At 35.7% G+C, this 114172-nt stretch overlaps 7 protein-coding genes across 19 annotated transcripts; 5 read left to right on the top strand and 2 right to left on the bottom strand.

Annotated features, from left to right (window-relative positions):
- Positions 1–20365: 20365 nt before the first annotated feature.
- LOC109014411 (cytosolic sulfotransferase 5-like) lies at positions 20366–21554 on the bottom strand. Its single transcript, XM_018996877.1, has one exon. The coding sequence runs from the start codon at positions 21513–21515 to the stop codon at positions 20523–20525; it is 993 nt and encodes a 330-aa protein (XP_018852422.1). The 5' UTR covers positions 21516–21554; the 3' UTR covers positions 20366–20522.
- Positions 21555–30826: 9272 nt separating this feature from the next.
- LOC109014399 (D-aminoacyl-tRNA deacylase) lies at positions 30827–37512 on the top strand. Of its 2 annotated transcripts, XM_018996863.2 has the most exons (10): positions 30827–31006; positions 31246–31433; positions 31570–31753; positions 31828–31970; positions 32132–32195; positions 34349–34401; positions 34875–34930; positions 35365–35439; positions 36051–36239; positions 37014–37512. In XM_018996863.2, the coding sequence occupies exons 2-10, from the start codon at positions 31332–31334 to the stop codon at positions 37099–37101; spliced, it is 954 nt and encodes a 317-aa protein (XP_018852408.1). In that variant the 5' UTR covers positions 30827–31006; positions 31246–31331; the 3' UTR covers positions 37102–37512. The 2 variants fall into 2 exon arrangements, with proteins under 2 accessions (XP_018852408.1, XP_018852406.1); XM_018996861.2 differs by lacking the exon at positions 30827–31006 and having other exon boundaries at positions 31160–31433.
- A 19899-nt stretch (positions 37513–57411) lies between these two features.
- On the top strand, positions 57412–62591 carry LOC109022047. 10 transcript variants are annotated; one of them, XM_019004833.2, is made up of 7 exons: positions 57412–58005; positions 58438–58491; positions 59404–59508; positions 59605–59714; positions 60219–61024; positions 61533–62161; positions 62250–62591. In XM_019004833.2, the coding sequence occupies exons 3-7, from the start codon at positions 59459–59461 to the stop codon at positions 62356–62358; spliced, it is 1704 nt and encodes a 567-aa protein (XP_018860378.1). In that variant the 5' UTR covers positions 57412–58005; positions 58438–58491; positions 59404–59458; the 3' UTR covers positions 62359–62591. The 10 variants fall into 10 exon arrangements, with proteins under 10 accessions (XP_018860378.1, XP_035540671.1, XP_035540670.1 ...); XM_035684778.1 differs by lacking the exon at positions 58438–58491 and having other exon boundaries at positions 57412–58085; XM_035684777.1 differs by having other exon boundaries at positions 57412–58085; positions 58438–59508.
- Positions 62592–76080: 13489 nt separating this feature from the next.
- On the top strand, positions 76081–77641 carry LOC118344198 (probable root meristem growth factor 8). Its single transcript, XM_035684305.1, has 4 exons — positions 76081–76195; positions 76293–76354; positions 76467–76542; positions 77487–77641. The coding sequence occupies exons 1-4, from the start codon at positions 76081–76083 to the stop codon at positions 77639–77641; spliced, it is 408 nt and encodes a 135-aa protein (XP_035540198.1).
- An 11049-nt stretch (positions 77642–88690) lies between these two features.
- Positions 88691–93622, top strand: LOC109022048. Of its 2 annotated transcripts, none has more exons than XM_019004844.2 (6): positions 88691–89238; positions 89348–89457; positions 90606–90703; positions 91725–91930; positions 92865–92917; positions 93172–93622. In XM_019004844.2, exons 1-6 carry the CDS (start codon positions 88857–88859, stop codon positions 93202–93204), a joined length of 882 nt encoding a protein of 293 aa, XP_018860389.1. In that variant the 5' UTR covers positions 88691–88856; the 3' UTR covers positions 93205–93622. The 2 variants fall into 2 exon arrangements, with proteins under 2 accessions (XP_018860389.1, XP_018860390.1); XM_019004845.2 differs by having other exon boundaries at positions 88697–89238; positions 89354–89457.
- A 563-nt stretch (positions 93623–94185) lies between these two features.
- LOC109022049 (protease 2) lies at positions 94186–101287 on the top strand. Of its 2 annotated transcripts, XM_019004846.2 has the most exons (12): positions 94187–94622; positions 95156–95319; positions 96062–96284; positions 96371–96515; positions 96615–96821; positions 96933–97067; positions 98016–98144; positions 99123–99514; positions 99708–99924; positions 100300–100493; positions 100600–100940; positions 101057–101287. In XM_019004846.2, the coding sequence occupies exons 1-11, from the start codon at positions 94240–94242 to the stop codon at positions 100787–100789; spliced, it is 2379 nt and encodes a 792-aa protein (XP_018860391.1). In that variant the 5' UTR covers positions 94187–94239; the 3' UTR covers positions 100790–100940; positions 101057–101287. The 2 variants fall into 2 exon arrangements, with proteins under 2 accessions (XP_035540750.1, XP_018860391.1); XM_035684857.1 differs by lacking the exon at positions 101057–101287 and having other exon boundaries at positions 94186–94622; positions 100300–100414; positions 100600–100790.
- A 180-nt stretch (positions 101288–101467) lies between these two features.
- LOC109022051 (transcription factor BIM2-like) lies at positions 101468–108675 on the bottom strand. The gene is made up of 8 exons (XM_019004848.2): positions 108525–108675; positions 108208–108377; positions 107747–107831; positions 105459–105528; positions 105238–105333; positions 103782–104188; positions 102215–102344; positions 101468–101851 (listed from the first exon to the last, which is right to left on the bottom strand). Exons 2-8 carry the CDS (start codon positions 108311–108313, stop codon positions 101747–101749), a joined length of 999 nt encoding a protein of 332 aa, XP_018860393.1. The 5' UTR covers positions 108314–108377; positions 108525–108675; the 3' UTR covers positions 101468–101746.
- Between the last annotated feature and the right edge of the window lie 5497 nt (positions 108676–114172).

Raw genomic sequence — 114172 nt, 5'->3', positions numbered from 1 at the left:
TATTATTTAATATTCATTAATTTATTTGACCCAAAACATGTCATTAAATACCATTCGCCATTTTTCCCAAAAAATGGCCCAAGCATAAACTGACAATTTTCTCAAAAAATGGTGCTCATATCCATTAAACCACAAACCGCTATTTTTCAAAAAAATGGCCTAACATATTCATTTATCAATAACTGTAGGCAGGAATCGCAGGCAGCATTACCACCATTCCTACCGCTAACACTGTAGGCAGAAATGACAGGCGAGACTTACCACCATCCCTACCACGTGCACCATAGGCATGAATCACAGGCGGGACTCTACCACCGTCCCTGCTTACCATCATCCCTACAGTTCATTTTCATTTCTCTTATTCCTTTCAATCCATTCATTTCAAACATACCCAAAAATCATCTCTCACATGAAAACCCAGTTTTCATTCACAACACATGAGCATGCATGAAATGATGCAATAAATGTCATGATGCCAAACACAACATAAATGCACGCAGGTATAATTCAATTAAATAAACCACACATCCTCACATCCAACCGACCCCATACTCATCGGACCAAAAGTCCGACACAACCAACCAAACTGTAGAAAATTTGTTAGTGCAAAAATATATTTAAATCTCACAAAGTTATTTGAAAAATTACTTACAGTGATGAAATATAATTTTTGAAAGATCAATGAGGTACAAGAGATGGCGGCACAACAATGTAACATTGTATTTTGGACTATCTCAAAAGACCAAATTTTGAATAGGAACAAACTAAGACTTGCGATGGCTAGGGAAGAGCTTAGAAATGGTGGTGGTGGTTGGACTTTGGTGGCCAAAACTTCTAAATCAAAAAATGAGCTAGAGAGGCTTCAATGGTGGCGGATCGGAGCTGAAGTTGGGTGGTTTAGGTGGTTGGAGGGCCGATGGTGGTGTGGTGAAAAGATGGTGGCCAAAGGCGACGTGACGGTGGCGCTGGAACGAAAAAGGACAGCGGCTTAGATTCTCTCGTGGCAGTTAATGGCGGCACGAGAGGGTTTGAGATTGGAATTGGAGGTACGCCGGCCGGTGGGTGGTATTGGCCATGCCAACGTGCAGCGGCGCACTAGAGGGGACGAAGAAACCGACAGGGGAGAGGGGAGGAGGGACTCTCGAGCAGGAGAAAGAAGCCCAAGGGCAAAACAGAAATTTGTAAATAGAATCAGAGATAAAATGGGAAGAAAATTTGTTAGACAAAAATATTGTGCAACCAAATTTGTTAGACGAAAATATTGTGCATCTACTATATCTGCCTATTACTTAAAAGTATCTATAAGTATACTGTTCATCAACAGTAATGAACAGTAAATCATTTTTTTTTTCACATATCCTATTCCTATTCATCAATAATATGATGAACAGTAATGAACCGTAAAGAGTTTTTTTTTTTTTGTCTGTATGAATGCCAATGTGCGACGTAATACCGCAATCGTGCGTAGAGAATGAGAGAGAGGAAGAAAGAAAAAGTGAAAAAAAATGTTGATTTTTGAGTTTTAAATGAACAATAAAGAAGTTATTTTTTTTTCTTCGTATGTTTTTTTCGCATATCTTATTACTGTTTATTATATCATACACTAAAAATAAATTTTAATTTATAAAATACTAATTTTTCATCATTAAATAAATGATGAAATTTTACTGTACATTTTTAAGAGAAAAAACTATCTAATTAATTTGAATTTCTAATATAATTTAAATTTCATAATAAATGATGAACATAAATAAATAATAATTTTATTCTTATACATTAGACTATTTTAATATTTGAAATTACACTTTATTTTTTTTTTCAATTTGACAGATGTGGCAAACGTGCTTTTTTTTATCAATTAGAAAATCTTACGTCATACAAGATTTTATACAAGTACCACTAATTTTAAAGTAATCAAGTTTGATCAAATGGTAAAAATTTAAATACTGATTTAAATTAATTTAAAATAGATAATTAACATATAAATATCATATCATAAATAAATTATCAAATTTAATTTATAAAATACTAATATTTCATCATTAAATAAATGATCAAATTTTGTTAAATATTAAAAAAAAACTATATAAATAATTAGAGTTTTAACATAATTTAAATATGATAATATTCTTAATTAACTAAAGAGAACTGCTACAACTAACGAAAAAGTAGTCCGAAAATATGTCCTGGATGTATATTTTATTTTATTTTTTATTTTCTTTATTTTCATGTATTTTTTTAATCATCATAAATATTTTTAAAAAAATAAAAAATTTATAATATCATTAAAAAATATTTTCTCAATTACTAGATAAAAATAAAAAATAAAAAAGAAAATTAGGCAAACGTCCCTTGGACGTTGCCTACTGCTAGTATATATATATATATATATATATATATATATATATATCTACTTATATATAAAGCGCGAAGAGGTTTGTAACAGTATTTTCGTCTAACATTTTTTTTTTCCAATTTTACCTTTACTTTTATTCCAAAATCTCGGTTTTGCCACTGACATTCTTCCCATTTTACCCCTGGTTCTCCCGCGCGTGAGCCCTTCCTCCCCTCTCCCCCGTCCGTTTCTTCATCTGCTACGGTGCGCCGTCGCACGCTGTCGTACTCGACACCGCCGCTCTCATTCTCTTCCCCTCCAACCGGCGTCCATTCCCTTCCAATCTCAGCCCCTCTCGTGCCGTCGTTGACCGCCATGAGCGAATCCAAGCCGCGGCCCATCCGATTCTTCGTCACCTCCAGTGCGTTGCCGCACGCCGGCGTGGCTAACACCGCCCCATCCATTCTCTTCCCCTCCGTCCGGCGTTCCTCCCCTTTCAATATCAGCTCCTAACGTGCCGCCGTTAACCGCCACGACGAATCCAAGCCGCGGCTCTCGTTTTTTTTTTTTTAAATTAATTTTAATTTTTTTAATTTAATTGTTTTTATAGGGGCGGCTGTGTCTTTATTGTGTTTTATTGTGTTTTATTTCCTTTAATTTTAAATTATGCAAATATTGAATTTAATTGTTACATTTCAGTATAAACTATTTTTTTCCTTTTATTAATGATTTTTGTTTAATGATTTATTAAAAAATAAACTTAAATATATTTTTTTTCATTTCTAGATAAATTTAATAGTTTATTAATTAACTTGAAATTAATTACACTATTTGAGGTAAATCTATAATTTCTAATGTACTATAGTTTATTTAATTTTTTTAAAAAGAAAATGATAGAGTTACTACTCTCCTACTACTCATTTACTACTCTTTTTATATTTGATTTTTTTTTTTTAAATTTTTTATTTTATTTAATGATTAAGGAATTGATTATTAATAAAATTATATTTTTTTTTATTTTTTCGATTAAAGATGTTAAAAAAATACTTCAAAGAAAATGATAAAAAAAAAAAAACTTGAAATTAACTATAAATAGTAATTGGATAGTAATAGGGTTATAGTAATAGGGAAGTAACCCTATCATTATCTTTTTTTAAATGTAAAGGTGAGAATTTATAAAATATATGATTAAATTATTTAATACTTACCACTGTCATTTTGAATTTTAAAACTGACACATTATATATTTATTTTGGAAATAACAAATATACAACATGCGCATCCAACTATAATTATTAAGAGTAATAATAGTAGGTTAGTTAGTATAATTACAAATTTTCATAAGGAAATAAATTATAACTTCTTAATAATTTAAAAATATAATATGTCATTATTACTATTTTATTTAGCCAAGTGTGAAAATGTTAAATAAATTAATGTTTTTCATTATTATTATTTCTTATAGTGTTTCTGTTTTAATAATATTAAAAAGAGTTATGAAAACTTTTGAAGTAAATTAAGATGATCTAGTTTGAATTCTTAAATTAAGAGCTAAACTGCCTTTGAACTAACGTAATAATTTAACATTATTTGTAGTGTTAAATAATATGGTCTAGAATATGTTAATATATATTAGAACATTTTTAATTTTTTCCTTCTTTGAAAATTTATATAATGTTGGAGGGAGTTAGATGAGATGAAATTTTATAAAAAATAATTGAAAGAGAGAAAGAGTTAAATAAAAAATATTATAAAATTAAAATATTATAAGACACTTAGATTATAATTTTATAATATTATTTTTGTTTTAAAATTTAAAAAGATAAATTATATTTTATTTGAAATTTGAAATTTTGAGAAAGTTGTAATGATTATTTTAAAAGTTTTGTATTTCAGTTATGTTTAAAAAAGAGATGGGATATGATATGAAAATTTTGGAATAAAATCTATTTTCAAATAGACTTTTATTTGAAAATAAGTAAGGGATGAATAGTATTCTTATCAATTTCTCTCTCACTTTTTTCCCGTTTTTCTCATCAAATTCGGTTCTCTTATATTTTTGCTCTTTTGCCGATTAGATGAGTTTGGATATTGAGATTTTTTTTTTTTTTTTATAGGTTAGATCCTAATTGATATGAGATTAGTTGAATTGAAAATGAAAAGTTAAATAAAATATTGTTAAAATATTATTTTTTAATATTATAGAAACATTAACCTTTTAAACAAGAGATTTTGATAAGCTTAACCAAACAATATTTTATTTTTAGTAAAAAAAATAATCTTAATTTGCTTATGGATATTACATTTCATTTAAGTGCATTCAATTCTTGAGTTTGCTGCCTAACAAGATCCAAAATTCTCACTATTGGATATAATCATTGGTATTAGGGTTTATAATATGAGATAAAAAGGGAAATTAGTCAAAAATCCTTACTCATATGCTGCTTGTGATAATATGATGATTTGCTTTACACGATAATTCTATCTGAAATTGATCATATTTTATTATCTATTATACATCTCACAATATTTAATAGTAGACAACTGGGCACACGTGTAGCGCACGTTGCCCTAACTAGTATATATATATATATATAGGAGATAGTGGTAACGAAGAATTCGGAAATTTCCTCGTAAATTCACTCGTCAACTTTTGTATTTAAAAATCTAAAAATCTAAAACAATGTTATTCAAATGTAAAAGGGGAAAAAAAGTTTAATTTTTTGCAAGTATCGAATTATCTACCAGGTTTTTCTAAAACAAACATAAATCTGTTGTCTTTATTGTGATAATTCTCTGGTGAGACATAGACCCTAGCTAGATTATGATCATCTTCCGGCTCCATCGATCAACTCCCAAACGTAAAAAAATAAAAATAAAAAAAAGCCGTAGAAAGTAATGAACAAAACATTACAGAAATTAAAAAGAAATGAGCATACACTAGAATATTGAATTGAATTGGATTGGATTCTGCGGCCTCATCATGAGGTTGATACGGATACATATCTCTAGATCGTCCAAACCCAATATTAAATGATCACCACAAGGAAAGAGCAGCCAAAATTAATTGTATGCGGCCATCACTTAGTGCCCTCACATGCATGGTTTTAGGCCGCAACCAAACTTTGGTGTATGCATTCGCGCGCGCACGCATGTTTTACGGTTGCATGCCCGGCTAATGTTCCTTTCACGTGGCGTTGGCCCCCCCCACAGCCTCCCCCTGTCCCCCACCGCTTTCTGGAGTACTAAAACATGCAGTTCTAGCTTTTTGCAGTCTCTACTGCAAGCTTCGCCACGTACGTATTTACATCTCTCTCTCTCTCTGATCTGTGTTTTTAATTAGCTTCCAGCAGTTATGTTAGCACATCTCTTCCACTACCCTAATCCCCATGCTCTGTGTAATGATCAATTTACGAGCCTCCGATCTTCCACCGACAACAGAAATTGGTGTGAAGATCTATATACATATACATGATGGTACTGCATGCATGGTGCTAGTACATCTATATACATATACACACACATATATATATATATATATATATATTCTTGCATGTAAGCAAAGTCTCACGACGTACATGACCAGGGCGGGGCCGGCCTAGCTAACAATTAAGAGGAACTACTATTTATTATTTGGCATGTTTAGGTAGCACATGCAGTATAATATGCATGAGTAACATCAATATTCATAATGGTAACGTGTCAAAACATGTACTCTCTCATTATGTACGTCACTAAATATTCCGAAATTCACGCGTTCTACCTACACTACTACTACTTCTAGTTCTTTACATTTGGCTTGTACGTACTGATCATCATCATCTCTCTAGAAAAAATAAATGTCTACTATTTTTTTCATTTTCTCTATTTTAACAGAGTGAACATATTCGCGTTAAAAACTTTATAAAACATTAAAAATGATATAAATAAAAAATACTCAAAAATAAATAATTAGGATGAAAGTTTTTTATTATCTTTTTAAACTTTTATTTGGGTTGTCAATTTTTATGTGGATAGTGACATTAATCACACTAATATATAGGAATATTATTAGAAATACTAAAAGATAACTATATATTTATTGTGAGTTAGTGCAAGAAAATATACTTTTCTGGAAAGAAATATATATAAAATATTAAAAAAAAATAGATAAATCGTGGTGGAGCAAGAATTCATCGTATCCATAGATTCTGTACTGTTGTGTTTTGACGTGCCACATAATCATTGGTATCAAATCAACTAGTAATTAAGTTAATAAATCGTAGAGTAAACTAATTAGCTGTAGATCCCCATCATTAGCCACACACAATCACATGCTTTATTGAAACACTGTTAACTTTCAACTACCTTTCTAACCGTCTCAAAAGCCTCCTAATCATACTTAAATTAATTATAACCGACATCAATCAGTCAACCGTCAAACTAAAGACGAACGAACTATCACACCGTCCAACGTCCACTTGTTCCTATTAATTTTATTTTTATATTTTAATTTCGTTTAGACGTTTATTTTTAATTTTTTAATTTTTTTTGGGAAAAGAGGAGCACGTGACGTGGGGGCGGGCAGGCCCGGACAGCCGGACTCCCGTGATTGAGCAGGGGTGGGGGTGGGGGGGTTCAGTGATGTGATGATGGGGAGGTGGCATGGAAATCACGCACTCACCACGTGTGCTCTTTCCCTCTCTCTTTGTTTGGGGAGTCGTGTAATATTAATTAATTAATTTAACTGACCTTGTCATTTTTCTCCCTCTTTTAGAGTAGAAAGAGGGTTGGCTTTCATTTGACTTCAGCAATTTTTGTATTTTTTTTAAGTGTCAGTTTTCTTTGGAGGGTTTCGTCTCGAAGATATTACGGAAAAAAAAGTTTGGACTTTGGAGGCCCCGTAAGAACGGGGTCTGGTCTGGCTTAGAGTAGGGGTAAGAAATTAAGAATGGCATGGAGACAAATTATAGAGGTGGCATTGGACTGTAGTGACGGTGGGTGTTAAATCGTGTGTTCATGTCAGACATATATATTCTATTATATGAATCAATTTCAACACAATATGATCCGTTTTGACATATTAATAAATATTATGAAATACATTAATATAATCCGATCTGTTTCAACTAGTTTATATAAATGAGTTAAATAAATTTAAAATTAATCTGTTTGACCTGATGAGATTAAGCATAATTTTATATAAATATTAAAATCACAATATTTATAAAAAATATATAACTAACTGTAATTTTAAAATTACAATCTAAATAATAAAAATATCAAAATTAAAATACTAATAATTTTATTTTTAAATATAAAAGTATAATTGTAATTTTAACTTTCATAATGCATTAAAACGGATTGACTCGTTATCAATTCGTTAGACAATCGTGTCTTAACGAGTCTACTGAGTCAATCTATTTTGACTTGAATCTATTAAGATTAAATCTAAATCCACTATTATCGTATCGTATTCGTATTAAGTTAATAGATTGTCACTCTAAAAATGCGTTACAAACTTGACATTGATATGCTTGCTAAGGAGGAAATAAAAAGGCTATGTCCTGCAAGCGCATTTACGAAGGATGGAAGCATTTGTAAAAGTAGGCCTGCTTTCTTAAAAAAAAAATTATACTTTTTTGTGCATTGAACCATATGCGCATGATTTCTTCTTATACTAAAAATAAAAAATAAAAAAAATTAGAGAGTTTTCTTTAATTTATTATTTATAAGAATAATTTTATATACAACTATAAAGTATATAAATGCTAAATAATTACTTTAAAAAATAGTAAAGTTTATTATTAAAAAATTAATTTTTTTCATGTAAATCTCATATTTTATTTATTTTTTTAAAAGTAATTATGCGATGATTACACAATTTATGATTACAAATATTTTTTCTCTACATATAAATCGTTAGCTTTTTTAAAGATTTTGTTGTAAAAAAAACAATGCTAAGAGACAGAAGAATAGGTTGAGTTATTTTTCTTAATAACTATTTACCTTTTCAAGTGAGACTAGATGATTATTACTATTTTTTTATATATCGGAAATGAGGATTCGATTCTCAATTTTTTTTAGTGAAGAATGTTAGCAATTGATCAAAAAATCTTGACAAGACAAGCTGATTTTTTAAATTAAAAGCATTCCACTTAAAATGACTGATATAATTGAATCTGATAGTCTACATCCATTATTTAGAGGGAGAAAGTTGGATCCATAACATTAATTTTTATATTTATTTTATTCTATCAATTAAAATTCAATCTCATTAGAAACGTAAATAAACTCCTGCTAGATGTGGCAATTCCACCCGATATTTACTCCATTAAGTTCCTCTACACTTCAAACCCACCCGGCCCCCAATCTGTTTCATCCCCACTCTGTTCTTCTCTGTCTATATAACACGTTTCAATGGCAGGACATCTCCATGTATTAATTGAGACAGATTTTGTTCGTGTGTGGTCTTAAATGTATGCAATTAGGGAGCCATGCATATTATATATATATATATATATATATATAATATACTATCATCTTATTTTCATCCTATTAAATAAAATATTACATATTTATCACTATTAAATGAGAGTTTATTGCATACTTTTTTTATCATCCAATAGTAATGAATGTGTCACATACTGCTTAATATGATTAAAATAAGATGAGAGTGTGGTATATAACATTACTCTTTTGCTTACACATATAAAGTGATTAAGATCAGGTTTGGATTCAGAGATGAGTTGAGATGGTTTGTGAATAGTAGAATAAAAATTAAATTATTTATTATATTTTATGTGGAAATTTAGAAAAGTTATTTTGAGATTTAAAAAAGTTAAATTGTTTATTATATTTTATGTGAAAATTTGAAAAAGTTGTAATGATGAGATGAGATGAGTTGAAGTAGGTTTTGAATCCAAACATCTCCTGCCAATCCCAACAATCTTCTCCTCACACATCGAGCTCCTAAGTTAGAGTAACGACAATTAGTTTATCTCACGGATTGTTGGGTCGAGATTATTGATAAATCTAGACTCTAATATCAGTATTAGATGATTTTGAATTTCTCTCAACATAAAATGTAGTTCAAGGGACGAAAATTTTCTATATATTTATAAACCCACCAGCCCGTTCCACAATTAATATGGGAGAATACCCAACAGTTAGTTGAGAGTTTGGTCTAATGTTAACATTTTTTTTTTTGAATTTCCCACAATTAATTGTTATTATTTAGTAGCCTAGCTAGGTGACCAGATCTCGACAACATCATGCATGGCATGGCATGACACGCGTCCTTTTGTACATGTTTTATATGGCAAGTTTTCCAGCACGTGAGGCAATTGTTATTGATTACGGGTTGCTTGGTACGTACGTACCAGAGTGTCACGAATTTATGCATTCCAGTTGCCTCGCTTTATATCTTATAATTAATAACATCAAATGAAAACCTCGCTGTCATCTTCGGTGAATTTAATGTACGTTTAGTACTTTTAAAAAGTTTGATAATTTAAAATAAATTTATAAGTTGATATAGTTTTATATGATATATTAAATTTATTTTATAATAAAAATAATTTTATAATCTAACGTAAAAAATCATATTTCATATTTTTTTCTCTTTTTATCCTAATTCATCAATGAGACAGTCCTTCACTCAAGATTACAAATAGAATTTTTCATTTATTTATATTCCCAAATCCTAAAGTATATCAATCAAATGGTTGACGCGACGCGTGGGGAATCAGAGGACCTTCCAACATATACATATGTGGAATCACTAAAGAGATTTTCAACATGAAAATGGTCACTAGCCGGCCCATTAACTTATGATCATGAGAAAAAACTTTTCTGTGTTGGGCCTCCTCGTATTCATCCATGGGCCAACATAATATGGTAGTGGCCATCAAAGGATTTCAGTAGACGAGTAGGGGACTGTTGAAGAAATAAGGGAAAATCTAGAAGTTCGATCTGTTGAAGAATTTGATTTGATATTATCTTGACTAGATTTTCATAATTATCAAATCACTTTGATTTCATCTTATCTTGATTTAGTTTTCATAGTATTTAACATATTTAACTTAAATATTATTAATTTAATAATTATAAAAATCAAATCAAGATAATATCAAATCAATAATTATTTTCGAAAAGATCGACGAACTTACACAACAAAAATTAGAGGTGTAAACTCAAATTGGAAAACCGAAAAACCGGACCGGACCAGTTTTATCGGTTTTGAACTGGTCTGGTCCGGACCCGATTTTTAAAACGTTAAAACCGGCCGGTTCCGGTTCCAGGATTTTTTGGACCGGACCGGACCGGTTGATTAAAAAAAATAAAAAAATAAAATTTTTATATATAAGTTTTATACAAAATATTTTTTATATATTAAATATTCATATATATAAATTTTATATATAATGTATAATTATAAATTTTTATGTGAAATTTTATATATAACATATATATTCATATATGAAATAATTTCTTATTATAATTTATAAATTATTACATAAAATGTTAAGACTAAATGACTAAAAGTTTATAACTAATACTAATATATACTTATAACTATACCAATAGTTAAATATTAATACTATTATATAGTCTAATATATTAATAAAAGTATAAAATAGTTTTTTTTAAATCAATTTTTTTTTTATAAACAAATTTTTAATGACAAATTGTGAAATTTACATTTTAAACGCACCGGTTTAGGAGGGTAACCGGTGCGTAATCGGTTTTGAAAAATACAAAACCTGTACATACCGGTTCAGTCCTAGATTTTATCTAAAACCGGACCGGACCGGACTGGTTACACCCCTAACAAAAATAACAAGAAGGTTTACATAAATAGCAATGAAAATTAGACGTAACTTGAAAGACTTGAACTTTCAGCCCAGCACCATGAAAGTCTTTAACATTTTGATCATCTCAGTTGTATAGTATTTCGTCCAATCTGCAACCTCACCTTGTCGGAAATTATATGACTTCTTCTCATGCCCAGTCGATAGTTTTCCACTTCTGTTCGCCTCCAGGTTGCTCATATTGGCAAAACTACACAACTTTTAATGAATAATATGGTTGAAAAAAAAGAATTAATGAATAATTTAATGATTGAAAAAAATAAATTTTAGTAAATATAGAAATGAAAAGTATAATAATTAGAGAGAATGGACCAGTAGATCAATACTGATCAATGCTGGCATTTTCAGAGTTGACGAAGACATAAGAAGAAAAATCACTTTTATCCCTTATCACATAATATCTTATCGTTCATAGGTCATATATATAAATGTGTGATATTGTTTATTGTAAGTTATCTGGGTGAGTCTCTTAATTAAATCGTATTAGATATTTCTTAAAATTGGATAATGATTAACAAATATTATAATCCTCAAATGTCATAATCATTTCATAATCTTATGATGTGATATTTTATGATTATATGTAAATTATTTATTATATTTTATTTATAAATCTATTATTTAATATAAAATTGTCAATGAATAGATTTTTTTATATATAATTATATATATTGAATTTAATTTCAGAGTTGGTGATCACTGCAGTACATGGGAATTGGAATAATATAATATAGTAATAAAAATCTCGATCGAGATAATGAAAAATAAGATTTTGATTCTACCGTAATTTACGGAATGTATTAAGGAATTTTTTTTTATTAAACATTATTCATATCCACTATAGAATGATGCATGCATTCCTTCTTAATGAATAAGTTCCTAACTTCCTCGGTCAGATTGTTAAAAGTGATTTGAAATTAATTATTGATAGAATTCATTAGTTTCTTAACTTCTCATAAAAAAAATTAAATTTATCTATATATATATTAACTTATTTACATTCAAATATATCTCAATAAAATTTATAAAACAATATTGTTCACATATAAAAAATCATTTAATATCACCTAACATCGAAACATAGTACTACCATGCAAATTACATCCACTAATAAAATAAGTTTAATTATGTAATATAAGATGTGAATATTATATTACATAATTAAAAGTGGTTAAAAGATAGAAAATATTATTGCATGGAAGTCTGATAGTGAGATTCACGTTCTATTAGTACTCCATTTCCATTTCTCTTTCCCTCCCAATAATATATCCTTTTATTATTATTATTATTATTATTATTATTAATGGGTTCTCTCTTGCACGGGACTACAAACAACATCCAATCCCTCCCTTTCCCTCCCAATAAATTTTAACATTTTTAATGTCTGTCATTGAAGATCTTTGACAATATCCAATATTGCAGAGTTTGGCCAAACTCATGCTCGGCGATGTCTTTTGGCCAGACTAAAATGAAATAAAGAAAAAGAAATGCACGCGGACCCACACGAAGAAAAGGAAGAAAACGTACCGCTTGGTTCTTCCCTGAATACATTTTAATTAATGTTTGGTTATTCCTATTCCGTTTATCTCATAAGAAATATAGATAAAGAAGAATTAAATTTCACAAATGTTTTCTTTTAAGAAGCTATTCACATCACAAATCTACCGGTCTCAATTCTTATCTTGAATAATTGTACCCATCAATTTGTTCATCCATTATAAAACAAAACGATCATAATTTAAAACATTATCATTCAACAATTAAGTGTAATTTAACACTACCTTTGGAGTCTATCGGTGGTGGTTGACCACCCCCATGGGATCAGAGTTTTGACTAAATTACCAAACTTTCATATATAACACCATATGGATATACATATGAGAGATGTTAAAATCAATTCCACCAAATTTGGATCATAATATAGGTAAAAATACCCCCCATCTGAGCCGCCTAAAACAACAAACGCAGAACAAAACTCCTTTCATTTGCTGCGGTTGTCAAAACTAGTCAGATCTGGATCCCCAAGAAATTGAAGATGCAGTCGATCAACACAAATCGAACACCACAAACCTGAAGATGAAAAATTGGGCGTCATATGATGTGCACAAATCAAACCCAAAAAGAAACAAACATACCGAAGGCAGTAGGAATTTGGGCATCTAGTTCAAACATGAAACTTCTTTGATTAAAATAGCACGTCCAAACAACTGCAATCCTCAGACCTGGATTATAAAGCGACACCATATCAATCAATCAATCAATCAATCTATAAAGAAGTCTCGACGCATAAATATAATATACAACCTTCTTTATTCTGTAAACACTGTACTCCATAGTTATCATGTTATGCACCCAACACCATAAAATAAGATATACACATGCCATCAACTTATCAGCAACGCATAATGGACTGTAGACACACCTTCAATGATTATATAGGAGATCATTTGATTACTACATTCCTTCTCCCCAAATAGGATTATGTGCCAAAAAACAAAACAAAAAAGACCCTGACCTTAAGTAAATCCTAGAAACTATTTTTTTATAGGTAAGAAATCCTTAGAATCTACAGCCTTATGTGTACCCAATGAGCCCCATCACAAAGGGACAGTGGGGAAAATTCACGTAACTAATCCTCAAATTCTCTAAATAGCTCTACTAATCATTAAACACCCAGCAATAAACACATCCCGACAGGCAAGCGTATCGATAGAAAACTACGAAAATCAAGCAACGCAGATACAATAAAGCCGTTGTGTTGACGTTTACTCCAAATAGAAATTCGTCCAAAGGGTAATACCAAAAGAACATATCACAAGCCGCATACTTGGCCAAAATCTTACTCAAATAAAATTGTTTCCCAAGTCAAGCATAAAAACAAAAAGAGTTAATTGAATAGCCGATTAATTGTAAATCAAAATAAATTGTAACAAAAAATTTGCATAAATTTAGACACGAAGCACGAAGAAAAAAAATAATCTAATAAAAAATCTTTTATAATTTTGAAGGCTTAAACAGTAAGCAGTGCTAGAAAATAAGATCGGATCGCGAATATCTATAAGAGGGGTAAGAAGGAAGAGCACTTGAATCGAATCTTTGGATTTGGGATTAGGAGTCAGTGATTAGAGGGAACCCTCAATTGGGCATACCTGCAAATGAATATGAAAAATTGTCAATTATGAGTCATTAGAACTAATTTCCAAATCATAAAAAAAGAACATCGTCATTAGGCATACCTCTAACAAGAACGAAGCCTTGTCTCGTTTTTTATCATTCTGCAGTATGATATCTCTAAAAATCTGAAATCTGCCTCAACAATAAAATTTTCAAGTGAACAAACATTTACCAAAAATGTTATTAACTATGAGGAAAGATTAACAGGGCAAAAGAATACGAAAAAATATTAGAAACGGAAATCACTATTCACACAGAAGCAAAATTTAATTCCAACAAATAGAGAAATCGTTTCCCATCAGAATTTTTCTCTTCATAAGCAAGCCCATATCAAAACACTTATCCACAAAAAATCAATCGCAGGGGACTGGAAAGGTTACTACAAGTGTGGGCTGATTGAAGAAGGAACGACGATGCGACAACAGTCTGAATTGGGCTGTGATGGGGTTAGCCGAGATGGAAATCGACGGTGGCCAGCACCTTGGGATATGACGGTCAAGGGCGCCTAACCGCCCAAGCGGGGGCCTGCTAGTGGGGGCGCAGGGGATATACAATTTGCAAGAGAGAGAGAACATGTCTCATTACTGCAATTAGTGTTGCATATATATTCTGTCACATAAATCAGCTGTATGGGAGATCATGATTTGGGGGCGGGGGGTTTCCCCTACCTAAGGCCCAGTTAAGCCTAGCCCAGGATGAAATGATACAAATCCGGCCCGCTAGGAAGATCCCTTGTACACAACTTGTGGAAGGGATGGTGCAACAGAAGATAAGACTTGTCGAGACTTGTTGGTCTGAGGTTCCTCGGATAACGTCCAATCATTGAGGGCCCGCCCACATAGCAGGCGCAATGTGTGGAGGATCATCGATCTGTTGACAGAGAAAGTATGAAAGGATTAGGGGAAAGCAGACCAAGGGGAGAAGGCAGTAGAACCACATTGCATTTAATGGCTCTGCCCCCCGGGCGGCACGCCGCATTAATGGAACTGTCACAGGATCACACCACATTTAAAGAATCTAACAAAATGAACAACACGAGGACTCAAAAGTCCATAGCGACAGGCTTGATCTGCTCACCGAACTTCTAGTATAAATAGCCGATCCCAGGTACGAGGATACGCTCTCTGGCTTTCTAAGCTTTTTTACTACACTCCAAGAACGTTTACTGAGTTTGGCATCGGAGATTCCCCCAACCCCTAGGCTGTCCTCTCAAAGTCACATTTATTCTTATTTCAAATGGTGTGTGAAACACGACATCAAAAATGATAATGAGTGTTATTGTTAACAACAAAACATCAGTAGATCTGTTGACGTTTATCTAATGCCTGTTTCGCTTTCTTTTATTTTGTTATTATATTATGTGTTTTCATGTAATGATCACCCAACAAAGAAATATAATTAGTCTGTCCATACTCATCAGAAAGGCAACGTCAACCCAAATTTGCTGCAATATTTTCTAATCTGGTGACACCATCCATTAGCTAGCTCTGCCTGCTCCAATTACAGTACTCCATTAACACTTGAAAATAGAGCTAGGCACTTCAAATTACCAATTTCTCCACTCTCACCACTATAATGAATCTGTGGAAAAAATTTATTATTATTATTTTATATGCAGCTAGTAAAAGGAGATGTGTTTATCAATAATTTAAGTAAATGCTAATTATGTTTAAAGAGATGATATTTGCTATATGAGGGTTAAGCTCGCTTACTTTTTCTGAAAAATGTGGATAAATCTGGGATTTCCATATATTGTTAAACATAAAAGTAATGCTAAACAGAGTCTAGTGTATGCAAGCTTCACACTACTTTTGAAATAAGAAAAATCTTAGATAAGTCATAAAGTGTGCAAACGTCACGCATTCCTATTAAAAAAAGTGGAGAAAATATATATAAGGGGAAAAAAGAGAGTGCAATTAATGTTTAAATTTACGATTAAGGTTATATAAGGAGAGAAATGATATTTATAATATTACGGGTTGTAAGTCTCGTGCACTTATTTAAAAAAAAAAAAGTAGTAAATTTGGGACCCATATAAAAAGATTATTTTGAGTATTTTGAGTAGTGTTAGATATAGTACTTCTAGTGTGTGCAGGCCTCTTTTTATATAGATTACATATTTACCTAATTTTCTCAAAAGGAGTGAGATGCTGACACAACTTAGGACTACAAATATAATTTCTCAATTAGTATTTTAATGGTGGATCCCACGTTTTTTTTTTTTTTTAAATAAGTATGCGAGACTTACACCCCCTATAATTGTATCTAGCCATATTCGTGTAAAAATATGTTAAACTAGTTAATATTCTAACATGTACATGTAAAAACTATAGAATACATATCCATTTCATTTATACAATATTCTTTGTTCCTGCAAACCATATTTTGTTATATTCAGAATGGAAGGGACGTTGGACTGGGGAGGGAAGCTTTATTTACTCTTCTAGCTAATCTTGGCCGTCTTGTACACTTTGGACAGAACTCTATCCAATATTCATACAGATCGATAATGGGCTAGAAACAGATTTGATGGTATTAATTATGAAAAAAGATATTTGCAACTATGAATTGGGCAACTGTCACGTAATCGTTTTGAAAAAAGTGAATAAAACATGAGACCCACATAAGAAAAATTAATGTTTTAATAGTGGACTCCACTCTTTTTTAAAGCGATTATGCGACGTTTATGCACTTCACGGTTGTATGTAAGATTACCCATTAATTATAAAATGAAGGCAAAGTTCGACTAGGATCTCAACCATATCCCTCAATTAGGCCTGCAACTCGACCAATTCGATTTGTGTTTGGGCCTGACCCGACTTTTAGGCTAGCACTAACAGTCCGACCCAACCCCCGAGTCAGGCCAACCCATTATAACAACTACTAATTAAAAAGCCTTGGTCTAACTGCATGCATGCCCAACTTTATCAAAAATAGAGTTTATATCAATATATTTGGCTTGACAAGATCTCTCTCTCTCTCTCTCTCTCTCTCTCTTTTAAAATTACTTCAATGCCTTGTAATAATCCCTGACTGCTAATTGAGAAAAAAAAAATCCCTGACTACCATCTCATCACCGCAACTTCAAACTACTCTGCATGCAACTGAGAGCTTTAATAATCTTCATTATTGTTCAACAAAAGTCATTCAATCCTACCGCCACATCTCCATAAGATTTCGGGTGAGTTTGGATGTTGAAGTGAGTTGAGTTGAGTTGAGTTGAGATGATAAAATATTATTAGAATATTATTTTTTAATATTATTATTATTTTGAGATTTGAAAAAGTTGAATTATTTATTATATTTTGTATTGGGATTTAAAAAAATTGTAATGATGAGTTGAGATGAGTTGAGAGTAGTTTATGTTCCAAACGCACCCGAATCTCATTCTTGCCCGAGGTCCGAGAGGCTGACTTTTCCCACTACAGCACTCCACTTCTCTATGTCTCTTCCTCGCAGCCATTTTCTGCCTTGCAAGATAGAAACAATTCAACAAAGATCGAGGGAGGGGAGAAAGAGACCTTTTTTGTTTTGAGTGAGAGAGAGAGAGAGAGAGAGAGAGAGAGAGAGAGAGAGAGAAAGAAACCAGCACTGCATCTACTAGTTTGAGCTTGCACCAAAAATGGGTTCCACTGCGTTTCTATTCTATATTAATGTCATCTTTTTTTTAACGAGCCTAACATGGGTCTGTGCAAATCCAGAGCTTAAAGCACTCATGGACATTAAGGCGAATTTAGACCCACGGAGCCAGTACTACCTATCTTCATGGACCATCAATGGTAACCCATGTGATGGTTCCTTCGAAGGTGTTGCTTGCAATGAGAGAGGTCAAGTGGCGAATATTTCGTTGCAGGTAAAGGGGCTCTCAGGCAAGATCTCTCCAACCATTGCTGGGCTCAGGCACTTAATGGGGTTCTACTTGCATTATAACTCTCTCTATATAGAGATACCAAGAGAAACAGGAAATTTGATTGGGCTAAGTGATTTGTATCTAAATGTAAATAGTCTCTTTGAGAAGATAACTCCTGAGGTCGGAAACATAGCCGGTTAACAAGGTTAGTACCGGTGGATTTCTGTAAAAAACGAAGACTTCATCATGAACGAACGTAGAGAAGTGATGATGAATAGAGGCGATGACAATGATGAACAGAGAGGACGATGATGACGATGATCACAAAGAGAAATGGGGAGGGATGGCAGCAAGGGGGTGAGATTTAGAGAGGGCTAGAGGGTTGGAGGCTAGGGATTGAAATCCCTTGAGCTGTTAAAACATGTAGTCAGATGGTTTTTACTTTTAGCGGGTTCGACTCGCAAGCTATTCGAAATCGCATTTCTCGGTCGGGTCTGGTTGGGTGATTTGGACGGATTGGACTTTTTTGCCTACCCTCAATCACAATCTCATCAATACTGATCTATCAAAGATATAGACGAAACATGATCAAGAGCAGGCGATCAAGATATAGACTTTGTGTTCATGTAATCAATAATACCTACCTACACATAATCTGTTGCATATAATATTATTGGCTATTATATTATTGTGCATATAATATATATAGTTCCGGTTAGATCAGCAGGATAGGCTAGGGGATCTTCTTGTTGAATATCCGGCTGTGTTTTATGCATTCTGATGATCATTTTGGGATACAAAATTAACATGATATATTTGAATCATTTCAAAATACTTTCATATTTTAAATTAGAATTAGTAGTTTCGACTGTAGTACTAGTCTACCTTTTTAGGTGACAATTTTGCCCAACCTTTTTCTTTTTGAGCGTCCTTGTGATCAAATTTGTTTTGTTTGAGAAGTTAATTAATGCTACATTAACATACTGACCCACAGATAAACTCCAAAACATCATAGGTAGCTATCCCTCACCTAACAAATGCACTAACCTCATACATACATATATATATATATATATAGATATATACTAAGTGAAAGCAACATGCTATGCACGTTTGCTTAATTTATGTTTAATTTTTTTGTTAAGAATTATTTTTTTTATTAATAAGGACATAATATTTTAGGTTAATTAAATAACGATGTAATGTTTATGTAATTTATAAATAATTACATGCTGCGATATATTATAAAAAAAGAGCATTAATAGAAGTTTTAACATGATCCTATAAATAAACATCACAAGTAAAATAGATCATTGCATACCAAAATATCTATCTCTACAACATTTCTGGAATATGCAAGAAAAATTTGAAAAAAGGTGGTGTAGCCGATAAGACTAAATGTGCATTATTTTAAAATTAAACTTGGGAGGGAAAACATTTTTGTACTTTCTCTAAACAAAATTGAAATATTATTTCCAAGTAACAAATAATTAGAATATAAATTATTTATGGAAACATCAAAGGATTTATATTTTGAACTAATATTTTTATTAGATTTGTATTAATCTTATGGCAGACAACTTTGTTAAAACATTACGCTCAAATATTTCCTAGAAGAAAATAAACCCGGCAATTCATTTAATAAACCAATAAACCCATAAACCGACTTCATATGTTTATCAATGTTTCCATTAACCTTTTTGACGTTTAAACTTTTTTCTCCTAAATCATTTATGCATGTCGGTTTATTTTTAAGTTTTAAGTTGGTAATGAATGTTTTTTGTGCCGTTTGTATTAATGTCTACCTTCATTTTTAAATTGGAAAGAGATTGGCATCTCGTGGGATCTATCTTTTCACCATAAAAGTAGCCACAAATAGAATGTAAAGGGAAATACAATTATATCATTGTATTCTATAATTATTACAAACGGTGAAAAAGTTAATGAAAATCAGTATATTCCGTTAAAACAAGAAATTTCTATTAAAATAAGAAAATTCCGTTTCATAGGCTCTTTATATATATGGAGAGATATTTGTTTCCAAATAATTATATTTGCTCGTAAACATTCTCACCTAACAATGCAATCCACTAAAAATCATGAGCTTTTGAGGAACTTATAATTGGTGACATACATGATTTTATCGTCGTCACATACATCAAGAAGTGGCAAAGTAGCTAAAGAATACAGCAAGTTGATGACCATGTACGTTTATTGGAGGCCGATCGACCAAAATAAACATAGATTACATTGAGTAACAAAAACAGACGTACGTTTATGTAAAACCATGCAAGTACTTGAAGAGTACTACCTAGAATTTTAACTGGGTCTCACGAAACTTTTCTTCGGTAATACGGTCTAGTTTCTCTGCCATCTCGGGAGTCAAGTAATTCGTATAATCTCCAACTTCGCCTCGTCGAAAAAACGCCTCATTTGCCTCTCCAGATGACAATTTTCCACTTTTATTCACCTCCAAAGTGCTCAGATTATCAAAACTACACAGCCTTAAAATATCATTGACCACACCCTTCGCCTCTTCTCCCGGAGTAAAAGGGCACCCCAAAAACTCAGCCACCTTCCTCAACTCATAAGTGGGTTGCTCTTTCATTTTTTCGTACTTCAAGAAAAGAACTTTTTGAGGATTTTCTATGCTTTCCTTCCAAAAGCTTAAGACATGATCCCAATAGGGTCCATACAAACTCACTCCCCTACAAAATTTATCAAAAGCCTCTTCAAGCGAATTGGTTCCCTTTAATCTCAACTTATTCGTGAAATGCCAAAGTGACACAAAGGTGTCTTTTGGGTTCCTGCATAAATACACTATTTTGCAATTCGAGACTTTTGCGGATGTCGGTAGCGAGTTATAAGATAAATGAGTTGAAAAAAGCCTTGGAGAGACGAAGGATGTGAGGTCTGGAACCTGGTTTTCAATGTACAGATCAATCTCCAAGAAGGGCACAAGAACATGAGGGTTGCTTGTGAGTAGAGGATGTTTTTGGAGGTCCGGATAGCTCACCCGGTTCAAAAGCGAGAACAAAATCGCCTTCAACCAAGTGGTGCCGGCTTTGGGAGTGGTCGCGAGGATAATATCAGTGTCCCGAGCCTGGAAATGTTTCTGGAATGCGAGAACTCCAGGCATGTACCTAGGTGTGATCCAACAACCATGGTACAGGTGGAGGTGATTTGAAACCCAGCCTTCTTCTTTAGGCAGAGAGGATATGATGTCCCTGCATTCTTGGGTCAAATCATTTGCCTGCAAATACTTGGGAATAGGAGAGGGAGGAGGAGATTGATGTGAATGCATGGTGGTGGAAACTGACAAGGTGGTAGGATTATTGGAGTCTGAAACTTGTTTTTCTGGCCGATACAGCGTGTATATAATATAATATATAAAGCACGGGCTTGCCCTGGGGCTGGCCCTGCGCAAGTACGGAAAATTTTGAATTAAAATAAAAAGTATTTTTATTTAAATATATTATAATAGTTTTTTTATTTTATTTATAACAATATATTATAATAGTTGAATGATAATATTGTATCGTTTTCATTTCATGCAATGAAAGCGCCATTTGTCAGCACGTACCTTTCGTGCCAGGAAACCTTCGTCGGACATGAATCTTTAACAAGTCAATATCATCTACAGTTTCAAATCTCAAATGATGGTAACAGTTTCAAATAAATAAATTTTATATAAGATTTTCTAGATTTTATTTTAAAAAAATATTCTTTATTAGAGTATTAGTACTGACTTAGTAAAAACTTTAATTAAACGTAAAATATGATAAATTTATCAAAATAAAATTGTATTAGATTAATCAAAGAGATAAGTGTAAAATTTTGAGTTATAGTAAATAGATGGGTTTCTTCAAATTTAAAAGGTTATTATTCACTTATTAACTCTATTTTTTATTCACTTTTAATCTCAAAAGTCATTTTTATTCATATTTAATCTTCAACTGTTTTGTAATAATAATTTAAGAATCAAATTAAATTATTAATTAATATATGATTAGTGTAATTGTAAAATATGAAAAAAAATAAAAATATTTTTATTAAAAAATAATATTATATTATTATTTTGATGAATTCTGTGGTTAATTCAATGTGGAGTTATGACTATAGAGGTTTTGGATTTATAGAAATCATGTACTTTTCATCAAATTTTAGAGATAAGTTTGATGAAGCCAATGTCAATGCTCTTAATGTAATTTATTTTTTTAATTAAAAAAATTTGTATGAAGTTTAACTATTTGAGATTTATTACCTAGCATTACTCTTAGGGTATGTTTGGATAGTGAGTTAAGATGGAATGAGTTGAGATAAAAGTTGAAAGTTGAATAAAATATTATTTTTTAATAACATTATTTTTTTGAGATTTGAAAAAATTGAATTGTCTATTATATTTTGTATATATATTTGAAAAAATTGTAATGATTAGATAAAATAAGATCAAATGAGTTGAAATGCTACTATTTCTATCCAAATCTAGCCTTAATTCGAAGAAGTGCAACCTTTTGAAGTTTAATATATAAAACGATGATTAAATAAGGCAAAACTCACTATTGTTAGATGTTTCCTTGCCCCTAGCTACCTCTCAGAATTGGTGTTTACAACAACTTGATGTTAATAATGTGTTTTTTATGAAGATTTATATGAATAAGTGTATATGATACTGCCTCCAGGCTTTGCACAACCCAATGATACATGAGTTTGTAAACTCAATAAGTCCCTATAGGGCTTAAAAGAAGCCTCTAGGTAGTGGTTTTCTAAATTTTCCACTACCTTACTTGCTTATGGCTTTATACATTCAAAGTTAGATTATCTCGAGTTCTTCTTTCATGGCTCTCTTGGTATATGTGGGTGATATTGTAATTACTAGCAATGATCATTCTTCAGTTTTTGCACTCAAGTCTTTTCTTGAAGTTGCTAGATCATCCACTGGTATATCTCTTTGTCAGCGCAAGTATGCTTTAGAACTTCTCTCATATTCAGGTTTATTGGCTACTAAACCTGTTCAATCCCCCATGGACCAAAATTGCAAGCTGTCCAAGGTTGATACTGCTTTATTGGCTTATCTCAATTCATATAGAAGACTTATTGGTCGTCTCATTTACTTGACAATAACCAGACTAGATATCTCTTATGCCGTAAATACAATAAGTCAGTTCCAAGACAAGCCATGTCAGTCCCATCTTGATGCAGCCAACCATGTACTTAGATATGTGAAGTTAAATCCTGGCCAAGGACTTCTCTTTTCCAGATTCTCCTCTCTTCAACTGAAAGCTTTTTGTGACTCAGATTGTTAGCTGCCCTAATACTAGAAGATCGGTTACTAGTTTTTGTATTGTCATTGGTGATTCTCTTGTTGCTTGGAAATCAAAGGAGCAAGTGACAATATGTCGTTCATCTACTGAAACTAAATATTGTTCAATGACTATTACATGTTGTGAAATTAAATGGCTTACAACTTTACTTCAAACATTTCTCATTTCAGTTAAATCCCCTGTTGTTAAATTCCCTGTTGTTCTTTATGTGACAATAAGGCTACCATACATATTGTTGAAAATCCCATTTTTCATGAGAAAACAAAGTATATTGAGATCGATTGTCATCTAGTTCATGATATGTTTCAAGTTGGTTTCATAAAGACTTTACATGTATCTACATAGTTTTAGCTAGCTGATATTCTTACTAAGTCTCTTATTCATGACATATTTCAATTTCTTGTTGGCAAGCTGAGACTCCTTAGTTTGTATAGTCCACCGTGAGGGGGGGAGTCTTAATATTTATGTACACATATCAGTTGTATTTTACATGTATATAAGTTAGAGTTCATTTGTATAAGCACTTACTTTTTCACTTCTATACTTCTTGTAATCCGAGATTATCAATACATCGCTCTTTATTTTTTCCTCTTCACTTTCCTTTCATTCAGCCCTAATCTTGATTGTTGATTTCTGTTATACATTACACACTACACATTGATCTGCTTGCAAGGAGGAAATAAAAAGGCTCTTTTCTGCACACGCATTTATGAAGGATGGAAGCATTTGTAAAAGTAGGCCTACTTTCTTTTTAAACAAATTATACTTTTTTGTGCATTTAATCATATGCGCATGATTTCTTCTTGTACCAAAAAAAAAAAAAAAATGGTGAGTTTTCTTTAATTTATTACTTATAAATCGTTAGCTTTTTTAAAAATTTTTTTGTAAAAGAAAATAATGTTAAAAGACATAGAAGAAGAGGTTGAGTTATTTTTCTTAATAACTATTTACCTTTACAAGTGAGATGAGATGATTCTTTTAAATTAAAAGCATTCTACTTAAAATGAAAGATCTAATTAGATTTGTGTAGTCTATATCCATTATTTAGAAGGAGAAAATTGGATCCATAACATTAATTTTTATATTTATTTTATTTTATCAATTAAAACTCAATCTAATTAGGAACATAAATAAACTCCTACTAGATGTGACAATTCCACTCGATACTTACTTCAAACCCTCCCGACCCCTAACCACCAGACCGTTCCACAATCAATATGGGACAATACCCAACAGTTTGTTGAGAGTTTGGTTGGTGTAACAATTTTTTTTTTTAATTTGCCACAATTAATTGTTATATGTATAGACATAGTCGTATTTGAAGTTGGCTATAGTAGGAGTAATAGGGTTAGTATTGGGTGATTTTCGACCTCTTTTAATTCTAAAAACTAGTTCAAGAGTTGAGATTTTTCCTTACATTTATAATAAAGTGACCAAGACAATCCTAACAATCTTTTCCTCCAAAATCAAGTTCCTGAGTTAGAGTAACGACAACCGGTTCTCTCACGGACTGTTGGATCAAGACTATTAATAAATCTAGACTTTAATAGTATAGGATGGTCTTGAACTTCTCTCAACATAAAAAACTAGCTCAAGAGAAGAAAGTTTTCTTTATATTTATAAACTAACCATCGCCCGTTCCATAATTAGTATTGGAGAATACCCAACAGTTAGTTGAGAGTTTGGTCTAATGTTAACATTTCCCACAATTAGTTGTTATTCGATTGTACCAAATTTAGTAGCCTAGCTAGGTGACCAGATCTCGACAACATCATGCATGGCATGGCATGACACGCGTCCTTTTGTACATGTTTTATATGGCAAGTTTTCCAGCACGTGAGGCAATTGTTATTGATTACGGGTTGCTTGGTACGTACGTACCAGAGTGTCACGAATTTATGCATTCCAGTTGCCTCGCTTTATATCTTATAATTAATAACATCAAATGAAAACCTCGCTGTCATCTTCGATGAATTTAGAAAAAATTTAATTATAAGTGATTTTATGCATTAATACGTGCATTCATTCAATATAATTAGTCAGAAAGTAGATTTTATTAAAAATAATATTAATTTAAATTTAAAATATAAAAATAACAATATTAATACACTGATTGATACTCAAATTTACTTATACATAATAAAACTCGCGAATTTAATTCACCATGCCTTTTGCTTTTTCTTAGAATATTCTCATTGGATTGGTCAAATGCATCTTTAAAATTTAGTCAATATCACATTTTTTTGTATTTGCCTATTCTATTTAAATTTAATCTCCACATTGGATTAGTAATTCACTTTCTATATTTGGTAAATCAATTATAGTTCTCTATATTTAATCAATCACTGTAGCAGAAATTTAAATTATTTTAGAGATACTCAATTTAATATAGAGTATTTTTGATACAAATTATATAAATTTTAACTATCTTTTAATTTTGACCAAGTCAATAAAGATACTCTTACAGACAAGAACTCAGGTATCCTCGTCAAATTGGCAATAGGCTGTTGATCTGTCATATGCACAAATGCCTCTTCAAGCGAAATGTGCCCAGACTCGTCGTTGTCATGTTCATGACTTGGCCCAAAGGCAAAGGGACCATCTTGAGATTATTGCTATCGCATCTTCTACCGTCACTAAAAACCAAAGGAAACATATACAGCAGGACCACTCGCTCATTGTCTCTATATTCGACATTTACAGCATGCATAAAGATATAAATGTATTAGTGTTATGATCTATATATATTGCTACTGGATGATGTTTAATATTATGAAAACACAGACCGTGGTTATGCTTTTCAAAATTATTAGAAATGTTTAAACCAGAAAATTGTAGAGTTTTATGCAATTTTTGAAGATATGCATAAAGAAAGTGAACACGAGATGTTTGATGGAAGTCTTCGGTCACTCTGATAGTACCGAGAGTCCACTATTAATATTTATAATGTAAATTACATCAATACAAGACGTATTTTACCGTTAGAGACTTGTGTTTATACAAGGAAATTGCGGAAAGAAAGAGATACATGTTTGACAAATTTGGGAGTTGAAAGGTTTGAGGTTGTCATATGAGTGATCGCGAGGATCGTCTTCCACTGGAAGTGTGGTAGCTATTGTGTGTGAATTCTTCATTTGGTAAGTCTTCATTTGTGTACATAGCGGTTGATGGTTCACTTGTGCTATTACCGCAATGATACAATTTTCTGTAGCCTGCATAGAGGCCGGTGCCTTCCGATCACGTACGTACGGGCACTGAGTCCACAGGATGGAGGTCCCGATTAGCAATGGCAGCGAGCTCCAATCCCTGTCCAAAAGGACAACCTGACAAAGCATCTAATTAAACAATCTTACACAACCTCCTCAACTTCCACACACTATTTTTTTTTAATTTTTTAATATTTTTTTAAAATTTCTTTTTGAGTTTATTCTTTTTAAATTAATTTAATTTTTCTATTCATTATTCATATATTAAAATTTTGATAAAAGAAAAAAATAATAAAAATTAAAAAAAGTGGGGTGTGTGGAGGTTGTGTAGAATTTTTCTTACCAAAATCATCCGTTAACATCTATTCTATACCTCGTTTGCATTCAAAACCTACCTCAACTAATTATCTCATCTCATTATTACAACTTTTTTAAATTCCTACACAAAATAAAATAAATAATTCAATTTTTATTCTACTATTCACAAACCATTTCAACTCATCTCTGTTTGGCCGTGGTTTACGTTCCCAATACTTCCTTGATCTATGGAAGCAAGGAAAAGAATTTTTGTAACACCCGGGCCAGCCAAGCCACTTTATAAATTTTTTAGATTTATAGTTATGAAAAACCTTTTGGGATTGCGAGTAAAATTTTTTGGAAGAGAGTTTGAGTCTAAGAGATTTTTTATGGAATATAAATTTTCAATAGGTTTGATAATTAGGTTTAAAATCTTTTAATGGATCAAATTGATTTTTATCTGAAAAATTTATGGGACAAGTGTTTTTTTTTTTTTTTAAATGTCGAGTCAAGCCCCAAAACTTAAGGAAAAGGCCCATGCAATAATCCCATACATAATTCAAGTCGTGGGCCAAATAATTTTTTTTTAGGCTAAAGAGCCCAGGTCCATGGAAGTGATTCCAGACTCCACATCGCACGGTTTCACGCTGTTTTCAATTTTCATGCACGTTCCTCCTTCCTTTTTCTTTAGGTTTTATCTATTTCCTACTTATAACGTATACATATGTTAAGCATCCTCAACCCTATAATAAGTGCCGCTCGTCCTCCTCTTCATAGAAGTGTTAAACCGAGATCTCCACTCTGCTGCCGCTAGCAAGGACCCTTGCTGCCAACCACTGCCTCCATCGCGCTCTCCTCCACACGACGGAAACAACCTCCATCACCCTCTGTTTTCTTTCACCAAAAACAGAGTGTGAATTTGTTTCCGTGACCCATTGCACCACTCCTCACGAACACCATCGATCCAAGCTACAACCAAGCCACCACCAGCGCTAGCTCTCTTCGCGTCGTCACTACCTACTCAGCCACATGAAATTGTAGCCACCGACACAACAGCCCAGTGCTTATCTCCTTCGACGCCACCATCCATCTAACGAGAAAATCAATCGTGTGGTCTCTTGTTTTCCTGCACCCAAAACAGAGCCAAGCGTCGCACCTCCAAGGCCAACAATCGAAACTTCCCATCCTTTTACCGCCGTGCGCCATAGCTCAGCCGCGAGGCACTTCTAGGTCAATCACATTCACTGCCGTAAGCCTTTGTTTTCTTCTCGTGTTCTTTCTTTCCCTCATGGTGCCCTCATACCTCTCTCTCTCTCTCTCTCTCTCTCTCTCTCTCAGTGCGCCTTCGTCGGGACAACCATTGTCCACCGCTGGCCTAGCTCGCCGCCATCCTATCTCCATCTCTCCTTAAGTGCTATCGCTGCACCGTTGTTTAGTTTTTCTTCCATTCTCTAGTTGCTCTTTATAAGGTGTGTATATATATATATATGTAACTACGTTAACCTAATAGAAGGAAGTAATATTACTTTTTTACCCCTTAGTGTATGCCTCTAGATTTATTGTTTAAGGCTTAGTTTAAATGTGTTTTGTTTTAAGTCTCAAAAATATTATATTTGTGTAGATAATATTTTGATAATATTGTTAATTAAAGGAAGTAAACATATTTTTTAAGAGATGAGTTTTTCATGACTTATTTTATGGAAATTTTTAGTAGCTATAGTATTCTATTAATTTATAATACGTTGTTGGTATTTTAGACATTTTAAATATTAGTATTTATTGAGTTCCATAATTATCATAATACTTATTCGATAAATTTCTTATTCGGTACGAATTCGATTAAGTGGATATTGATGGTTTTAGAAAATGATGGTATTTTAGGAATTATGAGAATTTTAGGTTTTGAGGATTTAAAATAGATTCTTTTAGCATTTTAGGTTTAAATATTGAAATACGTGATTAATTGAAAATTTACGGGAATTACGTGATTTTTATAGGTGACGATTAATATTTATTCGGCATTGTTGATGAATTTTTTTTAAAGTGGGGTTTCTATACTAAACTTTACATAACAATGAATAAAATGGGCCGAGGTTGATTTTTGAAAAAATATGCATGTTTTGTTATGAAAAAAAATTGAAACGACCTCAGTTATTTGTTCTGCATGACTCATGAAATTTTGTATAATAATAAAGTACTTTTTGTCATGACTGGTGTAGACGTGAGCAAAGTTTTGGCATTATGTTTCTGAACTTTGCAAAAGAGTGCAAATATGAAAAATTGTGCATAAATCATATTTTTGTGATATGATTCTGTTCTGTTCTGTTCTGAAAATGTTATGTACTTTGATATAAAATGATGCGATTTCTGAAACCTCTGGCATGACATTCTGTTTATGTTCTGTTCTGACCTTACAACAGGTGTAAAACTATAGGCTCTGTTTGGGTTGGTACCAAATTTTCTGTTTCTCGTGCACCCACTTTGGAAACAAAGTAATTTTTTGCATAGTATTTTCTATGTGCAATGTGTACACTCGGGGCTCCGAGAATAATAAATGGAAGATTCACATTCTATTTCTACTCGGTTGGCCATCGGGGTTTGCACAACCCTACTGCAAGGGTTAAATATAGAATTCTGTTCTGATATGATGTTTCAGTTATGTTGTGCCGAAAGAATTTTGAATAAGAAAATTTTTAAATTTTCGCTGTGATATATTTGATAACATGTTCTGACTCTACATTCTGAAAATAAAAAGTATTTTGTTCTGCATTCTAAACTCTATAAATGTTCATGTTTGCATACAAGTATATATTCTTTGCTTACTGAGTTGTTACTAACTCACAAAAATTATTCTTAATTTTTTTTCAGATGATTTGAATATTTCAGTTGAGGATTAAGAATATGGAGCATGGGTGAGATGAGTTAAGAATAATTGATTAAGTATAGAATGTTTATATGAGTATTGGAGATTTTTTATTTAGTAAGCTTGTTATACTCTGATAATGTGATTTGTTGGGAGGTTGATGTTTATATTAAGACTTTGTATTATCTTAGAATAATTATACTAGAGTAATTGATGTGAATTAATGAGTATTTTGTGCGACAGAGAAAAATTAGAATATATATTATGTGGCTGGAAAATGATTTTTAAATGACATGAGTTAACTCTCCAGAACCCTTAGGGGCGGGACGTTACAATTTTATACGATAGTTAACTTCATCTTATTCCTCCAATTTACTCATCTAGACATCTTCAAGATTTGGAGAATAAGTAGATAGTACCAAACGAGGGTTGAACTGCAAACAAATAGATGACTATCGTTTCATGCACAATATCACTATTTTGGACGTGACTCATTGATTCATAATTAAAGAGGAACGAAGCTTGAGGGTTTGAGGGAATGCCTTCGATGCTTAAATTAATAAAGATAATAGAGATATTTTTAACAATTCATTCATGTGAATTTCATAATCATACCTGGATAATATAAATAGAGCTCACGATACTTCCTTTTATTACTTAATAACTATCTCATCCATTTTTTGAAATTCAAAACTTCGGGATATTGAGATTTAGCTAGAGCTGATAGCCTTTTTTTTTTTTTTTTTTAAGTTATTGTTCCTTCGATACTAGTCAGAATATGTATGGATTGGACTGTGATACGGCCCAGCGCTCATGGCGCGACCCAATCACAATCCATCAAAAGCTTTGCATTGTAATTTGTAATGAAGCAGTAATTGGGAAATTTCAGTACGCTGAAATGGAAATGGGGAAACAGAGGGCTAGTACTAGCAGATACAACAGGCATTACGAGGTCATTGAGGTATTCGTGCGTATTTGCCGAAAGCATCTTCAAGGAGGACTCGGTGGTCATCGTCCTTGCCATTTTTGCCCAGCAAAAGCTCTACATTTTTCTGCAACTGTTGCCGAATAAGTGAAGCGCACACGTCAGTCTTATACAGTGAAGGTGAAGGTTCCCAGTTCGATCCTGGGCATGCATAATTACCTTCGAGATTTTCTTTTTTCAGGCCCACCTTACTTCCAAGTTTCCACATGCTTCTTTCAATCCTAAAAACTTTGTCAAATCTAGAATTTAAAAAAAAATGAAAAGCTAAAAAGGAATTTCGTAAACAAGTGAAAACGTAGGCTCGATTTGACTTTTCGCTTCTTTTCTCTAGTATATAAGCTCCATTTCACAATGCACAGTTCTCTGCCGAAATCGTAGAACATTGAAAGAGAACAGAAACGAGAAAGCACACTAATTTCAGGGGGGCGGGCGACAGAGAAGAAGAATGGTGACGCTGGTGGTGGCGACGACGACGGACCCTGCGTCCTTGAACCCGGCCAACGCGCTCCTAGCCATGCCCGGCTGGCACCCTGGTCCCTCTTTCCAGGTTCAATTGCCCCCAAAACCCTTTGATTTCCTTCTTCATTTCTTCGTGTATATATGCAAATATGTATTATGTTTTGAACACGCTTACTGTTTTTTTTTTTAAGTTGAAAATAAATTATCAATATTTGGGTTACTAGGAGGGTTTCAAGAGCTTTGCGAACCAAGGAGTGAGGGTATTGCTACATGACAAGGGCATAGTGGAAGAGGATCACTTGGACCAGCGATGGGAGGAAGTCACCGGCGAGCCCGTTCATGAAGTCATTTTCCTCAGCAAACATACCGCCGTTTCCAACCGCCCCGCCCTCACCGTTCACCCCATCGGTAATGTGTTCGTTTCTCCCTTTGCTTATTCCGATTCTCTCATTTTACCAAATGTGCGAATAACGTGGGTGCAGGGGTACCGCACTTGAGGGAAGATGAAATTCCGCCTCAGGGTGGTAAGCCTGGATGGGCGGCCCCACCCAATCCTCGGATCGGCCCTTGGCTGAGGCTCTTGAAGAACATTGCTCGTTCTCATAATTTGGTTCCCGAGTTTGAGGTAACTTTCTCTTGCTCAATGCATTCTAATTATGATCAGGAAGCCAACTCTGATTGTTCCTCCTACCCTTTTTATTCAGAAAAAAAAAAAAAAAATGAAAAGGAATGCACTATAATTATATTAGTGATCTCTTTGAAATTTTTTGTTACCTAAAATTGTAGATTACTTTGGAGGGTACTCATCACGGACCGGTGACTCATAAGCCAACTATGTTCATAGAGATTGGTGAGTCTTCTCTTAGTTTTTACACTTCTTTTTTGGTTTTTTTATTATTAAGTTAATTAGTAGTAAACCCATGCGCTGCTCGGACTATTGCTAATACCGTCTAATTTTTCTACCATCTCTGCAGTCAAGTAATTCGTATAATCTCCAACTTTGCCTCATTGAAAAAATGCCCCATTTGCCTCTCCAGATGACAATTTTCAACTTTTATTCACCTCCAAATTAGTAGTAAACCTCGGACTAAATTGCTAATACTATTTAGGCAAGCAGAGGTGGAAGCAGAAGGTTTTTTTCCTTAAATAATTTGAAAGGAGAGGAAATGTTTGTTTCAATAAGAGTAGTGGAAAGGTTGAGAAACTGTAGAGTTTATATCCAAGGGAGGAAAGGTTTTTTTTCCCAGCAAGAGGAGGGGAAAATTTGAGAAACAGAAAGTTTTTGATGCAAAATAATGAATAAATAATAAAATTTATGAAAATTGTTGATGACGTGGCTCATTCTTTTGTAAAGGCATTACTTCAGCTTTTATGTAGGAATTAAATTTAATGAAACACGAGTATTTTATTAGACGTTAATATATGATTTTTTTTTTGTTGCTGTATAGAATTTTGTGCATTAGTAATAGATTAGTTGTAGAATGGCAATTGAGTAGAAGTTATCATGTGTTCTTTGGATCGATTATTCATGTAAGATAGACTTGTGGTGGTAAGGTATGGCTAGTGAAAAGTTCAAAGGGGCAAAATACCCTATATTGAAGAGCTGTAATATTTTCTCCTTCTACTCATTTGGTGAACTCATCTAGAATTGAATATTTCCAATAAGTGGTCTTTGGTCTTCTTTAGTTCATGAGCAGAGCGACTTAGGGCTTGTTTGGACACTTAGAATATCTCAAAATATTATATTTGTGAATAGTAGTGAAATAGTTTGAGTTAAGATGTTTTATTGGGTTTTGAAAAATGAGAGGGAAAAGGTTGAATAAAATATTATAAAATTAAAAAACTGTTGAATATAATTTTTTAATATAATTTTTGTTTTGAATTTTGAAAAAATTGTTTTGTTTTTTTTGTTTTATTCGGAAGTTTGGGAAAGTCGTATTGGGTTTTGTGTTTGGATAATGATTAGGTAGATTAGATGAAAAAGTTGAAAATTTGAAAATTTGAAATTGTAAAGTGTTTTGTATTTGAGTGATATTTGAGAAGGAAATATCTGAGAATACCATGTTACACAAACAAGGCCATAATCTGACTTCCCTCTTCTTGCCTTCAACCAATGTTGTCTAATTTCTCACAGTTGAAAATATATTGTAAGAACATTTTTAGGGTCTTAACCAAATAATTGAAAATAAACCAGTTTTTATAAGGTTACTTCTATTCAAAGCGCATAGGGGCACAACCCAAATACAGAAAGTGTACAATAGAGAAACAAATGACTATAGGGATGAAGAAAAAGAACATAATTCCATAAAATCTACAATACCAGAGGAAATGAAGCTGTTGTCTGTTGTCATCCAAACATAAAGAGAATTAAACATAGTGACCCTTAGTTCTAAAACTGTCCTCTCACCATCTTTGATGATCCGAGCATTGTGCTCCCGCCAAATGTACCACACCAAGCATAAAGGGAATATCCTTGAGACTTCTAAATTTCTATCACTACTTGGGGCTTCACCAACATGCATCAAATCCACCACCTGCTAGGGCATGATCCGCTCAATCTGAAATATGCTGAATACCAAAGCCCATAAAATTTCTAGCCACCCCACGGTGAAGCAGAAAATGATCGATGTTATATGCCCCTTGCTTACACATAGAACAACAGTCCATTGCCACAACATTTTTCTTTCTCAAATTATCCACTGTTAAGATCTTCTTGGTGTAGCCAACCCAACAAAGAATACTATCCTAGTCAGTGCCTCATTTTCCCAACTATTCTATTAGGGAAAAGAGGGACCATCTTGGGGGAAAAACCATTTTGCTACAAGTATATTCTATTGAGAGGAAAATGTTCATCATCAAAACAGAAGGAACCATGATCTGTGTTGGTTTTCAGCTGTAAATGCATTTTTCTTAAGTTTCAGTCAATGCTATGTTACATTTAATTACATGATTTCATATTTGGATTTCCATTTAAGTTTAACCGGTTTCTTCTGGTTAATACAGGTAGTACAGAAGAATACTGGAAGAGGCAAGATGCAGCTCATGTTATTGCTCTAGTGAGTAGAACTTAATGGATTTGTACGTTTTTTTTTTCATAAGTAGAGTTTGGTTGGCTTGGGTTTTGTCCAGATGAATAGGAGACCTCTTTGCCGATTGGAGAGGATTATATGTTAGCCCAAAATTGTAGCAGTGCGGAAGATGGTCCCTACCTGTTTAGTGTGGTGTATTTGGACAACAAAAAATGAGATGACTTTTGAAGATCGTGAGCGGATGATAGAAGAGCTTAAAATCTCTTTTTTAATACTCTGCTCCTTTTAGCAACTACCATAGATTTTAATGGCCCAAATTTCATAGATTTTCTTGTAATTTTTTCTATTCCTAATTAAGTATTCTTCTTGTATCTGTCCCTTGTATATGTATGCCTTCCGTGTTTTCTAAAAATAAAACTTTCAATTATTAAGAAAAAAAAAAGATTAAAAAATGTTTCATTTTCACTTTCACTAAAATTTGGTTGAACTGATGCTTGAAGTTAGTTTGGGAAGGACTTGGTCTTGGAGGAGGAGCTGCTGTAGGAAACTGGAGCAGGTATGATCCAAAAGCCAAACAAAATCTCAGGCTATTTCTTAATCTTGTTTGTTTGGTGCAAGTTTGATGTTTGCATTTACATTCTTCACCAAAACTTGACTATTCTACATTGTAGACTAGTTTCATGTTTAGTACCCAGAGACCTGCCTTTATTCTGCCCCTGTTTTATGACTTCTCATATGTGAATATGTTTATGTTCTGGTTAGTGTGATGGCTAAAAATGTTTACTGCCAATGTGTTCCATTTTTTAGGGGACTTGTGCAACTCTAACTTGCTTCCTTTTTGTCTGGTTGCCATGTTGATATGCTCTTAGAGATCACGTATTGTGTGTTTAGAACATAATTACATGATTGAGAAAAGAAAAGTCTCTGTCATCTTTCACTCCTTCCACACAAGACGACTGTTTTTATGGGCAAAATTGTGTTCTGATGCAGGGAGAACGATAAGAAGAGAGTCCTTCTTGGGATAGGTGGTGGACATTATGCACCTCGGCATATGGACATAGTTCTGTAAGTTATACTCATACAGTAGTTTTCTGCTCGTTTGATTCTTTAAAACTTGTCTCAGTGCTATACATCAGTTGTTGACATTGAACTCTTACGTGTCAAATTGATTGAGAATGTAGCTGCCACTATGGTGACTAATTAATTCAAATCATGCACAAAAATATAAGCTCATTTTTTGTAGTGTTATTCCTTTTAACCTTATTATGTGGTGTGTTTATACAACTTTGGACATGCTAACATGCACCATCCGAGTTCTCTGCTGAGTATAAAATTTGGTTTTTGACTGTGGAGACGCGTTTTCCAATTTCTCTATTTTGTCCTGTTGATACCTCCTTGCGACAAGAAGAAAAGAGAAGCTAACAAACAACCAACCAAAATTAACTTCAATTTTCAATTTCTTGTTTAGTTTGTTTTTTACAAGAAATTAATGTTTACATCAACCATGGGTCTCTTTTTCACTGTCACTGGTCTTTTATTTCTGAGAATTCTGCTAGTCTAACTGTTTTTATGCCATTTTCATGTCTAAACGAAGCATAGATGAACATGTTCACAATTAGTGCACTGAAATAGGTTGTCTTCTCAGAAAGTAAGTCCTCTGTTGTTTTCAAATACAGGAAAGATGGTGTTTGGGTGGGCCACCTACTTTCTGGATATTCCTTGCCGATGGAAGATCCCAGCCTGTCAAAAGTAGAAGAACATGCAAAAGAGATTGGAGGGACTTGGAGGGAGTCAATCAAAGCTGCATTTGAGGCTACAAGATTGGCTTTCCCTGGTGGGGAAATTCTTGCACATCTTGATCAAAAGTAAGATTACTGAGAAGAATATTTCGCTTAGTTGGACGAGATCTAAAAATATGATCAGAAGCTTGAACATCTAATGCCATTGATGCATTTTGAGAAATGAACGTTATCTAAACCATTATTGAAGCAGACATAGGTCACAACTTATTAATATGATTTGGCTTAACATGTCTTTTGCTATTAAATGTTGGTTTAGCCGTGAGTGGAGTATATTGTGGGTAGAAATTGCAGTTAGTGAGCAAACTTGAAAATTCTCAAATGCATCGCATTATGTGGACCGTAACTATGAAACCCTACTGCTGTAGTTGCATTAGATTGAAACCAGTGTCTGCTAAATGATTACAGTTTGCGTGCTTATGGTCTTTCATTTTTATTCTCCGCTTTTCCGGTGATGCTTTATCAACACTTGATAGAAAAAGGGTTTACCAGAAAGATCTACCCATTATTGTGGAAGGGTTGACATATGCTTTATTACCATTGATTTTAGAAATTTCTTCTACGCAAGTAAAAATAATATGATCAGTTTAAAGATTCATGGCTTTACTGTTAAATTTTAAAGATGTGTATCTTTTTGTTTTAGGTTTTTATCTCTCTATAAGGAACTTGTAAATGGTTAAGTTTTGTATCCTGAAATGTTTTATGCTTCCATTATCTTGTAAGATTAATTTTGTTTTGGCATTATAACCTGGTCTATTTTGGTGTTTGGGTTCTGCAATTTCGTAGGAAAATTATTTCATTACCCGTCTGGTTATTTCACACTGCATAATATTGGTGCAGGAGTTTCAAGGGCTGGCAGAAGAATGCTATAACAGCGTTCCTAGGGGAGCAGAACATTACAATTGGCAAACCAAATGACTTCAACTGATTTTTGGAAGAACAGCATTATATCATAAATTGTGACAGTTTATTATAGTTATATAAAGTTGCATCCTATAGAATTAGCCACAGTTGGAAGCATTCAGTGAAATTTCCTGGCAAAGGCCATTACTTTTGCCCGATGAAAGATGTGGAATGATCTGAATCACGAATTCCGCAAGTATATGAACATGTGATCGTGAGTGATGATCTGCAAATGCTTGGCACTTGATAAGTTTTATTTTCCTATTTTGCTGCATATTGGAGGGCATTGACTTCCCTTATCGCCAGTTATGTCATCAAGGCCTTGTTAACAACAGATGGATTTGAATTTTGTATTTATGTATTTGGCAAATGCGATTCTGACTGCTGCTGGATTAGTTTATGGCGCCCTTGAAGCCCATGGGCCTTGATAAAGCGAGATTCGGACTGATTCCCTTGAGGGAATTTTTATCTTAGTAGTTACCTTGCAAATTCCTGTCTCATAAGTGTGATGGGAATTTCACTTTCTTGTTTCCCCACATTTTTTTTTGTGCATCACTTCTGTAACCCTTGGGTGTCCAATCCTTCACTTGCAGTTATTCATCCTGAATGGCGTGAGTGCGCTGTTTCAATGCCTTTGAACGTTCCATCTCCACTCACAATTAATTACCATGATGACACATTCCCACGTTAAGGATATCATGCGACGCCTTACATCCCATGTCCTTTCATGCAATGCAGATAACGAGATTTGCTCGTTTTGTCTTTATGTTAGCGAAATCTATCATTTCCTTGTTGGGGGTTGCCCAACTGTCGTTATTCCCTTTTTTAAATCCTTGTCTTCTTTACATATTTTGTTTCTTGTTATTGCGCTCCCCTTCAAACACTAATCTTCTATCTTTCAATTTCCATTCTTTTCTCTACTCTTTTCGTCACCAATGGCTCCCCATAATGCTTCTCACTTCTCACTTCGGCTCCTGTGGTTTGCGTTCTTCACGTCCCCAAGGTTCTCCTCACAAATTTGAGGGTGCCAGTTCACATTGTTTGAATGACTTTGAAGGTCACCATTGGTTCACGGCTACCTCCTAGGCAGATTTGGGCTTGGTGAGGAACCAGTATGGGGTCTCAGACTCTGTAGTTATGGACTTGCTTGGGACCTGTTGTGGGGTTGTTGACTTGGAAGGGTTTGCTAATAGGTCGCTTTGTACACGAGCATGTTTCTGATGGGGCTTCGACTTCCCTATTATCTCACCATTCGTGACGTTTTGGATTTCTCGAGCTTGCCCCTTCATAGCTCCTTCCTACTGCCTAAAGGATCTTGTTGTCATGCTTTGTGGTGTACTGTCAAGTTCTGGAGCCCATCGGTGAGGAGTATCTCGACCTTACTACTCGAAAGTTTGTTTACACTCATGGTGTCAGAAGTCACAATGGGAATTTGTTTACACTCGTGATGCTCCCTCACATGATGAAGACGGTGGGGTGAGCAACCTGCCATCCATCCTTTCCACAGTTTCTGGCAGGGAAACTCCCAACTTCCCGTTCAATCCTCGTGGATAATCTTGCGATGAACCTTTGAGTGCTAACCATAGCAGGAGTTGGGTTTCTATACCTTCTTCACCTTTCAGTACTTTGCCTTTTAGGGGAGGAGCTTCTTCGCCCACTAATCTAGAGGGCACTTCAGTCGAGGTCCTTTCATTGGGTGATACTGAACGACTTGGGGAGGGTAGATTTGTAGCTTCGGCCAGTGCCACCTTCTTGTCACAACCTCCCACAGCTTCGCTGTTCTGTTGCTTTATACGAACGGACGACTCTAAGCCTTCATTTGGCAGGAAGTCTAACTTTACTTTGGAGACTTACTTCCATTTGAGCCTAACTCCCATACGTTGGAGGAAGATGTTGCCACCGCCCTTTGGGATGACGTGGTTAATTTCGATGGGATTGGAAAAATCCCAAGAAGAGGTGTCGCGGTACTACTTTGAAGCTAAATTCTTGGAGGAAGAACGTGACACTGGGCGGGATAGGTTCCATCGCCTGGACCAAGCATTGGAGGAGACAAAGCAAGCAGTATCGAGTATGCTAAGAAGGCAGCTCAGAGAGTGGATTCTTGTTGGGTGCTCAACTTAAACTTTGATTGCACTCGTGGCGAGATGGCTCGGATAGAGGCTCGATTCGAGGAGGCAAAGAAGGAGCTCAAGGAGCATAACCAATGCTTTTTGCAACTTAGCAATGTCATAAAGACCTTGAGGCTAAAACTGGCCTCCTCCAAGCAGTAAGTGACCAAGTTAAGCTGAACTAAGCGCTTCCAGGGAGTAAGTTGTCTGCCTTTCTTTGAAGCTTGTGGCGACCAAGGGCATCCATAACAGAGCTTGGGGGTTGGGTTACAAAATCGGTCTGCAAAAAGTTATGGGACCATCTGTTGAAGAATCCTCGCACAAACTTAAGGTTCTTGGACTTAAAGTCCATTCACACAGGTTGCACCGCCTCCAAATCCTTGATTCCTTGGGCAGGGATGTGATGCCTAATGCCTTTCCACCTCAAGCCTACAACTGTTAGTTTCTTCTTTTTTCTTTTGTCATACTTGTAATTGCACTATTCTTTTTAGACAACTTCGTTTCTTTTTGTAATCTGGATTTTGCTCAATTTGGTTTGGATTTTATTTGTTGCGTCTATTTGGATTTTGTTAGTTTCAATGAGTCAGAAAAGAACCAGTCATACCTGTATGAAGGGATTTTTCATTTGATTGATAAGTGCGAGTGTTAGGATACTCAATTTTGATGCTAGGTAGGAGATGTGCTTGACTACGCTACTCGGCAAGGAGTGATGCACTTAAGGGAGTGTCATCATCCTTTATCGCCAAATGCGGGGTGCGAGGGCACTTGACTTTTATGTTGGGTAGGAGATGTGTTCAACCACGCTAATAGGCGAGGAGTGATGCACTCAAGGGGAGTTTCATCATCCTTTGACCATCAAATGCGAGTGCTCTTGCACTCACATTTGATGCAAGTTAACGTTTGGAGATGGGGTAATTTCATGTCACAAGAGATAACATCTAAAAATGAGATAATTTTATTGTAGCTTCGAATTTACATTACCTTAAGCAAAATATTTCATGAGGTGCTTAGCATTCTATGGATGAGGTAACTCTTTTCCTTCCTCTTCCTTGAGGTGGTACGATTCTGGTTGGTGACTGGTTGTAATCACGTACTGTCCTTCCCATCGAGGACCTAGTTTTCATTTTCCTTGAGTCATCACCCCTGCTTCCTTTAAGACCAAGTAAACTTTGAATGATTTGGGCTTGACCCTTTTGTTAAAGTAGTGCTCTGCTTTTCTTTTGTTAGTCACCATCCGCATTCTGCCTCTTCCCTTCTTTCTTCTAGTAGGTTGAGATGATATACTAGTCTTTGTTATTAGACTCTTCGTAGTAGTGCAGGACTCTATAGCTTGGCATTTTAATTTCTACTGGTAGCATTTCTTCACTTATGTAGGTTAGGGTGAAAGGGGTTTCTCCCGCCGGGGTCTTTGTGGTAGTTCTATACGCCCATAAGACCCCCGAAAGTTCCTCGGCCAAGTTCTTTTTTTGCCCACTAATATTTTCTTCAAAATTTCAAGTAGGATTTTTGTTGGTTGCCTCAACTTGTCCATTGGCTTGGGGATGACCCAGAGATGAGTATTTAACCTTGATTCCTAGCTCGACGCACCAATCATAGTAGTGGTCAAAATCAAACTGTCACCCGTTGTCAAATATTATACTGCAAGGTATGTCAAATCAACATACAATATCTTTCCACCAGAATCTGGTGATGTCGTTAGTTGTAATCATCGCTAAGGCTTCTGCTTCCATCCATTTTGTAAAATAACCCACGACGACAGTGACAAACTTCAGTCCTCCTTTGCCTGGGGGCATGGGGCCAAGGATGTTAACTCCCAATTGCACGAAGGGCAAAGGTGACGTGATCAACGTTAGCTCTTCTAGCGGAGAACGAGGCATTGATGAATATAGTTGACATTTTGCACATTTTCTAATGATTTCTTCCACATCTTTGAGGGGGTGCGTGGCCAATAATAGCCCGATCTCATGACCTTCCCAGCCATAGCTCTTCCACTAGAATGATTCCCACATGCTCCTTCATGCATTTTTGTAATCACGTACCATGCTTCTTCCAAAGATATGCATCTCAAGATAGGTGTGGAAAAGTCTCGTTTGTATAATACCTCATTTACCAGATTGAACTGAGTTGTCTTATTCTTCACTTTTCTTGCTTCTCACTTTTTGTTGTCTTATTAGGTACTTGATCACGTCGAATGTCTATTATGGAGCTCTAGCTCTTATCTTCAAGATTTCAAACCTGACGATAAGGGTCTCTAATGTTTTGGTTGTTACCTCCCAGGGTAGGGTAGACTCGTCCATGCTCGAGGCGGCTCGTGCTAGCTTGTTAGCCTTCCACTTTTCTTCCCATGGCATTTGCTTAATGTTAAAATACTGGAAGTGGTCATGTTTTTTCTCTACTTGTTGCAAATACTTCTTAAGCTTCTCCTCTTTTACTGCATATTCTCCCATTACTTGGTTGACTACCTCTTAAGAGTGAGTCTTACATCAACTTCCTTTGCTCCTAACGCTTTAGCAAAAACGAGTCTTGCTAGCAAAGCCTCATACTCTACTTCATTGTTGGTGATTTTGAATGTGAGTTTTACGACATAATAAAATTCTTCTCTAGTATTGGTTATGATATACACATACACTCCCCCACCAGAAGCTGTCGACGTAAACTTGCCAAGGGCTTTCTATCGATATTGTTTGAACTTTCTCAGAGAAGTTTGCAAACTCGACTACAAATTCTGCTAGTATTTGTCCTTTCATTGTGTTTTGAGAGAGATATTCAATATCAAATTCACTTAGCTCAACTGACCAATTCACAAGGCGTCCAGGTGTATCAAGTTTGTGTAGTACTTTTTTTAAGGAAGTTTATGTTAATACCTTGATTGGGTGGGCCTGAAAGTAGGGCCTTAATCGATGGAGATTGTTACTAGTGCGAATGCCAACATGTCCATTCACAGGTAACAGGTCTCTGCTTCCTCTTAAGGCTCGACTTGTATAATAGATCGGTCTTTGGGTGCATTTTTCTTCCTTCACCAAAGCCACTGAGATGACATTAGGGATATTGACAAATACAAGTACACGTTTTCTCCCTGTCTGGCTTCATTGTTAGTGATTTTGAATGTGAGTTTTACCACATAATAAATTCTTCTCCGGTATTAGTCATGATATACAAATATATTCCCCCAATTAGGAGCTGTCAACGTAAACTTGCCAAGGGCTTCTTGTTGATACTGTTTGAACTTCCTCAGAGAAGTTTGCAAACTTGGCTACAAAATCTGTTAGTATTTGTCATTTCATTGTGTTTCGAGAGAGACACTCAATATCAAATTCACTTAGCTCGACTGACCAATACATTAGGCGTCCAGATGTATCAAGTTTGTGTAGTACTTTTTTTAAGGGAGCCTATGTTAATACCTTGATTGGGCGGGCCTGAAAGTCGGGCCTTAATTGATGGACGACTGTTATTAGTGTGAATGCTAGCATGTCCATTCACGGGTAGCAGATCTCTGCACCTCTTAAGGCTCGACTTGTATAATAGATCGATCTTTGGGTGCCATTTTCTTCCTTCACCAAAGCCACTGAGATTAGGGGTGTAACCGGTCCGGTCCGGTCCGGTTTTGGATAAAATCTAGGACTGAACCGGTATGTACCGGTTTTGTATTTTTCAAAACCGATTACGCACCGGTTACTCTCCTAAACCGGTACTTCCGGTTTTATCGGTTTCCGATCCGGTCCGGTCCGATTTTTCGATTTTTTTAAAATGTAAATTTCACAATTTGTCATTAAAAATTTGTTTATAAAAAAAAAATTGATTTAAAAAAAACTGTTTTATATTTTTATTAATATATTAGACTATATAATAGTATTAATATTAGACTATTGGTATAGTTATAAGTTATATATTAGTATTAGTTATAAACTTTTAGTGATTTAGTATTAACATTTTATGTAATAATTTATAAATTATAATAAGAAATTATTTCATATATGAATATATATGTTATATATAAAATTTCACATAAAAATTTATAATTATACATTATATATAAAACTTATATATATTAATATTTAATATATAAAAAATATTTTGTATAAAATTTATATATAAAAATATTATTTTTTATTTTTTTTAATCAACCGGTCCGGTTTAAAAAATCCCGGAACCGGAACCGGACCAGAACCGGCCGGTTTTTACGTTTTAAAAACTAGTTCCGGACCGGACCAGTTCAAAACCGGTAAAATCGGTCCGGTCCGGTCCAGTTTTCCGGTTTGAATTTACACCCCTAACTGAGATGACATTCGGGGATATTGACAAATACAAGTACACATTTTCTCCCTATTTGGCTTCATTGTTAGTGATTTTGAGTGTGAGTTTTACCACATAATAGAATTCTTCTCCGGTATTAGTTATGATATACACATATACTCTCCCATTAGGAGCTATCTACGTAAACTTGCCAAGGGCTTCCTGTCGATACTGTTTGAACTTCCTCAGAAAAGTTTGCAAACTTGGCTACAAAATCTGTTAGTATTTGTCATTTTATTATGTTTCGAGAGAGACACTCAATATCAAATTCACTTAGCTCGACTGACCAATACATAAGGCGTCCAAATGTATCGACATATGAGGATGTGACAATCTTTTTGGCCATTCCCTCTTATTTGTCCACAAGGTTGCGTAGGTCGTGGTGCATTTTCCTCTTCTCTTTGTTGCCAAAGTTCGGCTTACCCGCACTTTGCGACTTTGCCTCCTTTATTTCATTATGGGTTGGCACAACGTTTTCTGCACATTTTTGCCTAAGAGCCTCATTTTCGCATTGGGGACTCTTCATAACTATGGTTTATTGATCACGGGTTGCTTGAGAATGCGTTATTGTAGGCATATAAAAAACACGCTTAATCACACGGAGATACCACAGATGGCGCCAAATGTTGGGACATGTTTCATACTCCTACAAATGGTTTTTTGCAATTTACAACTAGAAGACAATGGGGCTCGGTGTGGTGTGGGATACCTCTGATGCCTAAGTCACTGATATTGGAATGTACAAGTTTCTTATCAACTTTCTATTCAAGTTAGTCATTTTGGTACGTACCTTGATCACTATTTATTTTAGATGAATATCCTATTGTCTTCCGGCATGATTCCTTGTGGTCCTTGCTGGAATGCAGACCATCAGGGCCTTAATTTTGCCACGTGAGTTAATAATGTACTAGGGACATGAATGTAGTGGGTGAATATTGTGGGCGAGTATCACGTTGGAGGGCATTGTCTTCCTTTGTCATCTGTTATGTCATTAAGTCCTTGTTAACGACAGATGGGATTTGAATTTTGTATTTATGTATTTGGTGATTGCAATTATGACAATTGCTGAATTGGTTTACGATCCTTAGAGCCCATGGGCCTTAATAAAGAAAGGTTAGGCCTGATTCCCTTGAGGGAATATTTTTCCTAGCACGCACGCGCGTGCGCACACACACACACACACACACATATTTATTAATCAAAACATAAGGTGACATACTGATACATCCAAAAGACTAGCCTACTCAAACATAGACATTCCAAACAAATGGAGAAAAGCTCAAGATGTATTTGTAGCGAGTATGAGAGGAACGTGACCATTTCCAGTATTTCAACATCAAGTAAATACCATGGGGGAAAGTTGGAAGGCGAACAAGTTGGCAACGGCCGCCTCAGGCAAGGACGAGTCAAGCCTACTCTGGGAGGTGACAACCAATACACTAGAGACCCCTGTCGTCGGAGTCGACATCTCTGAAATCAGACCAGGGCCCCCAGAATGGGCACTTGATGTGATAAAGTATCTAACTATTAGAGAGGTACTTGATGAAAAGTGAAGAATAAAGCAACACATTTCACTATGATAGACAGGGTATTATACAAACTAGTATTCTCCAGGCCTTTTTTAATATGCATCTTATTAGAGGAAGCACAATATGTGATGGCATAAATACACGAATAAGTGTGCAAAAATCACTGTAGAGGAGAGCCCTGACAGGGAAAGTCACGAGAGCGGGTTATTGCTGGCCACATTCTCTCAAGAATGCGAACTATATGCACCAATACCTCATTGCCTACCAAAAGATCTAGCGTTGATTGCATCACCTTGGCCTTTTGCGTAATGAGGAGTTGACATTGTTGGCCCCATGCCGCCAGGAAAAGTAAGGCTTAAGTTTTTCATTGTCGTTATAGATTACTTCACAAAATAGGTGGAAACAGGAGACTTAGTAATAATCATGACTATCAGCGTCACCAAAATCCTATGGAAAGCTGTCCTATGTCGATTTGGCATACCCTAAAGCATAATTTCAAATAACGAGCAACTGTTGGGTTCTAATCCCTACTGTGATTGGTGTGTCAAGTTAGGAATCAAGGCTAAATACTCTTCTCCGGGTCACCCCCAAGCTAACGGGCAAGTCGAAGCGTCCAACAAAATATTGCTTGAAATTTTGAAGAAGAAATTGGCAGACAAGAAATGAACTTGGCCTGAAGAGCTGCCAAGGGTCTTATGGTCATATAGAACTACCACAAATACTCCAACTGGAGAAACCCCTTTCGCCTTGACCTTCAGAAGTGAAGCAATGGTACCGATAGAAGTTGAAATACCAAGTTATAGAGTCTAGCATCACGACGAATTTAATAACAAAAAAGCTGGAAGAACATCTTGATCTACTAGAGGAAAGAAGGGAAGAAACTGAAAAAGAGAGGTGGCTAATAAAAGGAAAGGAGAACACTACTTTAACAGAGGGGTCAAACTTAGATCATTTAAAGTTGGAGACTTAGTCTTAAAGGAAGTGATGGCGATAATTCAAAGAGAAGGGAGACTCGATCTTTGGTGGGAATGACTATATATAGTTACAACTAGCCACTAACTAGGATTGTACCGTCTTAAGGACATGAAGGAAAATGAGCTACCTCATCCATAGAATGCTGATGATATTTTGCTTACAATTTACTTGTGTAAATTTTATACTGTGAGTAAAGTTGTCTCCTTTCTAAATATTGTTTCTTGTGACATGAAGCTGTCTCATTTTTTAACATTAACTTGCTCAAAAAGCCGAGTGTCCTTGCACTCGCAGTTGGCAATCAAAGGATGATGACACTCCCTGGAGTGCATCACTCCTCGCATCGAGCACATCTCCTGCCTAGCGTAAAAGCCGAGTACCCACACACTCTTATTTAACATTCAAACAAAGAATCCATTCATACTGGTAAGACTATTTCCCTTCACCATGACTAACAAGATCCAAGTAGATACGACAAGAAAATCCAAAGCAAGTCAAGCACATTTTAGATTATGGAAGATAGTGCAATTACAAAGTGTAGCAAGATGTCAACAAAATTGTTCAAAAGGAATAAAGCAATTACAAGGAAAATGAAGAAACTAAGGATTCTGAGCTGGGCAAGGAAATGAGTTAGGCTTTACATTCCTACCCAAGGATTCGATAAATTGGAAGGAGGCACGGTCTGGGTGGTTGATAGTCTTCAAGTTCAGGGACCTTAAGTCCATATAAGGATGCTCCAACATATGATCCTTCAACTTCTATAAACTGAACTTATAACCAAAGCCCCAAGCTCTGTTGCGAACACGCCTAAACGCCATGAGTTCCAGAAGAAGGTGAGCGACCTCCTCCTGAGAGGACTCCAACTCAAATTCCAATTCAGCAACTCGTTGTTCATTGGAGGTAAATCTCTTCTTCATTCTCTCCAGGGAAGCCCCGAGTGTAAATACTTTTGATTATGCTCCTTGAGAGCTTTGTTGGCAACCATATACCGAACATCCAACCAATCCATCTGAGCTTCCGTCAAGATTCTTCTACTTAAGCCACCATGCTTGCATATTCGTCGCAACGTTACTTCGTCTCTTCAAACTCTCTCTCTCTCTCTAGGCAACTGATCCGATCTAGCTTGATATCATGCTCCTCTTCCAGAATTTTGGCCACAAAATGGCAACTCGATGCCTCCTTTCGAAACATCTCCAAGTATTTTCAAAGATCATCCATGTCATCCCAGAGCACGGTTACATCATCCTCCAGTGTATACTCCAAGTGGGAGTAAGCTTCCACCAGCTCGTCCCTCCCTGCCCTAAGCTCAAAGATAACCTAGTGGACATTGCCTGTGAAAGTATGTAAGGATTGGACTTCCTTCTCTAAAGAAGACCTCAAGTCACCTACTTGCCCAAATTGACATGGTGAAAAGGTTGAGAGTGGTTGTGATAGAAGGGTTTCACCGGCCGAAATTGCAAACCCCCTCTCCACAAGTTGCTCGACATTGCCCGACGGCAAAACTTGGGCTCTAGTCTCTTCTAAATTCGCTTGTGAAAGAATCTCTCCCCTCAATGGTGAAGTGTTGAATGACAGGTAAGGAATAGAAACTTGACCCCTTATGGTCCACACTCGAAGGATCATCACGAAACAAACCCTAAGGGTTTATCGGGAGCTCGGGAGTTTCCCCTCCAGAAACATTAAAGGGAATTGAATGTGGAGAACTGGCCTTGCCACCCATGTTACTAGAACGAATGTCACAGGCAAGCTGGGAAGATGTTTCCTCCCCAACGTTGTCCGCCTCAACACTCTTTTTGGGCACCAAGGGTGTCTTTCCAATATCTTCAAAGGTACATTGAGAAAGGTATCCTAAAAATCATTTGGCATGGACTCAAGAAATGCTGAGTCCAATGCCACGTCAATATCTACCTCCTTTTGACTGAAAGTCAAGTGATAAAAATCGAATAGGAGTTAAAGAACATGACCCCGGTCGCCTTGCGAGGAAGGCGCAAATAATCAAAACGTTTTGGAAGCACCTCGAGGATTGGACTCAGGGGATTTAGAGTCCAATATGACTACCAGATCAGCCTCTGCCTGTTCCAAAACCTCCTCCAAACTCTAGTGAAGCCTGGTGAACGGGATCACCAACACCCGACGGTGATGAAACTCATCGTAGTTGATGGAAGCTACCTGGAGAATTGGAAACCCCGCACTTAGAGCAAGATCAAACTCAGACCCCACCTGCTCCGTGAACAACCAAGGTTTCTTCCATTTCTATTCTAGCAAAATAAAAGGGGCCTCTTCTATCCACGAGAAACAGGTGGCCCACTCAGAAAATGATGACCAAGGACATGAGAATGGTTCGGTAATACCAAGAATCGATCAATGTTCGCTCGAGTAAGGAGAGCATCAATCCAGACAGTCTTTTGATTATGTTCAACCCATGAATAGGCTCGCTGCAGAGATGCTTTTTCTCTGTCTAAGAGTGCCACACTAAAGGTCACGAACGTTAGGAACAATACCCCATAGCACCTGGACCGGAAACTCTTGGCGACTAACTTTGCCTACTGGAAACTCACAGCCTATACCATAGAATAAAAATTTCTTATGCCACTCCTTGGCATGAGAGTAGCGGGCGTCCAAACGCTCCACCCGATAGTTGATTCGAGAATAAAAACTAAATTTATTCTCGTCATGGTGTTGAACTCCATGGGTATAAATGAATTTTTGAGTAGTAACGTCGGGATATTCCTTGTCAGCAGGTTCCAAAACCTGATGTCACATGACACATCATGACAACAAAATCCTCCGAGCATTAGGGAGAAGCTGTGAAGAGGCTTGGCCCAAAAAATCCAAAACGTCATGAACAAAGCGACAAAATGGGAGTTGAAGCCCCATCAGAAATATGCTTGTATACAGGGCAACCTATTCTGCAAACCCTTCTGAATCGACAACACTACTATGGCACTAGGCACTTCCAAAGCTACAGAATTTGGGACCCCGTACAAATTTCTCACCGAATCCATGTCTGCCTGAAAAGTAGTTGCAGACCAATGATGTCCTTTGTAATCGTTCTAACAGTGTGGATATAAGATCGCGAACCACGAGAGCCAAAACGAGAAGCATTTTGGGGAGCCATTGGCAATGAGAGGAATGAAAGCTGAAAGAGAGATCTAGAAGAAGGAAGATTAGAGGAAGAAGTAGCAACAAGAGATAGAGATGAAATAGTGAGAAGAAATAAAGAAGATGAGTTTTTAAAAAAGGAACAACGATGGTTGAGTAACTCCTAACATGAAAGCAATAGGTGTCAATAAAATAGAGGAGAAACGGGCAAACCTCATGATTCGTGCTGCATGAAGGAACGTGGATGGTAAGCCCGCACACGCCACCCCAAACATGTGAATATGTGTCGTCAAGAAGGCGGTTATGAGTGGGAAGAAACGAAAGAAAAATTATTGAAACGACATGAAATAAAGTAGAAAATTTTCGTCACACCGTTGTGATAGAAATTCACAGGGTAACTATTGGACCAAATATTCCCCAAAAGAATTGGGCTGCACTGCAAGAACCAGAAGCCTGTGGGCTTGAAAATCATGAGCCTGACGAACACTAAATGCGCAAGGGTATGAAACCCAAAAATAGCTGCCGTTAATGAGACTTTAATGATGTAACAGACATCGAGGGAAGTCAATGATTTCCAGCGTGATGCTTGCCCACAGTAACCGCCCGTCACATTAATATCTCCAATGCATTGATCTCTTGTAAGCAGAATCAAAGTTCTAATAATCCGCATCCCAGGAAGAATCATCGGGAATCATGCCGAAAAGCTAGCCCAACCAAATGGAGACATTCAACCCGTATAAATAAAGGTTGAGGTACGTACAACAAGGACTAACTTGACTACAAATTCTAAAAAGCAATTCACATATTCCAGGCATCGGAGGTATCCCTCACCCCCCAAGCTACCTTTACTTCTTGTTGCAGGTTGCAAAAGACGATTTGCAGGAATATGAAACACAACCACAACAATATGCTTTGAAAGGTAAGTCAGTGGCAGAAGAAGCATAGCTGCAGGAAATTATATGCTTTGAAGGAAGTACAGCCTAGGTTCCTTAACGAATCAGGGCCTGCAAGCAGAGATGTAGCATAGCCACTACTGTGCATGCTGGGTTGTGTGGGCCTAACGGCATGCAGTACTCTTTGAGGCCTGATGCTAATTATAATTATTTATAAGGCGGCGATACATTTATAATTTCACTGTTTATAAGTCAGCTTCTTTACATACCATTTGTTGTAGCATTAAAATGCAAAAAATTAAAAATATAGATACATTTTTTTATGATTTAGCCGCTATATGTTGTTGATGGGATTGATCCCCAACATGTAGGAAATATTTTCCCCCAAAAAAAACACGTGGAAAATATGTTTTTTTCATCTGGGTCGAAATAGGTTAGATTGACCACCTTTCTTCAATCTCAAACTCACAAGCACTACAATACCATGCAATTCTCCAACAGCCCCGCGCGGTTCTTTGATTCCACCCTATCTTTCGGTGACTACGCACGTACCTGCTCTGATCGCTGTCAAAGACAGCCACCTGGATTGGAGCCCGGCCATGAAAAGTCTTCCATAAGGACGTGACTCGTACGTGAAGAAGAAAGAGGAGGAGAACACAAGATGAACAGCCAATACCTGGCTTACGCGATGTTAGCTAACTTAATGGAATTGGTCTCCCATCTCTCTCTCTCTCTCTCTCTCTCTCTCTCTCTCTCTCTCTCTCTCTCTCTCATATTTTAATGTTTTCAATTACGTGGTAATTATGGTTCCAACTTCCAATAGATCCTGACGTTATGTAACTCTCTTAATCTGGTCGTAATGCATTCCGTAAGCATGCCCCATCATAAATTCATAATTAATGGGTCATCATGTAATACATATAATTAAGTATGAGTAATGGTATATTTACAACTCTTTTTTACAATTTTGATACAAACATGTGTTAAATTGAAGGTATTTATGTAAAGTGATTTTACTTTTATAAGTTGTTTTATAAAATTTGTATCACATATATATGTCTGTGTGTGAAATTAACCGAATTAAGGAGGATCGACTAATAATTATCACCATTTTATTCACATATTTTTACATGATCATGCAGAGTCGGCAACTAATGGGATCATCATATTATACGATCTATATATATATATATGATCATGATCTATATATACATATATATGCATGATCATGTGAATGAGATGTGCAATGTCTGTTAGTTTGCCTTTCTTTTTCAAATTTATGGACCAGCTTTTGAACCGCAAACCTGCATGTCCAGATCATAGGTCCAGTAGTACTCCGATCGATTGAAACATTTTAGATAATGACGTAATTACATTACCAAGTTTATCTCTTAATCGGAGGGATTTATATATAGTCAATCTTCAAAGAACCCCTTTCATACAATATCAATCTGTCCACTTCAAAGAAAAAACATTTTCCACAGAATATAATATATTAATTGAACTCTTTTTTATGTTTATGCAATTCTAAAAGTCAGTGATATACCTATCATTTATAACGAAATTGTAAATTATAATTTATGATCGATTCATTTAATTGGTTAATTAAGCTTAATTTCTATAATCTATTTTCATGACTTAAGTTCATTGACTTGACTTAATATAATCACAAGTCTCATTTTCAAGTTCAGTACTATATATTAATTAATTAATTAATTATCAATCAATCTTACGTCACTATAAGTAAAAAGCTTGTTTGTGGTCAGTTATTTATTATAAAAATTATAATTTTTTACTAAAATGAGCTCATTTCTATTGCAAATAATTCAACATATATATTCGGTTTTTTTTAATGATTTAATCTCTCCATAACCATACTGAACAAAAAGTGCAAGTGAAGAGAGAAGAAAAAAAAAAAAAAAAAAAACAAGAAGAAAAGAACGCAATCATCAGAGTTTATGTGTATATCAATGTTATGTACCCAAATGGTTTAAGTTTTGAAGATAAAGATTTTACTTGAAAATATAGTAAAGTCATGCTTTTGATATAAGGAGATTATTTTATACGAAACGCATTCCTTGATCATGATCATCATGCCATGATCGATGATGAACATATAAAGGAATTATTAGCAAGTGCATGCATTCCCGGCCAGCACAAATTCGATTGACATGATCTTATAAATAGCACAGCTCATTTCTTGCATATATAGTTTCCCAACATTCCTTGAGAGTTAAGATCAAGTCAACACCAATCCAAGGGGCAGATATATAATCCCCTCGTATTCATTAAATTAATTTCCACCCATCAAATCAACATCGATCATGTTATTATAATTGATTTTAATGCTACATGTTGGACGTAGACAGCATTTCTTTGGGGACACTACTCTTGAGGCCGATCGATGATGTTATCTTCTTCTTGCAGTAGAATCCAAATCTATAAAACCAACAAGGAAAAAGGAGTCGAAGTTTGATTGATCCCACCATTCTCGATCGTTGGCCGACCAGCTGGTACAAGATTTTGAGTTTGACACTTGGAAATTGGAAATAATATATTTAGGGCACCCCCCCCCTAATGGCCGGAAAGTCAAGAAGGAATGTGTCTTGCATGGCTGCTTCTGCCAATTACCTGGTATAGCTAGCTAGGGTTGAGTAGTCGTCCAGAGTAGTTAGAACATGCATGAAACTAGTACAATGACTGATCCCCGGCCCCAACGTCTTTTTGTTGTTTTTTTATTGGTCGGAATTATATGGAGCCTAGTGCATGCTTTTCCCGTTTTGGACCGACTCCCTAATGCTCACGGCGGCCTACATCGATTTGGTGGCTCACTTTTATCAGTTATTTCTTAGGTTATCCATTTAACGTGAGATCGAAGACATGATCATATTGATCAGTCAGTTAAGAGAACGTTAAAGATATAATAAACAAACAAATTAAATACGTTGTTCCATTAATTCTTTCATTTTTTTTAGCTTTATTTGGGCCATAAATTGGTATATATATGTATATATTAATTAATATCTACGTACATAGATGTTAATTTCTTGTTTCATATATATATAAATATATATATATATATACTAGTAAGATGTTACGTGCCTGAGGCACATATGCGCAATTCAAAGTACTAATATATTTTATTAAAATAAAAATAAAGTACATATATCTTATTATTTTATTACTAATATATATCTTAGAAGCTATTGAAAGATAGACTATTTATAAATTATTATAATGCTTTCCTATTATAATGAATACGAAAAGACAAATCTACATAAATCTGTTTTTCTATTATAACGTATTTTCAAATTGGAAATTGAATCCATGATTATTATTATAATAAATCTGCTTTATTAGCATATTTAAATATATTAATAGTGGAATAGAAACCAACAGAAATCATAAAAGTAGCCATAAATAGAATGTAAATGAAAATATAATTGTATCTCTATGTTCTGTAATTATTACAAACGGATGGAAAGTTAATGAAAACCAACATATTCCGTTAAAACAAAAAATTTCTGTTAAAATAAGAAAATTTCGTTTCATAAGCTCTTTATATATAGAGAGATATAAGCCTCACAAGTTTATATGGTAGTAAATAATATTGTACCAACTCATGTATGTAGTAGCTAGAGTTGCTCAATCATAATTAATGTCGGTTGTTGGGTTTGTAATTTCATCCATTACTTATGTCATCAGTATTCTATATATGTATGTATATATATATATATATATATATCAACAAACTCAATAAAACAATATCTTAATTCAAATAATTTTATTACAATTTATAAATAATTTTATTATATTAATTCAAAAACCATGCATTTTAAAATATTTTAAATTTTCAAACGAGCTATATATATCATGTATATATTTCAGAACAAATTATATATAGAGGCGATCCATGATGTCAGTCCGTAAAACTAAACTATTAAAAATAAAAAGACAGTTTAGTTGAATGGGATTTATATATATACCATTTTAAGTAAATGATTTAAATTATCTTGATGATCAGGCCATGATGAGTAGTACTGGGATTCTTATTCTTTTTAGTGTGGACGTTTTCTATTCTAGTGATATATATGAACAGTAGTGGTGGTCCACATATATATAGGATGCTAATGAAGAAGTTTGACATAATTATTATATATATAGTTATCTTTTTCTAATTAATCTTCGTGCATGCACGTCCAATAAACAAAATGGTTAATTTGGATCTCTATATAAATATATTCTGATCGATGATCAGAGATCAATTAATTAAACAAAAGGGTTGGGTTGGGTTGGGTTGGGATTGCCGTGCAAATGCCCCCCCCTCGGCCTGCTCCAGCTCTGTCTTGCTATCAATCTCGAAGGTCAAACGTCTTAACACTCATCATAAGAAATATAAGAAATATAAGTATTTATGTTCAAATTTTTAATAAAAATAACTATTAATATTTACGACGAAAATATATTCATTTTAATTGAAAATAATCATTTCATTAAAAATAACTGGTTGCAAATAAATAATTTTTTTTATAGCAACTTTTAGCTAGCCAATTACATTAAAATTTTAATATTTATTAATTATTAAAAATTTGGGTGCCAATTTCTCTATGTATATACAAATGAGTCGTGACATATTGCAATATTCATGTCATCTTTTATTTATTTATTTGTATTCAAACGTGAGACTTGCCTTGATCTGTTGGCTAGCTAGAGTCACGCGGGATCACGATCATGGCTGGATCTATCAATCTGTAATTTAGTTTAATACTTGATTTGATAGCCAACAAAGTGGTTGGACTTGGACGTACAAATTAAGCTAGGGTACTGAAAAACCATTGAACTCGATCTGATATATTAATTAATGATGCTGAGTTAAGTTGAAATTGTACCAACTTAAATAGTATTTGGTGACTTGACTTGGAAGAAGGAATAAGTATATATCTAAATTAGTAATTAGTAATTAGATTATCTAATTACGTCTTACGTTGTGATCATGGCCACATCATTCGCTGTTGCCTCGACGTTGGGTTAATTTACGTAGGATTAGTTGTCGATCTATCTGCTGGTCAGCCTGCAGGCATGGTAGTGTAATTTTTTTTTTTTATCATTTTTTTTTGGTCCCTTTTTGGCTGTGGATATTTATATATATATATATATATATATATATATTTATATAAGTGAATCGCGAGAGTTCATGCATTTTTTTATATACTCTTCATGGATATTTTTGTATATATTAAAAGAAAGAAAATCATGCATGTTGAATTTATATATCTTCACACTCTTAGAGTTCATTTGGACAGTGAGATGAGATGATGAGATGGTTTTAAATGAGTTGAATAAAATATTATTAGAATATTTTTTATTTAATATTATTATTATTTTTGAATTTGAAAAAGTTGAATTGTTTATTATATTTTGTATAGAAATTTAGAAAAATTATAACGATGAGATGAGATGGATTGAGAGTATTAATTCTATATCCAAACAGGGCCTAATGGCCGTTCCGGCCCATTCGAAGTCAGATTAAGGATCTATAATGCAAATCTTTGTATTAATTGTTCACTTGTCACAAACTCTTCTAAAATCTTTAAACATGTTTTTACGTAAATAAGATGATATTTATATGATCATCACGTAATATTCTAGCTCTTTTTGCGAAATTTGCCTAGCTAGACTTAAATAAGCAAAATTATAAAGGGTGGTTTGATTGCACTGATGAGTAGTACTGCACATATATATGCCCACGGCATGCATGCTTTGATCACCCTAACCCTGCATGCAGCAATATGCATGCAGTACTGATTGGAATATCACAACATGATCAGAATGAATTAATAATATTAGTCAAAGGATGTTCTTAATTGGATAACAGTATATATTCTTAATTAATTAATAATGGCCAAGATCTTTTAGATTAATTGACAACACCTTGATTTCTCACTAAAAGAATTAAAGATCGAATCCTCACTCTCCTTGTATAAAAAAAAAATGACGAGAACTAACTAAGGTTTGTGATCTGTCCATCTCATTTCAATTCATTATCCAAACGATACCTTCATCATCTGAGATGAGTTCATCTTTTCAAAAAAAAAAAAAATAACGAGCAATTTGAAATATACATTAAAAAAAAAAAAAGAAAAATCCACAAGATGCAGGAGTTTGATTTCAAAGCACTCTTACTTTATTTGAGATGATTGAAGTTCCCGGCACTTCATGATCATCCAACTTCGAATCTGCTTCTTGAAAGAAGATGCATGGAATAATTTGAAGTATCCATTTAAAAAAAAGGGAAAAAAATCGACAAAATGGTAACTGTGCCTCCTAGTCTATAATGGTTTCAAATTGCCCTTTTGATCTTTGAACTAAATAGTACTTTAATTATATTATTATGATTCTCACGTGCAGATGTAAAAAGTTCCCCCACATTTTTTGTTCTTTCGATTGCTACAAAGGGGGAGGAATTATTAAGGTCAAAACAGCCCAAAATAATATCGGCACACAGACTGTTTGAGGCTATTTTGGCCTAAAATATTTATTATGCACCAAACAGTCTCTGTGCTGACTCTTCTATGCTCCAAATGGCCATTTCTTGTTCATTTGGAGCCATTAAATTTTTCAACCCTTCACATCCTGTGTTGGAAAGCTTATTTCAGAAAGACGTGCTGCAATGCTCTCTCCAAAATTCAATGGAAATATTGAGTGCAAGTACTTGGGGAGGTCGATAAAAAAAAAACACATATATGTCCAATAAAAGCTGACATCTTCATGAAAGTAGTCTTGATAAGCTTTCAAAAGGTATCTCATTTTACTCCCATTTTCAGATTTTCTTGCACGAATAAAGTCGTCTGTATCTAAAGTTAGCTTTTTGCAAAAGAGGCATCTTTGGACTTCTTTCCATTGCCATGCATGCCCCCCCCCCCCACCTTAGGAATTGTCAATTTTTATGACTTGTCTACATTAAAGCTCCGTTTTTTATAACAAAATAAAGGATCCAAACAGTAACAACATCGCTTGGAAAGTGTTTCTAGAATCGAAAGAAAATATTTTTAACCCTTTTTTTTTTCCCTTTCCTATCCCATCTGTTATCTGCCCAAAATGCAGACAACCATGAACAAACCAAGGTTTGTGATTCCTCTTGAATATGTGCACAGTATTTTGAATATATCGCAATCCAGCCGCCACGTGTGGGTCAATGAAACGCCTCGTCATGGTGCTGATGCTATTGCTTCAGAATTCTCTGAAGCGCATTGATTCTCTGATTCACCAATCCTGATACAAGCATGATTTATCAGAGAGATCCGTATTCACAACCAACCAACTAAGCTTGATTCTGCATCTCAACATGTAATGTAACTGTTGTATTTAAGAAATGACGAGGATAATTACTAACTCATTGCCAGTGGGGGGCCCATTTGAAAATATATTAACATAAATGAATAGCAACAGAGATCCTCAAATACAGAGAGAGAGAGAGAGAGAGCGAAAAAATCAGATATCGTTAATGAGCTGCTCAGTTCTGTTCTGCTCTGGGATTTTCAGAATCTGCCGTAGGCCCATAGTAGCATTATACATCCTGGAGAGTTTCAGATATTATCTGTTTCTCTCTCTTGCCGTCCCTTTCTCCGGCTAATCCATTCATAGGAACTAACGGGCACCATCTCCCTCCGACGATTACAAACTGGGGGTTTGACTTTGCGTGACAGTGCTCAGTTTCTCCGACATCAATGTCAGTTCGAAAAAAATGGTTCGTTTTATTAACGAGATGTTGAGAGTCAAATCCTCTCCTTAAAAAAGGGATTCTTTCTGTTATATCGCGGAAGTCGAGGCAGTCTGGGAGATTCTCTACGGATCATACGCGTTGAAGACATTATTGGGGGAAAAGTGTTCGTGTTTGGCGTGGTGGAAAATGTTTCCTTCCTTATTTTTAAGGAGGTAAAATGATTTTCCCGGATAGCGTGTGGAAATGGAAACGAGGAATATGGATGCGAGATTATATGCGATAACTAAGGACAGAATTCCATTAATTAGGGTACCGTTTGTTGCTCATCTCTCTTTTATCAACTAGAATTAATTGCAGAGAGGGTTCACCTTCCCCTCCTTTCCCCAGTGGTGAGTTGACCTTTTTATCAGGATTTCCTAGATAAAACTAAATAAGCTCTGCTGGCTATGGAGACTCTTTGTTCCCCTTCTTCTCGCAGTCTTCGGCTTTAATATATTATCCAGTTTAATTAAACCATGGAATGCCGCTTTCTCGGCTTCTCTACCACCTAAGATCTCTCTCTCTCTCTCTCTCTCTCTCTCTCTGCCTATTTGCGATTTGAGAGAATTACTTAGTCCTCACATAGCGTCTTTCTTTGTCCCTGATTTGTTACCTTGATGGTATTATTTAGTTTTTTTACCTGATTTTCGAGCTGTCTTGTTTCTGGGTGCATTGAGAAATTTAGGAAGTTTGTCTTTTCAGATGTGATAAGAGAGAGGGTTTGTTCGATTGTCCCTCATAGCGCTGATCGTGAAGGTATCCAATTTCTTTTTTTTGTTCCTATTTGTTTGACCATTTTTTTTTTTCAGTTCTTTGGGTCTGTGTTTTGAGTGGGATCCGACTCAGATCTCTGATATTCTGCCATTTTGGTTTTCCTTGTTTTTTCACATGGGATTCAAGTGAAAGTCCATCTGCGATTTCACTGTTAGCTTTTGGATGTCTTCTCTGTTTTTGTTTATTATAATGGCTTGTGTTCTTCAAAGCTAAGTGCTAACAGACAAAACGAAGGTAGGAATTTCGTAAAACGAAGTTCAAACTCGTATTTATTTATTTACTTTGAATTGGTTTATCATTTATGGAACCTTTCTAAAAGTTTTAACTTTTTCTCGTATATTGAGAACAGGCTGCAGATTCCACAAAATGGGTCGAAAGTTTGCCCTTTCTCGTCCATACGAAAATTATTAAAAAAATGAAAACCGTTTAGACGAAAGTTCTTTTTTTTTTTTTGGGTTCATCGATTCATTTACTTGTAACCTATGACTGTGCAACAATTCTCGTTGCATTTTATTGGAGACATGTTTCTTGTGTTAGTAAAAGCAGTAGTTTCATTGAGGCGTGTTTGCTTTTTATTAAACTCAATATTGTTTAACGTTATTTTGTTGGAAACTCGGAAGTTGCACGTCTTTTTCTGTTCACTTACTACCATTGGCTACTCAATTGAAAATTGGCTATTCTAGATTGACATCCTTAATATAGCAAAAGGCAATGTAGGAACCTATGATTTCTTCTTTTCGTGTAAGGTTGCATCTTTTCTCTTTCATAATGTGAGAGTAGCAGCAAACCATTTTTTTGTTGCCCGAAGTTCTAGAAGAGTCATGTTATTATTGCTGTTCTGTTTCTGACCCTTTGTTTTATATTCTTGGAATTATCTTTCTTTTGGATTGCTAGTATTCCCACTATTCTCCACTTGCCGAGACTACTGTAATCAGTTGATTCAGAGCATATGAAAACAATATTTGGCTGTAGTTTGTTACATTGCAGTGAATCAGTGAGGTCTTGGTGAACATTTTGTCAATTAGTTTCTTTATTTTTTAATTTCTTAATGAACAAGGTTTTCTTACTCGGTTTGGCTTGCATTTTGATGTGCAGGGCGGTTCAGTTGCTTTCACCTATCCGAATTGTTGAAAGCTCAAAATCTCACGCACAATTGCTTCAGAATTTTCACCCATCTTTCCCAGTACCTGTAAACATGAAACTTGGTAATAACATAGCTTTCTGTCTCTTTTAATTCTGTTCGTTTATGTAACATAGCTGCATCTGGTGTATTCTTTTTCTGATGCAGGAATATTCTTTTTCTCTTCTCCACCTTACAATTGGCTGTCCTACTTTGTGTAAGAGTCGGGAGAGTGGAGATTATCTCAGCTAAAGGGTAGCATAAACAAGTTTGGTTTAGGCTTGGAAGTGTGTTTCTTTAGTGCACTTTTTTTTTTTAAATTTAGTAGAGAATTAATAATCCTCAACATGGCCATAAGACTAGTTCTGTCTGATATATCAGTTGTTAGGCTAAGGCCCTGTGGGCTTACTTTTCTATTTTCAGTTATTAGTCTTTTAAAAATCTCATCTACCAACTACATTTTCAAACTACCAGTAGTTACTAAATTCATGCTTTATGCACGTGAGTTGTTCAGTTTGAAACAAGGCCTGAGTGATAGATCTCCCTGGTTTCATTTTCACTAGCATTCCAAATTTTAATTTACGTGCAGATAGTGAACCAGTGTTCTGCCATTCAACTCTTGGCCATAAGCCTGATTCTAAACCTTTTGACTACAATGACATTGCTCTGGATTCTGCTATGAAGTCTCAAAACCTAATCATGACAGAAAATCAGAGTCTCTTGTGTGACTTAAAGGGCGATGAGAAGGATGCAGTGCCATTCTCGAATGCTACAAATGACGGAGATGGTTGGACTGCCATAAAGTTTGATTGTTCTATGAGCATGGTTGATATAAACAATGAAAATAAAGACGAGGTCAAAGATTTTGTTGCATTGCATAATCAATCTTCCCAAAAAACAGAATCATTTGACAAGGACTTGCATTTTGTTATGGACAAAGGTGTTATGGAATGTGAACTGCCAGAGTTGACAGTTTGCTACAAAGGGAGTACTTACCATGTTGTCAAAGACATCTGTGTTGATGAAGGCGTGCATTCCCGCGAGAAGATCCTGTTTGAGAGTGGTAGAGATAAGAAAACTGTGTGCATTGTTCTGCCGCCTGATAAGGATCAAAACAAAGAATTGGCAAAAGAAAAAGAAGATATTGATATTTCTGGTCCAGATGGATTAAATTTTTCAGCAGAAAATTATTCTGACAAGGATTCTACTAATCAATACGATTCCAAGGACTCGATGCAGACAGGGGAAGATGCCACTGGTAGTATTCTGACTGATGCCTCCAAAAAGATGTTTTTCCCTGGAAATATGCTTCCAATGGTAGCGAGCGGCGTGTGTGCTTCCCAATTTGATTGTTTGAGCAATGACAGCAATAAAGTTGAACAACAGCCCTTTCAGGTATGCACCTCTTAGTCAAAATCATAGTGTGATATAAGAAATCATCTTATAATTAAGGGTTGATTCCCAATGTTCCATCATTGCATGGGATCCACTATCTTAGCAGGGTTTTTCATGTTATAGTGTTAGTAAAATATTGTTTCGTGTTGTTTTTTTCAACTGGGAACCATCCCACTTGCATGAGACAATTACTGGAGTATCTGAGTTTCTCAGGGGCATAGAATGGTTTCCATAATTACCGTACATCTAACGAATCTCTTCTCAGAAGAGAAAAAAGTGTAGAAAAAAAAAATTGATTTTAATGATCAGAAGGTGACCGGTTGAAGCTCCAATTGTTGAATCTCCAACTATAGCAATACAAATTGTTCATGGTAATGGTCACATGGCGATGTGGGTAGCACTAGAACGACCTTTGGAATTGAGTTTGGTATTGGGTAAAATCATGTTTATGCTTGAGAGAGGTTTGGTATTTGAGGATAAATTGTAGATTCCAATGGTTTAAATGCAGGTCTATGGTGAAAGACCAATCTTGGCTGGTCCTGCTTTGGTCTCTGCAGTCGAAGAATCAAACAATAGCAGTGGGAATAAGGTATTGGCGAGCTCAACTTTGGTTTATGCAGTGAAAGAATCAAACATTAGGAGTGTGGATCCAAAGATTGCAAGCCCTGATTTTGTTTCTTCAGCTGAAGAATCAAACAATAGCACTGGGGATCAAATGTTGGCAAGCCCTACTCTTGTTCCTGCCACTGAATTATCAAACAGTAGTAGTACTGTCAATGAGTTATTTTACAATAGCAAGGTGGAAAGTGGTAGCATCACTTTCGATTTTGACTCTTTAGAACCTTCAGATAGTGGCAGACTGGAGGGTCTTGAAAATGGTGACAGTGAATGTCATGAAACTCAAAAGACGTCAAAGGTTGAAAACGGCTTGTCTGATGCTCATACAGTTTCAAGGCGACATCAACATGCTCTAGGAGAGACAAGTTTTTCTGCAGTAGGTCGTGGAGAGGAAAGTTGCTCTGCAGCGGGTACTCTATCGAGTCTTATAAATTACTCTGGTCCAATGGGATATTCTGGTAGTATCTCTCTTCGGTCAGATAGCAGCACAACCAGCACGCGATCCTTTGCCTTTCCCATGTAATTTACTGCAAACTTATTCCTTTTCCTGTCTTTATATATCCAAGTTTATCACTGATATATGCAAATTGGTTGATCATGTCTACAGATTACAGTCTGAATGGAATAGCAGTCCAGTTAGAATGGCAAAAGCTGACCAGAGGCATTTTCGGAAGCATAGATGTTGGAGGCAGGGCCTTCTTTGCTGTAAATTCTGAATGAGTCTTTTCTATGCATAGGGTTAGGGTCTGATTTTATACATCACAAAAAAATTTTAATTTATTGAATATGAAAAATATATACATCCTTTTCTCTCTTGTGGTGTCTACATGTGAAGTAGGGTCTTAGTGTCATGCAGGCAAGTTCATGAGGTGTAGTAATGTCGTATAATTTTCTGCTTATCTGCACCTATATACATTTTCTCCTATATAGAAGCAAGGCTTCATTTTTATTTTTTGTTTCCTAATGTTTATACTCACTCCAAGCATTTCGTTTATCAACAGACCTGAGTTCGATTTACAGCAATGAAACATATGATTGCATGCCAAAAAAGAAAAGTAGCTCGTATATCAACTCTCTGATATGTAAACAGGGAAAATGTTCTATATATAATTGTTCTGAAAAGGCCTCCTTATTGAGGATCAATTTATCATTTTGTAAAGCTGGCTGCACTGAAGGGTTAATTGTCAAAATCCAACTGGTCTTGCTATTTCGAAACACAATTCGATCGGCTAAGTTTTCCATGTTTATATGCATAGATAGCTATTATGGCCAACCTTTTCCAAAACTATCGAGGGAATGGAATGGAAGGCCTCTGAAATCATCATTATTAGACTGTTCATCAATGGACATAGATTAATCTTAGAAACGTTTAATTTCCATGTACTATTTTAGCCACGTAGCTTGTAAAAACAAGAGTATGTATAGTTTACCAAGGATTAATCAAATTACACATAAAATTCGAACAAAGTCTTCTCTCTAGCGCTTTTTACAAAGTGACAGAGAAGAAGTTAGTTAGTCTATCCTCCTTTGGGGAAGCAGGGAAGAGGAGTCTCTGCTCACTGAGGTGGCCGAAGAAAGGGAGAATGGAGGATTTAGAAGAGATCTGGAATAGATTGAAGTTAAGTGAAGAAGAAATTAAGCTGATAGAGATACAGTCAAGTGAACAAGAAGTCTGGAAGGAATAGGGGGAAAGAAGCTTGGTAGGGAAAATCTGCTTTGAGAGATCAGTAGGAAAGAAAGTTATAAGATCGACGATGGGGAAAATTTGGAGAGTAAATAAACTGATGGTTTTTCATGAGATGGGAGCTAACTGTTTTATGATTACTTTAGAAGAGGAGCATGTGGGAGACCCCAGAGGTGAGTCTATTGCTCTTGTGAAATTGCAAAAAAGAGTCATTGTTAGTGAAGTGAAGGATGATATGTGGTTAGGGAGTAAGAATAAGTTGAAACTGCCGAGAGCTTGGAAACCCTCGAACAGTTCTGAACCTTCACCATTTGGTGAAGGAGAAGAAGTCCAGAGTAATGTTTCTCATTGAGGGAGAATGAAAACGAGGTAGAAGTTCAGAGTTTCTCGCAGTGGCATATAAGTGCAAAAGTTAATGAAAGGAGAGATGGAGCCTAGTGGTTCACAGGCTTCTATGGGCATCCTGAAGCAAGCAAGAGATGGCAATCATGGGAATTACTGACAAAACTAAAACCAGCATGGGATAGCATGGTGTGTAGCTGGTGATTTTAATGAAATGTTGTCCCAGGATGAGAAGGGGGGAAAGAGCAGAAAAGTTAATCGCTCAGTTTCGTAAGACCTTAGAAGAAAATAGTTTGTATGATGTTGGTTTTATGGGAAATCCATTCACATGGAGTAATAAACACTTAGACCATACTTTTACAAAAGAGAGACTTGACAGATTTGTGGCAAACAATGAGTGGATCAATCTGTTCAAAAGAGTCGAAGTGGTAGGTTTAATTGCACAAAGCTCAAATAAAAAACCAGTGGTGTTATATGTGATTAAGGAAAATAGGAAGCAGACTAAGAGGTAGCACTCCTTTAAATTTGAGGCCAATTGGATAAGGGAAGAAGATTGTGAAAAAATGATAAAAGAAGTGTGGTCTGAAAAGAGTTATTCTATGAAGCCTATGAGACAGATGCAAAACTTGCTGAATGTATGCAGTGGCCAGGTGATAAGAAGCTTCAGAAGGAAGGACAGAGATAGAAGCCATAATATTGAGCAGCTAATTGATAGAATAAAAGAGTTACAAGATGTTGAGGGGCCTTGTAATATTGAAGAGTTGAAAAAGCTACAGCAGGAAGTGGGGGTTTTATTGGAGCATGAGGATATAAGGTGAAAACAAAGGGCAAAGAGGAACTGGTATTCATTGGGGGATAAAAACAAAAAGTTCTTCCATGCGTGTGTTAATCAAAGAAGAAAGAAGAACCAGATCTCCACAATGATGGATTCAAACTCAGATATGAAAGTTGAAAATGAGGAGATTGTTGAGGCTTTCAGACATCATTATGTCGAGGTATACATAATAGAAGCTCCCACAAGTAGACAAATAACAGACGGTGTGCAACCTATTGAAGCTCGAGTTACAATCAACATGAATGATGAATTGGGAAAAAGTTTCTCCAGGGAAGAGATGGAGGTAGCACTAAAGCAAATAGGAGCCTTGAAATCTCCTGGTCCTAATGGATATGAGGTTTGCTTTTATCAATTCTTTTGGAGCATAATGGATGACAATGTGTGTGAGGCAATTTTAAGCTTTTTGAATAAGGATGAAAGAGAAATCTGTAAATTTTACCCATGTGGCTTTGATCTCAAAGGTCTCAAAACCAAAAAAAGTAGGGACTATAGACCAATAAGCTTATGTAATGTCTTGTATAAGCTTATAGCCAAGACTCTTGCAAACAGATTCAAGTTAGTGCTAAATGACATCATTTCAAAGAACCAGAGTGCTTTTATACCAGGGAGGCTGATATCAGATAATGTACTAGCAGCTTATGAGGCTTTGCATTCAATGAAAACTAGGTCTAAGAGTAGAATGGGGAGTATGGCATTGAAACTGGACATCTCGAAAGCCTATGATAGAGTTGAATGAGCTTACCTGGAAGCAGTAATGAAGAAGATGAGGCTTGGAGGAAGGTGTGGATAAAACTGATCATGGATTGTATAACCTCAGTAACATATGTAGTGTTGATGAATGGGAGACCTGGTAAGGTTATTTATCCTTCGATAGGTTTAAGACAGGGGGATCCCCTATCCCCTTATCTCTTTATTTTATGTGTTGAAGGCCTTAGTAACCTAATAAATGAGCCAGAAGCAAAAGGAGAGATAAGGGGTGTGGCAGTTGCAAGGGGAGGGATCAAAGTTACACACCTTATGTTTGCTGATGATTGCATGATTTTTGGGAGAGCCAACTGGAGTGAGTGACAGAAGGTAAGACACATATTAAAGGTGTATGAAAAGGCCTCTGGACAATGTATGAACTGGCAAAAAACAATTGTTATGTTCAACTCAAGAGCTAGAATTGCTCACAAGAATCAGATAGTGCAAGATTTAGGAGTAAGGGTGCAAAGCAAAGCAATTGTAAGAAGTATCTGGGCTTACCTACAATGGTTGGAAGCTCTCGTTACAACACCTTTAGTGGGATTAAAGATAGAATTTGGCACAAGATTAACAACTAGAAAAACCAATTTCTATCCCCAGCTAGTAAAGAGATTTTGCTCAAAGTAGTTATCCAATCTATACCCACTTACCATATGAGTGTGTTCAGATTGCCAAAAAGATTGTGCAAAGAGATATCAGGTGTAATGGCTAGATTCTAGTGGGGGTACATAAATAATGACAAATAGATACAGTGGAGTAGTTAGGGGAAGATAGGGTATGCAAAAGCTGTTGGAGGTCTGGGCTTTAGAGAGCTAGAGAGTTTCAACACAACTCTTCTAGCAAAACAATGTTGGAGAGTGTTAACTAAGCTTGATTCTATTGCTGCCATAATTATCAAAGATAAGTACTTCAAGAATACTGATGTACTTGATGCAAAGCTGAGGGGTGGCCCTTCAATGATTTGGAGAAGTTTGTAGGGATCTCTAGATCTGTTAAAGGAAGGAATTGTCTGGAGTTGGGAATGGTTTTAGTATTAAAATCTAGGAGGATAAATGACTTCCAAGTCAGTCCTCTCATTGAATTCAATCCCCTATCAAAAATCTCAATGCTGAGGCAAGAGTGGTGGAACTGATTGATAGAGATTGTGGAAGGTGGAATGTTGAAATGGTGAAGGCAACTTTCAATAAGGAAAAGGCTGAGATAGTATACAGTATCCCACTTAGTCAAATAGGTTTAAATGATAAAAGAATCTGGGCCTACACCAAGAATGGCTTGTTCAATGTTAAAAGTGGCTACCATCTAAAACTGACCAGGAGGGAAAAAGTTAAAGGGGAACCCTCAGATGGAAAGAAATTTAAAGAATGATGGAGAGTCTTGTGCGAGTTGGATGTTCCAGGGGTGGTGAAGACCTTCTTATAGAAAGCACTTAACAATTGCCTACCAACAAGAAGAAACCTATACCATAGGAAAGTGGTGGATAATCCTTAATGTCCCATATGCATGAGGGAGGAAGAGACAGTGTGTCATGCACTCTGGAGTTGCTCAGTTGCTATAGATGTATGGGCAGAGAGGAAGAGCCCAGTGTAGAAGTGGAAATCGAATGAGGTGGATGTGAATATAGTATGGTTGAAAATGGTTGAAACTCCCAAATGAAAGTGTAGAAGTGGCAGCTTCTGTTACGAGACATATCTGGCTAAGAAGAAATAGATATATCTTTGAGGAGAAATTCATTAGTCCTGGGAATGCATTTTAATCAAGCTAAAACCAGGGTTATAGAAATTCAACAACCTCAAGACAACCAAAGAAAGAGCTCAGAATCCACCACAGTAGATAGGCACATGATTCAATGGAAAGCTCCAAGAGAATGTTTTGTGAAGGTGAATTAGGATGCTGCATTTAATTCAAATCAGAGAAGGATAGGGGCAGGTGTGGTCATCAGATATAGATGAAGAAGGAGAGATGCAAGTCTTATTGTATATGCCAAAGAAGCAGGTAAGTTCAGTTGTAGTAGCTAATATTATAGCTCTGTGGAAGGCCTTGAAGTTGTGTGCAGAGCTAAATGTGGAAAGGGCAATATTTGAAGGGGATGCACTTGGAATTGTTAAGGTTGTCAATAATGCAGAAGACAACTGGGAATGGCATGGGCAGTTAGTCAAAGATATAAAAGGAATTATTTGTAAAAAGCCTAGCTGGATAATTCAACATACATATATGGAAGGGAATATGGTAGCTCATTTTCTACCAAAATTTGCTTATGATGAAAGTGAAGAACAAGTGTGGATAGAAGATGGCCCTGAGGGTTATTTTAGTTTTGTTATACAGGATAAGTTGTGTATTGGTTAACTTTTGATAAATACAAACATATAATTTGATTAAAAAAAAAAAGGATTAGCAAATTGCGCCATGTCCCCATACTGATCACTGAGAGAACTTGATTTTTTTTTTTTTTTCTTTTTTTAAGCCATTAACTTTCAAAAGGTTTTTACATAATATTCATTTTTGGTCAGTGGACTAACTCAACTCATCATTTTATTATTAGTTAGCCCTTCAAACAAGCCTAAGAGTATTTAATTTACAATTAAAACTAGTACTTAATTGCAACAGGGAGTTAAATTGAAATAGTTAGTGCGCACTTGATGTAACATGGTGTTACGTCATATATATATATATATATATATATATATATATATATTTCCCCGTGGAAATGTGAAGCTAATCACATATAACGCTCACTTTCAAAGAACACTCGCGCGAAATACTAGGGATCATATAATTAACACTAGACTACTAGTACTTAAATAATTATTAAATGGTAGGGTGCCTATGTTAAAACCCTTGTGGGATTGGATCGGAGTCAAGCTTTTGACTTATTTCGTTTTTCTTGTTATTTTATTTTTATTTTAGTGCTGTTTTTTTGTTTGTTTTGAGAAGATTGTTAGGAACTCCCACCTCATTGAATCTTGTATCCTTGTAACCGTTTAATTTATCTATATTATGTTTAACTTGTTCAAAAAAAAAATGGTAGGGTGCCTACGTACATGAATTGGCTGGCCTGCTTGCCCTTTAATTATATATATATATATATATATATATATATACACTAGCGGTTGGGCAATGTGCGAGGCACATTTGCCCGGTTGAAAAATAACTTATTTTGTAAAATATAAATATGTTTTGGATTAAAAAAAAAAAACGTAATCATAAGTAAAATAAATAATATATAGAGAATTTTTTATGAACTCAATTTCTGTACCTAACAAGTGAAAAGAGATGTGGAGAATTTTTGTGATAGTGATAGTACTTCACTGCATAAATCGAAGCAATCCAACCGAAGAAAAAAAAAAAGAGAAGTGGTAAAATGAAGGGTTGGATTTAAATCTTAAAAATTTTAATGTACCAGCAGCAACCTCGTTTTTCAAAAAACAACACACGTAGACATCATATCCTTAGATATGATTTGGATCGATGTATTAATAGTAGTGACATGGTTTGTGAATAGTAATATATAAAATTATTTGGATTAAGATGTTTTATTTGATTTTAGAAAATGAGAGAAAAAAAGTTAAAATAAAAATATTATAAAAATTAAAATATTATTGGAATATAATTTTTTAATGTAGTTTTTGTTTTAAAATTTAAAAAATTTATATTTAAGAAAATTGTAATGATTAGATTAACAAATTAAATAATATTTTAAAAAATATATAAAAGTTTCTGAAAACCTAAGAATCTATTAATCACTTCCTCGAACTCAATAATTTTGTTTGGGAATAGATAGATTGTCAATTCCCTCCTGACCCAATGATGTTGTAAATTTTTTATTTTTTTAAAAATGTTTATGATAATTAAAAAAATACATGAAAAAAAGAAATGAAAAATAAAAAAATGAAATACATATTCATGACATATTTTCAGGTTACTTTTTTATTAGTTGTAGCAGTTCTCTTTAGTTAATTAAGAATATTATCATATTTAAATTATGTTAAAACTCTAATTATTTATATAGTTATACTTTTTTAAAAATATTTAACAAAATTTCATTATTTATTTAATGATGAAATATTAGTATTTTATAAATGGCTTGGTTATTTTGAAATTAGTGGTACTTATGTAAAATCCTATATGGCGTAAGATTTTCTAATTGATAAAAAAAAGCACGTTTGCCACATCTGTCAAATTGAAGAAAAAAATAAAGTGTAATTTCAAATATTAAAATAGTCTAATGTATAAGAATAAAATTATTATTTATTTATGTTCATCATTTATTATGAAATTTAAATTATATTAAAAATTCAAATTAATTAGATAGTTTTTTTCTCTTAAAAATGTGCAGTAAAATTTCATTATTTATTTAATGATAAAAAATTAGTATTTTATAAATTAAAGTTGATTTTTAGTGTATGATATAATAAACAGTAATAGGATATGCGAAAAAAACATGCGAAAAAAAAAACAGCTTCTTTATTGATCATTTAAAACTCAAAAATCAATATTTTTTTGACTTTTTCTTTCTTCCTCTCTCTCATTCCCTATGCACGATTGCAGTATTACGTCGCACATTGGCATTCACACAGATTAAAAAAAAAAATCTTTACTGTTCATCGTTCATCATACTGTCGATGAATACTAATAAGATAAGATAAGATTTATAAAAAAAATTTAAAAAAAATTAAAAAAAAAAAAAAACGACTGATTTAGATTTACTGTTCATGATGAACAGTAATGAATAGTAACGTTATACGCTCTTTTAAGTATAGGCAAATATATATATTAGGTTAAAGTAACGTGCAAAGCACGTTTGTCTAATTAGATTAAACAGTTATTTTACAAAAATAATATATTTTTTTACAAAATTTGTAAAAATAGTTGATGGCATATATAGCTTAGAAGACATTGTTTCAACTTTTATACAAGTAATATAATTAATAGAATATTACAAAAAAACTTTAACAAACAAATTAACTACTACAATCAGTACTTTAACAAAATGATTGAGTTTACATAATTAAGATGATGGTATTTAATGTCGTGTTTTGGGTCAAATGAGATTTATTTCTCTTTTTTCCTATATATTTTGGTTTTGTATTATATTTTACTGGATAACTGTATAACCTCGTTGAGGATATTTCATTGTTATGATTTTGTTTATAAAATTCTGGTACTTATGATTATTAAGTTATGAAATTTATGATTTACATAGTCAGATAGTCCAATAATTTCATCTTATTTTATTTTATTACAGTGTTTTAACTAAACGATCTTCAAAACAATATTAAAAATTTTGAAAAAATATAAATATATATTAAAATGTTTAAAAGTTTTAATTAATAATATGTCATTCTAAATGTCTAAAGAAATACATTTGCACCTTGGGATTATCATTTTTTTTTAACAAAGTTATATTTTTATTTTATTTTTTAAGCTTTTTCTGCAAAGTCATTATGCACACGCACGCGCAAAAAGTTGGAGAGAGAGAGACAAAAGGAAAAGTGGGATTGTCGCCGTTAACTTTAACGAAAAAAAAAGTTAAAACAATAAATTCCGTCTCATATCTATCTCATAGACAGTTTATATATACTAGGTCGGAACAACGTGCAAAGCACGTTTGCCTAGTTCGGTGAGACGTCTCCCTTCGAAGCCTCTACTGTTCCATGCCCATGGTGCATTTTAAATGCTATAAACAATTTCATTGATTAATATGTTGAAGAATAGATATTAAATCAACAAATAAACAAAAATAATAAAATAACACATGAAATATAATTATACCATCAAAATAGAACCTATAAAAAGCATAGATCGATATCACATATCAAAATTCATAAAATCAAATATTTATCAAAATTAATTTGCTATTAATAAGAGTACCCACTAACAATTACAAACAGGTTATAGCAAAAAAAAGAAATATATATATATATATATATATATATATTATAAAAAAAGGCACTTGCAAGTCTTGTAACGAATAATGGAGTCTTTTATATATTTAAATTTTTTGATAAGGATAATCTCTGTGTAGACACAAAAGACATTGTAAGTTTTGATTGTATTGTATACACACATGCACACATATAAGCACAAAAAGATTGTTCAAATATGTTTTTTCCAAACATTTTGGAACTATGCAAAAAATTTAAACCGCTTTTATATTTTAGTGTTGCAACAATTGTTGTGTATTTTGTGTTAAAGTGTTTTCTTATATATTATTTCTATTTTTCGGATTGGGTTTTCTATATCACAATAATATATTATATAAACTTCAATTTCTAATAATATTTTATATTATTATTGACTGTGCATTTTGTGTTAAGGTGTTTTCTTGTGTATTCTGTATTGAGGTGTTTTCTTAATATATTAGATAAACTTTAGTTTTCTAATAATATTTTATATTATTATTGCCTCTTTAATTTCATTTTTTTTGCCTTTATTATTTTATTTTATTATTGAAAAAGCTATTGTGTATTTTGTGTTAAGGTGTTTTCTTATATATTATTTTCATTTTTCAGATTGGGCCTTCTGGATCACAATAATATACGATATAAATTTCAATTTTCTAATAGTATTTTATATTATTATTTAATTTTAATTTTTTATTTTATTATTATGATAGTTTTCATTATTTTATTTTACTATTGCAAAAATTGTTGTGCATTTTGTGTTAAGGTGTTTTCTTGTGTATTCTATATTGAGGTGTTTTCTTAATATATTAGATAAACTTTAGTTTTCTAATAATATTTTATATTATTATTGCCTCTTTAATTTCAATTTTTTTGCCTTTATTATTTTATTTTATTATTGCAAAAGCTATTGTGTATTTTGTGTTAAGATGTTTTCTTATATATTATTTTCATTTTTCAGATTAGGCCTTCTGGATCACAATAATATACGATATAAATTTCAATTTTCTAATAGTATTTTATATTATTATTTAATTTTAATTTTTAATTTTATTATTATGATAGTTTTCATTATTTTATTTTACTATTGCAAAAGTTGTTGTGCATTTTGTGTTAAGGTGTTTTCTTCAATTTTCTAATAATATTTTATATTATTATTGGCTTTTTAATTTCATTTTTTTTTATTATTACTATGATCGCTTTCATTATATTATTTTATTATTGTAAAAGATGTTGTGTATTTTATATTAAGGTGTTTTGTATTTTGTATTGTGTATTAGTTTTTCGGATTGGGCTTTTTGTGTTGGGAGGTTGTGTAAAGTGTTTGGATGAATTTTTATTATTATTGGGCCCGAAGTGTGTGTGTGTGAAGGCCTAGCCCGTGTGCAGATGGGATCCAAGCCCCAATTCCAAAACACTGCCGTTTTGCCATTATCAGAAAAAAAAAACCCTACCCTTTTCTTTCCTAAGGCCAAGACTTTCCCAATTCACTCAACTCCCTCGTCTCAATCTCTCGCCTCTGCGTTCTCTTGCCTCTGCATCGCCCGCCGTGCAGCCTCTGCATCGTCGTGCCGCCTCTACCTCGCTTTGCCGCCGCTGCTTCAATTTTCGATTGAAATAAGGTACGAAAATTTCTCATCATCCTTGTCCTAAACTTTTTTGTTTTGAGTTTTGGATTTAATCGATTTTCCTTTTGCTTTCACTCCCTTCCTCAACTCCATCGTCTTACTCTCTCGCCTTTGCGTTGCCGTGCCGCCTCTGCCTCGCTTTGCCGTCGCTGCTTCAATTTCCAATTGAAATAAGGTACGAAAATTTCTCGTCATCCTTCTCCCAAACTTTTTTGTTTTGAGTTTTAGATTTAATCGATTTTCCTTTTGCCTCTCTTTCCGATTTGAGTGCGTAAAGAAACAGATCCGAGTGTTTTTCATGAAATAAATTAAAAAATTTTGGATTTTTATACGTTTTTTAGTTCCACATACCTAGGTTTAATTGTGTTAGAACTAATTCTCACTACAAAATTGGATGATTTGAACTGTTAAGATCGAGTTTTGTAAAAAAATATACAATGGATGTGTGAATGTAGAAAATATACATCGAGTTTTTGTTTGCTGTTGAGATGTTGGTTGGACCATCTAAGGTGCTTGAGTTTTTGAATTTATGAGCTTCAAATGAAAAATGGGTAGTGAGTTTTGACGGGTAAAAGCATCAGTTTTTCAATTTTTTTTTTCTTTTTTAGTACTTTGGTTTTAATGTAGATTGAGAGTGGACACCATCTCTTCAAATACAGATCCACAATAGAAAAAACAAAGTAAAGATGAAACAGGAAAAAATAAAAAACAATAAATATGGTGACACAGCAAACAAAAAAAAATGAAAAATAAATCATAAAAAAATCAATAAGAAAACACAGAAAACATTAAAAAAGTTGTAAAAAAAAAATCAAACAAACTCTAACAAACATATAAAAAAACACAGAAACCATTAAAAAAATATTCTTAATCAGTGTTGTTAGTATATCCTCATTTTTTTGGTTAAGATGGCAAATAGATGCCCAATGATATTTATTTTTGCTTTGGAAGGAAGGGAATAGCAGAATGGTTGAGGGTGTGGAACTTTCATTTCATAAAATGAAGTTAGTGTTTCTGGGATTGTCACCTATTTGGTTGTTAGTATATCCTCATTTTTTTGGGTGAAGATATGTGTTGAGACCTATAAAGGGGAAAAAAAACCAACCGAAATATAGCCAAAAAAAAATCAAAATCAAAACTTCTACAAATCTGGTGACACAGCAAACAAAAAAAATGAAAAATGGGTAGTGAGTTTTGACGGTTGCATGAGTTTTTCAACTTTTTTTTTTTCGTTTTCAGTTTCAGATTAGTACTTTGGTTTTAATGTAGATTTAGAGTGAAATTTACTAATATTTGTTTTATCAATTGAGTATAATGGCAAATAGATTATGTGATATATGCACACCATCTAAACATCTGTTGAGGTTTATAGGAAACAGAAAACAGAAAAAGCACTGCATTTACCATTAGAAAACAACACACTAAATAACCATGCACTCACAATGATCAAACGCCAGAAAGTTCTAGCTTTAGAAATCTTCAGCCAAGAACACCTTAGATAACTGGGAAAGCAGCTGAAAATAAATTAATAGTAAACATTAACAACCAGTAAGAGAAAAAAATAGAAGATAAGAGAATAGATGAGAAGTCAAAAACACAAAATAGGTTGAACACTGAATACTGCCAAAGATGAATACCTATGATCCTCAATTTCGGAATATCAGGTGGTTTTATTTCACTTATGAAAATTTCAGACTGTATAGATGGCAGATGGTTTGGCTTCTCCTCTCAAAACACTATCTTTTAAAGTGTAATGGAGGAGAGGCGACCTCTTAGATATCAAAAACAGCAAAACAAACATCAAAAAAGAAAAACTCAAAAACTACCAAACCAGATATGGAAAAACACTGATTAAGAATATTTTTTTAATGGTTTCTGTGTTTTTTTATATGTTTGTTTGATTTTTTTTTTACAACTTTTTAAATATTTTCTGTGTTTTTTCTTAATGGTTTTTTTATGAATTATTTTTCCAAATCAAATATGGAAAAACACTGATTAAGAATATTTTTTTAATGGTTTCTGTGTTTTTTTATATGTTTGTTAGAGTTTGTTTGATTTTTTTTTACAACTTTTTTAATGTTTTCTGTGTTTTCTTATTGGTTTGCACCGTTATTTTTTATATTATTTTTTTCAAGAGCACCCAACCTACAGAACTGAAAAGGCATCATAGAGACCAGCTGCAGTGAATCAGAAATCCCAATAATATCACAAGCTGAGACAACCTGCAGAAGGAAAAAATCGACAGAGCATAAAAATGGTGAAGAGTAATACATAAGCAGCTGAGTACGTACTCATCGAAATCGACAGAGCATAAAAATGGTGAAGAAAGGATCGAGATCAAGTGATCATAAAGATATATCTTTATTTATATGTGTAGGTTTTAATATGAGTTTTGAGCTAAATTTGCTTTTGTGTTTGATGTCGGTCAGCACCCCACCCAGAAATCCCAAAAGTATCATAATCTGACAATTTGGGTTTTGAGTTAAATTTCCTTTTGCTGTTTGATGTCGGTCAGCGCCCCAGAAATCCCAAAATTATCATAATCTGACAAGAGAAAAAAGCATTCAAAAAGCATTATAGACAACATCAAACAATCTGTGAAGAGAAAAAGTAGACAGCATGCAAGTAAAAAAATATTATAAAATGAAGGATAAAAGAATTTCAAGCTGCTAACGTTCATTTAACAGAAAGTAAACGGAAAACAAGATTTTCCGTTTACTCCGTCTCATAGCCATTTATTATATATAAAGATATAGATAGATATATGGAAATTATGGTAGATCGGGTAAATTATTATAAAATATTTTCATAAATAAGGTCATCAAAAAAAATATTAATCGAGCCGTACATTGTTCGTCCTTAATTAATTGACATAATTAAAAAGACAGAAACATGAGAGATCGAGGGCCGTGGGCAAGTACTACTGTAATATTAACCCGGTCATGATAAATTAAAACCCAACGTACGTGACGACGACGATGCTAGCCTTCTGAAAAGAGACGGGATTTCCATGGCATATATATGTACAATGCGTGCGGGTTTCCTCCCCGCCCTGATCTCAGCTCTTTCCTTATAAATCGAACCCCTAATTTCCTCGATCGAGCCTTCGGCTGGTTATGCATGCATGCAGGGCTATATATATATATATATATATATATAATTATTAGATATTAAGTTATAAGTACTACCAGAGTACGTCTGCAGGGCGCTGCTAAAATATATAGAATCAATAGCACTCCCTTAAAAAGGCAAGTCTTTCATGCATTTATAAGCCTCCAAGCTGCTAGCGCATGTACGTATAAGTAATGAAGCTGATACTACTTATGACTACGCTCTGTGTAGTACTACTTGTCCCGATCTCCGCTTTGCTTACACCATCTGCTTCTATGCAAATCCAGGCCCAACCATCTTATGAAAAGGGTACTACGCAATCTCTCTCTCTCTCTCTCTCTCTCTCTCTCTCTCTCTCTCATGTTAAAAATCTGATCATCACTAGCTGCTTTGCATTACGTACTAGCAGCGAATGATCAACTTCAGCATTCTCTGCGGCCACTGCCAAGGAAGCTCAGACTCTCTGAGGTAATTACTCTAATGATCATGAGTGATTGTCATAACATTTTTATGAACATTTCATCTGTGAATGCATGCTTCTTAACTTAAATATATGCTCTCTTATTTTTCTGAGCAACAGGCTGTAAAAGAACATGGAAGTCACGATTTACAATCTCACAATATTAATAGACAATTAGAAGGATACGTTATTACAGGTAATCATCTTCTAGTACTTCTTCTCATTGAAAACCAATTAACTAGCGAAAGTTTTCTTTTTTAGATCTCTAATCCAACAGCAACATATCATTCCAATGGCAAATACATTATGTAAAGTCAGAAACCTTCGCCTGATCAAGCTATCCCATTTTTCTATTTGCAAAAGGATATGTTCTTGTGTTTATTCTGATCATGATCTGGTGAATCCCTATTCATGGATATCTTTCGTAGAGAAATCAAATTGACATTTAGGTACATTTGATAAGCGAGATAATTAACATGAAAATTTCTCAAAACTTCCTTTCCAAATGTCAGTACTCAAACAAAAAACACATTTCAGTTTCAACTATTTTCATCTAAGAGCTTTTTTTCCCATCATCCACACACCACACTTGAATTTTTTATTTTATTTTTGCTAAACTAAATGAATTATTCTACTCATCATCTATATACCACACATTTGGTAAGGAGAAAAATAAAAAAAAAATACAAAAATCGTGTACGTATGGTATGTGGTGTAGAGATGATTAGAAATATTTTTCTTTCATCTAATCATTACCTGATCATTACAGTTTTATAAATTTCACAACAAAATACAAAAATCAATATAGTTTTTTCAAACTTCAAAACAAATATAATATTAAAAAATTATATTCAAACAATTATTTAATAACTTTTTCTTTCTCACTTTTCAAAATCTAGTAAAATATCTTGATTAAATTATTTTATTACTATTTACAAAGATTCTAAAATATTTCGAGAGCGAACTAAACACACCAAACATATAATATATATATATATATATATATAATATTTTGTCCTAAACAGCTTGCTTTAGAGAAAGAATATTTGATTGTTTCAATATTGACATACCAAGAAAGTAGCTAGGTTTAAGTAGTTTTTTCTTATATATAAAAAAATAATGTGAGATGTTGATCATCAGGTAAGTCGTACGCCGGTAAAGAGGAAGTTGAAGTGCATGGGCAGGAATGGGTGGAGGGGGCAGAGTCAGACACGTCACAAATTTTGACTATGGATTATTCCCCTGTAAGAAAACGACGTCCTATACATAACAAGTCGATGCCGGTTGGTCCATGAAACATGCAGGCAGCACTGAGCAGACCATGCATGCATATTTATATAGTACTATTTCATTCCCGGTCGATCGAGCTAAAGAAATTAATTATGAATATTGTCTTCTACTATACTCCCTGCGGCCGACATTACGGAGCGAAACCCTAGGATTTGTTAGAAACTCATAAGGACCCTACCGTAGCGTACGTACGTACGTAGGTATAAGTTCTCTGATCATGATCTGCCTTGCTAGAATATCAAATGTGGGTTACAGACGTACATACATGGCCAACATATATAATTAAGATGGACGTTTCAAGGTCGATCGAGATCATGTAGTAGTACTAAACCATGTTGGTTGTATAATTTGGAGGAATTACCATAAATTAAGTTTCTAGGCTTGATCTTGTTAGTAAACGATCGAAGTTTTCTATTTTTCATGTGTACTACTCGCGGTAAAGCCTACGTATATTAGACGTTGTCGCACCAGCCTGCAGCAATGCATGCAGTACAGAAATATCACATCGTATCATTAAATTAAGTATTGTTCATATATATAAATATCGTTAGTTTATATATATTATCAATATTGACTCCAACAACTAATCGTACGTACGTGGTAGCTAGCATATATGCATTTATCAAACGACCATATGTTAGGGGATTTTTGTAAGCCCCACGACAAGCCTACGAGGGACCCCGGAAAAATGAGGGAGAGCCCAACTCAACCCAACGATCCTCTTTTAAGAGATGTTATTGGGTCTCTATAAAGTACTCGGCTCATAAGCAAAGCCAACCCGTGAAGCAACCATCACGCGAGAAAGACAAACGATAGGGATGGATGGGACTCACCGCCCTAACACACCCCAATAACGCCTAGCCCTCGAGAACCTGTACAGGCAGGTGAGCGAGAGATGCAGAGGAGCCTCGATCTCCGGATAGAAGGTATGTAGAGACTCGGTAATAATCACTTGCAGGTTAAAGTCTAGTCAGAGAGCCATGCCGTATTAATGGCGTTGCTCTCTAAACACCATACCGCATTAATGATGCCATCTCAAAAGCCACACCGAATTAAAGGATTCTGACCAAACAACAATCGAAGTGACATGAGTCCCCTAAGGCAAGGTACAAGATGTCCCCACCCAAAAACTTTGTATAAAAGCCAACTCCCAAGTACGAAGAACTCTCTCTGATCTCTCGCACTCAAGCACGAACTACTAAGTAAATATACTGACTTAGGCATCGGAGACTTCCTAGCCTCCACCAAGGCCCCCCTCTCTCTTTTTTTTCATGAGTGTGCATGTATAAGGACCCAAGATCCAAGTTGATGGAACCCGGCCCAAAGGCGTACGAAACACTACCTCAACAGTGGCACTGTCTGTGGGATCCCTATAGACTTCACGTGTCCTTCATATGCCTGCGACAATCAGTTCTCAGACAAGTCGGGGGCAGGAAGAAGCACCATCAGCAGGCATGGAAGCAAGGCTCGCAGCAATGGAGCAGTTGGTGGGAAAACTAACTAACGAGAGGAAGACGAGATGCTCAAAGTAGACACCAACGAACTAGAAAACAATGTAGAGCCAAGCAACAGTGAGCACATAGAATCTAGAAATGCAGGAGGGGGAGGTGACACGAAGGAAGAAAGAAGAAACATGCAAAACGAGTTACGTACCCTCAAAGGGAAATACAAAGAGATGGCAAAAAAGATGGGCACATCGTCATCAGTGATCAACTACTCATTAGCACGGGCCTACCCTACAACGCAGAAGTGATGGTCGTGCCGCTGCCACCTAAGTTTCGAATTCCCCTCATGGATATGTATGACGGGACCAAAGACCCCTTTGAACACCTGAAGACCTTCAGAGCTCACATGACTCTGCATGGTTTCCCATGAGAGGTAGCTTGTAGAGCTTTCTCGTTGATCTTGAAGAGACTGGCAAGAGTAAGGTTTGGGTCCCTAACGCCCGAAACAACTTCAAGGAGTTGGCCCGTGTATTCCTTACACAATTTATGACAAGCAGAAGAAGGAGATGCCTCATAGTGTATTTCCTGACCATCAAGCAGGGGGAAAACAAAGGTTTAAAAGCATACTTATCCAGGTTCAACAAAGAGCGCATGACGATAGATGATATTGCACTTACCATCAATCCAACACTCATAACACATAAGATTGCATTTCCTTTAAAGAGGAAAGAGAGCAAATTGAATGACCAAGACTATAGTATCCTCCCGAGGGGAGACCAGGGCGAGAGTGGAGGAGGAGATCACGAAAAAGAAGTGCATAAAGGGCCAACAAACCAAGAGGGGAGGGAAGCCCAAGACAAAGGGTAGTCGAGGGGAGACCATAGCACGATTGCCCCAGCATGCCGCCTCAAGAAGGTCGCCCGTTGGGCAAAATCAGAACCATCGCGGGAGGGTTTGTTGGCGGGGGTGCAACATCATCCGGTTCGAAGGTGCATGCCAGACAAGCATGATACCGAGAGGTGTATTTAGTCGAGTATCGTCCCGCCAAACACGAGAAAGGTGAGCTGATCCCCACCATCTCCTTCGGAAAGGAAGACGAGGAAGAGGTCCTCTATCCTCACGATGACACCCTGTTAGTGACTATGCTAGTCACCAATTTTACCACTAAAAAGATTCCCGTCAACAATGGTAGCTCCACCGATATCCTCTTCTGGAAAGCCTTCACCCGAATGGGGATTGATAACGCCCGACTTCAGCCAGTGCCTATGACACTGAAAGGCTTCTCAGGGGACATGGTCCAGCCAGTAGGCACCATCGCCCTGTTTGTCTTAGTAGGCAGAGCCCCTTGTACGACCTCGACCATGGTTGACTTCTTAGTTGTCAAAACCCCCTCATCGTACAACGCCATACTTGGCAGACCTACTCTCAACAGCCTGAGGGCAGTAACGTCTACTTATCACTTGAAGATGAAATTCTTGACCCTCTAGGGAGTAGGCAAAATTCGAGGATAACAAGTTTTGGCGTAAAAGTGTTACGTGCAAGAATTGAAGCCAAAGGATGGCAACGTGCATGTAGTCCACCACCCGGACGGTGACCACATCCTTTTACCCCTACCCAAACACGCCACGACGAACAGAGAAATCCAAGATGAACAAACCCTCAGGAAGGTGGAACCAAATGAACCTCTGGAATTAATCCCCTAGACCCAAGCTGCCCGGAAGCTACAACGAAGATTTGCAGTGGAATGGTGCCCGAAATGAGGCACGCCATGCAACAACACCAAGATGCCTTCGCCTGGAATCATGGGGATATGCCTGGGATCAACCCGAAGATTATGCAACACCACCTGAGCGTGGACCCGGAAGCCAAGGGGATCAGACAGAAATGCTGAAACTTTAGTGCCTAGAAGAACGCTATCGAAGTCAACTGATTACTCATGGCAAGTTTCATACGGTAAGCACATTACCCGGACTGGCTGTCCAACATGGTGCTGGTGAAAAAAAAAAAAAACAAAATAGAAAATGGAAAATGTGTGCCAACTTCACCAACTTAAGTAAAGCCTACCCGAAAGACAACTTCCTGCTACCCCGCATTGATCTGATCGTCGACTCCACGGCGAGCCATTGCATGCTAAGCTTTATGGACGTCTACTCCGGATACAACCAAATCCGCATGAACCCCGATGAAGAGGAAAAGATCTTGTTCATCACTGACAAAGGATTGTACTACTACTCGACCATGCCGTTCGGGTTAAAAAATGCAGGGGCCACCTATTAGAGGCTGGTCAACCGCATGTTCAACAATCAAATAGGAATGAATATGGAGGTCTACGTGGACAATTTACTAGTCAAAAGTTAGACTCCCGAACAACACCTCACCGACCTACATGAAGCCTTTGCAATATCGTGGATATACCAGATGAAGCTCAAACCCGTGAAGTGTGCCTTCGTAGTGGGCTCCAGGAAGACCCCTACGTGGCTGGGCCCTAGGTGGGAAGGCCCCTGCATGGTCACTGCCAACAACCATCCAGGCTCCTACTGGTTCCAAGACTCCCAATGGAAAGAGCTGCCACACCCCTGGAATGCCTAGCATCTACGAAATTTTTATTGTTGAAAAGTGTAAATCGTGTAAGTTACAATACCATGCCAACAACATAAACTCTATTAATGAAAGTATGGTTTTTCAAGAATAAATTGTGTCTCGTTCTGTTATATCACGACTGCTCCCTCCAGCAACGTAATTTCCATCGCCAACAACTCACCTCCCTGGGAGACATAAAGGGATGCGGTATGCCTAAAAGCTGCTTTGGCTGCCTGACACTTACATTTCTCGTGGGCGTCAATAGGCGGAAGCGGGTCTAATCTCAAACTACTAGGTAACTTACCTCCTCGTAGGATCCTAAATGATGAGATACGCCTTAACGCTAGCTTATCCCTCCTGCGAGAGAGAGCGGGTTAGTCTCTCAGCTTATCCCTCTCGTGAATAGCAAGATCAGCCTTAGTCTGACCCGACACTTATCTTCCTTATGATATCAATGGGCGGGATTGGGTCAAGTCCTAAACTGCCCAATAACTTACCTTCCTGTGAGAGGCAACGGATGGGTCCAGCCTTCCGGCAACCCGACCTCCCTCAAGGAGAAGAGTAGGTTTAGCCTCTCAACTATCCAAAAACTTATCCTAACCCCGTCATAGCGAAGAGCGAACCTAGCTCCTTAACTTACCTCCCCACAAAACCCAAAGGGATAGGTTAAGCCCTAAGGCTGCTTCATTCCTCTCGTGGTGGAGAGCGAGCCCAACCTTTGGCAGCCTGACACTTACCTTCTCCATGGGCGTTAATAGGCAGGAGCAAGTCCAATCCAAAATTGCCTAGTAACTTAACTCCCTGCGGGACCCTAAAGGATGGGATACGCTTTAAGGCTACCTTATGCCTCCAGCGAGGGAGAACGGGTTTGCCTCTCGGTTGCCTGATAACTTACTCCGACCTCCGCCACGGTGAAGAGCAGGATCAACGTCAGCCTAACCAGTCACTTACCTTCCTTGTGATATCAACAAGTGGGAATGAGTCCAGTCTCAAACTGCTCAGTAACATAAGTTCTCGTGAAGGACAACGGATGGGTCCAGCCCCCCTCCCTCGGCAACCCGAACTCCCTCATAAAGAATAGTGGGTTTAGCCTCTCGACTAGCCAAAAACTTATCCCGACCCTATCACGGCGGAGAGCGAATCAACTTCTCAGCTATCCGTCAACTTACCTCCCCAGGGAGACCAAAAAGGTGGGCCTAGCCTGAGGTATCCCGACCTCTCCCTCGACGAAGTGCAGGTTTAGTCCCTCAAATACCTAACTTTAACTTCTCAGAAGCCCCCCACCTCCAAAGAAATGAAGATTAATCAAAACATTCGTGATTACAATTATGAATGTGATAAAGTTACACTCACGATTGTTCATAATGCAAAGCTCCCCCTCCCTCGCAACTAATTAAGAAGATCCAAACGTCCGATAACCCAGATCGCTCGCTCGGACGGACCCAGTACGACCTACCTAACAAATGCAAGTAACATTGCCTCTACTCTCATCACCGTTATACTCCCCAAATACACAAATGGAAAGGCAAAAGAAGGAAAAAGAAGGAAAAAAGGGACACAAGAAGAGAGAAAAATGTATACTCAGAAATGAAATAATGTTTCAACAAAGTTACATACAAAAAGAGGAACACAAAAATGTGAAAAGGAAAGAAACAAGGCAAGTGGAGTTCAGCTAGCGGGGTTGTCCTAAAGATTCCTCGGGATCAGTTTCTTCCATATCGAGGCATCTCGCTTCTGCGCCACCAGGTCTGGAGGAAGGTCTTGCACTTTCAGAGACCTCAAATTGCTTTAAGGATTCATGAGCACATGGAACATTCTCTCCAAGCCCTTCAAAAAGTTGTAAGACCAAGCGTCATCTTGGACCAACCGGACGTGAGACAGCTCCTCACTCAGCCGTGGCACGACAGCTTCAGCGTGATCCAGGCGAGAGCGTAGGTCCTGGATAGTTGCCTCATGAATGGCTATAACATGACCGGCCTTGGCTAGCCTGGTTTCTAACTTTGTAGCATGGCTCTTCTCACTGGACTCCCCAGCACAGGCCAAGGCATTCTTAGCCTCTAACTTCTTCACCCTCTGGGACTTGGCCTTGAGAGAGTCTGACTTGTTTTGTAAGGACTTGGCAAGCTCCTCGTATCTCCCATCCAGCCATTTATACGACCGAGCATCAGAGTAGTATTATTTAGCCAGCCTTGAGTTCTCGACCCGGACCTTGTCCAACTCCCCTGACTGGCGATCGAGGGAGTCTTGAATATTTTCCCTCGCTTCCCCACTAAGCGCCGCTTTGAGGCGATGGGAACCGACCTCCTTCTGTGACCTCGCCAGGTCAGACTTGAGTTTGCCCTTTCGATGAAGGAGCTGGAGTATCCTCTTCTGCCTCCGTCGGCGACTGAGTTGCACCTTAACGAAGGCTTTCTCCGACTTCTCTTTTCTCTCTCTTTCTCCCATTTGGCAAGATGCAAGGTCAATCGTGCCAATGATCAGAGTGCCCGGTTCTCCCCTTCCAGCCTCTCTTGATCACTCACAACAAAAGTCGCCAGCCACTCCACACCCTGCCATGAAAGTCTTCAAGTCAGCACTTAAAGAAAAATATACCAAGAAAACTTAAAGAGGAATGCAATGAGTTAATAGCCAACCCTGAAAAAGAACCTCCTAAGCTTCTCGGCCATCTCTTGGACAGATTCAGAGCCGGCCCCGTCTACCATCAACCTCGGGGCAGCATAACCCCTTTCCTCAGAAGGATTCCCAATCAAAGTGTCATTGCCCCAAGATGCGTTGGCACCCCCCAAGAACTCTGTTGAGAATAGACCTCCCCGACCTTTACCTTCACCTTCACCTTCATCCTCCACGACACGCTCAAGATCCTCTCTGACACATGGGCTCGTTGGAATTGCCAGGGCCGAATCAGCCGCTAACGAACTAATTTCGGGCCCGAGGAGAGCTGCCTCAATCTCCTTCACCGCTCCCATCGCCACCTTGGCACCAGCTCCTGTCGACCCTAAGGTTGGGATGGTGTTAGTGAAGGAAAATAAAGCCCCAATGTCGAAGACAACAACCGAAACTTTATTGACCTCAACTGGCACCACTACAACCTCAGCTTCGAATGCATCAACCAGAACCCTAGTGGCCCAAGACATGGCCCTCATTATTTCCCTACTAGGCACGACCTCGTCACCTCCGTTCCCTACAGACACAGCCACGGATGAGACAACTTCGATTTCGGGAGAATAAGCAATGGGAGACTCCAAGATTGAAACCCAATCAAAAAAATCCTCACCCCCAGCAAGACGTTCTTCAGACATAAGTAAGGGAATCATATTGACATCAATCTTAAGAGATTGGATCACTATCTGGGACATTCGAGTATGAGGGTCCAAAAGGACTCCATAAAACCATAAGGAGAGCAACTCTTCCCCTGTGAAACTTCCACAATTCCCCCATATTGCCGGGCAAGGTCGGAGAAGGAACCTCCGAAGGGATGGGGAGGGCCCCCCAGGCTGAGTAACGTTGGCCATTGGGGGGTCGGCCCGAACTTGCTGAAGGGCCCCAGCGCCGCCTGCCTCACATGGAGAATAAGAAGAAAAAGATGAGGCTTTGGGAGACGGGGAGGGCCTCCCTCCCCCTTCGAAGGATGGCTTTGGTCACCGAACAAGCAAAGGAACAAAAGATTGCCTCGCCGGGGGCAATGGAGCCGAGTCAAAGCTGCTTTAGCGGGACCCCTCTTCCCTGAACGCCTACAAACTTGAGGAATGGTCAGTTGCATCGATATAGTCCAATTGGAAAAACGTTGGCCAGGGGTGCCAAGTATCGCCGGAGGCTACTCTCATCCAACAGGGCCTCGAAGAAAACATCATCCAGGTGCGCCTTCACCTAGGCTCTGACATTCTCGATCTGACTCATCTCCTCGAGAGTGGCCAACAGCCAAAAGCTTTTGTCCTTGCCCACAACTCCCCAGATGGCGCGAACAGGATAGTCGCTCCAATTGACCTAGTTGATCGAGAACTCACATCCTTTGCTCGACAAGAAGAAGAAAAGTCAGGCCCACCCCTTCACCCGATTGTATTGCGGCTCTAGACGAGTCAACGCATGGATAGACTAGAAGCTGAACTTGTTGCTGTTTTTTCTCAAAAGGTTGTGGGTGAGAAGGAACTCGCGAGCGGTCAGGTCAGGATGTTCTGAACGCACCTCCTCTAGCACCCGCTACCAAATGACGCAACAATACACCAAAATCCTCCATGTGTTTGGATGGAGTCATGTTGGTGCCAAGCGTAGGTAGTCTAGTATGTCGCGAAGGGCAGTCGAAGGCTGCTAGAGAACATGCTTGGATATAGGGCTACCTTCGAGGAGTAACCTTCTGAGTCCACCACTCCTTGAGTCTCTAGCACCTTAAACTTCATGATGTCAGGCACCTTAAAAGCAAACTTCAAAGACTCCAACTCACTTGGAATCACCACCGACATCCAGGAAAACTCGTCAAACCGTTGGAATTCGGTACGGACCTCGGGAGGGTCCAAACCCCCGAAAGCCTATGAGGAATCAGAGGGATTGACATAGTTGAAGCCCTTGGGGTAGCACGGGAAGGGTTCTTGGGAGCCATGGTAATGGAAAAACAAATGAAGAAGAAGTCAAAAATACACGGAAGAAGAGAAGAAAAGAGAGCTCAGGAATGCATGGGATTCAGAAGAGGAAAACGATGGCAAGGAATGCGAGTAGGTGCCAAATGATGAAGGTATTGAGGTTTAAATAAACCTCAGCGATGGTTGGGATCCCAAATCGTGGGAGCACATGCGCTCCACGAGGCCAGCATAACTAGCATGAATCTCGCAGCGCGTACTATATGATGCAATGTGAAGAGAAAGAGTTGTCTGACATCATCAATGCTAGGAGAACTGAACGGACGCAATTAAGTGCCAAATCCAACTGTCAGTAGGCGTGCCACTAAATTTGAGAGAGGAACCGTCGAGTGTGTAGGTATAAGGACCCAAGACCCGAGTTGCTCGAACTCGACTCAAAGGCTTACAAAATACAACGTTAACATATATAATTAATTAACTTTGTGATATTAGAGAGATTAGCTAACGATCGATCGACCTAAAGGGTTTCTATGGTTCACCAATAACCATAACCTAATCGTTGCCAACCATTTTAAAACGGGGATTTGCATTCCTTTAATAACCCTTAAAAAAAAAGATAATTAGAAGATACAACTCCAAGAATTAGGTGAGTTTGAATTGAGTGTAATCTTTATATTCGTTAATTAATTATCGATGAGATGATGAGAATGACATTGGTAATGAAATAACTGACAGCTGAGATATCAAATCTAGAGTTGTGGCTAATAATGAGTTGACGTTGGGCTAAAGCCAACAAAACACTAACAATAGGCCAAAAGATTAAGCTGATAATGAGCTATATATAGCTTTGGTTAACTATAGGACCAAATCAAAAGGCTTTTGTGAGATATAAAGGTTGTGGAAAAACTTAAAAAAAAAATAGTCCACGGGATCAAGTATGACGTTAGCCAAAAGCTACACCATGATAGCAAATAAAATATAATAAAAAAAAAAAAAAGAAAGAGAAGAGAGAAGAATGGAGAATTTAAATGCTATATTTTTTCTATTCTTAATTGTGATAGAATACAATACATTAATCTCTATTTATAAGAAAATTACATGGAAATGATACAAGATAAATATATTTGAAAATCAAATCTCTTGATTTGATAATTATGAAAATCAAATAAGTTAATTTGATAATTATGAAATCAAATATAACTCTTGATTTGTCTCCATCGATGTGTATCAAACATTGTTAGTTAAACTTTTATCGAATTGAGTTTTATGTTCACGTCCAACTCATTTAACATTCGAACGAGATTGAGCTTGTTCACGAGCTGACTCAACTTGATATAAATAATTTATTTATATTAAGTATATAACTTTATGTATAAAAATTTTGGCAAACAAATTTTTACTTTTTGCCAATATATTTATAGTTCATATATATAGATATATCAGTGATTGTGTTTATAAGAATTAAGTAACATGTCTATTTTAGTATTATGAACATGGTTTCCTTTAATCTCCTTAAATATTAAAATTAGGGGTGCTACCCGCCCCCTATGGGGCGGGGCCACCCCTTCCCGGCACCCCGCCTCGCATGGGGCGGGGGTGGGGTTTTCACCCTTGTCCCCCTCTCCTGGGATTAGGAGCGGGGTGCGGGCGGATACCCAATCCGCTCCGCCTCCATCCACTTAAAAAATATACTACATTTTCACTAGGTTTAAAAAATATTCATAAGTCCAAAAGTGATTAAAAATACATTGTTAACCCCAAATTGTAAATTTAAAACTTGTAAATATGACTATAATTTAAAAATTTATTAGTACATATTTTGTATAAGTTATAGTGTATCAATTTTTAAATTATGTAATTTTTAAATTTATTAGTACAAATTTTGTAAACAAATCTAATAAATTATAATATATATTTATATATGTATAATTTGTAAAATATAAATATATATTTATGTTTATATAATATATATATATATATATATATAAATGAAGCGAGGGTGGGGCAGGGGAGATGCAAGGTAGGGTTGGGTTCTCCCTATCCCCCAACCCCGTTAGGGGTTCTAGATGTGGGGCGGGGCAACGGGGTGTGAGGTCCCCTTCCCCCCTCCCCCCAATTAAAATTATACTTATTATAAATATAGATATGATATTATATAACATAATAATATAAAAATATTCAAGTTTATATAGGTCAAGCGGAGCTTCATAAAAGTCGTCTCATTTAATAATCAATTATAATATATTTTTTTAAGAATAATAAAAAAATTTTAAGCAATTTTATTTATTTGAATAATATTATACATTAACTACTATTCACTCTTACACCTTACATTTTATATCTATAATTTTTTATAGAATGAGATTTTGTAGAGATAGTTTTCATAAAACATACGGATATTTTTTATAAAATATAAGATGTGGAGTGATAAAAAACAACTAGAAGAATTTTTCTTTTTATTTACAGCACCATTCACACACCACCGCCAAGACCAAACAGGACCTTCTCTCTAAGACCACTCAAAACGCTGTCGTCGAAGAGCCGCATTCCATTAATATGCAGAATTCAACGAGCCACAAGTGAAGAATCAAGGAGATTCAGACAGTCTCAGGCGGAGGAGAGCCATGGAAGACATATGGAAGAGAGCCAAGATCTTCGCAGAAGAAGCGGCGAAGAAATCCCAGACTATCACCAACTCCGTCTCCATCTCCGACCTGGTCTCCGAGACCGCCAAGAAATCCAAGGAGCTCGCTGCCGAGGCCTCCAAGAAGGCCGATCAGATCAAGACTGCCGCGCTCAAGCAGGCCGATCAGATCCAGATCAAATCCCTCTCACTCTCCCTACCCGACATCATCCCCTCTCAGCTCTCCTCGCTCTCCGTCGCCAGTTCATCAGCCCCCACCGCGTACTCCCCGTCGGAGCTCCAAAAGTTCGGGGTCACCGACGATCTACGTGAGTTCGTTAAAGGACTCACCGCTATTACATTCCGGAATTTCCCAATTCAAGGTAATCCGTGAATTCCATTTTGATTTTGTACTTTTCTTTCTTTTCATTTGGATTTTGTCTGGGGGGTTTCATTTCGTAATCGATGAATTGGTTGGAATTGGTGTTGAAGATGCAGAAGAAGCAGAGGCGTCTGATGTGGCTACGACAGCTTCGAACGTGAGGAAAGATCTGTCGGAGTGGCAGGAGAAGCATGCCACTGTGGTTCTCACTACTGTCAAGGTGAATTATATGGTCGAGAATTGCGTGGTTATTTGTTCTTGGTTTTCAGATTGACAATTGGCTTTGGGGTTTCCAAGTACTTCTAATTTGAGCAGACATTTCTTTGCGCATTTTCTTCTGTGGATTTTCGATACTGATCTGAGTTGTTGTGGGATGCTGATACTTGGCAAAGAATACGGGGACGCTATTTTAACCACTTTCTAACGTTTTTCATTGCTTAACTCAAATTTTGCGTTATTAGTTTCGTACTTTGATATTTTTTTTTCGGTTTTCTTTGTTTTGAATTCCATTTTGATTGTTTATAGTAAACATATGTAAGAAGGTTAATTTTGAATGTACTGTTAAATTGCATGTGACGGGCGTGCACGTTATGTGTCTCTGGAAAAGAATACGAGGAATCTGTTACTAATTCTCTACGTTCTCCGTAATGCTTTTAGATGGTCAATGGGTCATTATCATGTATGCTGCTCGCGTTAGAACTTGTCCCTCTGTTTGGAAAGAGAAAATCCATGAACCTGTCCTTGTATCTGAGGCTCAATGCCTAGAGATGCCTAGCGGGAGCGGAGGCAGATCTGGTTTTGTGACTATTACTTTGCTATAACATTTGTGGCTCCTGTGGATAAAATTTTCATTAAAAATAAAAGTAAAACGACAGTATGTTAGTCTAAGATGAAGCAGACATCCATCAGACATTTGCTCGTGAAATCATGGATTTCTTGGTTTCACATTGTTACTTTTCTTTTTGTTGTCCTTTGACTCGAAGTTTTACTTCTCCAAATAAATGCTAAAATTGTACTTTACTCCTGTGGTTTTCAGCCATTGTCCTTAATAGAAACAATGTGCATGACTTCTTATCTTTAATTTAGTGCTTTTAGAATTTATTTAGGCGTTTTCTTGTGTATACTCCCTGTGTACATAGGCTATGCTTATTTTCATTCATATCAATGAAACTTACTTCTTACTTATCAAAAATAAATAAATGCTAAAATTGTATTGAGACAGATGTCTGTTATTTTGAATGGTTTTTTCGGAAGAGATTTGTTGTCCTAAAGTTTAGCACTGAGTTTTCTGCTGGCTAGGAGATGCCACATAGTATGTATTGTAAAAGCAGAACTTGTAGAGCTGTTGTAATAAGTTTTCTTTTACAGGAAATTTCAAGATTAAGATATGAGTTATGCCCACGTGTTATGAGAGAAAGAAGATTCTGGAGAATATATTTCACACTTGTGAGCAGCCATGTGGCTCCGTAAGTAGCAGCTTATTTGAGTGAAAGTACTTTTTTTATGGACTCTCGCGAGATTTTACATGCTGCATTGGGCTCTGTTGAGATCCCACATTTGTTATAAATTTGTTAATGTTACTGTGTGTGCTGAGATATAATGTTAACCCGTGGAAAAGTTTTCATTTACTACGCAATAATGTTACATGAGATATGGAAAGAGAATCATTTTTTCAATTAAGAAAAATCACACTAGTGAGGAATAGATCAATGGAATTCTACTTTGGACGCTTCTGCCACAATCCAGCTGCTGTTTTTAACACTTCTGGAATAATTAAAGAACTTTGATAACCTACTATATATTTGCTTCCTGTGCAACTTATACCTCAATTTTCATGTTTGAGTTACATCAAGAATTTCATATTGAACACGACATCTGAATCACAAGAACTCAAAACACTATATAAGCAAGAGGAGTTTTAACACCTTAACCTCCTGAACAATGATGTCTACATGCGGATAAGATTCAGAAGGCATACTGATGATACAATCAATATGTGATGGTATTGAGGAATTGACAAGAGTACCATTGTCTAGTATGCTGCTTTTAGATGTTCCACATGAATCTGTTATCCATAGTATAAATTTTAAAATGTTAATGTTTATGTACTTATAAAAAAAACTTTTCAATGTTTATTTGACAAAATCACAATTTTTCAAAATAAGTCAAATCTACTTTTTACTTACTCAGCCAGTTTGGTTTTGATGTGAAGATACTTTGTTTGGGTAATTTGTGTAAAGTAGTTTTTAATAATTTTAATAATTTATTTTTTTCATAAGCTCTCCATTTCTGAAGTGGCAAAACTGAGGCATGGATGTTTCTCTCTTTTTTTTTTTTTTTTGTTCGTTTCTTTGTAATGGTGATATAACTTGATACTTTCTCTCGATGCTACTTACAAAAGGAAAACAGCACATACTTTCTCTCGATACTACTTTCAAAATGAAAACAGCACATACTTTCTCTCAATGCTTACAAGCTAACTATCAGGTATGAGAAGCAATACATGGAGGATTTGAAGCTCAAAGCAGCAGAGGATGTTAAAGATGATAAGGTAAAGAAAACTTCTGAAGAATATGAGAAAGCAGAAGGGATTGAGAACTCCTCTAAGGGTAAAACTTCCAAGTCATCATCAGCTGAGCAGGACTTGGACACGTTTCTTCTGGGAGATCTTGAAGACAGTGATGGGGGTCCAGGTATGTTCCATTTTTTACAGTTGCTGTATTCTTATATTCAAAGCCTCGTTCCAAATTAATATATCCCTTCCTCCATTTATTTCATGGTTTAGAATATGCAATATTTTAAACAACTGGTCCTTGGAACATCGAGCTAGCTACATTCTATGTCTTCTGAATGTGCATTTTGGCACATTGGCGCACCACTCTCCGGAGCTTGGCATGCTGCATTCTGCTTGAATTACATATGGTTTATGGTCCTCCACCTGATCAATCATCCATAGTGGTATTGATTGTAAAAAAAACCAGAATGGTGGAATAGGTCTTCCAGTCCTTTTTTCTCTATTTCATCTATCATTTCGAAACAATGAGGTAGCATAATAGAAAGACAGAACTATAATCACATTGGCGTTGGGTAGGTGAGTTCATTTGTTGAAGTTCGGTTCCTTAATTTTTTAAATGCTTGGTAAAATAGTTGCACACATTTAAAAAATTAAAATAAAATACTATGAGCTGATTCTTTTTCTTTTTTGATAAGTACTATGAGCTGATTCTGTTGTTGACACCTTGAACTCCATGTTACTTTTCACTTTGATTGCTGAGATGTTTGGCTTTGAAGCATGGCTAGTTTTGACCTATGTACAATATATTCATAGTGAAATTGTGGACTTTGTGTGCACGAATACACAATCTAATGTTATTGAACTTGTGAACAATTTGGTGTATATTACTTATCAAAAAAAAAAAAATTTGGTGTATATTGAGACTCTGCTTTGTTTATAAGTAAAAATCCTGTAAAATTAAAAGGACATCAAGTATATGGAACTCACAACTCGTGATTAATTTAGAAGCAACCATGAACTGGACTGGCAGATAATCTGCTCATCATCTTTAATGTTTCTTTCATGCCATCTCTCTACCTTCAGTTTGTTGATTATCTTACATGGTCTTTCAGATGAGGGTGAGGAAGGGAGCTTTGATGATGATTTTGACAAAATTGGAAATTCGGTAAATTTTACTGCTTTCACGATTCTCTGTTCTCTATTACATTTTTTAATTTATTGCCTTGTGCTTCACCTTGGATTTTAATTCTTTCAAATATAGAAAAAGGAAAAAGAAAAGCTTCCTACTTAATATGACAACCAAAACTGAGATAAAAGAACTTAATTGCCGAATAACCGTTGACTATTTTAGCTGCACCAAATAATTGTTACCTTGGATTTGTTGGAAAGTTAATTTGAAATCTAATGGGCAATTTACAGGACGTTGAAGATGAGAAGCTTGTGAAGAAATAGACAGTTGCAAAAGGTTATAGCACTGCCAGTTGCAGGGGAAATATGCAGTAAGTGGCAAGAGTTTTTCTGTAACTAATAATAACGCCTGGTGAAGGGAAAGGAATTGAGGATGAGCAGTAGCTGCTAAGTGTCAGATTTGATGTTGCGACTTCTTGGGAGGTGCAGTGGCTATATGGTTGGGTAGATTTGAATTACAAGTTATCTGTGTTCATTTATTTGTTTTAGTGCAATATAGATGGTGGCAAGCTAGTGCAAAAATTTGGGGACGCTGGACCTTTACTTGCCTTGTACAGATTATTTAATTCCGTTTATTCATATATGGTTCTTTTAATGTTAAAAATCCACTTATATGCAAGTGTATTTGGTTTTTATGAGCATCTCAGCTGGAACAATCAGTTGTTGTTGGCTGCTTTACTGAGATTGTTGTGCTCTCACCTTGTTCGGCACCCTATCTATCCAGTATCACTATGTTTTTACTTTTTATTCAGGTGGAAGAGGAAGAGGAACTTTGGAGTTTATGCCACATATATGCCAAGAAATGGATTTTCATACTGCTTTCACTGTCCTTTATTTGCTTTATTAAGGTCAAATAAAAAGGGTAAACAAAATAAAAATATATATTTGTTTGTAGAAAAATGATGGATTTTTCACTTCTTTAAAGACTCATTTGGTGGCATGTTAGGAGGATGTTCATTAGAATGGCTTATGACCAGGAATTTCTCAACAAGATTAATCTATTTTAGTTGGATAAATGCTATTTTTCATGTAAATGGTTTTATAAGAAAATCACAAAATACATCAATTTATGTGAATTTAAGATGAAGAATAATATTGTTTTTTTAATTGATATTAAAAAAATTATTTTTAATTAAAGCAAATTAGATAATTATATTTGAATTTACAAATCAAAGAGAGATTTTAGAAAATCGAAATAAAACATCCCCACACCAAAAAGAAAGAAAAAAGAATGAAATATGAAGGGTTTAAGTGCACCACTTCACATTGCCCCATTAGATTCTCCATCCTCCGACGTCTATGGCTCTTGCCTCCCTCCTAAACACAAAGTGCTCGATCAAAGCCTACACCTTTCCTCTTTGTGTTTCCTTAATCCCCAACATATCCTCCTCCCTCTTCTCCTCGCTTTGCAGGGGCCACCCGTTCTCGTCACCCCCCGGTGCCCCTCCAGTTCCAAAGAAAGTCCCATTCACAGTAACGGCTCATGGGAGGACATGGCAGGATCCTTATCATTGGATGTCCGACACCAACGATCATGATCTCTCCGAGTACCTCAGCCGAGAAAACTCTTACGCTGAATCTTTCATGGCTGACACCCACCATCTGCAACGCAAACTGTTTTGTGAGATGACAAGCAGAATGCCCACTACCATTTCCACTCCTCCTGAGCGATGGGGACCCTGGTTTGTTCATTTTCCACCTACCCATTTCGTCTTTTTGGAGAAGTTTTGCCACTTTATTTCCCCATTTTTTCTTTTGGCGAATTTTGTGTTTGAGCGCGTGCGCGTGCGCGTCTGTGTTTGTTTTTGTGATGAGTGGTAATATGTAGGTATTATTTTGACTTGGTAGGGATGCTTATCGATGCTTCATGGTGTAGAGAATTAAAAACTTTGGATTGTCATGGTCGTGTCCTAGCGCATGGGTATCAATTGGCCAGCAAAGTTAATTTGTATCATGTTAGTATGTGGGTTGAATTCCTTGGAAAGCATTAAATAAACTTTGCGTCCTTCCAACCTATGATAATTAGGACTTGAGCATTTGTGCAATTAGGACTTGCACTCCAAGTGAGCTCCATAAGGAGAATGCGAGACTGATGAAGATGGTAGATTAATGCCGCTTTCGATAAGATTCAGTTAGTTTTTTTATGTTTCTGCTTCAATGGAGTGATTATTCTTTGACTTTTTCTTTCTTTTTTTTTCCATTTGCATTTGAGCAGGTTGTATTACCAATACATTCCAGAGGGAAAGGAATACCCGGTTCTGTGTAGGAAGTTAGATACTGAGAGAAGTGGCTGGGTGAATACTTTTCTTCACTATGCACGAAGAGGATTTGAAAGCGAGGAATGTTTGTTAGACTGGAATCAAATTGCAGAACAATATGGCAAGCTTCTCTTAACTCTTTAGTGAGAAGAGCACTAACATTTTCTTTCTCATGGATATTTGGAAATTCGGCTTCCTTTTCATGTACTTATATTTTGTAGTCTACTTATTAAAAAAAATGTACTAATATTTTAAGTCTAACGTTCTGGCTAGAGTTATTCAAACTTTGAGATATGCCTTTCAGTCGCTTAGCCCCACATGCATGGTTCATTTAATCTGTTTGTGTTAAGGCAGATGACATGATTAATGCTTCATCCCAGATTCTTTCGCTCTATTGAAAATAAAAAAAAATGTAGAGACTTGCATTTTGAATGAATCACACGTCCATATAAAACTAGCTCAAGGAATGGAGTCATGAAAGTCATACCTTGGACCATTCGCAACTATTATTTGGAACTCATATCATCTAAATTGATTTAGTTATAGATTGTACTCGGTTAGTATATTATATATGAGTAATGCTAGATATAAACCTCAAATAGACAACCTCCATACAAGCTCTTTGTAAAAAAGTGGGTCCGACTAATAAAGAATAGGTTTTTTTACACTTTTTTTAGGTGGGGTCCACTTTTTTACAAGGGCTTGTATGGGGCTATTTGGGGCTTGTACAAATCATTTCTCATTATGTGTGTGTGTGTGTGATTGTGTGTGCATGCATGCGCACGCCTGTGTACATGTATGTGTTCCTTTTTTTGTTAAAAAAAATGCTAAAATGTAAATTATATTGGTGTTCAACATTGCAGGTTACGTGCATGTGGGTACATGTCGAATTTCACCAGACCACAATTTTCTTGCATACACTCTTGATATTACTGGCCATGAACGATTCATGCTTCAAATTAAGGACCTTAGAAGTGGATGCACTATTTCAAAATTAGCAGTTGATGGGGTTGTCAGCTTGGCATGGGCTCAAGATGGAAATACTCTGTTTTATACGGTATCAGATGATAATCAACGACCTTACAGGCAAGGTGGCTATCTTGGATCCTTTTTTCTTGGGGCTCAGGATAGTTTCTCACCTTTTTTCTTTTTCTTTTTTTTTTTTCTGTCAGGGTTCTCTGCAGAAAACTAGGATTTCATGATATGGAAGATGTCCCAGTATTTACAGAAAGTGATTCCAGCTATTGTGTGGACATAACAAGCACAAAAGATGGCAAGTTCATAACTGTGAATTCAAACTCAAGGACTTCATCCGAGGAAGGAAATTGCATACTTAATTTTTGTTTTCCTTTTTGAGCATCTAAATCGAGATTATTCTCATATGATGAGACTCATGTCTTGTTTTATTTATGACAGATTTATTTAATAGATGCTGCAAACCCGCTAGATGGTTTGTGCAGAATTCGTGAGCGTGTTCATGGTGTACAGTATTTTGTGGAACATCACTATGGTTTATTCTATGTTCTTACAAATGCTCCTTTGACTGAGAATAAGGACTTTTCAGATGGAAACTATTACCTGGCAACAAGCCGAGTTGAAGATATACAGTTAGCAAATTGGCAGGTGAGGTTTACTGCCCATGATATCTATATTTTCTAATTTACCGTTCAATTGCCTCTATATATTATCTGTCTACCTTCACCATCTTTGACGTACTTATTTTTTTCCTTTTAGAATGTCATAGTTCCAGGTGAAGATATTAGCATACAGGATATGGACATTTTTCATGGACATCTGGTGCTTTCTATCAATAAGAAGGGTTCTCCTACATTTTGTTCCATCAAATTACCTATTAATGTTGGTTATAAGGTACTTATGTTTCTTCTTATTACATTATACTTCACCAGTAGAAATGTGAAAAGTAAAGATTAACATTATTTTATCTGTGTTTTGCCTTATATACTCTACTTTTGAAGGCTATTTTGTTACAGTCAACATCTCCCTGAATGAGAGAGAGAGAGAGAGAGAGAGAGATGAAACGTATAAAGAATTAGTATGTTACTAAACTGTTATCTTTCACACTGCATCTTTTCATGTAGGTCTACTTCCATTTTTACCAAAAACCTGCAAGTAGAAATCTTTGTTGCAGAACAAAACAAATATAAGATAGCTGAGAAAAAAAGAAGGAAATGAAAATAACTTCTAGGAATTTACTTGGAAAAAAAATAAGATAGGAAATTGTAAATGTTATAGAAAAAAATTAAATTTTCCTCCAACTGGGCAGAATTCATCATGCAGAGCAATCTTATGTCAGTAACGGGAATTTCTGCATCTACTAATGATGATCAACATAGCCACTGAGCTATTAATACCTTCACTACTGTTCTGATGATAAGTATTTTAGCAAGCCATGCGATGTGTTTTACATCATATTCTTGCTATAAAAACAACAGAAACGTCGCACAGATCTGCGCATGCTAATGATAAATTAGTGCTCTCACTCACCATCAATATATAGTACATAGGGGAGAACCAAAGAATATGTAGTGGATTAAAAAGTGTAAAATTTGCATCCTTGTAGCTGTGTTAGTAATTGTAGTCAATATACTTAGTCATCGGCACACTAGATCAATACAAATGCTTGACTTTTCCCTTCTCTCAGTGTTTCTAGTTTCCATTTCAGATTGTATCGTGGCTGGCTCGATTTTAACATGTACATTTTCTTACAAAAACATAAAATAATAAAACTATCTTTTGCTTCTTTCATATACGAAAGTATTTTTACTCATTTTATATTCACCTTGAATTGGTTTGCAGGAACAAGTGGAGATTGAGAATCTTAATCCATGGTATTTCCCTTTACCTGCAAATCCATGCAGTGTCATTCCAGGTTCAAACCATGACTTCATGAGCTCAGTGTATCGCGTGGTGGTTTCTTCACTAGTGGTATGACTTCTAATAAGCTTAGTTATGAAATTATCGTACTCTCTCTCTATATATATAGTGATTCGCTGTATAGAAAGGTTAGTAGAATATTTGTAGTACTTCAAGCTGGGCATTTGGGTGATCATGTGCCATGGAAACAATTTCCTTTTAGGATTCAAGAGAAAATAACCCCCCAGGCCACTTTCCTCAAGTAAATATGGGTTTATACTGATCGCTACATCACTTTCTTTTTCTGATCTAGTCACTTTCATCTCTACTACAGATGAAATTCTGTGTTCTAGAACTTAAACAGTTTATTCGAGTGTAGGTTTCATTCTGGATCACCATTTGTATATGTAGAAATGATCTTTTTCTGGTCTAGTTTGATGACAAGAGAGCTGAGAATCTTCTTCAGATCTTTGAATATGGTTATAAATCTTTGTTTACTCCTTTGTGCTGTGTTTAAATTGCAATTTAAATTAAGAAATAAACAGCAATTTCTTTACAAAACTTTGATTGGTAAACGTCGGAGTTCAATGGATCTGACATAGTCTGCTTCAATATTCTACGACTCATCCCCACACCCAAATGTGTATGATGTACATATGTATGTATGAGAAATGGTTAAATGTTTTGTGCATTTTGTCAATTAAGTAGGAAAGCTTGTGGATTTATAATTCTACCACTTTCAATTCTTTTAAAATTCTTTTACTTATCAAAAAAATAATTCTACCACTTTCTGATGCTTTTGGACTAGATAATTCTACAATTTTTTTATGCTTTCAGGTTAGGCATTATATATATATATAAATATATATTATTGGAATGGAGGAAAATAGTACATGTGTGTATTTTCTTCGGGAAAATGATGGGATGGAAATAGAAATAAAAAGGAAACTAAAGGTTACAACCTGTCTTCTACACTCTGCAGTTGCAAATGTGAATGAGTATGTGCTCCTTGTTTTTGACGTGTAAAATCCCTTCTTTTGGAATACACAGATGCCCGATATGATTGTTGATTACGACATGTCAAGACATCTATACTCGATTGTGCAGCAAGATGAAGTGAGAAATGTTTCTGGTAATTTACCGGCTTACAATCTCGATACAGTTTTTTCACAGAAGGATGAAGAAAACATCCAGAATTTTGAATCACAAAGATGGAAGGACTTCTCCAGTATATACCATTGTGAAAGGAAGGAAGTTGTTTCCCGTGATGGTGTCAGGATTCCTCTGACCATCCTGTGCTCTCAAAAATCCTGGCAGAAGGGCCTGTCTCCTGGAGTTTTACATGGCTATGGAGCATATGGGGAAACTTTAGAAAAAAGCTGGTGTGCAGACCACATGAGTTTGCTTGATCGTGGTTGGGTGTTGGCATTTGCTGATGTGAGGTTGGTGCATTAAGTTCTTTCCACTTCACATTGATCGCTGTGGCATATGTTTGAGTGCTATTTAGACTTAAATTGTGAGATTGAATATTTTTCACATGCCACTCGATAGCTGCCTTTGCTGAAATCAGGTGTGTGACATTGCTTCTGATGCTTTATATGCATTTGTTTGATGCAAGAAGTTTTCTATGGGCAGGGGTGGTGGCGGTGGTGATTCTTCCTGGCACAAGTCTGGCAGTGGTTTACACAAAAAGAATTCTGTGTATGACTTTGGATCATGTGCCAAATACTTGGTTGATGAGGGTTATGTTCACAGAGATCGGCTTGGTGCTATTGGATACAGTGCAGGATGTTTAGTTGTAGGGGCAACTATCAATATGTACCCAACTCTCTTTTGTGCTGCTATTTTGAAGGTTAGACATTTAAGCGAAATATTTTACCATGCATTTGTTAGTGTTCTCATCCAGCGAAGTGAATTGTTGTATTTTATGTCAGTTTTATTCTTTAGTTTCTTATGCTCTGTAAGATTAATAAGATGTAAAGAATGCTAACTTCCAAAGTTTAAATTAATTAGTTTTTGAATAATAATTAGTTTTTGAATAACATATAAGTTGATGATCTGTTGTGCCAATTTGTCTGCAAAAGTGAGAAGCAACCATTGCTGTGTTATTACGTAGCATTTCTTAACATAGTTGCTTTGGTGATTCATGGTATTTTGTACATTGGAATCATTAGTTTTTCTTCTTGTTAAATTTTTGGTACTGATGTTTGGTAAAATTTTCTTACAGGTTCCATTTCTTGATATATGCAACACATTGTTGGATCCTAATTTGCCTCTCACCTTACTGGATTATGAAGAATTTGGGAATCCTTGGATTCAGTCCCAATTTGAGTCTATTTTGAGTTACTCTCCTTATGATAACATTACTCGTGACACTTGTTATCCTTCAATGCTCATTACAGCATCATTTAATGACTCGAGGCAAATTTATATCTGCTTTTTGTTATCAATAATTATATACATGCTTATGTGTGTACGTAAATCTTCTCCCTTCTTTATGCATGCATTCTTGATTTTTCATTCTCAGGGTGGGAGTTTGGGAAGCTGCAAAATGGGTGGCTCAAGTACGAGAAAGTACATGTTCTGAATGTTCTCGTGCAGTCATTCTGAAGACTAATATGACTGGAGGACATTTCGGTGAAGGTGGACGCTATGGTCAATGCGAGGAAACGGCTTACGATTATGCTTTCCTGATGAAAGTTCTATCCAATGCATAAACAAGATGTGCTTTGTGGAAAAGCCGTCTAATCCAATTGGAGAAATTATGCAGAAGTCCGGGTTCTTCTTTATATCACCATATGAGTGAACAAGATTCTGGCTCCTTGGATACCGATGAGTGAACAACGAAAAGACTTCTCTCTGTACAAGGTAGACTTCTTCTCCATGCTTTTTAATTTATATGGTTTTAAATTCTTTATCCTGTAATTTCTGTTCTTTCTTTGTATTATGCAGGTTTAAATAATTTTGTTCTGTTTTGATTTCAGGTGTCGAACCCCTTCATCCATACTGGCACTGCGCTTCAATTTTCATGTTGAAATTCAAATGGTTCAAAATAATTAAAGAGCATTCGTTGTGGGGGACTAATGGTACTCGAACATCATTAATTTTGCTTTGAAAAAATATGCTGAAGTGGCTCTCTCCTTTTTTCACAATTTTATTTTGTAGAAGGGTTGCATCCTTCATTGTCTTACATAATTAAGTGAAATTTTACCTTATTTATTAATTGCTTCTATGGATTGAATCATTTATTCAAACAAAATGATCGTATTTTAATTCCTCACAGTAATCTTGATGGCATCTGATTTCGTTCGAATTGCACCATATTTTTTTCTTCGAATGAAATGCATAGCAACCTCACTAATTTTTACCACTTCCTTGTTTTCAACCAACCAATGTACTGGAAAAATGGCTAGCAGATGGCTCCATTTTGACACATTGTATTGTTTATGTTACAATGAGAGTAAAGGGGTTGGCATCACTCGAATCGATTCATAGAAGGAAGTCCCGAAGAAGTTTATAATTCATGGAACAATCTGGACAAGTCCCATGAAATAGTGTTAAAACCCAACATAAGTAGAGACACAGCATTTATGTACAATAACCAGGAGATATCATAAAGCAGTAGAAAATAAACTGGTAAAATCTAGGAGACTCATGGAATACCCATGCTGATTTCATGTCTTCAGCCGCTTTTGAGCTTGATCCGAGTCCTCTCTGCTGCTGCCTGCATCTCTTAGATGTGCCATTTCTTGATGGCCAGAAGGGGGGTTCTCGTGATCCTGGAAAATTGAAGAATGATTACGCTACAGACAGTTCTTTGTAACAACAAACTGTTACATCTTGACAGCCAAAACTTGGCTTTGAAAAATGCCACTGAGAACAGAAAACACAAGTCCAGTTGCACGAGAAGCATGGACTACTAGAAATTTTGGTCGAGTCATGCTACATCTTACCCACAAACTGCATGGAATGTGCACGGACAAAGGCAAACACATTAATTTTATTTTGCCTTTGTCGATGCCCATTCTGTGCACCTGTCCGTATACTGTAATTCTGGCAATCAAGAGAGGAAGGGATGACATTCAACCATTAACCCTTGCTTAACCAACTCTCCAGATAAAAACTAACTGCCTGATTCATACCTTTGGAATGGAAATGCCAGAAGTCATGCCTCTGTTTGCTCGCTTCCCAAGATCAATCTGCACTGAGACGGTGGCATGTGACAGATCCACCCGTGCACTCTGCAGTGCTTGTGTCAAAGTGTTCAACAGCCTGGCCAGCACGAAAACCAATCTATTATCAGCTTATACTATATCACCCAAACCAATTAAAAGGCTTTGAGCAAAATGATGTGAGCATATGCCATCAGAACCAGATAATGTGTTAGGGTAAGCCATAAAATATTTTTAAAATACGAAAAATAATAAAAAAGTCTTGCTCGCCCAGCAGTATCTTAGCTCTAATATGTCAGCCACGACTACCAAATTATGTGCTGGGCCAAATACTAAGAGCAGTCTATGAATCTCCTAACAGAAATGAACAGAATTATGATGATTTCAAAAATACTCAGAGAGAGAAGTAAGAAATGATTGGATACCGAAGAAAGGACTGTATAAAAACTTCTACATTTTATCTGATACATTTAGTCTGATATCATTGGATATAGAAGAAATTATTCAACAAGAAGCAGCAGCAATGGAAACAAGACACAATCCCAAGCCTTCCAACGGTTTCATTGAAACTTAGAAATGAATATAATATGAAAAAATATGAAAGCATTGCCAAAACAGCCTAATTGCAAATCTGATAATACGAGAACAATGCAATAAAAACAACCAAAACATCATCTATGGAAAATGGGGCTGAAAAACATTTATCGACGTTCCATCTTTGACTTGTATACCATATCGAGAAAACAGATTCTTGGATCCAATTCAACTCAATATTACCCCACCATTTATAAACTCAAGTCACAAACTTCTCCAAACCAACTCAACACATAACAAGCCAAAAATATTGACCAGACCATACAACTTTAAAACAGGTGACATATATGAGCCTTTAAAACATTACTGAGACTTGAAATGGGTGACCAGTTTCTTCACATCCTGAGTAAAGAGTGCTAAAGGAACTATCTCCCCCAAGAGAAACCTTACCAAAATAGCTGACTTCTATTGATGAAAGATGTAAATCCATTGAAAAATTAGAAAAGGAGCGTCCAGTAAAATGGTTGTTACTATTTGCTACATTATGAATTCATGATTCATTGGTTTAACTGAGTAGCTAAATAAAACAGATAGACTTTCCTCTGTATCAAGTTGACATATCACCTCAGTTGAACGGTCCCCCATATGGATACTTCATGGGACTGCAAGCCTAAAGTTAACTATTTTGTTTAAAGGTCTCAGGGCAGTTTTCCCTATTCAAAAAATTCACAACCAAGAAGTTTAATGAGCTAGCAAATAAATGTACAAGGTATATGCCTCGATGGAACTGTACTGTAGCTTCTTATAACCTAAGTCATGCATCATAACTGAGACAAGCATAAGGGTACAATAACTCAATAGAGAAAAGCAAACATTATAGGACTATATAGTCGTCATCAAAATATAAAGCTGGCATGCCCAATATTCCAAAATCTCAAGAAGACTCATTGCTATAGGGGAAAAAACTAAACTAGAAATTCCATAAGTTTGTATAATTACCCACCCATGAGAGTAAACACTTGAGATGCTAATTGTTCCTCCTTCAATTATCAGGTCCTGTTGGTTCAGTGTTTCACAGATCATGGGAAACTCAGTTGTATGTGCATCAGAAACCGGTCCCTGAAGAGGAAGGGCTAGCACACCATCACCTCTGACAGAAGGAGGCATGTTTGCCTGCAGAGCCATGGGCAAAGGTGATCCCTCGTTTGCAAACTCAGGTAGCCGATCAATTGGTTTGCAGTTGATATCCCTGCTAGGATCAGATTCTCTAGCTTTCTGTGTGCTTGTAAGCATGGTTGGGGTCATAGAGACATTATTCTCATCAAACTTCCCAGGAAATGTTGATCCCAGACTAGAACCATTTGTTTGCGGGTGACCAACAAAACTCTGAACACGCCAGTGACTATTTCTCTGTTTCAAGCAGGCAAGCAAACAAGTTATTATAACAGTGATAAGAAATCTGAGGCAGATAAGCTTCCCATTCAAATGCATTCCCCAACTCCTCTTCAACACTAGTAAAATTCCATTAACAGTAACAAAAAAGAATTACTGATTAACTGGAACAAATCACCACTTAAATCAGTTAATAAATGCCAGATAAATTCAGCATATCTCAGGGGTAAATCAATTGGAACACAACGTTTTAGATTTGATGCTTTCGTTTCACCACAGTGCGCATGTGTGCATGTGTGTGTGTGTGTGTGTGTGTGTGTGTGCATGCACGTGCATGTGCGCGTGTGTGTGTGTCGGAGAGAGAGTTGTTATCTTGGCAGATATAGCTATTATATCTAGACATAAATTACATATATTTTACAATTCAAACATTAAAAAAATGATAAGTATATATTTAACAAAAGTGTGTGTGTGTGTGTCGGAGAGAGTCTGAGAGTTGTTATCTTGGCAGATATAGCTATTATATCGAGACATAAATCACATATATTTTACAATTCAAACATTAAAAAAATGATAACCATATATTTAACAAAAGTGTGTGTGTGTGTGTGTTTATCAGAGAGAGAGTTATCTTGGCAGATACAGCTATTATACAAGGGACCAAAATTCCAAACAAATCTATACGGATTATGATTTTCTAGACATAAATTACATATATTTTACGATTCAAAAATTAAAAAAATGATAACCATATATTTAACAAAAGTGAAAAGGGTTATTCACCAGAGCATTACATCATCCTTCATTCCTTTTTTTTTTTATAAGTAGCATTACATCATCCTTCATTAAACAGTCCATGCAACTAAAGGCACTTCATATATCAGCCACAATACCAGAGGCTTCTTTTAACTTGACTAATGCAGAGATACTTATAAAAAAAATTATTAATGCAGCAATAAATCACATTTCAAAAAGTACAAAGACACACACATGCGAGAATTCAACTAAATACATGCATGAAGGTCAACATTACACATAAACATAGTGTAAAGCCGTTAGGAATTTACCCACGGCATCAACTTCGTGGGCTCAGAACTCCATCCTTGGCAAGAACCCTCATACTTTTGTAACTTTTCTTGTAAATATTGAACATAATCAATCACCTGCAAGGGAGCATTGATCTCAGTCATTTAATGACAATAAGTAACAACTAATTTTAACGACTGAGTAATAGTTCATTCACATGGAGGGATAAAACAAAGAGTAATGCTCATTCACTAAAAAGTACCTCCAATAGGAACGATGCTGTATCTCTCTTTTGATCACTATGGGGTACAAGATCTCTCAATATCTGGAATCTGAAAGACAAAAATAACATGTAAAATATATGTAAACTACCAGTTCAAACATCTCAAAATCTCTCAAAAACCCAGCATAGAATTCTTTGTAGAGAAACCCATAATTCTTTTTTTTTTTATAAGTACTAGAGATATTATATATATGAATGAAATAGGCATAGCCCTTGTACACAGAAAGTATATAGAAGAACGCCTAGATACATTCTAAAAGCGATAAATTAAAGACAATAAATCATGAACATTGTCCACATGCAATACAATTGCAGAAAACCAACACATTAAAGTGTGGAGAAAAAAATTCTTCAACTCGGTCATTGTGCGTTCCTTATCTTCAAAGCAGCGCACATTCCTTTCCGTCCAAATACACCACATAATGCACAACGGAATCATCTTCCACATTGCTGCCACTTGATGATAGCCTTGCATCTTTCTCCAACAACCCAACAAACCCACCACCCTCATAGGCATAACCCAAGCAACATCAACCCTTTGAAAGATCTCATCCCACAACACCCTTGTTACCTTACAGTGTAGTAAGAGATGGTCCATAGATTCTCCATTCTTTTTACACATGTAACACCAATCCAACACTACACATCATCTCTTCCTCAAGTTGTCCATGGTCAATATATTCCCAAGAGCGGCATTCCAAACAAAAAAAGCTACTTTAGAAGGCACACGAGACCTCCAGATATTCTTCTAGAGGAATGGAGTTTTGTCAAGTTGTGTTGTCAAGATGCTATAATACGCCTTAACTGTACATATCTTGTGATTATTAGACCTCCATTTCAATCTATCTCTCTGTGCCATGGGAGTTCCCGTGAAATATAGTAGGCTGAAAAAATCTGAAACAATCGATAATTCTCAATCATGAAAATCCCTATTAAAAAGAATATTCCACTGGTGTGCACATGAGAAAATAACCGCACATCGGCCACTAAAGCCTCCCTATTAACTGCAATACGATATAGAGCCGGAAAAACCCTTTCCAATGCGTGATCTCCACACCACACATCCCGCCAAAAACTAATTCGATTGCCCTCACCAACTACAAAGCGAATTTGATTTGCAAAGCTTGGCCACCCCTTCCTTATAAACTTCTATAAACCCACACCATACCCCCCATCTCACTTTGTTAGAGCACCAACCAACCCAAGCGACACCATATCTAGCGTCAATAATTTCCTTCCACGATGATCCGCCCTCCAAATAATATCTCCAAATTGAAACTTGAAACCCATAATTCTATCGAATAAAAACTTGAAACTTGACCACTTTGACATGTAACTATGGTTGGTCTGATGCCAGCCCACAACAATGTACAGTTTTCACTCAAATAGACCAGACTCAATCAAACTTTGCAAGTGTTACTTCCTTTTCTCTAACTCAAGCCACAATATTTTAAGCAAGTTAAAAGATCTATCTGAGCTGGCCCAACTCAAATAGATTAAGAAGAATATAAATAGAAACGCATGCTCAAAACCTTTTTATTGACAAACATTCATAGAAAAACATAAAAGTTTTCCCAAAGAAGACGGACAGCAATTCAAGCTTTCAAAAAATTATGGGGTCTCCTTAGAGATTAAAAACAATGCATACTATCTCCATTATAAGAGATCAAGAAAAGCTTCAATAGTTCTGGAGAGTTGTCAAAGGCCTTCCATTTTCTTTGCAGTTCTTGCCAGTGAACAAGATAAATGAAAAAATAAATTATCTGTCACCTGATTATGACATGATCCTGATAATTGATGAAATATGGAAGCATGAACAAGAAGACCGACTTTCATGCAGGCACGGTCTGTCACAAACTTTATAGTCTTTTAATCCATTTCTCTCTCAGATCTCAAACAAATTAAAGAGTATGCAATTATGAAGATAATGACATCAACAAAAAACTTACATGAAACTATATAGCCTTATGATGTGGAAAAACGATGTTTGTGTATTACATTCAGTCTACAGCACACAGCCTAATATCAGTCCTAGGCTACCCCCAACAAAAACTCCAATGGTGTGCCTTATTTTAATATTAGATATTCACAATGCATGCATAGACATGCACAAAAAAACACTTCTTAATAGCGTATGGCAGCTAATTCCATTACTGCCAAAAGGGCCTAACATTCAAGAAATATATAGCAACTGTTATCATAACAGATGGCCCTTAAATTCACGGTTATTAAACCTTACTGGACAACTTTTTGGCAGTCAAACATACCTCTCGTTGATTTTGCTCCTTCTTCTCTGCTCTGTGACTGAATGCTTTGATCGTATCGCAGTAGCTTTGTCATTGTCCTTAGCATCTAGTTTCATAATCAAAATCCCAATATAAGGACTACAAATTTGAAGGCCAAAAAAAGGCAGCCATTAGCCAAGCCCAGCATTCCCAAAAATTAGTATTGAGGCCTCAAAAATAATAATGCAAGAAAATATAAAAATTATCCTTTTCCAAAAGAATTAAGAGCAAACATCCTCCGGGAAAATACAATCCTACGACCCGAGTTCTAAGAGAAACGCCTAGACACACACTCACACGAAATCAACTTTAGCCCAGAAAATATTGCACCATGCTTGGCTTCAAAACAAACTTTAAGGACCTCCCAGACCTGGATCTAACATAATAAATACTATATCAAGGCGAAAAAATAAACAGAAGGGATGTCTAGATGTGAGAGAAACCTTTGTTGCTGGTGTTGTCTTTATCAGTTGAAGAAGTTCCGTCCTTCTTGGAGCTGAACTCTTCTTCCTCGTACTCGTCTTCCTGATTACCCTTCCCAGTTCTCATTCTTCTTTATTACGAGACACAGGAAAAAAAATAATTCTTCCCTGATCAGATTTTCACTCTGACTCTGAAAAATACACAAAACGGGAAAAAAAAAAAAAAAAAGGATAAGATAAACCCGTAAGATGCGTTGTGAACGATGACGTAAAGGAAGAAGAAAGAGAAATAGGAATAAGAATGATCTGAAAGTGGGGAAATAGGAGAAGAGTTTAACTTCGAGGGATTGACTCTCGGGGATTTGAAATTGAGACGTGAGTGGGTTGTTCAAATTCGCTTGGTTTTTCCGGCCACCGGTGGTAACGGTTAAGCTACACCTCCGGCTCCCTGATATTGGTCAGCATGACGCATGCTGGGAGGAATGGATGTAAGCAAGTATAGGCTTGAATAGCATGTGACTTGTAAGTATGTTCACGTGCTTCCCGTGACTCACTTACTCAAGCCTTTCTACTGTTTTTTTATACTTCACTTTTTGCATTTTTTTGGGATAAAAATCACATGTTTTAGGCTTTAGTGATTAAAATAAGAGTAATACCACTCACAAGGAAAAAAGATGGAACACTCACAAAGTTGATACTAATTTCTTTCTTTGTGAAATGATTAGTATCAAATTAAGTTTGTGAGTGTTTCGTTTTTCTTAAATCTAAAATTGTTCATGTATTTATCATTTTTCTTAAAATAAATCATAAGCTTTTAGAAAGTACAAAATGGGTTCATCCACAATGAAGAAAATTATCAAATTTGTCAATGAATCATTGGAGTAACGATATCGACACAAATTATCAATGAGCGTTAGAATAATAAATCCTCTTCAAAACGGTCGTTCCTTTCTTGGGACTTTAACAACCCCAATAATAGCCGTTCGCGTCAACAATACTCTATTGCATATTATGAGAACTCCTCACATCCAATAAAATCAACATAAGTGAAGGTTTAACAAAGTAAAGCAGTCTTCAATGCCTCGCCCAATTTGTAAGTGAACTTTGGGAACCCATAGCAAAATTCCAAACCACCACACGACACTAGTTTCGTTGCCGTTACGAACGGGCAACGGTGTTTTCCACACAGTTTCGTCGCCCACCAAGTTCCCCTATCGCAGGAGACCACAGTATTTATACAGCCACCAAAGTTCCATCAGTTTCGAGTTGGCTATCATCATCGTTCTCTTTGTCCATTGCCTTTGTTAGAGTTGTAAATGAACTAGTCTGTTCGATACTCGCCTGGTTAAACTAGAATCGATCTCGACTCGTGAAAAATAGAAGCTCACCCATGAAAGCAGATATGATTGCCTTTTTCTTTTTCTTTTTCTTTTTCCTTTTTCTTTTTCTTTTGGCCGGTGAGAATATTAATTATACCTGTATATTTAAATTGACGAACATTAACCAGAATTTTGGTTTCAGTCGGCCTCGATCGAGTTTGACCTCCACCTTACCCAAGTTTGAATTTTAGATCCAAGTTGGGAGTTTTCCATTTAAGCCCAACGTAAGCTTGAAATCTATCTCAACCTTGTTAATTTTGGACAAGAAGTCAAGTTTAAGGAAAATATAAATGATCCCCATATTTTTAATGGCTAAAAGCATGTACTTGCACTTGCTAAATAATTTTGGAATTTATAAAGATATGTGAGATGATTCTATTGGAACTTCACAACCGGCTGTTTCCATATACAGTGGTATTAGATATAGATATTTACGACCTCATTTGGATAATGAGATGATTTTATATGAGTTAAATAAAATATGATTTTTTTAATATTATTATTATTTTAAAATTTAAAAAATGAAATTATTTATTATATTTTATATAAAAATTTAAAAAAATTATAAAGATAAGATGAGATCATTTTTTTATCAAAACAAGCCCTAAGGCTATCTTTGCCGTGAGATTGTGTGCTTTGGTTCAGATTGTTGCAGGATCTTATTTCGTATTTCTTGATTAATTTTGTAATATGATTATCTTGTATTGAAGATTCAAATTTTTAATTCTGATGGTATGAAAGTTGAGATAATGATGCAACCAATTGTCCACCGAACCGGGTTGTAGACCCACAGTAAGTGCATCCCAACCACACCAAGGATATGAGTCTAACAATAAGGACGATCAACAAAATCTCAACTTATAAGCTTGAGTGTATTGAAGTGGGTTTGTGGGTCTCGAGAGTATTTTGAGTTGTTTGAATGTATAAAATATGTTGAGTTGTTAACTTTTAGATAAATAGTTGAAAAAAGTGTGAGTTCTATAAATATTATAGTGATTTTATTTTTAGTAATAAATGTTATAATGATTTTATTTTTAATAATAAATATTATAGTGATTTTATTATAGTGATTTTATAATAGTGGTAAATATTATAGTAATTTTATTTTATTTTTATATATAATAGTGATAATTATTTTAATGATTTTATTTTTAATTTATATATAATAGTGATAAATATTATAATAATTTTAGTTTTATATATATATTAGTGATAAATATTATAGTGAATTTTTTTTCTTTCCTCATTTTTTCTCTCTCCTCTGGCCCGATTCACTTTGCATAATCCCAACTCCACTTTACCTCTTACACTAGAACCCTAACACTGGCTTCGGGGTCACAGCTTCAAGGGTTACGACGAAAAGATGGTCGTCAAGGTTATTGAGAGAGGAGGGTCAAGGGTCGGTTCTGGGAGAGAGGGTCTTCAACGATTTTTTGGAAGAGAAAATCAGTTCTGGAGACTGGAGAGGGTCTTGGGGGAGACAGTGACGGTCTGGAAGTGGAGGGCCATGTTATGCAGTTCAATGTAAAGTACCATGGGATGACGACATGGCAACCATTCATTGGAGGCTATTTTTAAGGCTTTAATGGAAACACAGTTTAGAATATGTTCTCAGGACTACTATTTATTATTTTATTATTATTTATTTTTTATTTTTTATTATTATTCATTATTATTTAATATTTTATCATTATTTTTTTATTATTTTTATTATTATTTACAAAATATCTAAAATCACTTCATTACTCAAACGTAACCTTAAAATAATCTTACAGATACACGTCTCTTATTGGCAAAAGGAGTGTCCATGACAAGACATATCCTTTACTTAAATTGTTGAGGATGTTGCCCATAATCTATTAACATATTGAGAGATCTAGTGTACCTTATAAATGCAATACCATTACTTTATTCAAGGAAGCAATGTAATAATATACATCGAATTATATTATATATATATATAATAAAGGCATCCAAGTCAGAAATCTCTGCATGAGCATGGATTGATGCTATGCTATCAGCTAAATATTTGTGATATTTTCTTGGAAACCGAGTCTCTACTAGTTGCGGATTGGATTACAAAGATCTCATCGGGGTCAAAAACATTTACAAGGAATGTATAAAACTTGCCGATGGGCTTGCAAATTTTGGTGCTAATGATTCAATGCATTTCACGCACGAATCGCGCACGAACTCAAGCTGGCATGCCAGTTCAAAAATTAAATACGACATTTCAATGAATGGGCGGGAGAGAAATTCGTGGAACGCAGGGAGAGAGAGACTAAAATGAAACGGTTCGTTTAATTATTTTCCAAACAGTGTGTTTTAAGTTCGTATAGGACCCTTCTCCTTCGAGCTCTATCTCCTCCCCTATCTACTCCCCCATCTCCCTCCATTCCTAATCCTAATTTCCGTCCTCCCCTTTCAACAACAACAAACAACTTTACAAGTAAATGATAGTTCCATTCTTTTAAATCAGAAACTGATGTTGAGATACACCCTTTTTAAATCATTTATCCAAACATACCCTTTCCATTTTTCACTTGGTGAATGTAAAACTCTCCAAATGGGCATTCTATGAGAAAAAAATAATAGAAAGGAATGAACTGATTCTATAGAATTCATTTGAAGAAAAAGGCAAAAAAATGAATGGGTATAGACTGAAAAATGGGTATAGGATTGAATCTAGACTGAATCAATATTTTGGAATGGGAATTATATTTTGGCCTGTTGAAGAAAAAAGAATCTATACTTTTTCTTTTTCTTTCCATATTTTGTTTCCACAAAATGGGTTGAATTTAAACTTTTTCTTCTATGAGATCTGTAACCTATACTTTAAAGCATGCAGTTCATAATTGATTAAAACAGTTGACCTTCAAATTTGGGTTGGGAAAGAAGGATATGATGCTTTGGTTGGATGTGATCCAACTTTCAGCGTCTTGAATAAAAATGAAGAACACTAACAGAGGAATAGATAAACCATGAACATTGTATCTGGTTTTGCACACTACAATCACCGAAGAGGGAGGATACGGGTTTCTCTAGTTAGTTCTTCTGTGTACATGACATCTTTTTTCTTTCTTTCTTCTTCGTGTTTATTCTTTCTTTTGTTATTTATTTTCTTTTTTTAATAAAATAGGTATTGACACGTCAGATTTCAAGCGCAAGTTCGTGTTCCAACTCGATTGTATGTAGAAGAATTATAACAAGTATTACATGTATATGATTATTTAAACGATATACCGCCCCCCGCGGAGGGAGTGGTTTGGATCATAGTTTTAAATTTCATTCCGCAACGGTCGGAATTTTCTATTCGTGTTGTATCCGGTATACTATACCTCCTCATTCTGTTATGCTTCAAATTTCGGCCCATTTCAGTCATTTTGGTCAAATTCCTACTATTCTGGTTGGATTTGGCATTTCGAAAACTGAGTCTCTACTACTAGTGGATTGGATCACAAAGATCTCATCGGAGTAAAAAACATTTACAAGGAATGAACAAATAAAACTTGCGGATGGGCTTACAAATCTTGGTGCTAATGGATCCCCTGCATTTTTCTCTTCCATTGATGAACTTCCTCAGCATCCAGTTGTTCATTTCAATTGGATAAAGTTGGATTACCAAGCTTTCCTGATTAGTTTTTCTTCAATACAAATCTTACCATGTAATGGAGTTTTATTATTCTTGATGATGGGATTCTGAGATATTGGCTTATAAACACCAAAGTTGAAAGGTTTTTCTTTGTCAAAAGCGAGGATATATCAATAAAATTTAGACGTTATTGAAAAATATAGACGTGTCTAATGTTATACTGGATTCTTGACCAAGCAAATAGCACTCGTGTTAGCATAAACGAATTCCATGAGCCTTGAACTCAAAACCTTCTTTGCAAGCGAGGGTATTGATCCGCTTCGGTAAAAGATAATGCAATTGAATTGTTGTCTATAATTTTGACATGATCCAATTGATAAGACAAAGATACAGTTAATTTGTAGAGTTTTTCTTTAAAGTTTGCCTATGAATATCGGATCATGTGATGATACGATGTTTTGGTTTTGCTTTTAAGTTTTAATATTTTTGCCTTGAAGCCAAAGCCGAAGTCCATTCTCGTGACTGGAACCAGAAAATTAATATTAAAATCTTCAGTCAAAGTAAAAGTTGTGACGTGGCCACTGCTCGAAACTTGAACCGCACCCATCTAAAAAATAATATTTTTTTAATTTAATAATTAAAGAAATAATTTTAAGTATATTAATATATTTTTTAAAAATATCTAAATATATTAAAAAAATATGAATAAAAAAAAAATTAGAAAGCCCATCTACAGTGGTCCATTTTGGGCCTGTTGGTGTAAATTTATCCATTAAATTCTACCATGTCCCCTAAAAATGTACAACCTTCTTTAAATTAATTGGTTTCGTTCCAAAACATTTCCTTTTCATAATTTTGTTTTTTAAGCCATGGTATGGTATCTTATCTTCAAACAATGAATTGAAACAGCCTTGTACTTAAACTCCTCTCTGTCTCTATATATATTACGGTCAAGCTTGTACCATTACTGGGTCTCAAAAGATGCTTAATTGGGACCATTCACCCAAGTAGGCCT

This window comes from Juglans regia, chromosome 13 (genome assembly GCF_001411555.2).
Source record: "Juglans regia cultivar Chandler chromosome 13, Walnut 2.0, whole genome shotgun sequence".
Lineage (NCBI taxonomy): Eukaryota > Viridiplantae > Streptophyta > Magnoliopsida > Fagales > Juglandaceae > Juglans > Juglans regia.
This window is presented reverse-complemented; position numbering and strand designations above follow the sequence as displayed.

Coding starts and splice junctions, on each gene's coding strand:
- LOC109022048 (XM_019004844.2), top strand. CDS start 88,857: ATGGAAGACATATGGAAGAGAGCCAAGATCTTCGCAGAAGAAGCGGCG. Junction 89,239..89,347: donor CCGGAATTTCCCAATTCAAG/GTAATCCGTGAA, acceptor TTGGTGTTGAAG/ATGCAGAAGAAGCAGAGGCG. Junction 89,458..90,605: donor TGGTTCTCACTACTGTCAAG/GTGAATTATATG, acceptor TTTCTTTTACAG/GAAATTTCAAGATTAAGATA.
- LOC109014399 (XM_018996863.2), top strand. CDS start 31,332: ATGGTGACGCTGGTGGTGGCGACGACGACGGACCCTGCGTCCTTGAAC. Junction 31,971..32,131: donor ATTTGGTTCCCGAGTTTGAG/GTAACTTTCTCT, acceptor CTAAAATTGTAG/ATTACTTTGGAGGGTACTCA. Junction 32,196..34,348: donor AACTATGTTCATAGAGATTG/GTGAGTCTTCTC, acceptor TGGTTAATACAG/GTAGTACAGAAGAATACTGG.
- LOC109022051 (XM_019004848.2), bottom strand. CDS start 108,313: ATGAGAACTGGGAAGGGTAATCAGGAAGACGAGTACGAGGAAGAAGAG. Junction 105,334..105,458: donor CAGCATCGTTCCTATTGGAG/GTACTTTTTAGT, acceptor GCTCCCTTGCAG/GTGATTGATTATGTTCAATA. Junction 102,345..103,781: donor TCAAGTGTTTACTCTCATGG/GTGGGTAATTAT, acceptor CGTGCTGGCCAG/GCTGTTGAACACTTTGACAC.
- LOC109022047 (XM_019004833.2), top strand. CDS start 59,459: ATGAAAACAATATTTGGCTGTAGTTTGTTACATTGCAGTGAATCAGTG. Junction 59,509..59,604: donor CATTGCAGTGAATCAGTGAG/GTCTTGGTGAAC, acceptor TTTGATGTGCAG/GGCGGTTCAGTTGCTTTCAC. Junction 61,025..61,532: donor TTGAACAACAGCCCTTTCAG/GTATGCACCTCT, acceptor GTTTAAATGCAG/GTCTATGGTGAAAGACCAAT.
- LOC118344198 (XM_035684305.1), top strand. CDS start 76,081: ATGAAGCTGATACTACTTATGACTACGCTCTGTGTAGTACTACTTGTC. Junction 76,196..76,292: donor CCAACCATCTTATGAAAAGG/GTACTACGCAAT, acceptor ATTACGTACTAG/CAGCGAATGATCAACTTCAG. Junction 76,543..77,486: donor AGAAGGATACGTTATTACAG/GTAATCATCTTC, acceptor GTTGATCATCAG/GTAAGTCGTACGCCGGTAAA.
- LOC109014411 (XM_018996877.1), bottom strand. CDS start 21,515: ATGCATTCACATCAATCTCCTCCTCCCTCTCCTATTCCCAAGTATTTG.
- LOC109022049 (XM_019004846.2), top strand. CDS start 94,240: ATGGCTCTTGCCTCCCTCCTAAACACAAAGTGCTCGATCAAAGCCTAC. Junction 96,516..96,614: donor ACTCAAGGACTTCATCCGAG/GAAGGAAATTGC, acceptor TATTTATGACAG/ATTTATTTAATAGATGCTGC. Junction 96,822..96,932: donor TACAGTTAGCAAATTGGCAG/GTGAGGTTTACT, acceptor TTTTCCTTTTAG/AATGTCATAGTTCCAGGTGA.